This window comes from Pempheris klunzingeri, chromosome 13 (genome assembly GCF_042242105.1).
Source record: "Pempheris klunzingeri isolate RE-2024b chromosome 13, fPemKlu1.hap1, whole genome shotgun sequence".
In the NCBI taxonomy this organism is placed as follows: domain Eukaryota; kingdom Metazoa; phylum Chordata; class Actinopteri; order Acropomatiformes; family Pempheridae; genus Pempheris; species Pempheris klunzingeri.
This window is the reverse complement of record NC_092024.1, coordinates 20,702,772-20,814,557: the sequence shown is the minus strand read 5'-3', so window position 1 is coordinate 20,814,557 and position 111,786 is coordinate 20,702,772. Positions and strand designations below refer to the sequence as shown.

Genomic DNA, 111,786 nt, shown 5'->3' with positions numbered 1-111,786 from the left:
CTGGATTTAATGGGTGTTTTCAGACAGAAAGGGAGAACGTAGTTATTTTTGACCATGACACTGTGACTCCGAGCCCCTCTCATTTTTGTAGTATTACAACTAGTTACTTTCTTGATTATTTAATTGTTTGGTCAGTTAAAAGGTCATAAAACTGAAAAATCACAGAATAGTCACAACACCTTCAGATTGTGTGTTTTTTCTGACCGCCAGTCCAAAACCAAAGATGATCAGTGTAAGATGAGGGAAAGCAGTAAATTGATACTGAAAACTGTCTCACAAACACAAAGTTATTATAACATTTCTGTGTGTTTGTGGTGAACATACAGACCAGTTTTAGTTCTCGTTGTACACTTTCAGTTTGTATGGGTGCTGAAGTTTGGCCCCTAACTTTTCTTTTTCAATCAGTTTCTCAACCCATATGACAGTATAATTCAGTTTTTATCAGTTAAGACATGTCTGTTCAGGCCCAAGTACACCAAAAATACAGAAAATACACAAGATGAATCATAAATTAATTATTCATCATGAAACATGACCACAGTTTCCTCAGATCTCCCTCTTACCTTTGTGCAGCAGATGTATAGCAACAAATAATGAGTACAAATACAGAATATTAATCATTTATAATAAGCAATTCTTCAAATAGCCTCAATTTATCTTCAGAAAAACACTGTCATTGTCAAAAGAAAACAATTTGTTTAACTTTTTCAGACAAAGAATCTAATGCTTTTCTCCTCAGGCTAATAAAACCCTTTAAACACATAAAAATGTCAGAAATTCATTGTAATGAATGCAAATAATGAACTTTTGACAAAATATGACTTATATGAATTGTGTTATATATTGGCCCAGATGTGTTGTGATATGGGTTGATTGTGTTTTATTTCACCTTAAAAACACCTGCAGGGCTCTCAGCTGCAGGCGGTGGAAGAATCCAGTGAAACTGAATCTGGTCCTTCACACTCGTAGAAGAGGTGTCAATCGTGTACACAAATAGGTGTTTATAAGTATAAGTGTTTCTACTTGGTAGCATGTATTTAAAAAAGAAAGACAGACATGTAATGACATTCTCCTGGAGAACACATTTTTTGATTGACATTGATTGATTGATAGACTAAATTATCATTCCTTTGGGTTTCAGCGTTGCATTAGAGGACCTGCATGCTGTGAGCAGGTATTTATGTCATTTAAAGAACTCTTTCTTGGGAACTTGGGAACCAGGAAATTTGAAAGGCCCTGAGGGTTGAATCTGAACAACTTGAGTCAACAGAGAAAATTCACCAGCAGCAGAAAGAGTGGCGCAACAAACAAATGAAGGAGCATGATGAGCAATATAAAAAGACAAACCAGTCAGACCAGAAAAAAATAAAGCGGCTGTAATCTGACGTCAGTATTCTCAAGAAAGCGCTGAACTGCAAGCCCATACATAGTTCCCATGAGCCACCTCCCCTGGAAATTCTCCAACAGGATGTTTCTGACTGAGAAAAGGTGACAAATAGCTGATCAGAAAATGACTGATCAGATTGAGTTCCTTAAAAAGCAGAAACAACCAGAGGTTTTATTTTTATAGCAGAAATGCCTCCACATGTTCACACTTTCTTTTATTTAATCAAAATCACAAAGCATCGCTGAAGAAGCTCAGATGCCGAATGAATTTAGCTGAAAAGCTGAAAGCTCAACTGCCCTTTTGGGGTGTGTGTGACTGTAGTAGTGTCTGTTCATGAGGATGTTCTTCCTGGTGGTGATACTGTCGCTGTTGGTTGCTGTTGGGTCTCTCTCAGTAGTACTGCACTGTACTGTGCTGTAGTACTGAGTGGTAGCAGTAGTAGCTGCAGTATAAAGGACAGTTTACACCATTTTCCGGCTCAGTCTCTAATTATAACACAATCATGGGGCGATCAATCTAAACATCATTGTTATACCCATGCTTGCTTTTTGCTGCTCCCTCCTCTCCATCTTCTGCCTTCCCTGCAGGCCGCAAATTTTAAAGCATCCCACAGCAAGCAGCTGATCCCTCGTTGTTTCACCCCCAGCAGAGATGACATGAGCCGGTCAGTCCAGTCAGGAGGAGCAACATCCCCGAGATCACATCGGTTCATTCGGGAAGCGAGACTAATTACCTCGACATGAACAGGAAATAAATATCCTCAGCCAGGCTGGAGTGACACACAACTCTCACCAGGCGTCACATGACCATAACAACATAGCCTCCAGTCTGTCTATGTCCAGGCCTCCATCTAAAGTTTATTCATAATTCTTCTTCTCTCTTTTTTATTTGCCCCTCCCTCTGCTGCCCTCTCGTCCTCTCCTCTGTCCCTCTGCAGAGCTCTGGCACCGGGAAAGAAATGTATCGTGTTTGCAAACTGAAACCTGCCCTGTGTGATGACAAGACACGCAGCGGAACGTGCAGGTAACTTGAAGATGCGGCAGAGTGCGAGCACACACCGTCCTGGTGCTGATGCTGAGGAAGAGGGGCGGTTGCTTAGTGACAGGCTCCAACTCCTGCTGCTGCAGCAGTGATAGAGGGGGGGTGTAGCCATACTAGCCGCTGTGTACTGGGAGGATAGTAGTTAAAAAGAAGGCAGCAGAAGGTCCTAATTCAGCCTCATGCGTTAACCATCAGTCTGTCAGTAAACATATTTTCTGTCAGTGTCCTTGAGACACCTTCTCCTCTTCAGCTGTTGACTGCCTCACTATTGAGCTGCACTGAAGAAAGAGATTATTTAAAACTGTCAACAGTAATGAACCTGAGTGTAAAAACAGTTCATAGCACTGCCAGAAATGTGTAAGCTGAAGCCAGTGACTTATTGTGCCTACCCTTCTCACAATGCAGAACATATATGTTTGCAATTTATCTTCAAATTTCATCTTCTTTGTCACTCCTCCTTTTGTTGTTGTGGGGGCTTCCCCTTATATGAATTGAGCGTCTAAGGATAGAGGGAGTCATATACAGTACAGACTGTAAAGCCATTTGATTTGTGATTTTGGGCTGTACACATAACATAGACTTGACCTACACAATAAAACATTATGCTGTCACGCCAACACACAGATTCACATTCAAATTACAAGACTACACTCTCATCATGGTTTATTCAGCAAGCGGCAGGTCTGTAAACTACATATAAAGTCTTGTGGTAGATCTAAAAAGACACAGAATGTGAATGAAATGCATAAAAAGTAGATACAGCAAACAGAGCATGTCTGTCAGGATCGGATGAGCACCGAGCCGTGTAGTCACAGTCATTCTGAACCATTCAGCCACATGGAGCTGATGTGTGATAGTGTTCAGTAAGAGATTCACCAGCCACTTCAGAGCCACTAAATCAATTCAGAACGAGGGACATGTGAGCACTGCTGCTTCCCTCACATCCTGTCCATTCACTTGCATTATCCATCATTCTTTCATCTCTCCGCTCATCTTCTCATATTGCACTTATCACAGTTCCTCTCAATCCATTCATTTGTTAAAACAAAGCGTGTTCACCATCACTGTTTGTTTCACATTCAAGTCCATAGAATCAACTTAATTAATTCATTAATGTGAGGAGCTCGTTTCAAAACTTTTCACCGGATGAAACCAGAAAATATCCACGTTGTAGACCTGTGGGCTCTTGGATTTAAGATGAACAAGAATGGCAGTCGAGGAGCCTAAAATGTGAATCCAAACACTTCCCATCAAACTCCTCCTCAGCTCATTAAAGCCACTGCTGTGTGTGCTCACTCTCATAAAAGATGTGATGTGATTGTGATTTTTTTTTTCACATAGCTGCCCAGTCCAAAAAGATTTTTAAAAACAGCAAAAGTTATTTTAAGACTTTAAATCAATTATCAGAGAGTTGTAGTGATGACAGTGTGGTGATAAGCCAGAGAAATGTGTAGCTTAACTACACATGGTGGGAACTGCTTGGTGAAATGCTGTATGTTATCTGTTTAGAGTCATCTAGGAGCCCCACTTTCAACATCTTCTGGACAATAACACTGTCACAGGATATGTGGCAGAACATATTCAGTGTGGAATACAGGCACAATCACAGTCAATAAAATTTCAGCTCAAACAAGGAATACATAAATAATTTTTCTGGCAAAATCTGCTTTTTGGCATTAAAAGGGTACAAAGACTGGTGAAGGGAATAGCAGTTATTTAGATACACAAACACTTTTAACGGCTGAATGTGTTTGATGTTTGAGCCCACCAGATGGAGACAGAAAACTGGCTGTGCTGTATTTCTCCCCAGTAATACTGATGTTTGATTCTTAAATTTGTATGGCGTATGCTCTTGTGTCCGCTGACCAGTGTCCAATCTAAAGAAGAGCACATTTGGAGGATTTTTTCTCTGTGCCGCTTGTGATTTTCACCTCTCGACCTGTGGGCCCCTGTCAAAACAAGGAAATACAGACAAAGAGAGGGAATCACAGACGAATCCAGCACAACATGAAGTAACAGTCTTATAGTCAGGTTTGGTAGTACTTGGTATAATAACTCTGTTCTGACTCACTGGTTTCTTGCTGGATTTCTGTAGTATGTCGCGTGCAAAAGACAGAAAAGACTAAAGGGAACAGATAAAGAGAGAGAAAATGACAGTTAAGGCACTTCTAGCATTAAGGAAACCCCTTTACACAAAGGTTCAGTGAGGTATGAAGACAGCCTTTGTTAGTCACCTCCTCCACGTTAATGCTGGACTTTGCACTGGTCTCAAAGAGCCTGATGCCGTGATCCTTCGCCAGCTGTCAACAACAGACACACACCTGTTTACAGTTTCAGTCCATTCCTCAAACAATCCCTCCCTCTTCTATTTAAAAAGCAGGAAAAGTCAGCAAGTCTTAATTATTGATTATTACTGAATGATGGTACAGAAAAAAACATTGTTTTACTGCATAAATGACTTTTTCCAAATGAAAATAATACAAGACATTGAGTATAATTAAGTTTCTGTTAATCATCTCACCTTCTCTCCCGTCTCCCTGGAGACTTTCCGCTTTGCTTCAATGTCACACTTGTTACCTAGTAACATTTGACTGACCCCAGCTGATGCATTCTGGGAAGGATGGAATGCAGTAAATTGATTAGGGAAAGTTGAATCCTTATCTACAGGAATGTTTGCTTAGCGTGCAGCACATTTATGAGGAGATTAAAGTGAAGGAAAGCAGACGTCTTTACATCATCGTCACAATAAGCTGCTCTGCAGGGACTCGAGAGATATGGAGATATCCTCTCAGAAATGATTATTGATATTATGATTACTATAATGATTATTGGGTCTGTGTTCAGAGCAATTCTGGGTTGATAATTTGGATTTACGGCGCAGAGATGTGCTCTTCCTGCCAGACGGCTCCATCCTAAACTTTCCAGTGACAGGCCAGAGTTTTCTGGTTTGTCTGTGGAAGGTTATGAAAGGTTAGGTTTGCCTCCTGTAGTAGTCCATACTGTTCAGGGTGGAGAGCTCCATCCACTACAGCCTCTGACACAGAGAGAGGTGGTGGTCCGCTGGTCAGAGCTGCTGTGTGGAGAGGAGCACAAATCCACATCGTGTCCTCTGTCTCATGTGTTAATTAACACTTCACATTGTTTGTTACAAGCTTTCTAAAACCAACATTAATGTTTTTTAACTGTGTAGTTAAAACCCTCTCAGTTAATCCGTTAGTTTGTCCCAAAGTATCCAAGTTTTTTCCTCACTATTAAGTCTTATTAACAGTTGTGTACAATCAAAAGCTGTTCAATGAGAACAGAGCCAAAGACTCACACACACTTATGGTCACTTGTCCTCTTTCTATTCATGATGTTTCAGTTCTTAATCAAGAAACTTTCACTTCACTCAAACAGCATCAATAAACTGGCCTCCAGTGTGAGTATGTGCAGCTTTTCTTTGTTTCACATAATTCATTCATCCATTATCTATACTGCTGATCCTTAAGGGTGGCGAGGAGGCTGGAGCCAATCCCAGCTGACACTGGGTGAGAGAGGCAGGGTTCAGTCATTCACAGGGCTGTGAAAATAACAGCTGGATGCAGCCTTGGTTTGTTCAGTAAAATGAAGCTCCAGAGAAAACTGTTTGGGTGAACTAACCCTTTAAAAACCACCAGTTGTGCAATGGGCCTGCTCTCATGACTCATGATATACATCCAGTTGACTAAGCATTGTTTTTTTCCTTGTTGTTTTGGCTAAGTAGAAACACTCTCACTTCTTTGATGCTCTTCATCCAGTTCTGAATGTTTTCGAAGGACTTCTCGTCTGTGATGTCGTACACCAGGATGATGCCCTGACGCAGAGCGGGGGGGGAGACACACAAAGACAGAGGATTTAAGGAGTCAGTGAAAGGTACAGAGCGAGCACAAAGGGGCAGTGATGTCAGCCTGATTAGCCAGTCTGCTTGTTCTGCAGGCGTCCTGCGCTCACCATGGCTCCTCTGTAGTAGGCTGTCGTAATGGTCTTGAACCTCTCCTGCCCTGCTGTGTCCCTGCACAAAGCACACACACACAAACAAAGTGAGGAAACGGGGCACTGATGTGTGGAGATCAAGTTGGAGGAGAATGCAAGACGATGAATTTAATCTACATTTCACACTGCTGTAGCGAGCTGGATCTGCTGCAGCAGCGACACCCTATGTGACAGGACATGACTCCATGTCTGATGGATACTTGGACTACAAACCCTGTCATAAAGTTCCCGATTTGGAGAACAAGAGGGAGGTTCCTCTTTCCTCTCAGGAGAAAAAAAACCAGAGGCATGCAGAGGACAGAGGGACATAACTCTACGGATTACTCAGCGTTATCTGCTTCACCAAATCACAAAACACAGCATTTCCAGACAAGCGACCAGCCGTCATCTCTTACCACACTTGTAGTTTCACTTTCTTTCCATCCACTTCGATGGTTTTCACTTTAAAGTCGATGCCTGGGGGACAACAAGAGGGCAGGAGAGGAGAGAGAGAATGAGTTAAATGCCTCAGATATGAACTAAACACACACACACACACACATGGCAGAATATATAGGTCACCCTCTCATGGGTGGAGGCTGATTCACTGGGATTTTGACCCCCTCGGAGCACGGCCTTCCACACAGACATAATAGAAAGAGTCCTGTAGGACACACTGTTTGTTTTTTCCTGCAGGATGGACAGACAGACAGACAGACAGACAGACAGAGGGGGGCAGAGGAGGAGGAGGAGGAGGGGTTGTCCTGTGAAAAAAAAAAACTGCATGCCAGAAAGCCATCCATTCTTCTGGGAGCACAGAGATGGTAAAAGAGATAGGAATGAGGGTGGGTGGACCCTCTGAGAGCCAAGTGAGAGGAATGAGATGTGAGGGAGAGATGGGGGGGGAGAGACAGCACACACAGTCACCAGGAGAGAGAGAGACAGAGAGAGAGACAGAGAGAGAGAGAGAGAGAGAGAAAAGAAATGAGAGACGCACTGGACGAGTTCAGACACGCAAACAGTCTGAGAAACCCGTTTGGTTGTGTTCTGGGCATCAAATAGAGGAAGAAAGCAGAACATGATTCATGCCCCAAGTGTGAGACAGGCCAGTCACAGGCTGCTGCAGAAAAGTCTCTGGTTACAAGGTTAGAAAACATTTGCCCGAGACAACGTACCGATGGTGGAAATGTATGTGGAGTTGAAATTGTCCTCAGCAAAACGAATAATCAGACATGTTTTCCCCACTCCGCTGTCCCCGATGAGCAAAAGTTTGAAAAGGAAATCATACTTTTTCGCCATGGTTGGTGCTGTTCTCCAGAGTTACAGCACAACTATTAAAAAAAAAGGGGGGGAAAGTTTGGGTTGTCGCTCTCTGGAACTACTTTTCATCCACTCCAGTCTTCGTGATTGTGATTAAAGAGACTTTTTTTTAGCTCTGTGTAATGAGTGGATCCTCTTTCCCCTTTTTCCTTGACTTCTCTGCTCCCCCTCAATGCCTCCGTGCTCTGCAGAAAGAAAAACCCTCCATCCAAAAGTTGAGCCGCCTCACAGCCGATCAGTCTTCATCACAGAATCTATTCAGGATTCATTTTGATTTCCCTCCAGCAGACAATATCGCTCCATTTACTCACACACCGGTGTGGCGACGTGTTTTTCAGCCTCCCACACACACACACACACACACACAAACTTGCTATCGGCCCAGATCCCAGATCCGCCGACAGGCTACGTAGTGTGGGAGTGAGTTACAGCCCACAGACCTGCAGGCACCAACATGTCCACAGGATGGAGCCGCTGGATCAGAAAATAAGACTAATAAGAGAAAGTGGCGGAAATCAACCACGATAAAAAAAAAAATAATAATAATTTTAGTTTGCTCTGGGAATTAGAGGTTAAATGTTACATGAAAATAGAATGATTTAATTGTGAAAAAAAGGCTGCCATTTTTATAGTCCTAATCAATTTAACGTGTATTGAGAGTAACAGAAATATGTTTCATTTTTATTTATTATAATTTTTAGTTTTGCTAATGTATGTAAACATCAGCAAATATCTGAAATAAAAAAGGCAGTTATCTAAAAAATAAAAAAATAAAATAAAATAAAATAAAACTTACTTCCGCCAGGTCCGTCAGTCAAACACTTCCGGTGTGTCCTCAGTGTGTTTTTCCGGTGATCGTCCAGACATGCCTGTAAGTATCACCACGGTGTTTATGTTCATCTCCCGGTAAAAAGTGTTTTAATTGAGGAGGATCTACTACGATACCAACGGTGTTTTGTTTCTGTTACAGTTTCTGTTTTTTGCTCACTGTGAGGTAAAAATGTTCAGATGTGAAAACGGACGCTAATGGCGGAACACGTGCGACAAAGCAGCCCACGCGGCTCCTTTTGACTGTCAGTCACATGTCGATTTTTTGGGAGGGTAGAAACTGTATTTTTAAGACATGATAGGATGAAAATCTCCTTTTTGTAATATTTTCTCTCAGTTGAAAGTTGTGAGGCGTGTCGACCTTCGCTCCTCGTGATCGTGTTGTAAAGTTGTCAACTTTGATCGGAACTGGAATTCACCCTTTTATTGCAGGAAGTTCAAGACCTGAACGGGTCAATTTAGATTAGAAATCAGCTAAACTTTTACCTGTGTTTTCCTTTCAGCTCGCAAAGGATCTGCTGCACCCGACCCCCGAGGAGGAGAAGAAGAGTCACAAGAAAAAACGGCTTGTCCAGAGTCCTAATTCCTATTTTATGGATGTCAAATGTCCAGGCAAGTTTGTTCAGACAATCCAGAGAAAAACGGTGTAAAGTAGCAGAGTGCAGATAAATAAAGTACCTAATTAAGTTAATATGTAGTAGTGGTACTCTGTTACGACTAAACACACATTTGAGTACAAAATAATAGAGAAAATTTGAGCACAATTATAAAAATATTTACAACCTGTACTTCTAGTTTTATTATGTAAGTAACTTTTATAACAACATAAACTTTACAACTTTATATTTAAAATGAGACGCCTAATGCAGGACTTCACCATCATTGCTTAGAATTCCGTTTTGATTTTGGTATTTTTATTCATGCACCATGAGTACTTGTAGTACTTGGATCAGGAACATTTGCCTTCATGTGTTGCCCTTTCATTGTTTCCTGTAGTGATCGGGGTGTCAAATAAGGCATACAGTGACACTTGTGACTGTTTGTTAAGTGAGTTTCTAGTGACTCATTTTACTCAAACGGCTGCAAGGACACAACGGAGATGAAGATGTTTGTGTTGGAAGCTGTCTGCTGCTCTCAGTGTAACGCTCTCATGGCTGTTGGTTGTTATGTGTGCAGGTTGCTACAAGATCACCACAGTGTTCAGTCACGCTCAGACTGTCGTGCTGTGTGTCGGCTGTTCCACGGTCCTCTGCCAGCCTACAGGAGGGAAAGCTCGCCTTACAGAAGGTACGGGAACACCAGCATACACAGTGGAGACCCTGTTCATCCATGTAGAGACCTTTTAAAATGCATACAGATACACTGTAGATGTGTCAGTTGGAGCATGGACTTCTAGTGCTGGTGTGCCACATGTTATACAGTGCCCTTATCCAAAAGTCAATATTATTATATATATTATTATTAATATTCAATATTAATTCAAAGCGCAAAGCTTTTATGCATCAAAATGTGGCAGCAGAACTTTTCCGTGCCATACGCCTCCAGATGACAGTGAGATATTTGCCTTTGTGTTGCCCTTTCATTGTATTCGTCATGAAGAGGGTGTCTACTAAGGCAGACAGTGACTCTTGTGGCTGTGACAGAAATTCATCATCATTGAGACGTTTCTACACAGTCAACCACAAGCACAAAAGCTTCTTCATTCACGCGTGTGTTTAGATCTCTGAGCCATAGAACAGAAAATACTTTACAATCACTAATCTGATATTTTTGATAAACACTCTGATGAGAGCACATTGAAGAAAATGATCTTCTACTATTTACAGTGTGTTAGTGAAACGAAACAGCTTCAGGCCAAAGAACTGATTAATTGAGAACACACTCGACAGCTTAATCAGTAATGAAAGTGATTGTTGCCGGCCCAGTTGTGTTCTGAGATGTATTTCTAATGTTCATTCTTTCCAAAAATAGTAGTTAGTTAGAATCAACACAAACTAAACATAATATTCGGTTTGGTAAATTGTCGAACTCTTGTTAAGTTTCCTCTTAAGTTAAAGCACAGACTTTCTCCATCATTCCTCAGGATGCTCATTCAGGAGGAAACAGCACTAGTTTGACCAGATGTGGTTGGACGCTGATTGAACTGAGCTTGATGGATGTCGAGTAACACTGCCATGGAGCTGACGCAGCGATGGGGAAAAGGAGAGCGGGGATACGAATCATGTAACATAAGGAGTCTCTCTAAGGAGCGTGCACAGAGAAGTGCTTGGCGTTGTTGAGATCCCACCAACACCACAGATTCAGTCACTCTTCTGTCTTAATAAATGTAGGTTGTTTTTTGGTAAAATAATCTTGCATGTTTGTCATCCAGTTTGTTCTTTTCATCTCATGATGGCTCTTAGATGTCATTTGTCTGGTAAAAGACACTTGTCAGCTCAGGACCCTGCAGAGACTTGCTGGTAAACGTCCGGGCGTTTGAGGATTTGGTTTCCTTCGGTCCCACACTGGTGTGGCCTCAGCAGCTTTTTGGCAAGTGATTTGCTTTTGTTTCCATTGAACCCTCAGTGATTATGCATAAACATTTACAGGAAGGTGAGGGTGTAAGGTAAACCTTACAGATACTGTCCAACAGCTGCTCAGCACTACTTCTTCCTTTGAAAGCACTAGACCAGTTCTAGGACAGGAGACGCACTGTGACTGAACTTCAAACACACGTGGCGTCTCTGCTGCTGTGTTACTATGTAAAATCTACACTCATAATTGAATAGCGACTAAATTTTAGAGCTAGCAGTAAAACCAGACACTAAATACATGCATACACCTGCCAAATGAACGCCACAGAAGTCAGGGTTTTAGTTGACGCTGACAGTGATGTCGTCAGTTCCTGCTCCACAGCCTGAGGTGTTGGTGCAGGGTTTGATTCAGGGAAAATCATCGCCGGCTCTGCCTCTGCTTCCCTAATGCTTGTAAAACACAAACGCAGCACACAGCGATGTCACACATAATGACATCACAGTGAACATTGTTGGTTGATTTACACGTGCTTGCAAGCTTCCTGTGAAAATGATGCAAAAACAGTCACACTATGCAGTGAGCTGCAGATAAGTCTGCTAAAACTGAAGCTTTTGGTTTATTCACAGCTTTTGTTCAGGCTTGTGTGCTTGTTGGCCATTTGCAATATATGTGACCGCATTTTGTTTGTACACCACATAAAGAAATTAAATCAGGAGTGAATGAAAACTTTCTTGTTGCTATGGTGACTTTTTTCTTGTGTCTTGCTTGTATTTTGGACAGCTTAAAAATAAAATCATGGTAAATGGGAATACGACTGATGTGCCTCCTGGTTAGTGACTGACTGATACATGATAAATGTCCTGTAGGCTACATTAATTTATTTTTCTTACCACGTTCTACCACAGTGATATTAAACAACGTAACCCTGTAGTTATCTGCTGATGGAGTCATTGTGGCATGTATTTATTTAGAGTCCTTGTAGTAAGACGGCTCATCTCAGCACTTAAAACGGCAAAGTAAAGAAAAATCCAAACAGTTCTGTGTAAATCACAGTTGTCAAATTTATTCAAACAAAACAATCTCAAAAATTAACAAATTATCAAATCAAATTACTACTATACACTACTATTACTCCTATTAGTACAGTACTACTGAGTACTATATACTATTACTACCATTTACTACTATATACTATTAGTACTATATACTATTACTATTCGTACTACTGTTACTTACTATCTAATACTATAATAACTATATACATTCACATGGTTTACAAAAGTCAAATCATTCGCCCCCCAAAAGGAAAAATTGGCTTTAAAAATCCTCACAAGAATACAAATAAAGAAAGAAATAGAAAATCATGTTTGTGTCACTTTCTGTGGTCCCTCTATGCTGATGAGGTCGGAGAAGGAGCCTCCGGTCTCCCCTCCTCTATGGCCTGCAGCTCTTCCTCCTCCGAGGGGGGACAGGAGTTAGTAGAGGCGACCTGAATTATCAAAATATTCTTCTCTTACACTGGCAAGTCGGTCTCAATGTCAGAACTTAAATTCTCTAAAAGTTGTGTTTTTACAGTGGGGCTGAGGTTTAAAGGGTTGGATAATCCACCAAATACAATGTATTGTTTTTTATGGGAACTATTTTTCAGAGGATTCTTCAGACTAACAAGGACACTGTCACTGGAGAGACGTGCTCCTGTTTAGCTTTTTGATCACAGACAATTCTGATGTGCAACTTTTCACTTTTACTGTTAGTGAATATTGTCCTAGTGGTATAGTAAGAGACCAAGTTCTGACTGTTATCTGAATTTACTTTGAATTAGATGCTTTCTTGGTCTGTGCATTTGTAGTCAGTATACCTTGTTGCTGTCCTCCAGAGCCTGCATGATTGCTGCCACCACCAGGTTCACCAGCACAAACTGAGCCATTACCACAAAGGTGATTAAGGTGATGGGAGCGATCCAGTACAGGTGGCTTGAACAACCTTCATCACCTGGACGGCACTTCCTCAGTGTGTCCTTGAGAGAGAGACAGAGAGATTCAACAACGACTGGCACACAGAGTAGAGAGGCTGCATTACAAAATCTGATCTCAGTTGTTTTGTGTGAAAGATACAACATTATTATAATGCTCCATTTTTCTCAGTCTGTGATTTGCTAATGGTTTCCTGAGAAGATTTGTGTTCTTTTGTTGAAAGAACTACTCCGTTAAGATAATTCATTGTAATTAACCCATTATTAATTATACTATAAGAAACCTACACAGGTTGAAGTTGTCCCTCACATAACTGGTTTTATGTATACAGCTTGTATGAGTGTGTGCATACTTTCATGATCCCACTCCAGTTGTCTCCGGTGCATATTTGGTAGAGTGTGAGCAGGGCCATCCCAAAATGGTGGAAGTTGGCATGGCGATTCAAGCCCACACAAGGGTAGTCGGGGGTGCACTCTGATGAACACAGATACACACAACACAGACATACAGATGTTGTTTGAGTCAACAACTAAGAATCGAGCACACACAGTTTATTTATCCACAAAAATAAAATGTCAACTTCAGATTTAGCAGAATGGTTCTCCGTGTTGACGACAAATGTTTTTTAGCCCATCATCATTTTCTAAAGGCATTAGTTAAAATCACAATGGGCTAATGATGCTCTGGGTTGGCTGTGGTGTTCACTATGCTGCCTCCAGTGGCAGGCTACTCCTTGAGGTTTAATTAAAGGCTTTCTTGTTTCCTCGTTAACAATGTGGATACTGTTAAAATATGGCATCAGCTCTGAGACCATGATCGTATACACTAAGACTGTGTCTATATATCTGTCCTGCTACCAGTGTGACTGACCTAGCCTGCCAAAGAGCTCCACTCCCAGTGCAGCGTAGATAAAAAAGAAGAACATGAAGAGCAAACACATACTTCCAACCTGGAATAAAAATGCACTTTAGGTCACCTGTACAGCAAACACTACAATGTAGATACTGTAAAATCAGGAAATCAGGAAAACCAAAATAAGGCAAAAATCAATGCCTCATTGCTGCTACTTACATGTGCCAGCGTTTTAATAATGGTTTTCAGCAGAACTCTAATCTTTTTCGCCCTCAGCACTGAGGAGAGACATAAAAAACTTTTTATATGTGCAGGGACAACACACACACACGTTTAGTATAAATCGCTGTGTCTTTTGTGTGAATATACCATTTGCTAATCTGAGTACTCTCAAGACTCTCAGGATGCTGGGATTGGGGATGGCATTCGCCATTTTCAACTCTGCGAGAAGGATGCTGATGATGGAAGTCCCAACAATAAGGAGATCCAGCAGATTCCAACTAAACACACACACACAAACGTCATGTAGCACTTAATGCATCTACAATATAATATACAATATAGTAAAAGAAAATAAGGAAATTAACTTCTTTGTTATTCTAGTAGTTACCTGCTTTTTCTGAACCTCTTTACGCCGAATGCCACAATCTTCAGCACGATTTCCATGACCAGGATGACGGTGAACGCGTAGAAAGAATACTCCGTAATCTGCCCGATGTACTGATCACACACACACACACACACACACACACACACACACACACACACACACACACACACACACACACACACACAGGTTTATGTCTATTGCCTCAGAGTGGGAGTGGGAGTCTAAGTTTGCAACAGTGATTGCATCTGTGTGTGTGTGTGTGTGTGTGCATTACCTCAGGCTGATTATAATGCTCAATGGCCATTATCAGGACGTTGATGATAATGATGGCAGTCATGAAGAGGTCCAGCATTGAGCTGTTACACAGTCTGAAGACAGCTTGACGCATGGGTGAGTAGTGTCTCCAATACTCCAGCTCCTCAGGGTCTGTAACATCACATGCACACCAACACACAAAGATGTCGACATGATGTCTTCTCTTTTGTTTTTCAAACTCTGAAAGGCAACTTTCTGAAAAAATAGACCCCAACGAGCCCCTCCATCCTCCTTACCACCACCCTGGTCAAGCATTTCTGGTCCACGCTGTCGTAGTAGCTCTGCATCTTTTCTCTTTTGTTCCTGCTGGCAGTCATGGAAAGCCTCCACCATCACACCGATAAACGTGTCGAGCAGAAAGAAGCTCATAACCATGAAGGGAATGAAAAAAAGAAGCATCCATTTGTTGTGGTTCCTCACAGGCTGAGAGAAGAAGAGCGGAGAAGAAAAGAGACATTTACTTTCTTATCCGTTTTCAAATTTCCAGGCAGCCTATAGTTCCCTGTACCATAAGAAAATGACTTTAAAGACCCCTGACACTCTTGAATTGTGTAATCCAGCACGATAAACATCATGTCTACATTATCCTTTTGTTTCTTCACCATATATAACTGTGCAAAAGCATAAATTCAGCATATTGCATACAAACCTGTCGGTCTACTCCCACAGCATCCAGTCCATCTTGCATGATGTTTACCCAGCCATCTTTGGAGTACATCACAAAAATGGACATCAGAGCCTGAATGGGAAGCACAGAAAAAAAACAGTTAAGTCAACACACAATGATTTTCCAGATTTTGATATTATTAGTTCCTAACTTTTGTTACAGTGTACAAATTAATTAGTTAGCTGATTATGATTTATTTTTTGAAATAATATAGAAAGCACTGAGAGAGCGTAAACCTCATCCAGCACCTCTAAATTCTCTTTATTTGTCCCCGTAATAATAGGGCATGTTTTGGTTTAGTTTTTAATCTGCATCTGGATCCACATCTGCATCAAAATACACACGGTGATAGATCAGGTAATCGTGCTGATTGGCTGACTGTGATTTTAGGAGAATATCTCAAATCTGTCCAAGGACATTGAGCCTTTGAGCAGGACAAATTGTGCAAAATGTTAAGAAAGTACGACTTGTGGCCACTGAATTATGGAGAATGTTTTTATCAAGTTACACTGATGCCGTCTTTCTGGGAAATGCAATCCAACTTTTCAAGATCATTCAGAGATATTGTAATATGTACATGCAGCCTCTACATGGTTATGCCAAAATGTACACTGACAAAATATACAAAATCAAGATAAATCACTTGGCTCGATAGCATGAATATCCTCCTCGATTTCTGGTTCCTAAATTCTACCTTGTTAGCTTTGTGTTTGAGGATTGTGCCAACATGAATGCTACTGTGTCCGTACCTGAGGAAGGTTGTCAAAGTTGAACACCTTTCGTTCCCAGTGATAGTTGGCAGACAGACATTCGGCCTTGTTGGTGATGTTTCTTGTGTCCTTGCCCACACAGTAGAAGAACTTCCCTTTGAACAACTGCAGTGTTTGTGTGAGACAGAGTGTCAGTAGTGTTATTTTACCATCATCCTGACATCATGTCAACTGCATCGCAGCTAGTGGGATGTTACAGTTGAATAAGAGGAGTACATTCTCAACAGATGTGTTTCCCATGAGCACTTAGCTAACATCTGGCCACGGGTCACGTTGTTCATGTTCATAGCTTGATTGTCAGTAAGGGTAAAAACTACATGTGTCTGAATGCCAACCTGAACACCGAGGATGCTATAGAAAAGGAAGAAGGCTAAACAAATGAGGACGATCTTTCTGAGGGGTTTCATCGAGGTGATCAAAGCTTCCATGGCCAGCTTCAGTTTTGGAGCTCGCTTGATCACTCTGGATCACACAAACACAAACAAACAGATGTTTGTCAGAGGCAGCACATGTACCCACAGGCGTAAAATATGAAATATGGTTTAATGCTTGCACACAAACGGTACACAGACTCAAGCACAAAACAGAAAACAAACATCTATGTGTGCACACAAATAAAAGATTTACCTCAGCGGGCGAAGTGTTCGCAGCAGACGTAATACTTTGATCATGCCCAGCATGTTACCTTTACCACGAAAGAACACATCGAAAACCATGTGAACTATAGACAGAATCACCAGCAAACCATCCATGGCATTCCAGGTGTCCCGGCAGTAGGTCTCCTTCCCAAACAGGAAACCAGCAGCCACAACCTGGTGTTACAGCAAAAATACATGAAAACAAATGGACACTGTTGTGGATTCTTTGAAACACGTCTAAATATCAACAGACAATCTCATAATAAGAGAATATTTAAAGCGGTTGATCCAAAATTGTAATAATGTTTAAGCACTGTTAAAATGGTCATCCCCGTCCAAACTTAAATGAATGTTTGATAATAACATTTCAGTGAATATTATTCCAATCTCACATAACCATCCAACCCCCATGATTAAACTGATGTTTACCTTAACAAACATCTCAATCATGAAGACAACTGAAAACAGGTAACGGGATACAGTCAGGATCCATCGCTCCTAAAGGGCAGAGTGAGATTCATTATCAACTTATCTTATCACATATAGTCAAACTCACATTACATATTATTTGTTTGTGTGTGTATCTGTCTATATTTATTTGTCTGATAGGTCATTGTGTGTCTTGGGGCTCGTTGAGGGTTTACTGTACATCCCTCTCCAGTGCAATAACAATTGCAGGTTGGATGTATGTGTGCCTCACCACACTTGTAGGGTCTATTCCAGGCCTCTCCACAGCAATGGCGATACAGCTCAGGAGGATGAAGAGTAGAATCATGTTGTCAAACCACGTGCGACTGACAATACGTTGGCAAAGTAGACGGAACCTAAACAAACACACACACACACACTTTCACTATCAAACTGAATTAGCTTTTCTTGTCAATTGCTTTTTGACTGGGCAGTGCTGCAGTAGACACACTTCTTATATTTTAATGACACAACCTGATGTTTCATAACACTAGTTTGAAACTAGCTAGCAGTCACAAAAACCTAGGAAGGCCTTAACACACAAACTAAGTAATGGATTTACAACTTGCTGGTGCAACCCAACCCTGGTGAGGCCAGTTGGCTTCCACCCACTCCTCACGCACCTGCATTGTCAGATCATTACTTTATTATACATTTTGTGCTAGTTATTATTATCAGGATCAGTCGAAAATGATACAAATAACTAAAATCCATTGATGCATTTATTGCCTCCTCTTATTAGGAAGTAGAACAGCCACTCAAACAAACATTTTATGTATATTTTGAATATATTTCTATCTATCTATATGACAAGAGATTACAATTAATTAGCTGTGTGTGTGTGTGTGTGTGTGTGTTTGAGACTTACTTGTTTTGTGGCGAAAACATGAACAATGACCAATCTTCATGTTGTTTGAACCAGCGGATAGGTTTGTCGATGCAGTTCAAACATCTCTGTAGGGGGAAATAGTCACACATCATCACCTCTCTTTAATCAAAGCCTGAACAAATACTTACAGTAAAAGACCCACTAGCAACACTGTAGAGGTATAGTACACCAACAAAATAGGAATCAAGTCCCTCCATTATGCTATCAATAATTGAGGGACAATGACTAATCATCCCAAAGCAGCTTTGATCACATCACTTTCTGCCATATTACTGTGTGTAAAAAAAGACTCACACTGACGTTGTCCTGTTTGGTTGTTGGATTTGCAGGGTCTGTTCCAGTGGCTTGGTTATCTTGATTCATGGATTCCACTGGATGTATAGGTAGGTCTTGATTCGTGCCTGAGGAGCGCTGAAATGACAGGAAATAGACTTCGGCATAGGTGTGCATACAAGTGTTTAAGTGTGCCATGCTCAAGAGCCACATTGGGTGTGCTTTTCAATGAATTCTGAAACATATCAGTGGTCCTTACCCTAGCCTGGAAGCTCTGGACCACTATGCCCACAAGAATATTAAGAATAACGTGTTTTCCAAAAACGATGACAGTAGTAAAGTAGAGCGCAGCCCACGGGGAGGAAGAAGTCATGGTGTTGTATAGCACCAGATTCCAGTCCTCCTGTGTCAGAGTCTGGAAAGACAGTAACACAGACATTTACAGTGATTTAGGCACAAATTGAATGCCGCTGGAATACAATGACAATAGCACAAATTAAGAAGTCAAAAACTAACCTGGAACACAGTGACCATTGACCATAGTAACGAGTCAAAGGGGTTTTTGTGAGTGATCGTGTTGTTGCCACCAAACAGGTGCATACCCAGTAAACTGCAAAGAACCAAGGAAAAGCAGTCAGAATCACTGAAATGTATGCATCTCACAAGTGATAATCATTACAGTAATAGAATACCGCTCGGGTTTTCTTGGTAAGGGAGGATTTGTGTGCACGCATGCATGTACATGCCTAAAAACGAAAGTGACAAACAGCAGTAGCATGCAGAGTGAGGTTGCCTCTTTCATAGTCCTCTTCAGTATTGACAGCTGAGCCTTCAGGTAGGGAAAGTAGTAAATCAGCCTCACAAACCGCAGCAGACGAGATCCACGGAGAACTGACAAACTGCCATCACTACCGGCAGTTACCTCAACCATACTGAAAACCAAGAACAAACTAATTTTAATACGCTGTAGGTGTCTTCTGTCTGACAAATGCAACCATGTATTTAAAATGCTGCATGCTGAAGTTATAGGTTGTACTGTCCTAATATTACCAACGCTGAGCCTGTTACTAATACTAGTTAGCAGTGCTGGCTTGTGCCTTAATCAGAGCACTGTTGTAAAGGTCTAACACTGCTGAGTCTGTGTCAAAACGAGTCATAGCTTTTGCTGAACACCTGCACAGTTCTTGTGTGCCGTGGTCAAAAGATAAAATGGGTGGCTCCAATTAGAGCTGAAACCCAAACAATGGAATATGCATATAACGAGAATTTAAATGATGGCACATCTTGCAAGACAAAGCAATTAGTTGAGGTCAAAATTCAGACTGAATGAGATCATATCACCTGACGACCACAATGAAAAAGTCAAGGGTGTTGTTTCGGTCCTTAAAGTACAGCATTTGGAGAGAGAACAGCTTTACTGCAAACTCCAAAACAAATATAGCCGTGAAGAGCCAGTTACTGATCTTCATCACCGTTGTCAACTCCTTGGGCTGTAGGAAGAGAAGATGAAAAGAAATAAAGTTAGACAGCAAAAAGGACAGAGGAAAGAGGGATGGAGATGGAAAGAGAAAGGGCAAATGCAAAGAGGGGACAAGTAAGAACAATAAGAAAAGAAATCAATACAAAGTGAGCAAGAAAGAAAAGTCATCAAACTGCTATCTTTGCAACGGATCCATTTTAGCTCTGAGCGCTTCACCTGCTCAGGTCTATCAATCTCCTTACACGACTGAAATGTACAAACAGACATATTTTGCTCCTCACCTGTCCATGGTGCTCAACGGCCAAGGTGACAACACTGAGAAAAACCACAAGCATGATCCCTTGCTTGAAGTATTTACTGTTGACAGCTGTCTCAACCTTTGCCTGGAGTTGTTTCAAGGTGTGAACCTGGAGGATGGGGGAGTTGGTTCAGTGACCCCTTGCTCATGAGGCAACAATGCTGGTACTGTTAGTGCTGTCGAACAGTGTTGAGTAGACTCACCACGACAGGATTCCTTGTGTTACTGTCGTTAGGGTGCACCGTGGTACGACATCTTTGGTAAAAGGACAAGACATGAATGACAGTAAATAACTGGAAATTAAGCAAGAGAGTTAAGAAATAATGTTTTGTTCTGGGAGGTTTGTGTGTGTTTTTAGGCTTGTTTGCTTTTGAATGCACCACTTAGAAATCGATTCTCAACATTTTGGGGGTTTTATGCAGAGAGATACAAATGAACTGATGCAAACTCAATTATGTGAAACTGATCTAATAAATCTACATCATCTACTTTCAGCCTGACAATTATTTTTGCATGATTTGCTCAAAGGAATAATGTTACACACTGCAATTTTGACCTCAAACACAAAGAGTCTGAAGTGCTACATGTACGTTGCACATGCAGCCTATACTGACATGAGTCCGGGGAAGTTCGTCCAGCAGGAAGTTAACTGGTTATAGATCGCTGTGGTCCAATCAGGGTTGATACACAGCTCTTCTGCATCCATGTCAGTGTTCTCCAAGAACTGGGTGGCGATGATGACTGCACATACGTTCATTATGATGAAGGAGCCCATCTGGTCGGGGAAGTAAGCATTGGCTATTTAGAGCAAGTTTGAAATTGCACCAGGAACATGAGCCCTGAAATCAGGCTTCCACAGAAGTTAGGATATTTTTAAAGAAGCAGGTCATAGATTAACATTTTATTGATTCTGTATTCATTAAAAGCTGCAGGGGTCCGACTTGGGTTGGATTAAAACAAAAGCCCTGCTGCATGTAACATTGGGCCTGATATTTTGGCCCAAATCTTAACTAAAATTTCAGTGTAATTTGCTGCTGCTGTTGGATTTTCATAGTTATCTCTGAAGTTATCCAATCAACTTTAAAGATCAGTATGTCAAACAGAGCCAAAATTTACCAGTAAGGAAAAACACCAAAACCTAACTTTGAGACATGTGTACAGTGTGTGGTCAAATAGTAAGGTAGTTCAATAAAACAAAGACAAGTGGCTGCTTACAATGGTGACGACTATGAAAAATGCACAAGTCCAGAGGGATTGAGCATCAATAGTATAATTCATGATCTCCGTCCATCCTTCCAGTGTGACAACCTGGGAGTAGACAGAGACACAGTGATAAAAATGAAATATTACTATCAGGCAATATTTTAATATCATATAAATTGGATCTTAGTTCAAACATAGTGAACAACGAAACAAGAAAAGTAAATCAAAACTTCACAACAAAGACTAATGATGTGTTCTCCTGCCCAAAACCCATTCATAGGTCCAAACAAGTTTAGTTAAGTGTGAAAGTACAGGATCTGGGATCAGTCATCAGATCATTTCAGGGTCCAAATGAGCCCTCTTCCAGATATTGGTAACCCCCTGCTCCACATGTCCTCATCCAAATGTACTTCTGCCCTCTTACCTGGAATATGGCCAGCCAGGAGAAGCCGATGTTGTCAAAATTGACATTTCCCATGTGAGGGTTTCGATCCCCGGTCCGACATGTGTTGTAGAACACGTTCCAGTTCACGCAGCCGTTAGCACTGGTCCCCTCCACTGTAGGGACTAGCACACTTGCAGCTGAAGCACGGTGGGGAGCAGGTAATGAGCAGGTTTCCCCACCCACTCTGTAAGGTGGAACATCGTGGCAGTGCAGCGTCCCGGTGTCGTTGTCAGGAGCACAGATGAATGGGGATCTTTCATTGTACTTGGTCATGTAGAATGAACTCAAGGACACGTTGTACATTCTGGATAGAAAAATAACGATACCAGCTTACACACACTAGAACTGATTCACTATAGAGCTGTTAGATAGCTTTAAGATTTCACTTGACAAGTTTTTTGTGTGTGTTTAGAATATACAATTTATATACAGTGAACCATAGTAGTGACACACTGATACACAGCTGAGTCAAAAATTGAGAAATGTACTGTATTAAGACATACAAAAACCTGATGTCCAAAAAACAGTATGCAGGACTGTTTGTAAAATGCAGCATTAATAAGCTAATTAACATACTACAACTCTGTTACACATCACATGACATTTCATGCATTTATTTGATGTCATTATCGACACAATCACTTCAAAAAATCTGATTGTTTGTCTGGAATTTTTTACATAATGAAATTGGGAAAGCATTCTTACATTCTCTTATACAAGATCATGATATTATCTAAAGTGTTTTGCTAGATTAAGCAAATGCAATAAATTACAGTATAGCATAAACAATTAGTCAATTAATCAATTAGTCAATTAACACATTTTTAATTTATGAGGATTAAGATGATTGATTCACTCCTCATGTTATTTTTTAATACAAAAACACTATAGCAGATATTAAGCATTCCCTTGTGTGTTTCTTTTTTTTTTTTTTACATTTTGGACTGTAAATCACAGCAATCGAACAGAATTGGAAAAAATGCAAATACTGGAAGAGCAGCCTGAGGAATTTCCTTACGTGGGTATGTCCTCTCCCAGGAAGCAGCGGTTGAGCAGCTTCCCCGCCCACAGTTGGACTCCCACAACGGCGAAGACATGGATGACAAAGAAGTAGAGGAAGAGGACGTTTGCCAGCATGGACATAATGCCACCGAGTTGTTTCACAAGGTTTCGCATACCTGCACAGAAGAACATACATGATGGATAGCTGACCTTCTTTCAAACTCTATTGACCTTGTAAGCTTAGAATCTACAGTCTGTGTGCAGCGGTTGATAATAATTGACAGTCTGACATTATTTCATCCACAGCTTGTTGTTTTGGACCACGTTATACATCAGGGTGAACAACTACAGTCTCCGAAATGACCAAATATTTGAATCCTTGCTGTTCTGACACAGCCTAAACTAAAACTGACACTAACATGATCTCATCAAATACTATAATAGTTTACTTACTTGGTACTCTGCTGATCAGTCGCAGTGGCCTGAGAACTGGACTGAAAGGCAGGAGGATGCCGAGGGAAACTAGACAGAAATTCAACAAGCTGCGGGAGCAGATTCAGACAGAGACAGGAAGAGGAGTTTAATTCTGTGTTCTTACATTTACGAAAATCAAAAAAATGTACGCTCATTTTAATACTGAATATGAAATCATGAGAGACTGATCAGGTCTGCAACAGCCCTGCTCTCAAAAAACATGGTAACATGATACTAACTCTGCACAGATGACCAAGATGTCCAACTTATTCCAGTTGTTCCTGATGTAGCCGAAGAATCCTAGGGATACCATCTTGATCAGCATTTCGATTACAAAGTATCCAAAGATGAAATGCTCCACCACCTATGTGATTAAAAAAGCACAGTGAAACATACAGTGGAAACAACAGCAAACATGCGTGATCACATCAGAGGGATCTAGCCACGCTGCAATCATAGAAACAGGGATGAATAGTGTTAAACAGTGTTGCTCATGTGTTTTCATGGAGAGAAAGAACGTTGATGCAGGAACACACAGCTGTTAGTTGCATTTAAACTATCCATTCATGATGCAGGTAATGTAAGAGTGCATGGGTCACACTAACTTCGAGGTGGGGACTGGTCTCTCCGCAGGGCTCGTACATGCCCAGAGAGTAACAGTTGAGCAAGGCCGTTAATGCGGACAAAAGATTCAACCATGTGGAGGACGGGGTTAAGGTCTAAACACATAGGATGAGATCATATTCATTCACATTCAATCATTCATTCAAGTGAATCATATATCATATACCAGGGGGACCTACTATGACTGATAATGGCATGTAGAAAGTCATTGGGGAAGTTCTACATGTCCTTTTAACTAAAAAAAAACATTAAATATACACAGAAATATGCACAGTGGTATGATATTCATGGTATGTTAGGTATAATGTTTGTCTTGACTTCCAGCTGTAAGAAAGGATATGGACCACAGGCAATTTTCAGACACCAGTTACGGGGTCTTGTGGTTTGCTTTAATCCAAAGAGAACTGTGCGGGCCAGTCTTGGGTAGGGCAGCTGCTCCACCTCCATGGCGTCGGACTTTGGGTTGTGCACTCCAGTGAGCTCCAATTCAGTTATGGGTGACTCAGTCAGGCACAGATACTGTCAGAGGATAAAGAGGTTAAAAGGAGGAGAAGACAAGAAAAGGTGAAAAGAGGAAAAACAAGCGACGAAAGGGAAGGAAAGACGGACATACACTAAAAACAAAGACATTAAATGAGGTACAAATAAAACAATAAACAGATTGTGGATTACCCCGCAGTGGCTAAAATCCTCAGCACAAACAAAACCTAATTATCTCTCTAAGCACCAACAGGTTTAATATGTGAGAACATACATATACACACAAGTATTTGATTCCATTTCCACATATATTCATTGAAAAGTGGAAAAAGCAGTAAAATCATTTAATTGAGTAAATGCAGCAATACTGTAACATAAAAATACTTAAATACAAGGAAGGTCCTGCATTGAATATGTCACTTAAAAGTACACATGATGCAGAAAAATGCCTCTGTGACTGTTACACTATCATATATTAGACTACTATACACCAGACTTGTAGCCTCAGATTTAACCCAGGAAGTTCATTCTCCCAGATTATTAAACAGCATTTCTCTTTTTGTTTCAGGGCTGACTGGGAGTTCAGTTGTGTCCTCGTTTAATAACTTAAAGTCTGTTGCTCATCCATTTATTTAATGCCAGCAGATGGAGTTGCTATGGAAACACACATTGTGCTCTCTGATGAAGTGACCAGCCAAACTTCTCAATACAACTGATCAGGTGATCATTATCAATTGTATGGGGTTGCTGATTATTTTAGTTCTTACAGCAGCTGTTTAGAAGGCATCTCCTAACAATAGCAGTATAGATATACAGTGTTCAATCAAACTATTACATCAAGATACAAACATAGTCAGTGGACTGTTTAATGAGCTGAGTGTAACAGACTCTACTAACTTTATGCAAACACAGAAAGAAAATGCATCAATAGGACCGATAAAACAGGATGACATGCATTCCTCTATTGAAAGTGAGAAACAGTTGTTTGGTTAGAGCTGCATTGACTTTGTCGTAAGTGCATTTTCTATTTAAATGAATGTAAACTCCGTGTGTGACACAGAAGAGCAAAGCAGAAGATCTTGTGAGCAGGTAAATGTCCAGAAGATTAGCGACAGAGGCAAGTACATACAGTAAAGCCAATTTAAGGGCTCGCGTTACTTAGTTAACGTTTAGTTAACAAATTAGGTTAACTAACTGCGATTTTACCGCTAAATCGCTAGCTTGCTAGTTTAGCGATTTAGCGTTAGCTAGCTAGGTTGTAAATTGTTAGCTTAGCTAACTAGCTAGCTAACGGTACCGTTAGCATCTTCTAACTCACACACAAGAATAATTGACCTCAGACGAAAAGCAATTCAGAGACTTGGCTCAAATACTCCACTTATTAAAGTTTGTTTGGTTTAATTTCAGAGTTTGGCTAACCAGCGTTAATGTTGGAATAAGTTTAGCTGATTACCAGGTTAGCTTAGTGTTAGCAGATGAAAACAAAACAAACTCTGAGCACCCTTGGAAACATAGTTATTTGTCAGTTAACAGTTATCTGCACAACACAAAGGTGTTAAGACATTAATCAAAATGTGTACAGGCCACCACTGAGTTTAATCTATACCTATTTAATCATTGTAGACACAGTTAGCAAAATGGTTCAGTAATAAAAATGGTCTAGCCTAAACTGATATACTCAAGACAGGAGAGTGGACCAGGTGTTGACAGCTCAGGTGTTAAAGACAAAAGCCAACACTGAGTTACTTAGAAAAATAAAGGATCATTTCACAAGGTAATCACAACTGGGCAAACTTACCAATGTTGAATTATGCCTGTTGCCTTGAAGAATAAGAATAATAGAATAAAACAATAAAAAATAAGAATAAAAAATTGTAGTAGTAGCAGTAGTTGTTAGTATCACAGTTAAATTACGATAGCACACAAATGTGAAAATAAAATATACAAAACAGTGCTGGTTCAAGTGATTCAGAAAAATGAAGAAAACATTTTTGAAATACACAAAAGTTCACATTCTGGAACAGGTGTGGGAAAAATAAATAGTCACCACAGCAAGTGTTGTGATAACAGAAAGTTTCATTTTTAAACATGTTACCTTGTTTTGATGTTGGTGAAAATGTTGCTATAACTGTATTCAGTAGGCTGCTGCCTGTAGTATCAGCGCAGGGCCCATTAGAAGTTACTGTATTTTAGTGCGGACCCCAGGAGGACGAGGTTAGTTGTTACCGATGTAAAAACTACTTGGGCTCTTGCATTTTATAAATCCCCACATGGAGTATGAGACAGTCTGTCAAAAATCCACTTAAAAAAGCCACTATGAAATATTTTGCACAGTTGTCATTTAGGGAGTGTAATCCTTTTGTGATAGGGCCTGTAGGTATCTGTGTTCTCAGTCACTTCATCAGCTTTCCTCAGCACTTTCCTGAGGCCAAAAATGAAGACACACTTGAAAGTTCGGCAGAGCCTGTAGGATACAGCAGACAAATATTTACCGTGCCCCAATTCAGGGATTGAATGTTTTGATATATATATATATATATATATATATATATATGTGTGTGTGTGTGTGTGTGTGTGAGTGTGCACACTGTGCTGAAGTCCTGGGCAGGTGTGAAGTGCAAATAACACCACCTTGATATTGATGGTCTAAGTTGTCCATGTTTGTTTAAATTATTGAAGTGTGTCTCCTCCTGCTGGTGTGCTGTGAAATGGAAGAACTACTGTGGACGAGTGCAGCAGATCGAGGGAGTGTCATGTGATGTTGAAACATTGAGACGTTTTTCAGTTAGCTCCTCAATTCATGGAGAAAATCCCTCCAATGATGATGGACTATGTAACAGCATAGTGCTGAACAGTGAAGCCAAACAACTTAAAACAAAAGAAAAAGACGACAAAAACAGTAGTGAGAAGGCAAGAAGAGATAAAAGACATTAAAACGGACATGAAAAGACAACATCACATGAAGGCGAGTCTGTAAAAGTGGGTTTTAAGAGGTGATAATAAGTAGGAAAGTATGAAAGCAGGCACTGATTCAGTGAGCCACATCTCCTCAGGCAGATTTAAGTCTCCACTTTGGACCAGCCAGCAGGGCCCCAGTTTAGGATTTAAGGCCCTTATTTTTTATCTAGAACTGCAGTCATAAATTGCCATAAGAAGTAATATTAAGTTCCTATTTTACTGTAATGTCTGTCAAGGGTCTAGTACTTGAAGTCAAGGTCCATGGGTTTGTCCCCTGATTGTATAACAGTTCTTGTTGTCTGCTGTGTTGCAGGTTTGTCCAGCAGATGGCACCAGTCCAAGGTGAGCTTCAGGCACATCGCCGTGATCTGATCGCATGATAATCTTTACCTACGTCATACAAGTGTATGCCAACATGGTGAATGTGAGCATGTTAACATACAATAGAGTTTAACAATGTGCTGATGCCGTTGAGGGGCAGTTTAGACTGATGAAATGTGAACTCACAGTCTCACAGTGAAGAGCCGAGTGTTGTCACCCCTCCAGTGACGACAATGTAGGAAAATTGTCAAGATTCTGAGTTTTACATTAATTCAACAAGCTTGACTTCCGCTGTGTAAGTAGCATTAGACTTAGACATTCAAACAAAAAAGGTGCTGTCATTGACGTTATCCATGGCAGGTCCACCTGCACCACAACATGCCTGCACAAGAGCATCAGTACACTACTGTGTCCATTGGGGCTGGGGCATTGTGTAAGGTGTAGATGCTCCTTCAGTGCTCAGTTTGAAATGGATTTTCTTTGCTCGTGTACTCTTGATTTACTGTATATGAATCATACACATGACTTGATGTTGGGTTTGCACCACAACGGGTTGTTCAACATGACAAGTGAAATAGCCATTCAGCTGCTTTAAACTGAACATATGAGCCCGGTGTTTTCTTTGTATCCTAGTTTACTGAAGTGTATAAACTCATATAGACAGACGTAGAGGTGGTGACTCCAAAAGAGAGCCAGCACGTCTGCTCTTTAAAGTTTTTCATCTTTCTCTTAAAGCAGCATCAGGAGGTTCAGGAGTTTGCTAGTGTAGTGTGAGTAAAGCTCATGATGCCACAGATGTGGAGATTATATTTGTTACTATATCAGCTCTTAACCCTCGTGCCTCTATCTCTTTATCTATATAGCACCTGTCGGGAGCAGAGACGCCTGTGGTAAATAAAGCATATCAGCATGCATACTGACATAAAACACAACAAAACCAACATAACTACAAAACTAGTAAAATTAGCAGCAGACTAGTCTAAATGAAAAGGTCTTGACTGCTTTTTAAAAGTGTCCACGGACCTTAAATCCAAAGGAAGAGAGTTAAAAAAAGAAAACTATTAAAACTATCATAAGACTATAAGGCTTTGTATCTATTTCTTAAAAGAATACTTCTATTTCAGTATCGATGAATGTTGTTCATAGCATATTTGTCATAATGATGGTTTTAATGACACCAGAGGACCAAAGCTGAAAACGGCCTCCTCAGTGTTCATGACCTTCTCTCAGCACGACGCTCTCCACAGTTTGGGTGCTGCAGCAGGTCTGAGGTTTCATCCTGCACTCGTCTGGTTCGGCTCAGCCCAGTTTAGGTCCAATACAAAATGGCAATGGCAATTTTATTTATGTAGCACATTTCATTAAACTGAACATGCTTTACATTGAAAGACATCTGTGATTGAAATGCACAAACCAAATTAGTGAGGCATACTGCCAACATACGCTGACTATACCACACAGATATGAGCCCCATGTCAGAAGTATATTGTACCAGACTAATATTTTCAAGTTTTCATATGTGTAAGGACTGTGGCTGCTGCTGCAGTTTAAATGAGCTGGTTCTGTCCTACTGATTTGTTTGCAGATGCAGGAGCGTTAACAGAATGAGCCAGTTTCTGTGAATCAGTTTGACATATGAATGCTCTCAGGTTTGATATATTTAAAGTGATAAAACAAATATGGTCACATACTGGGTCTTATTATAAATAGTGACATGAAGATGAATTATACAGACGTTTACAGTCAAACACACCTCTGTTTTTATTGTTTATTATTCGTTACTGGTGAAGCTGTGACTGCAACAACAATTACATTTACATGTCAACATAAATGTCTGCACCAGATCACAGTAAACAGCTGCTGTGAAGGTTTCTGACACTGTATGTAATATAACACACACTTGTATTGACTGTGGAGCGTCAGTTGACACAGATATGGAGGTTTTCCCAGCTGTTTGCTCAGAGATGTGCAGTGCGGGGGGGTTGGTGCACAGATGCAGATGCACTCTGGGAGCCGGAGGTTGTGGTAAAGCGGAAGGTCGCACCTTCGTTATTTCTGAGAAGAGAGAACGATGTGCAGGCTGCTCTGTGACCACATCCTCTCCTCTGCTGTCGCTCTCTGCTCCTCTGCAGGGTTTCAAGCTCCGGTTTGTCTCTCTCACCAACAACAGCTTTGACCTTCTTCTTTACACAGATGAGAAGGTCGATTTCCTGTTGTTATATTCTAGACTCACACTCTTACAGTTACTTTCCTACTGACACTGTCTGAACTACAGGAATAACTTCTGTACTCATAAAGAGCATGGAAACTGTAATGAGCTTCTTTCAGTGGAGCAACAGTGGAAAAATTAGATATGACTTTTATAAACCCATTTTAATAAGTGAAGTTAAAATACAGATTAGTCATTGGAATTTAATCTATCAATCAGTTGTCACTGGAGAAAGTTTCCTAACACCTCAGTTTGCTCATCGGAAAAACTTGTTTAAGACCCGAATGAACCTGCTTGTGAATGTTTTCTGAGCTGAGACGTTTCAACATTATGTACAGAGGTGGAAAATAGTTGCTCAAAAAAGGCTGGAGGGTGAGCAGCTAAAAATAGCTCATGAGATGAGGGAAAGGCTGGTTATTGCTTATATGTAATCGCTGCTGGCAACTATTTAAAGCAACAGACAAAAGTGATTTATCTGCCTGATTCTTTCTTATTTGAATCAAGCACTGTGGCATTAGCATGGTATGATATAAAGATCAACCTCCTGAATGTAAATAAAGTTTTACTGTGATGAGAATCACTGAAAAACTCAGTGAGGAAAATAACAAAACAAAAAAAGCAGATTGACAAGATACTCTGAATAACTTTTATTGAGAAGAACATTAAGCAAACAAGCGATTCACATCCACAAACATGCAGAATGATTATTTTAAGTATTCACATTAATGTAATGCTAAAGCTTGATGACTATAACAAGAATATGCACAGAACTGTTCATCTGTTTTAGCAGACTTCGATTGTCTTATGCAACACATACATTTGTGGAAATTTCAAGGTTTTCAACCTTTAGTTACAGAAACCAGCAGTATTGATCTCCTGGAATCGATTGTTCAGGCCTCAGCCCAACTCTCAGTAGTTCTGCTTTCCACTGGAACCCTGCAACAGACAGAAAACACACGTTCATTCCCATATTAGAGCTTATTAGAGGCCTGTTTTTATGTCAAGTGCATAAAATCAGAGAAGATAAGCGTCAGAGACGGTTCACTGTGTAGCACAAACCTGAAGCTTCCACACCAGAAAGGCCACAAAGGCTCCATAGATGCTGCTCTTGACGATAAAAACACTGTAGGTGAGTTTGGCGCTCTGTGTGATCCTCAAATATTTCTCTGCAGAGAGATCATTCAGATTGAGTGACATGATTCAAAGAGGAAACGTCCACTGCACTTTGTAGACACAGTTTATATCTGCAGCTACTCTTGGTTCACACATGTATACTTATCAATACAACCATGAGTGTGTTTTCTTCAGATAAGTACAACACTGCGTTTTCTGGGCGATGATAACCACAGTAGAATTGATGCACTGAGGTGTACTGAACCACAAAACAATAAACGTACCTCTCGTCATGGCATTTGTGTCTTTAGCTGGTAGAAAAATAAGAAAATGATTAGACAAGGACAGGTGATCGTTTACGTGTATTTCCAATAGCAGAAAGATCAGGTTTTCCACTTGAACATACCTTTTTCACCATGAATGAAAGCTGAAGAATTTTTCTTAGTTGTCTCATTGATGAAGAAGCTGACAGTGCATATGAATTTATTGCTGGGTTCGTACCAAACTTCGGCAGAGACCCTCAGCCTGCTGGTGATACTGTAATATTTGCCATTCCGCAGGGCAGCGCTGTCAGTTGCCACTCCATCAGTGACTTCCTTCTCTCCGATCTGCCAGGACACGCTGACATGGTCTGGGTAGAATTCACTGGCCACACAAACTAGGGTCTTTCTCTTTTCATTGTCTTTTTGGTTTCGACACTCCTTTTGTGAAGGTGGAAGCACCTTCACTGTTGGTTCGGTAATGGGATGTTCTGGTTCTGCAAAGACAAAGGACATAAATAACTAAATTAAAGCGACAGCAAATCAATGTAAAATAACTCTAATGCACATGTGACATCTTGAACTTATCAGAGTTTAGACATGAACATTAACAAACTCAGAAACATTCAACACAAAATAAAACATGATCATTGCAGGTTGCAGAACTCGCACTGAGAGTCATTGAAATAGTTTTTCTTTACCGATGAATGTTTGGTGGTTTTATTGCAGCGTTCTTACCAAGAACTGTTAGCCTGGTTCCTTCTCCAAAATAAGCAGGATAGCTGCCTGAGCACACAGCTGACTCGCATGTAAAAAACTGACAAAGATCTACAACGGCTGAATTAACGCTAACTTATTTTTTTATTGCATTTGTGAGTTTTTTCAGAAACTAATACTAGTTTCTTTCTTTTTGATGCACAGACAGAAATACAATGTTTTAGCATCTGTTCATCAGCAACTGAGAAAACGTTAATAATGACACCCTCTGGGTGTCAGTTTTAGCAGCTTGAAAAGAAGTAATGTATTAACTACAGTAAGTCTAGTAATGTCTTGTACAAAGACCAAATGCTGCCTTTTTTTCCTCATAGAACCGAGAGATTCATCTCAATTCATAAATGATACATTTTCTTTTGCAGTTAACTTCAAACTTGCACAGCAACACAGAGCCGCTTCACTAAACAACATATCACAACCCCAAACATAACTCAACAATAATTCTCAGATTTGAGTTAAGAGAAGCTCAAAAGCCAAACTTCAATGTGCACGTTTTCTTTTTAGTTTTTCTTACCCAGCACTGTCAGTCTGGTGCCACTGCCAAAGTAAGCAGGGTCGTAGTTGTTCACACTGATATGAAGCTACAGAAAAACTGCCTCACCTTTCAGCACTGAAAGCTGAGGACTGTCTCTGAGCTTTTCTATAAGATAAACTACAAACTTCTAACAGGCAAGAAAGAGGAAACAATACATATTTCTGCTAAATTAAATTAGATGTAACACCTTCAGATTTAAGGTCAATTTAAGAGTGTGAGAATAAAAGCCCCCCACTCTCATCTGGTAGTTACCGAGTAGTTTGCCGTCATGTCCTGTGGAACATTACATTAGTTTATGTTGGTTTTTGTTATCGTCTTACCTAAAACAGTGAGTTTAGTTCCAGCTCCAAAGTAAGCCTCTGACTGGGAATTCACAGTGTGTCACAGAGCTGATAAGAACTCTCTGTGATAATCTGGGCGTTGTGTCAAATGTTTTATTGTGGAACATCTTTTCAGCACAAACTTCCACAACATCCTCTTCTGAGTTCTTTAAAACAGAATGCTTTGTTTCATAGCCTAAAGGAATAAAAAGTCTAAGGGTGTATTTTTAAAAAACTGACACCTCTTCCTACTCATACACTGTAAACATGCTGAGAATCTCGCTCTGTCAGATTTATTGTTGCAGGTTTTCTTACCTAAAACCGTGAGTTTCGTTCCAGCTCCAAAATAAGCCTCGTTGTAGGAGCACAGAGACCTGCGACTGTAACAAAAACTCTTTCTACTGCCTCTCGCCACTTTGACATTTTCCTAACTTTGTTACTCGTATGCAGAGACGCTATCTTAGAATTAACAAAACCGTCAAATCTTCCACTTTTATTGCTTAAGAGTTGTTTGAGCTTTAGAGTAACTTTAAACATCTTAACAGAATCATAACTGAACCATATTTACTGAACTCTTTCTTACCTAAAACAGTTAACTTTGTTCCTCCACCAAAGTAAGCCTCTGAACCACCACCAGAGTCACAGTGCACTGGATCAGTGCTCAAAACAGCCCAATGCGCCTTTAAAATCAACAACTACGGCCTGTTTTGTAGACTTTGTATACGATACCAATATGTTAATAACCACTATGTTAGGTTTTATGTTAACTTACCTAGAACAGTCAGTTTTGTGCCTTGGCCGAAATAAGCTTCTCTGCCCTGACACAGCGTTTAAGCTTAAGAACAAAAACCTGCGAGCTAAACCTAAGCTCGGCTGGAGTGTCTTAAATAAACACTTCAACTACAACGTGTTTGATTTCTTACCTAAAACAGTTAATTTTGTTCCTCCACCGAAGAAAGCTTCCAAACCACCAGTCACAGTGCACTGGATCAGTGCTCAAAACTGCTGAAGAGGCTGTTTTTACTTTGCGTCTTTAGTTTCTAGTTTTGTAATACATATAACTTTTCTTTAGATTAAAAATCAACAGCGGCCGCACTGTTAACCTGTGTTTTATACATGCTGCAAGCAGAACGAAACAGTACAAGGCTTTTGTGTTTTACAGGTAGATTCAGGTACAGTTAAGGTGAAGACATTTTGCAGTCTTACTTACCGAGAACAGTCAGTTTTGTGCCTTGGCCAAAGTAAGCTTCTGTGTTCTGACACAGCGTTTAAGCTTGAGAACAAAAAGCACTGAGCAGAGTTTGAATTTAAGCTTGAGTACAGTAGGGCTGTTAAAGAACTACTCCAATCGCAATGCATTTTACATTTGCTCTGATTTGTTACTGCAGACTTTATCACTGATTGTATCAATAATATAACTTTCTTACCCAAAACTGTTAACTTTGTTCCTCCACCGAAGTAAGCTTCATTACCACTAGAGTCACAGTGCTCTGGATCAGTGCTCAAAACAGCCTGAGATGCTGCTTTAACTTTGCTTCTTTACATTTAGTTGGTCTTTTTAGCAACTTTTAGCAAACAGTGTTTCATGTGTATTACTAACTATCACTACTCCAAATCCAAAGTCAACACATGCTGCACTACAGTCTGGTTTTATGCTAAACTTTTAAAAATGTTTTCCACAGACAGCAGATGTGCTTTAATTTTAGTTAATGAATGAATCAGAGTAACATTTGATGTCTTACTCACCGAGAACAGTCAGTTTAGTTCCCTGACCGAAATAGGCTTCGTAATTGGCACAGCGCTTTAGCTTAACGTCAAAAAGCACTGAGCTGAAACTAAACTATAAAGGCCCAAGTTCAATAAACGTCTTAATGCACCACTCCAGTTACAACGTTTATTACATTAGTTCAATGTAACTGATCCTATACTCACCCAAAACAGTCAGTTTTGTTCCTTTTCCAAAGTAAGCTTCGTTTGCATTGTCACAGTGCAGAAACACTGAGCATGAAACTCTTAGACTGATTTTTAGAACGTTTCTACTAATACTAATTGTTTGAACTAAGACTCTAAAGCAATATAATGTTTTCCAAATTACAGTAACAAAATGAAATATATTTACCTAAAACCGTCAGTTTGGTTCCTTGGCCAAAGTAAGCAGGATAATTGTTGTTCACAATGATTGACTTCAGTTCAATAACTGTTTTTTCCCTTTTGTACCAATATTTACGCAGTTTTATCACGATGAACTGAAAGAGCTTTGACTCACCCAAAACAGTCAGTTTTGTTCCTTTTCCAAAGTAAGCTTCGTTGCGATTGTCACAGTGCAGAAACACTGAGCATAAAACTTTTGTCTTTCTCTACCAGAATGATCTTTTCAAAGACTTTACCACTACTTCTGTTTATGCTAAGACTCAAAAGCAATGTTACATTTACTAAAATACAGAAATAAAATGAAATATTTACCTAAAACCGTCAGTTTGGTTCCTTGGCCAAAGTAAGCAGGATCACCGTAGTTCACAGTGTTTCACTTCAGCTCAATATTTCAACTTTTTTATAACAACACGTTTTCCTTCACTGTCATAACAGCAATGAGACTATTTTAAGTTTGTCACAGTGAAGTGAAGTAGTGAGATCTCTGACTTACCCAGAACAGTGAGTTTTGTTCCCTTCCCAAAGTAAGCTTCAGCATTGTCACAGTGCAGAAATACTGAGCATGAAGCTCTCGTGTCTTTTTCTACCACAATTATCTCTGCTTTAGGGTCTTAATATAAACAGAAGGATCAGTAAAGTCTTTCCAATGTCACATTCACCAAATTACAGTAATAAAGTGAAATATTTACCTAAAACCGTCAGTTTGGTTCCTTGGCCAAAGTAAGCAGGTTGAGTGTTGGTCACAGTGATTTTTGTTCAGCTCAATATTTCAGCTTTTTCATGACAATAGTCTTTTTCCTTCACTTTCATACCGGTGTTAATATTGACTATGAATTTGAAGTTTGTCACAGTGAACAGAAGTAGTGAGAGCTCTGACTTACCCAGGACAGTGAGTTTTGTGCCCTTTCCAAAGAAAGCTTCAGATCCAGTGTCACACTGAATGCCTCCTCTACCAAAAAGTCAAAAAACTTTCCATAACAACATTTTCAGACACAGTGTAATAATCCAGAGGATGATGGAGTTTAAATATGCAGGATGAGCCTGAGAATGTCCAGCTTTGTTATATTTGTTGTCAGGATGAGTAAAGAAGCATCCAAACGCTCCACATTTGTATTGAAAGTCATTTTAAAACCTGTTTTCCAGCAGATAAATTGACATTACAGCGGCAGAGTGTCCTGCCATCTTATACTCATTCATATTATTGTTTTTTCTGCCCTCCCAAGTGTCCCAGCTCGCCTGTGGCAGCCTACACAATGGCTGTTAATGGGAGGAGGTTTTTGTACGACGGCTCTATTGGATTGTATCACCGTGGCCCCCTGTCCCCACGGTGAAAAAGCATCACACAAAAACCTAGAGTCTGTTTCGTTCTCTCCCCTCTCCTTCCCCCACCGAGCTTCTCCATATCTCAGCCTCCATCTCTCAGTCTGTCAGAGCAGCTGCAGGTCGGGCTGACTGGCGGCTGAACGCTCTCCAGCCTGACTGCTGCTATTTCTGTGACGGCTAAGAAAAGAAGCAAGGAGGAAGGGAAGGAAACGGGTCTGTGTTTGTTTGTTTGTTTGTTTGTAGCTCCTTAGAGGGAGTGACATCTCTGCTGGTCACACCTCTTTATCCACCCACTTATCAGTGAACTGAGGAGAAACACACATTTACTGACAGGTTTCATTGATGCTGTAGACAATATTTAAAATTTTCTTCAAAGATGGAGCAACAGAAGTGTTTAAAAATCCGAATCATATATATTATAGTATTGCATCATAATTACTGATGCATCAATGGTAAAGATGGCTTTGCCACTTTATATACTCAATCTATAATAACTCATTAATTTATTTGCTGATTATATTTTTTATGTTCAATGAGAACTTTTTAAGTAACTACTGATTATGGCTGTCAAATATATACAATGCAGTAAATGTAAAGTGTAGTGGAGTAGCAGTATAAAGCAGAATAAAATGGAGCTTCCCAAATATAGTACAAGCACCTCAAAACTGCACCTAACAAGTAAATGTACTCACTTTATGTTACATTCCCCCACTGCAAATTAGCTTTGGCTAAATGTTATATGTGATATCTTATGCTTATATATCTGTTTCTATGAAATAAACACATGAAATTGAACATATTGTATTCATTAAAATAAATCATAACATACAACTAATATTATGTAACTAAACCAGTAAACCTTTATGTTCTTTTTGCTCTTTTTATATAATTTGGAGGCATTATGAGGATTTCTGTGATGTTATGTCTGCAAAGTCACAGCTGGGTCTCCTTCAAGGCTGACTACAAATAAAGTAAGAAAGATGACAAGTAAAAAAATTAAATCTGTGAAGAAAAAAAACTTTGGATTCTTCTTTTAACTGAATGTAAGAGTTCTTACTGGCTCCTAGTGGTGACTGAGCAGCAACTGCAGCTTCAGGCAGGTGACTGGTTCTTAGAGAGCTTATTGTGACTGTTGCAATGAAATGAAAGCCAAATATTGCATAGTAAGTCAGTCTTATCCTACAGTGATATACATTGTGAAGCTTTGGCTAATCTGAATCCATCTCTTCACTGTTTCACTTCCACCATCGCTACTGTAGTCTGATAGTTCAGTATGAAACCAAACGAGCCACAGCTTCTTCCTGCCTGTTTGCCATCTGTGACAGACACACACTTGTTATTTGTATGGCTGTCTGGTCTGTGTGCATCACTGTGACTAGCAGCACAGTAGTAGGTGCTGCTGTCGTTGAGAAACAGCTCAGTAATTTGAAGAGAAAAGCTGTTTATGGATGTGTTGATGGAGGACTGGAAGTGCCCCACAGTTTGGTCGTACTCTTTGGTGAGGAACTCTACTGGAGCTCCGTAGTGGTTTTGTCGGTACCAGAGCATGGTGTAGCTGCTCATGCTGAACCCTGGACCCAAGCTGCACTTAAGGTCCACTGCGACTCCTGGGTGACACATCTGATCTCCAGACTGAAGAACTACAACAGTGAGACCTGCAGCACGTGAAGGATAACGTTTTATTGCATTTCACCTCAATCAATACATAGAACAGTAATTTCACTCGGATACATGAATTTGATGGTAACACAACCTTTCAAGTACTATTTACCTGGTACATCCAATATGAGTTCATACACAAAAACCCACCTGAGTGTAAAAGAAGTGGAAGGTAAAGGACTGTGAGAAGCATATTATTGACGAGCCTCGTTCCAGCTGAATGATGCAGTCAAATATAACTTTGTTCAACACAAAGGAAACACAAGGCGATCACATGATTGGAGCGGAAGCACTGTCTCTAATTCTCACTCATTATAGGAGGCAGGGTCTGCAACCAAAAATATCCCACCCCTTCCCTTCAACACTATTGCTGGAGGACGAGACCACGACAGTAATGAGAAGACCGACTGCAGCCGCCACCACAGTTCTATTGATTACCACTGGGCTGTAAAAACAAGTTTGTTAAGTTTCATGCTTGTTTACGCTAACATTACAGTTGGCTGCTGCCTGCCATGTGTTTAATGACTTAATGCTAATAATGCTGCTTTGGGTTGGCTCATTTTTATTTAGTTTTAGTTTTTGTCGGCTTCCTCGCTGTGGTTTTGTTATTGGGATTAGTTGTGAGTCATTTCTTCGAGTGGCTGAGCTTTTATTGTTGTTTGGCACTTGTATGATGCTGTCCAGCTGCTGATTTGGACTATAAATACTCCTTTAGTGTGAGTATATGAAGTGTTTTGGGGCTGAGTCAGTTCAGCATCATATTTTGTCCTGCTTTGTTTCTTTACTTTACGGCTATATTCTTGTCTTGAGGTCCCTGTCTGTACCAAACTTAGTGTTTGCTTGTGGGCGGTAGTAACAGACATAGACATATCTATACATATCATGAGATCTGTTCACTATGGCAGACTAAATGTACTGTTTATAATTACTAAAGGAAATCAAATGCTTTTTATTGTTTGTTCTGCTGTTCTTTAAATGGCAGCACTTGCTCACTGCCGCTGACAGCTTCTATGTTGACCTTTACTACTGCTGTTTTTGTTTTATCTGCTGTAAAGTGTCCAACTGAGTTTTAATAGATTTGGGCTGGGCTGGGAAATAATGCCGTCCAAAGAATAGATTTTGTCTAGTAATAGCTTTATCGTTGCCTGTGTGTTGCAGTCATAAATTCCAACCCAACTTTTCTGGCTTTGTTGAATTCTCGAATCTGATTGGTCATTTATGTCATTCTACGGTCTGTTATTTCTGTATAGCAGACCGTTGCTGTGATAGCGGAAGCAATAAGATCATTTTTAAATATATAAGATCAGTATTTTGTGTCAAATTGTTGGTTTCCTTAATATGAAGCTGTGTAGTAGGCAGGATAATGTACAGCCAGTGGCGGTCATTATTGCAAAATGACCCCCAACAGAGTGGATCAGGAATCATCCTGAAGGTTTTGAAAACCTTTGAACTGTTTTTTTTTAAAAAAAGAAGCATATAAAACAAAATTAAAGAACTTTTTCAGGATGAATCAAGACCACTCTGCTGTGTTGTTGTTCATTTTACAATAATGACATGATTGACATGATGATGATAAAAGCTTTTTATTCTATTCTGTTCTATTGAACAGTCACATTATTTTTGCCTCTCAGGATCTTGAACCTGAAACCAGTAGAGAAGAAGAGAGCAGGTTTTTGGTGATGGGGAGACATCAAACCACATCACTGTGTGCTGGCAGCGCAGAAATACACAGCAGAGTCTGATAAAGTCACACTACTGATGATCAGACCTCCTGTTGTTGCGTCTTTTCTTGTTATCTGAAAGCGATTTTCAAACTGCTTCTCATAGTTGGGGTCACTACCAAAGTAGCTGTATCCAATTAAATTCATCAGGCTGCTCTCTGTTTGCTGGTACCAGAGCATTGCTTTAAGATTGGAGTCGTCATGACTGCATTTAAAATCCACCTTGGTATTGTTGTCAACTATTCTGGGAGGAGATGGCTGGAATGTCACACTCTTGGCTCGATCTGTGAAAAAACAGATTTTAAAAGTTGAAGCCACGGTGAAACAAAAAAACACAAATATAATTGCTCCATAAGGTTAACAAGAAAAGAAAATGTAAAATGCTGTTTTTTGCAGGTAATTTCATTACATGGGAGCAAGATGAGAAGAAATGCTGTCACAACTGGAGACATTCTCCAAGTTTGTGTTGTTGCAGCTTCCACGAATGTTGCATTAGGAGAAGCACCGCCTCTCATGTCTCATTTTATAGAAAAAAAGCTGAGGGTTTTTAGTGAGGGAGTGACGTTAAACCACATCACTGTGTGCTGGCAGCGCAGAAATAAACAGCAGAGTGTGCCAGGCTTGGATTTTGTATAATCAGAGCTCCTCTCACTGTGTCTCTTCTTGTCAGCTTAAATTGTTCTTCAAACGGAGGCTCATAGTTTGGGGAGCCTGTTCCATATGTGTACCCAATGAGGGTCATAGCCTGACGGTCCTGTCCTTGCTGATACCAGAGCATTAGCTGAAGGTTATTATCATTATGACTGCAGTTAATCTGGACCTCACTGCTCTCCTTCACTATCTGAGGAGGAGATTGCTGAAAAGTAACAGCGCTCACCTGACCTGTGGAGAAAGCGGATATACAAAATGTTGTTAATGCAGAACAATAATGAGGAGGAAATATAAACTTTTAGCACAAATTGTTCAGCATGTTACATAAATAGTGATAAATAACAACCACTTTTTATGTAATTCAGATCATACAATAAAAGAAGAGGAAGAGAAAACCAGAGGTGTCCGTAGATGAAGACATTGTTGTCAGTCTCTGATGTGAGAAAAGCACTGCTGTGAGAATAATAAGGCTGTGGGTGTTTGTGTCTGTGGGTCATGATAAAAGCTGCCAATCGCGTGCTGTTTCTCCACCTATTGGCTGAATCATCTCCTCAGGATCCTGCTGTACTTTATTTTACATTTTTGATTATGATCAACTGAATTTCCGCAGGATTTGTGTGCTCAGACCGGTTTCTGGACTGATTTTTCTGTCAACAGTTATTTTTTGCTAACTGTGTAATATCTGGGAATATCAATAAATCCACTGGTATAAAGGAGAGCTCAAGTGACATGTTGATTAACTGATTTAACATTGTCTGGCTTTTTAGTTTGGAGGATTTGATGTTTTCCTTTCATATGTGTTGTAGCCTTGTTGTGAACACCAATAGAGCAGAAATTGATTTATTTTTATCCTTGATCCAGACCAACTGATATTGATTACTTGAATATACTTGACTGAGACCACATTTTCATGTGACTGATTACATCATTACAAAATATACTCATCAGTCTGTAAAAACAGTCTCGATCTTTTTAATCCCTCTCTCAAACCTCTAATTTATTTTCTGAATGTGTGAATGATCTAGATCTCTATTATTGTCTTTTTAGTGCAGTGCTGTAAAATAAACTAAAACCTATATTGAATGAAGACTTTTTTCTGAACTCTGATACTGTGTCGGGTGGTTTCTGTGGTTTCCTGTAGGCGTGCTGTTTTCTGCTGGATCATTTATGGAGGTTTTTGTATGAGAGCGTCACTGTCTTCATTACTGTGCATACTTGCTGCTCCAAAATATTCTCCGCTGTCTTCAGGGTGTCTCGGGCTCAGGATGTGAAGAAAAGCTGCTTTCTCTCCATCTCCGCTCACATTAAAGTGGCTTTGAAATGGCGACTCAACCGTTACAGCTTTGTAAGAAACATAACCAATCAGTTTTAGGGAAGTGTTTCCTGGTGAGCGCTGATACCAGAGAATAGTGTCATAGCTCTGGATTTGATGTGTCAAGGTCAGCTTAGTTTCATCTTTCGGCTCAATCAACAGTTCAGCTGGACTCTGAAACACCTGCTTTTCTTTATTGAGGAAAACTCCTGTAAAGAGATTGGGACTGAATGTTAAGAGCTGCTTTAATATCTTCCCACGAGTGGATAAAACCTAATCATGCGTTTGGATTAAATTACTGGGGAACAAACTGCAGTTAAAAAATAAGCAATCGACTATTAGTGGCAGTAAAAATTACTCCACCCATGATCAAAAAAGGTGGTTTCGTGAATGTGCCATACCTTTAATCCAGAAGACTGAGATCCAGAAAACGATGAAAGGAGACGGCTTCATGCTGAATGTGAAGAAGCAGCAGAGTCTCTGCTGTGCTTTGTGGATCAGAAGGAGGGGCAGGAAGTGATGTGGAGAAATCAGAGCGTTTAAGTTCACTCTGAGAAACTTTCATTCAGTCTGTTTCTTTTCCTAAAAGACAGTCTGAAACTCTGCCTTTTTTGTGTTAAATCATATTGCACTAGGCAGTTATGCCATTTGACAAACAATATTATTGTTGGGGGCTGGTCAGCGAATGGTGAGAAAGAGGCAGTAGGCAGAAGTTAAGTGCAACAAAGGATAAGTTGGCTAAAAAAACACAATCCATCAGTTATGGAAAATGAACCACGTTTGTTGCTTTGTCTCTGCTCAAATGTCCTGCTAAATGAGACGTCTCCTCTATGCTGTTGTTTCTGAACTGTGCATGTGCATATTCGACAGGTGTTTTTTTTTTTTGTCCAATGCAGATTTGATTCTCTGTAGAAATGATAATGATGGTTGATCAGACAGCCACTCTTTCTGTATGATTTCACTGAATAGGAAAACATCCAGCAGAGACATGAGGAAGTGAGGTATAAGTCACATGACCTTGACTGCATCTGGTTAATGAACTCAAACCCACAGCTGATAAAGGAAGGAGTTTAGTTTTTGTGTAGTCAGAAGGAGATGTGCCTCAGTGTGGGTACCGAGCTGCACAGAAATACACTGCACTGTGCTCAGGCTCTTTCAGGCCCACTATAAACAGAGAACCATTCTTTGCTGTATTTCCGCTCAAATCTCCACTGATATTGAAATGATCTTCATATGATTCCTCAACGTTTATTCTGCTGTAATCTACATGTCCGATGAGTTTCAGAGCCTTGTCTCCAGGAGGCTGCTGGTACCACAGCATCACAGTGTAGTCAGTTTGTCCGTGGGTACAGACGAGCTGCACATCGTCTCCAGCCTTTCTGATGACTCCAGAGGGAGACTGATGGATCTGAACCGCCAGAGAAAAACCTGCTGTGAACAAAGTTATACAGATTATTGATTTTAGATTTGAAGGTAAACAGTGCAGTACAACTGACTTTAGAGCGAAGCAGTTGTTACCTGTGAGAAAATAGCAAAAAGGAAATCTGATCATTGTGTAGCGATATGAGATGGAGCTCTGAGTTACTGTAAAGTCACGGATGAAATGCAATATTACCGATGTGATGACAGATTCTGCAAGCAGGGTGTGGAAAAGAGGAGTGGCTGCATATTTAACTGATATGCATATGCACTCTTCCTTTTGCCTGATTTCCCCAAAAAATGTTCTGCTTTTGACAGATTTAACTGGGTTTTAGTTTAGTATCATCTAATAAGAATAAACCAATAATATAGAAATACAGTTGCATCAGCTAATGACATGACTGTCAAACCAAAATACAACCACAAAAGCAGGTGTTCCAGAGCAGTTTATTCCAATCACTGATGAGAAAAGATTGTGTAGGAGTTTTTGTAAAGTTCAGAGGGGATTTTTGTCAGCGTGCTTCTCTAGCTGCACAGTAGTAAACTGCACTGTGCTGCTGTCCTACAAGTTTGACTGTAAGAGAGCCGTTCTTTGCTGTCATCCCTCGCAAATCTCCAGAGATATTGAAATTCTTCGTGTATGTCTTTTCCATCGTGACATCTTGATTGTACAAATATCCAATGAGTTTCATAGCTGTGTCTCCAGGTGATCGTTGGTACCAGAGCATCATCCTGTAGTCAGTCTTATCATGGCTGCAGGAAATCTGCACTTTGCCAGGTTTTGTGATGAGATCAGAGGGAGACTGACGGACCTCAAGACCCAGACACATGCCTAGAAGAGAAAACTCCGTAATGAATGCAGAAATTATAGATGCAGTTATATTCCTGAAAAGTAAAATTGATTACCAATTAGCCAAGATAAGTAGAATAATGTTGACATGTTGCCCTCCTGTCTGAGTGAACACAGAGCTCTGAGTGGCTCCGTTTGCTGCAGACTCTTTATCAACGCCCTCCCATCAAATGTACATCAGCTACTTCACATTGTGTGTTGGAGCATTTCTTAATCCCTGATGCCACCTGCTGGAAAAAATACACAGAGATAAAAAGGTTTTTGTACTGAGATAGAGATTGTACTGAAATATGTGATGACACTTAAAGTCCTGATAGAGATTGTGCTGAAATGAGACCTGCTGAATGTCTGTCTGAGGCTGCCTATTATAATATCTGATCTGGATGAGAGGAAAGACCGACATCGGTTAGAATGGGTTAATGCAGGTGTCGGGCTGTGAGCTGTAACACAGAGATAAAAAGGTTTTTGTACTGAGGAGCAGTGATATGTAGCATTGTGCGACTAGCAGCACAGAAATACACAGCACTGCTGTCCAGGCTGAGTTGTTCAGTTGTTAATGTGCAGGTCTCTCCTTTACTTGCTCTCCCTTCTATCGTCACATTTACTCCTTCTTCAGGATATCCATCTTTTACATTCATGTATCCCAGGAACTGCATCTCTTTGTTCTTTAATTGCTTGTACCAGAAGATCTGGGTATAGCCCTCAATACTGTGTGAACATGTGATTTTGGCTGTTACTCCTGGTTTGCTGTACATCTCAGCTGGATCCTGCTTGACTTGGTTGCTGAGAGAGGAACCTGTTAAAAAGGTATCAGCAAAGAAATATCAGACAATATACAATCACATGAAGTAAGAAAAAACAAGGGAGCAGAGAAGAGGTGTGTAAGATGTTAACAAACATGTGATTACATTTATTATTATTATAGTACATACACACATGTTAAAGACTTATTACCTGAAACCAGTATAACATTGAAGGTGATACAGAAGAAAATGATCATGACGCTGTGTTTTCTAACTGTCTAGTTGAGGATACTGTTTACTCATCACAGTATGTGCTGGTACACTATAGATTTCTATCCTTTAAACCCTCCTATCAGGAAACCATCCCTTTTCTTGAGGTAGGTGGTGTCATGGTGCTTCCTCCTCCTCCTAAAGATTCAAGCCATCATGTCAGCTGCCACCACTCACCACTGGCTGAGTGAAGATATACTGCCACCGTATGAATGGAAGCAAAACAACACAGATCTGTTGTTATCCCCTCAAACTTTAGCTCGAAATCCATTCATAAAAAGTTTCATTGAACTAGCAAGTGTAAGGATAATGCAATGTAAGATGTTAGATTGTTGAGTGACTGAGGCTGCTGATTATAACAGGATGTGGCAGGTTAAAGCTGCATATAAGGAACCTCCCATTTTAATATCTGATCCTTGTGAAGGGGGGGGGCAGATTCCAGGTGCACAGGGCTGTGAGCTGTAATACAGACGTGAAAAAATGTGATGGGGAGGTTTTTGTACTGAGGAGCAGTGATATGTAGCATTGTGAGACTAGCAGCACAGAAATACACTGCACTGCTGTCCAGGCTGAGTTGTTCCGTTGTTAATGTGCAGGTCTCTCCTTTACTTGCTCCTCCTTCCATCTTCACATTCACTCCAGACTCTGGATTTGGTGTTTTAAAATTCACATATCCCAGGAACTGTAGTTGTCTGTCTGACTGCCTGTACCACAAGATTTGGTTATAGCCTTCTATGACGTGGGAACAGTTGATTTTGACAGTCTTTCCTGGTTCGCTGAAAATGTTAGATGGAGTCTGGTGGACTTGGTCACTTGGAGAGGAACCTGTTGAAACAACATCAACCAAAACCAAGACTCAGAGTATGAGAATGAAACAAGATAAATTCAGTCATTTAAAATAGCAGTGCTGTAGAACTCTGGCTGTACAGAAATACAATTTAGAAAAAGAATAAATAAACAGCTGATGACATTACCTGAAAGGAGAATACTGTTAAAATGAATGCTTAGGAATAAGATGATCATGTTGTTTGGTTATTATAGTAGTAATTTTATCGTTTACATGAAAGACGTTCTCAGTGTATCAGCGGTTGTACTGATTATATCCCACCTCCTCTTTGAGTTAACCCTCTAATCAGAAAACCAACATGGAGTCATGAAGTAGGCGGTGCTGCAGTGCATCCTCCTCCTCCTCCTCCTCCTCCTCCTCCTCCTCCTCCTCCTCCTCCTCCTCCTCCTCCTCCTCCTCACAACCATCATGTCAACTACTATCTGCCTGATTAAAAATACACTTCTCTGTTAAGAAAAGGAAGGAATACAGGTGCAAGAGGCTGTGAGCTGCAGTGGAGACGTTTTTGGACTGAAGAGCAGTGGTACCAATCAGTCCATCTTTATATATACATATATAGTGCCACTTCATAACAAGTGTGATTTCAAGATGTTTTTCCATAAAGAGCAGGTCCAGACCAAACTCTTATCAACACCCTCCCATCAAATGTACATCAGCTACTTCACATTGTGAAAGAATATAAAGGCCAAGTCATTTGTTTTTTAACACACTCACCATATTTGTTGTCAGACAGTTTTTGTTCAGCTGCGTCTCAATTCACTGTTTGCTGATGGCACAGAAATACACACCAAATTCAGTCTAGTCATAAGTACTGTGTCTTCACCACCAGTATCAGCTGGTATTCTGATTACTGTCACTTCGTGTTTTCTCAGTATAAAAAGAAAAAACATACTTTTAAAGTGCCTCAGCACAGATATACCGCCACCTAATGATAGGAAGCAAAACGACAGCAACATGGTTTCCCTACAAGCGAGTATACACAACACCTGTTGGTTCATTTTGCAGTGATCTACAGTTTACACTATGTGTGTTGAACTCAGATAATGGGACAATCCTGCCTTCAATCATCATTTACTGTAATATGAAGGTTAATATTCTTTTGAAATGATAAGCTGTTGGCAGTCAACAACCCTAAAACTCAGAAGGTGGACTGAAATATGTGATGGCACTTAAAGTCCTGATAGAGATTGTGCTGAAATGAGACCTGCTGAATGTCTGTCTGAGGCTGTCTATTATAATATCTGATCTGGATGAGAGGAAAGACCGACATCGGTTAGAATGGGTTAATGCAGGTGTCGGGCTGTGAGCTGTAACACAGAGATAAAAAGGTTTTTGTACTGAGGAGCAGTGATATGTAGCATTGTGCGACTAGCAGCACAGAAATACACAGCACTGCTGTCCAGGCTGAGTTGTTCAGTTGTTAATGTGCAGGTCTCTCCTTTACTTGCTCTCCCTTCTATCGTCACATTTACTCCTTCTTCAGGATATCCATGGTTTACATTCATGTATCCCAGGAGCTGCATCTCTTTGTTCTTTAATTGCTTGTACCAGAGGATCAGGTCATAGTCCTCAATACTGTGTGAACATGTGATTTTGGCTGTTACTCCTGGTTTGCTGTACATCTCAGCTGGATCCTGCTTGACTTGGTTGCTGAGAGAGGAACCTGTTAAAAAGGTATCAGCAAAGAAATATCAGACAATATACAATCACATGAAGTAAGAAAAAACAAGGGAGCAGAGAAGAGGTGTGTAAGATGTTAACAAACATGTGATTACATTTATTATTATTATTATAGTACATACACACATGTTAAAGACTTATTACCTGAAACCAGTATAACATTGAAGGTGATACAGAAGAAAATGATCATGACGCTGTGTTTTCTAACTGTCTAGTTGAGGATACTGTTTACTCATCACAGTATGTGCTGGTACACTATAGATTTCTATCCTTTAAACCCTCCTATCAGGAAACCATCGCTTTTCTTGAGGTAGGTGGTGTCATGGTGCTTCCTCCTCCTCCTAAAGATTCAAGCCATCATGTCAGCCGCCACCACTCACCACTGGCTGAGTGAAGATATACTGCCACCGTATGAATGGAAGCAAAACAACACAGATCTGTTGTTACCCCCTCAAACTTTAGCTCGAAATCCATTCATAAAAAGTTTCATTGAACTAGCAAGTGTAAGGATAATGCAATGTAAGATGTTAGATTGTTGAGTGACTGAGGCTGCTGATTATAACAGGATGTGGCAGGTTAAAGCTGCATATAAGTAACCTCCCATTTTAATATCTGATCCTTGTGAAGGGGGGGGGGGGGGGGGGGGGGGGGGATATTCCAGGTGCACAGGGCTTTGAGCTGTAATACAGACGTGAAAAAATGTGATGGGGAGGTTTTTGTACTGAGGAGCAGTGATATGTAGCATTGTGAGACTAGCAGCACAGAAATACACTGCACTGCTGTTCAGGCTGAGTTGTTCAGTTGTTAATGTGCAGGTCTCTCCTTTTCTTGCTCCTCCTTCCATCTTCACATTCACTCCAGACTCTGGATTTGGCGTTTCGTACCTCACATATCCCAGTAACTGTAGTTGTCTGTCTGACTGCCTGTACCACAAGATTTGGTCATAGCTTTGTATGACGTGGGAACAGTTGATTTTGACAGTCTTTCCTGGTTCGCTGAAAATGTTAGATGGAGTCTGGTGGACTTGATCACTTGGAGAGGAACCTGTTGAAACAACATCAACCAAAACCAAGACACAGAGTATAAGAATGAAACAAGATAAATTCAGTCATTTAAAATAGCAGTGCTGTAGAACTCTGGCTGTACAGAAATACAATTTAGAAAAAGAATAAATAAACAGCTGATGACATTACCTGAAAGGAGAATACTGTTAAAATGAATGCTTAGGAATAAGATGATCATGTTGTTTGGTTATTATAGTAGTAATTTTATCGTTTACATGAAAGACGTTCTCAGTGTATCAGCGGTTGTACTGATTATATCCCACCTCCTCTTTGAGTTAACCCTCTAATCAGAAAACCAACATGGAGTCATGAAGTAGGCGGTGCTGCAGTGCATCCTCCTCCTCCTCCTCCTCCTCCTCCTCACAACCATCATGTCAACTACTATCTGCCTGATTAAAAATACCCTTCTCTGTTAAGAAAAGGAAGGAATACAGGTGCAAGATGCTGTGAGCTGCAGTGGAGACGTTTTTGGACTGAAGAGCAGTGGAACCAATCAGTCCATCTTTATATATACATATATAGTGCCACTTCATAACAAGTGTGATTTCAGGATGTTTTTCCATAAAGAGCAGGTCCAGACCAAACTCTTATCAACACCCTCCCATCAAATGTACATCAGCTACTTCACATTGTGAAAGAATATAAAGGCCAAGTCATTTGTTTTTAATACACTCACCATATTTGTTGTCAGACAGTTTTTGTTCAGCTGCGTCTCAATTCACTGTTTGCTGATGGCACAGAAATACACACCAAATTCAGTCTAGTCATAAGTACTGTGTCTTCACCACCAGTATCAGCTGGTATTCTGATTACTTTCACTTCCTGTTTTCTCAGTATAAAGAGAAAAAACATACTTTTAAAGTGCCTCAGCACAGATATACCGCCACCTAATGATAGGAAGCAAAACGACAGCAACATGGTTTCCCTACAAGCGAGTATACACAACACCTGTTGGTTCATTTTGCAGTGATCTACAGTTTACACTATGTGTGTTGAACTCAGATAATGGGACAATCATGCCTTCAATCATCATTTACTATAATATGAAGGTTAATATTCTTTTGAAATGATAAGCTGTTGGCAGTCAACAACCCTAAAACTCAGAAGGTGGACTGAAATATGTGATGACACTTAAAGTCCTGATAGAGATTGTGCTGAAATGAGACCTGCTGAATGTCTGTCTGAGGCTGCCTATTATAATATCTGATCTGGATGAGAGGAAAGACCGACATCGGTTAGAATGGGTTAATGCAGGTGTCGGGCTGTGAGCTGTAACACAGAGATAAAAAGGTTTTTGTACTGAGGAGCAGTGATATGTAGCATTGTGCGACTAGCAGCACAGAAATACACAGCACTGCTGTTCAGGCTGAGTTGTTCAGTTGTTAATGTGCAGGTCTCTCCTTTACTTGCTCTCCCTTCTATCGTCACATTTATTCCTTCTTCAGGATATCCACTGTTTACATTCATGTATCCCAGGAGCTGCATCTCTTTGTTCTTTAATTGCTTGTACCAGAAGATCCGGTCATAGTCCTGAATACTGTGTGAACATGTGATTTTGGCTGTTACTCCTGGTTTGCTGTACATCTCAGCTGGATCCTGCTTGACTTGGTTGCTGAGAGAGGAACCTGTTAAAAAGGTATCAGCAAAGAAATATCAGACAATATACAATCACATGAAGTAAGAAAAAACAAGGGAGCAGAGAAGAGGTGTGTAAGATGTTAACAAACATGTGATTACATTTATTATTATTATAGTACATACACACATGTTAAAGACTTATTACCTGAAACCAGTATAACATTGAAGGTGATACAGAAGAAAATGATCATGACGCTGTGTTTTCTAACTGTCTAGTTGAGGATACTGTTTACTCATCACAGTATGTGCTGGTACACTATAGATTTCTATCCTTTAAACCCTCCTATCAGGAAACCATCGCTTTTCTTGAGGTAGGTGGTGTCATGGTGCTTCCTCCTCCTCCTAAAGATTCAAGCCATCATGTCAGCCGCCACCACTCACCACTGGCTGAGTGAAGATATACTGCCACTGTATGAATGGAAGCAAAACAACACAGATCTGTTGTTACCCCCTCAAACTTTAGCTCGAAATCCATTCATAAAAAGTTTCATTGAACTAGCAAGTGTAAGGATAATGCAATGTAAGATGTTAGATTGTTGAGTGACTGAGGCTGCTGATTATAACAGGATGTGGCAGGTTAAAGCTGCATATAAGTAACCTCCCATTTTAATATCTGATCCTTGTGAAGGGGGGGGGGGCATATTCCAGGTGCACAGGGCTGTGAGCTGTAATACAGACGTGAAAAAATGTGATGGGGAGGTTTTTGTACTGAGGAGCAGTGATATGTAGCATTGTGCGACTAGCAGCACAGAAATACACTGCACTGCTGTCCAGGCTGAGTTGTTCAGTTGTTAATGTGCAGGTCTCTCCTTTACTTGCTCCTCCTTCCATCTTCACATTCACTCCAGACTCTGGATTTGGTATTTGGTAATTCACATATCCCAGTAACTGTAGTTGTCTGTCTGACTGCCTGTACCACAAGATTCGGTAATAGTCTTCTATGACGTGGGAACAGTTGATTTTGACAGTCTTTCCTGGTTCGCTGAAAATGTTAGATGGAGTCTGGTGGACTTGGTCACTTAGAGAGGAACCTGTTGAAACAACATCAACCAAAAACAAGACAGAGTATAAGAATGAAACGAGATAAATTCAGTCATTTAAAATAGCAGTGCTGTAGAACTCTGGCTGTACAGAAATACAATTTAGAAAAAGAATAAATAAACAGCTGATGACATTACCTGAAAGGAGAATACTGTTAAAATGAATGCTTAGGAATAAGATGATCATGTTGTTTGGTTATTATAGTAGTAATTTTATCGTTTACATGAAAGACGTTCTCAGTGTATCAGCGGTTGTACTGATTATATCCCACCTCCTCTTTGAGTTAACCCTCTAATCAGAAAACCAACATGGAGTCATGAAGTAGGCGGTGCTGCAGTGCATCCTCCTCCTCCTCCTCCTCCTCCTCCTCCTCCTCACAACCATCATGCCAACTACTATCTGCCTGATTAAAAATACCCTTCTCTGTTAAGAAAAGGAAGGAATACAGGTGCAAGAGGCTGTGAGCTGCAGTGGAGACGTTTTTGGACTGAAGAGCAGTGGTACCAATCAGTCCATCTTTATATATACATATATAGTGCCACTTCATAACAAGTGTGATTTCAAGATGTTTTTCCATAAAGAGCAGGTCCAGACCAAACTCTTATCAACACCCTCCCATCAAATGTACATCAGCTACTTCACATTGTGAAAGAATATAAAGGCCAAGTCATTTGTTTTTAATACACTCACCATATTTGTTGTCAGACAGTTTTTGTTCAGCTGCGTCTCAATTCACTGTGTTTGCTGATGGCACAGAAATACACACCAAATTCAGTCTAGTCATAAGTACTGTGTCTTCACCACCAGTATCAGCTGGTATTCTGATTACTTTCACTTCCTGTTTTCTCAGTATAAAGAGAAAAAACATACTTTTAAAGTGCCTCAGCACAGATATACCGCCACCTAATGATAGGAAGCAAAACAACAGCAACATGGTTTCCCCACAAGCGAGTATACACAACACTTGTTGGTTCATTTTGCAGTGATCTATAGTTTACACTATGTGTGTTGAACTCAGATAATGGGACAATCCTGCCTTCAATCATCATTTACTGTAATATGAAGGTTAATATTCTTTTGAAATGATAAGCTGTTGGCAGTCAACAACCCTAAAACTCAGAAGGTGGACTGAAATATGTGATGGCACTTAAAGTCCTGATAGAGATTGTGCTGAAATGAGACCTGCTGAATGTCTGTCTGAGGCTGTCTATTATAATATCTGATCTGGATGAGAGGAAAGACCGACATCGGTTAGAATGGGTTAATGCAGGTGTCGGGCTGTGAGCTGTAACACAGAGATAAAAAGGTTTTTGTACTGAGGAGCAGTGATATGTAGCATTGTGCGACTAGCAGCACAGAAATACACAGCACTGCTGTTCAGGCTGAGTTGTTCAGTTGTTAATGTGCAGGTCTCTCCTTTACTTGCTCTCCCTTCTATCGTCACATTTACTCCTTCTTCAGGATATCCACTGTTTACATTCATGTATCCCAGGAGCTGCATCTCTTTGTTCTTTAATTGCTTGTACCAGAAGATCTGGGTATAGTCCTGAATACTGTGTGAACATGTGATTTTGGCTGTTACTCCTGGTTTGCTGTACATCTCAGCTGGATCCTGCTTGACTTGGTTGCTGAGAGAGGAACCTGTTAAAAAGGTATCAGCAAAGAGATATCAGACAATATACAATCACATGAAGTAAGAAAAAACAAGGGAGCAGAGAAGAGGTGTGTAAGATGTTAACAAACATGTGATTACATTTATTATTATTATAGTACATACACACATGTTAAAGACTTATTACCTGAAACCAGTATAACATTGAAGGTGATACAGAAGAAAATGATCATGACGCTGTGTTTTCTAACTGTCTAGTTGAGGATACTGTTTACTCATCACAGTATGTGCTGGTACACTATAGATTTCTATCCTTTAAACCCTCCTATCAGGAAACCATCGCTTTTCTTGAGGTAGGTGGTGTCATGGTGCTTCCTCCTCCTCCTAAAGATTCAAGCCATCATGTCAGCCGTCACCACTCACCACTGGCTGAGTGAAGATATACTGCCACTGTATGAATGGAAGCAAAACAACACAGATCTGTTGTTACCCCCTCAAACTTTAGCTCGAAATCCATTCATAAAAAGTTTCATTGAACTAGCAAGTGTAAGGATAATGCAATGTAAGATGTTAGATTGTTGAGTGACTGAGGCTGTTGATTATAACAGGATGTGGCAGGTTAAAGCTGCATATAAGGAACCTCCCATTTTAATATCTGATCCTTGTGAAGGGGGGGGGGGGCAGATTCCAGGTGCACAGGGCTGTGAGCTGTAATACAGACGTGAAAAAATGTGATGGGGAGGTTTTTGTACTGAGGAGCAGTGATATGTAGCATTGTGAGACTAGCAGCACAGAAATACACTGCACTGCTGTCCAGGCTGAGTTGTTCAGTTGTTAATGTGCAGGTCTCTCCTTTACTTGCTCCTCCTTCCATCTTCACATTCACTCCAGACTCTGGATTTGGTGTTTTAAAATTCACATATCCCAGGAACTGTAGTTGTCTGTCTGACTGCCTGTACCACAAGATTCGGTTATAGCTTTGTATGACGTGGGAACAGTTGATTTTGACAGTCTTTCCTGGTTCGCTGAAAATGTTAGATGGAGTCTGGTGGACTTGGTCACTTGGAGAGGAACCTGTTGAAACAACATCAACCAAAAACAAGACACAGAGTATAAGAATGAAACGAGATAAATTCAGTCATTTAAAATAGCAGTGCTGTAGAACTCTGGTTGTACAGAAATACAATTTAGAAAAAGAATAAATAAACAGCTGATGACATTACCTGAAAGGAGAATACTGTTAAAATGAATGCTTAGGAATAAGATGATCATGTTGTTTGGTTATTATAGTAGTAATTTTATCGTTTACATGGAAGACGTTCTCAGTGTATCAGCGGTTGTACTGATTATATCCCACCTCCTCTTTGAGTTAACCCTCTAATCAGAAAACCAACATGGAGTCATGAAGTAGGCGGTGCTGCAGTGCATCCTCCTCCTCCACACAACCATCATGTCAACTACTATCTGCCTGATTAAAAATACCCTTCTCTGTTAAGAAAAGGAAGGAATACAGGTGCAAGAGGCTGTGAGCTGCAGTGGAGACGTTTTTGGACTGAAGAGCAGTGGTACCAATCAGTCCATCTTTATATATACAGTGGGGCAAAAAAGTATTTAGTCAGCCACCAATTGTGCAAGTTCTCCCACTTAAAAAGATGAGAAAGGCCTGTAATTTTCATCATAGGTACACTTCAACTATGAGAGACAGAATGGGGGGAAAGAATCCAGGAAATCACTTTGTAGGATTTTTAATGAATTAATTGGTAAATTCCTCTGTAAAATAAGTATTTGGTCACCTACAAACAAGCAAGATTTCTGGCTCTCACAGACCTGTAACTTCTTCTTTAAGAGGATCCTCTGTCCTCCACTCGTTACCTGTATTAATGGCACTTGTTTGAACTCGTTATCAGTATAAAAGACACCTGTCCACAACCTCAAACAGTCACACTCCAAACTCCACTATGGCCAAGACCAAAGAGCTGTCAAAGGACACCAGAAACAAAATTGTAGACCTGCACCAGGCTGGGAAGACTGAATCTGCAATAGGTAAGCAGCTTGGTGTGAAGAAATCAACTGTGGGAGCAATTATTAGAAAATGGAACATACGAGACCACTGATAATCTCCCTCGATCTGGGGCTCCACGCAAGATCTCACCCCGTGGGGTCAAAATGATCACAAGAACAGTGAGCAAAAATCCCAGAACCACACGGGGGGACCTAGTGAATGACCTGCTGAGAGCTGGGACCAAAGTAACAAAGGCTACCATCAATAACACACTACGCTGCCAGGGACTCAAATCCTGCAGTGCCAGACGTGTCCCCCTGCTTAAGCCAGTACATGTCCAGGCCCGTCTGAAGTTTGCTAGAGAGCATTTGGATGATCCAGAAGAGGATTGGGAGAATGTAATATGGTCAGATGAAACCAAAATAGAACTTTTTGGTAAAAACTCAACTTGTCGTGTTTAGAGGAGAAAGAATGCTGAGTTGCATCCAAAGAACACCATACCTACTGTGAAGCATGGGGGTGGAAACATCATGCTTTGGGGCTGTTTTTCTGCAAAGGGACCAGGACGACTGATCCGTGTAAAGGAAAGAATGAATGGGGCCATGTATCGTGAGATTTTGAGTGAAAACCTCCTTCCATCAGCAAGGGCATTGAAGATGAAACGTGGCTGGGTCTTTCAGCATGACAATGATCCCAAACACACCGCCCGGGCAACGAAGGAGTGGCTTCGTAAGAAGCATTTCAAGGTCCTGGAGTGGCCTAGCCAGTCTCCAGATCTCAACCCCATAGAAAATCTTTGGAGGGAGTTGAAAGTCCGTGTTGCCCAGCGACAGCCCCAAAACATCACTGCTCTAGAGGAGATCTGCATGGAGGAATGGGCCAAAATACCAGCAACAGTGTGTGAAAACCTTGTGAAGACTTACAGAAAACGTTTGACCTCTGTCATTGCCAACAAAGGGTATATAACAAAGTATTGAGATGAACTTTTGTTATTGGCCAAATACTTATTTTCCACCATAATTTGCGAATAAATTCTTTAAAAATCAGACAATGTGATTTTCTGGATTTTTTTTTTCCTCATTTTGTCTCTCATAGTTGAGGTATACCTATGATGAAAATTACAGGCCTCTCTCATCTTTTTAAGTGGGAGAACTTGCACAATTGGTGGATGACTAAATACTTTTTTGCCCCGCTGTACATATATAGTGCCACTTCATAACAAGTGTGATTTCAGGATGTTTTTCCATAAAGAGCAGGTCCAGACCAAACTCTTATCAACACCCTCCCATCAAATGTACATCAGCTACTTCACATTGTGAAAGAATATAAAGGCCAAGTCCTTTGTTTTTAATACACTCACCATATTTGTTGTCAGACAGTTTTTGTTTAGCTGCGTCTCAATTCACTGTTTGCTGATGGCACAGAAATACACACCAAATTCAGTCTAGTCATAAGTACTGTGTCTTCACCACCAGTATCAGCTGGTATTCTGATTACTTTCACTTCCTGTTTTCTCAGTATAAAAAGAAAAAACATACTTTTAAAGTGCCTCAGCACAGATATACCGCCACCTAATGATAGGAAGCAAAACAACAGCAACATGGTTTCCCAACAAGCGAGTATACACAACACCTGTTGGTTCATTTTGCAGTGATCTACAGTTTACACTATGTGTGTTGAACTCAGATAATGGGACAATCCTGCCTTCAATCATCATTTACTGTAATATGAAGGTTAATATTCTTTTGAAATGATAAGCTGTTGGCAGTCAACAACCCTAAAACTCAGAAGGTGGACTGAAATATGTGATGACACTTAAAGTCCTGATAGAGATTGTGCTGAAATGAGACCTGCTGAATGTCTGTCTGAGGCTGCCTATTATAATATCTGATCTGGATGAGAGGAAAGACCGACATCGGTTAGAATGGGTTAATGCAGGTGTCGGGCTGTGAGCTGTAACACAGAGATAAAAAGGTTTTTGTACTGAGGAGCAGTGATATGTAGCATTGTGCGACTAGCAGCACAGAAATACACAGCACTGCTGTCCAGGCTGAGTTGTTCAGTTGTTAATGTGCAGGTCTCTCCTTTACTTGCTCTCCCTTCTATCGTCACATTTATTCCTTCTTCAGGATATCCACTGTTTAGATGCATGTATCCCAGGAGCTGCATCTCTTTGTTCTTTAATTGCTTGTACCAGAGGATCAGGTCATAGTCCTGAATACTGTGTGAACATGTGATTTTGGCTGTTACTCCTGGTTTGCTGTACATCTCAGCTGGATCCTGCTTGACTTGGTTGCTGAGAGAGGAACCTGTTAAAAAGGTATCAGCAAAGAAATATCAGACAATATACAATCACATGAAGTAAGAAAAAACAAGGGAGCAGAGAAGAGGTGTGTAAGATGTTAACAAACATGTGATTACATTTATTATTATTATTATAGTACATACACACATGTTAAAGACTTATTACCTGAAACCAGTATAACATTGAAGGTGATACAGAAGAAAATGATCATGACGCTGTGTTTTCTAACTGTCTAGTTGAGGATACTGTTTACTCATCACAGTATGTGCTGGTACACTATAGATTTCTATCCTTTAAACCCTCCTATCAGGAAACCATCGCTTTTCTTGAGGTAGGTGGTGTCATGGTGCTTCCTCCTCCTCCTAAAGCTTCAAGCCATCATGTCAGCCGCCACCACTCACCACTGGCTGAGTGAAGATATACTGCCACCGTATGAATGGAAGCAAAACAACACAGATCTGTTGTTATCCCCTCAAACTTTAGCTCGAAATCCATTCATAAAAAGTTTCATTGAACTAGCAAGTGTAAGGATAATGCAATGTAAGATGTTAGATTGCTGAGTGACTGAGGCTGCTGATTATAACAGGATGTGGCAGGTTAAAGCTGCATATAAGGAACCTCCCATTTTAATATCTGATCCTTGTGAAGGGGGGGGGGGGGCATATTCCAGGTGCACAGGGCTTTGAGCTGTAATACAGACGTGAAAAAATGTGATGGGGAGGTTTTTGTACTGAGGAGCAGTGATATGTAGCATTGTGAGACTAGCAGCACAGAAATACACAGCACTGCTGTCCAGGCTGAGTTGTTCAGTTGTTAATGTGCAGGTCTCTCCTTTTTCTGCTCCTCCTTCCATCTTCACACTCACTCCAGACTCTGGATTTGGCGTTTCGTACCTCACATATCCCAGTAACTGTAGTTGTCTGTCTGACTGCCTGTACCACAAGATTTGGTCATAGTTTTCTATGACGTGGGAACAGTTGATTTTGACAGTCTTTCCTGGTTCGCTGAAAATGTTAGATGGAGTCTGGTGGACTTGGTCACTTGGAGAGGAACCTGTTGAAACAACATCAACCAAAAACAAGACACAGAGTATAAGAATGAAACGAGATAAATTCAGTCATTTAAAATAGCAGTGCTGTAGAACTTTGGCTGTACAGAAATACAATTTAAAAAAAGAATAAATAAACAGCTGATGACATTACCTGAAAGGAGAATACTGTTAAAATGAATGCTTAGGAATAAGATGATCATGTTGTTTGGTTATTATAGTAGTAATTTTATCGTTTACATGGAAGACGTTCTCAGTGTATCAGCGGTTGTACTGATTATATCCCACCTCCTCTTTGAGTTAACCCTCTAATCAGAAAACCAACATGGAGTCATGAAGTAGGCGGTGCTGCAGTGCATCCTCCTCCTCCTCCTCCTCCTCCTCCTCCTCCTCACAACCATCATGTCAACTACTATCTGCCTGATTAAAAATAGCCTTCTCTGTTAAGAAAAGGAAGGAATACAGGTGCAAGAGGCTGTGAGCTGCAGTGGAGACGTTTTTGGACTGAAGAGCAGTGGAACCAATCAGTCCATCTTTATATATACATATATAGTGCCACTTCATAACAAGTGTGATTTCAAGATGTTTTTCCATAAAGAGCAGGTCCAGACCAAACTCTTTAGATAAGAGAGAAACCCAACGATTCAAGAATTGGAAATTAAGGATTCAAGAATCCCCACGTATGGTGTGTAGCACAGAAGTACACCGCTCTGCTGCCCATGCTGAGTCTTTCGGTGGTTTATGTGCACCTCTGGTCTTTGTTTGCACGTCCCTCTGTTTTCTCTGGAAGTCCTCTGTCTCCCATCATTGTTCCCAAGAGCTGCATTTGATTTCTTGTACCAGAGGATTTGATTGTAGCTTTGAATGCTCACATTTATCAACGCCCTCCCATTAAACGTACATCAGCTACTTCACATTGTGAAAGAATATAAAGGCCAAGTCATTTGTTTTTAACACACTCACCATATTTGTGGTGAGACAGTTTTTGTTCAGCTGCGTCTCAATTCACTGTGTTTGCTGATGGCACAGAAATACACACCAAATTCAGTCTAGTCATAAGTACTGTGTCTTCACCACCAGTATCAGCTGGTATTCTGATTACTGTCACTTCCTGTTTTCTCAGTATAAAGAAAAAAAACATACTTTTAAAGTGCCTCAGCACAGATATACCGCCACCTAATGATAGGAAGCAAAACAACAGCAACATGGTTTCCCTACAAGCGAGTATACACAACACCTGTTGGTTCATTTTGCAGTGATCTACAGTTTACACTATGTGTGTTGAACTCAGATAATGGGACAATCCTGCCTTCAATCATCATTTACTGTAATATGAAGGTTAATATTCTTTTGAAATGATAAGCTGTTGGCAGTCAACAACCCTAAAACTCAGAAGGTGGACTGAAATATGTGATGACACTTAAAGTCCTGATAGAGATTGTGCTGAAATGAGACCTGCTGAATGTCTGTCTGAGGCTGCCTATTATAATATCTGATCTGGATGAGAGGAAAGACCGACATCAGTTAGAATGGGTTAATGCAGGTGTCGGGCTGTGAGCTGTAACACAGAGATAAAAAGGTTTTTGTACTGAGGAGCAGTGATATGTAGCATTGTGCGACTAGCAGCACAGAAATACACTGCACTGCTGTTTAGGCTGAGTTGTTCAGTTGTTAATGTGCAGGTCTCTCCTTTACTTGCTCCTCCTTCCATCTTCACATTCACTCCAGACTCTGGATTTGGTATTTGGTAACTCACATATCCCAGGAACTGTAGTTGTCTGTCTGACTGCCTGTACCACAAGATTTGGTAATAGTTTTCTATGACGTGGGAACAGTTGATTTTGACAGTCTTTCCTGGTTCGCTGAAAATGTTAGATGGAGTCTGGTGGACTTGGTCACTTGGAGAGGAACCTGTTGAAACAACATCAACCAAAACCAAGACACAGAGTATAAGAATGAAACGAGATAAATTCAGTCATTTAAAATAGCAGTGCTGTAGAACTCTGGCTGTACAGAAATACAATTTAGAAAAAGAATAAATGAACAGCTGATGACATTACCTGAAAGGAGAATACTGTTAAAATGAATGCTTAGGAATAAGATGATCATGTTGTTTGGTTATTATAGTAGTAATTTTATCGTTTACATGAAAGACGTTCTCAGTGTATCAGCGGTTGTACTGATTATATCCCACCTCCTCTTTGAGTTAACCCTCTAATCAGAAAACCAACATGGAGTCATGAAGTAGGCGGTGCTGCAGTGCATCCTCCTCCTCCTCCTCCTCCTCCTCACAACCATCATGTCAACTACTATCTGCCTGATTAAAAATACCCTTCTCTGTTAAGAAAAGGAAGGAATACAGGTGCAAGAGGCTGTGAGCTGCAGTGGAGACGTTTTTGGACTGAAGAGCAGTGGTACCAATCAGTCCATCTTTATATATACATATATAGTGCCACTTCATAACAAGTGTGATTTCAAGATGTTTTTCCATAAAGAGCAGGTCCAGACCAAACTCTTTAGATAAGAGAGAAACCCAACGATTCAAGAATTGGAAATTAAGGATTCAAGAATCCCCACGTATGGTGTGTAGCACAGAAGTACACCGCTCTGCTGCCCATGCTGAGTCTGTCAGTGGTTTATGTGCACCTCTGGTCTTTGTTTGCACGTCCCTCTGTTTTCTCTGGAAGTCCTCTGTCTCCCATCATTGTTCCCAAGAGCTGCATTTGATTTCTTGTACCAGAGGATTTGATTGTAGCTTTGAATGCTCACATTTATCAATGCCCTCCCATCAAATGTACATCAGCTACTTCACATTGTGAAAGAATATAAAGGCCAAGTCATTTGTTTTTAATACACTCACCATATTTGTTGTCAGACAGTTTTTGTTCAGCTGCGTCTCAATTCACTGTTTGCTGATGGCACAGAAATACACACCAAATTCAGTCTAGTCATAAGTACTGTGTCTTCACCACCAGTATCAGCTGGTATTCTGATTACTGTCACTTCGTGTTTTCTCAGTATAAAGAGAAAAAACATACTTTTAAAGTGCCTCAGCACAGATATACCGCCACCTAATGATAGGAAGCAAAACAACAGCAACATGGTTTCCCTACAAGCGAGTATACACAACACCTGTTGGTTCATTTTGCAGTGATCTACAGTTTACACTATGTGTGTTGAACTCAGATAATGGGACAATCCTGCCTTCAATCATCATTTACTGTAATATGAAGGTTAATATTCTTTTGAAATGATAAGCTGTTGGCAGTCAACAACCCTAAAACTCAGAGGTGGACTGAAATATGTGATAACACTTAAAGTCCTGATAGAGATTGTGCTGAAATGAGACCTGCTGAATGTCTTTCTGAGGCTGTCTATTATAATATCTGATCTGGATGAGAGGAAAGACCGACATCGGTTAGAATGGGTTAATGCAGGTGTCGGGCTGTGAGCTGTAACACAGAGATAAAAAGGTTTTTGTACTGAGGAGCAGTGATATGTAGCATTGTGCGACTAGCAGCACAGAAATACACAGCACTGCTGTTCAGGCTGAGTTGTTCAGTTGTTAATGTGCAGGTCTCTCCTTTACTTGCTCTCCCTTCTATCGTCACATTTACTCCTTCTTCAGGATATCCATGGTTTACATTCATGTATCCCAGGAGCTGCATCTCTTTGTTCTTTAATTGCTTGTACCAGAAGATCCGGTCATAGTCCTGAATACTGTGTGAACATGTGATTTTGGCTGTTACTCCTGGTTTGCTGTACATCTCAGCTGGATCCTGCTTGACTTGGTTGCTGAGAGAGGAACCTGTTAAAAAGGTATCAGCAAAGAAATATCAGACAATATACAATCACATGAAGTAAGAAAAAACAAGGGAGCAGAGAAGAGGTGTGTAAGATGTTAACAAACATGTGATTACATTTATTATTATTATAGTACAGACACACATGTTAAAGACTTATTACCTGAAACCAGTATAACATTGAAGGTGATACAGAAGAAAATGATCATGACGCTGTGTTTTCTAACTGTCTAGTTGAGGATACTGTTTACTCATCACAGTATGTGCTGGTACACTATAGATTTCTATCTTTTAAACCCTCCTATCAGGAAACCATCCCTTTTCTTGAGGTAGGTGGTGTCATGGTGCTTCCTCCTCCTCCTAAAGATTCAAGCCATCATGTCAGCCGCCACCACTCACCACTGGCTGAGTGAAGATATACTGCCACCGTATGAATGGAAGCAAAACAACACAGATCTGTTGTTATCCCCTCAAACTTTAGCTCGAAATCCATTCATAAAAAGTTTCATTGAACTAGCAAGTGTAAGGATAATGCAATGTAAGATGTTAGATTGTTGAGTGACTGAGGCTGCTGATTATAACAGGATGTGGCAGGTTAAAGCTGCATATAAGTAACCTCCCATTTTAATATCTGATCCTTGTGAAGGGGGGGGGGGGGGGGGGGGGGCATATTCCAGGTGCACAGGGCTGTGAGCTGTAATACAGACGTGAAAAAATGTGATGGGGAGGTTTTTGTACTGAGGAGCAGTGATATGTAGCATTGTGAGACTAGCAGCACAGAAATACACTGCACTGCTGTCCAGGCTGAGTTGTTCAGTTGTTAATGTGCAGGTCTCTCCTTTTCCTGCTCCTCCTTCCATCTTCACACTCACTCCAGACTCTGGATTTGGTGTTTTAAAATACACATATCCCAGTAACTGTAGTTGTCTGTCTGACTGCCTGTACCACAAGATTTGGTTATAGCTTTGTATGACGTGGGAACAGTTGATTTTGACAGTCTTTCCTGGTTCGCTGAAAATGTTAGATGGAGTCTGGTGGACTTGGTCACTTGGAGAGGAACCTGTTGAAACAACATCAACCAAAAACAAGACACAGAGTATAAGAATGAAACGAGATAAATTCAGTCATTTAAAATAGCAGTGCTGTAGAACTCTGGCTGTACAGAAATACAATTTAGAAAAAGAATAAATAAACAGCTTCATTACCTGAAAGGAGAATACTGTTAAAATGAATGCTTAGGAATAAGATGATCATGTTGTTTGGTTATTATAGTAGTAATTTTATCGTTTACATGAAAGACGTTCTCAGTGTATCAGTGGTTGTACTGATTATATCCCACCTCCTCTTTGAGTTAACCCTCTAATCAGAAAACCAACATGGAGTCATGAAGTAGGCGGTGCTGCAGTGCATCCTCCTCCTCCTCCTCCTCCTCCTCCTCCTCCTCCTCACAACCATCATGTCAACTACTATCTGCCTGATTAAAAATACCCTTCTCTGTTAAGAAAAGGAAGGAATACAGGTGCAAGAGGCTGTGAGCTGCAGTGGAGACGTTTTTGGACTGAAGAGCAGTGGAACCAATCAGTCCATCTTTATATATACATATATAGTGCCACTTCATAACAAGTGTGATTTCAAGATGTTTTTCCATAAAGAGCAGGTCCAGACCAAACTCTTATCAACACCCTCCCATCAAATGTACATCAGCTACTTCACATTGTGAAAGAATATAAAGGCCAAGTCATTTGTTTTTAACACACTCACCATATTTGTTGTCAGACAGTTTTTGTTTAGCTGCGTCTCAATTCACTGTTTGCTGATGGCACAGAAATACACACCAAATTCAGTCTAGTCATAAGTACTGTGTCTTCACCACCAGTATCAGCTGGTATTCTGATTACTTTCACTTCCTGTTTTCTCAGTATAAAGAGAAAAAACATACTTTTAAAGTGCCTCAGCACAGATATACCGCCACCTAATGATAGGAAGCAAAACAACAGCAACATGGTTTCCCTACAAGCGAGTATACACAACACCTGTTGGTTCATTTTGCAGTGATCTACAGTTTACACTATGTGTGTTGAACTCAGATAATGGGACAATCCTGCCTTCAATCATCATTTACTGTAATATGAAGGTTAATATTCTTTTGAAATGATAAGCTGTTGGCAGTCAACAACCCTAAAACTCAGAAGGTGGACTGAAATATGTGATGACACTTAAAGTCCTGATAGAGATTGTGCTGAAATGAGACCTGCTGAATGTCTGTCTGAGGCTGCCTATTATAATATCTGATCTGGATGAGAGGAAAGACCGACATCGGTTAGAATGGGTTAATGCAGGTGTCGGGCTGTGAGCTGTAACACAGAGATAAAAAGGTTTTTGTACTGAGGAGCAGTGATATGTAGCATTGTGAGACTAGCAGCACAGAAATACACTGCACTGCTGTTCAGGCTGAGTTGTTCAGTTGTTAATGTGCAGGTCTCTCCTTTACTTGCTCCTCCTTCCATCTTCACATTCACTCCAGACTCTGGATTTGGCATTTGGTAATTCACATATCCCAGTAACTGTAGTTGTCTGTCTGACTGCCTGTACCACAAGATTTGGTCATAGTTTTCTATGACGTGGGAACAGTTGATTTTGACAGTCTTTCCTGGTTCGCTGAAAATGTTAGATGGAGTCTGGTGGACTTGGTCACTTGGAGAGGAACCTGTTGAAACAACATCAACCAAAAACAAGACACAGAGTATAAGAATGAAACGAGATAAATTCAGTCATTTAAAATAGCAGTGCTGTAGAACTTTGGCTGTACAGAAATACAATTTAGAAAAAGAATAAATAAACAGCTGATGACATTACCTGAAAGGAGAATACTGTTAAAATGAATGCTTAGGAATAAGATGATCATGTTGTTTGGTTATTATAGTAGTAATTTTATCGTTTACATGGAAGACGTTCTCAGTGTATCAGCGGTTGTACTGATTATATCCCACCTCCTCTTTGAGTTAACCCTCTAATCAGAAAACCAACATGGAGTCATGAAGTAGGCGGTGCTTCAGTGCATCCTCCTCCTCCTCCTCCTCCTCCTCACAACCATCATGTCAACTACTATCTGCCTGATTAAAAATAGCCTTCTCTGTTAAGAAAAGGAAGGAATACAGGTGCAAGATGCTGTGAGCTGCAGTGGAGACGTTTTTGGACTGAAGAGCAGTGGAACCAATCAGTCCATCTTTATATGTACATATATAGTGCCACTTCATAACAAGTGTGATTTCAAGATGTTTTTCCATAAAGAGCAGGTCCAGACCAAACTCTGAAATGAGACCTGCTGAATGTCTTTCTGAGGCTGTCTATTATAATATCTGATCTGGATGAGAGGAAAGACCGACATCGGTTAGAATGGGTTAATGCAGGTGTCGGGCTGTGAGCTGTAACACAGAGATAAAAAGGTTTTTGTACTGAGGAGCAGTGATATGTAGCATTGTGCGACTAGCAGCACAGAAATACACAGCACTGCTGTTCAGGCTGAGTTGTTCAGTTGTTAATGTGCAGGTCTCTCCTTTACTTGCTCTCCCTTCTATCGTCACATTTACTCCTTCTTCAGGATATCCACTGTTTACATTCATGTATCCCAGGAGCTGCATCTCTTTGTTCTTTAATTGCTTGTACCAGAGGATCAGGTCATAGTCCTGAATACTGTGTGAACATGTGATTTTGGCTGTTACTCCTGGTTTGCTGTACATCTCAGCTGGATCCTGCTTGACTTGGTTGCTGAGAGAGGAACCTGTTAAAAAGGTATCAGCAAAGAAATATCAGACAATATACAATCACATGAAGTAAGAAAAAACAAGGGAGCAGAGAAGAGGTGTGTAAGATGTTAACAAACATGTGATTACATTTATTATTATTATAGTACATACACACATGTTAAAGACTTATTACCTGAAACCAGTATAACATTGAAGGTGATACAGAAGAAAATGATCATGACGCTGTGTTTTCTAACTGTCTAGTTGAGGATACTGTTTACTCATCACAGTATGTGCTGGTACACTATAGATTTCTATCTTTTAAACCCTCCTATCAGGAAACCATCCCTTTTCTTGAGGTAGGTGGTGTCATGGTGCTTCCTCCTCCTCCTAAAGATTCAAGCCATCATGTCAGCTGCCACCACTCACCACTGGCTGAGTGAAGATATACTGCCACCGTATGAATGGAAGCAAAACAACACAGATCTGTTGTTATCCCCTCAAACTTTAGCTCGAAATCCATTCATAAAAAGTTGCATTGAACTAGCAAGTGTAAGGATAATGCAATGTAAGATGTTAGATTGTTGAGTGACTGAGGCTGCTGATTATAACAGGATGTGGCAGGTTAAAGCTGCATATAAGTAACCTCCCATTTTAATATCTGATCCTTGTGAAGGGGGGGGGGGGGCATAATCCAGGTGCACAGGGCTGTGAGCTGTAATACAGACGTGAAAAAATGTGATGGGGAGGTTTTTGTACTGAGGAGCAGTGATATGTAGCATTGTGAGACTAGCAGCACAGAAATACACTGCACTGCTGTCCAGGCTGAGTTGTTCAGTTGTTAATGTGCAGGTCTCTCCTTTTCCTGCTCCTCCTTCCATCTTCACATTCACTCCAGACTCTGGATTTGGCGTTTGGCGATACACATATCCCAGTAACTGTAGTTGTCTGTCTGACTGCCTGTACCACAAGATTTGGTTATAGCTTTCTATGACGTGGGAACAGTTGATTTTGACAGTCTTTCCTGGTTCGCTGAAAATGTTAGATGGAGTCTGGTGGACTTGGTCACTTGGAGAGGAACCTGTTGAAACAACATCAACCAAAAACAAGACACAGAGTATGAGAATGAAACGAGATAAATTCAGTCATTTAAAATAGCAGTGCTGTAGAACTCTGGCTGTACAGAAATACAATTTAGAAAAAGAATAAATAAACAGCTTCATTACCTGAAAGGAGAATACTGTTAAAATGAATGCTTAGGAATAAGATGATCATGTTGTTTGGTTATTATGGTAGTAATTTTATCGTTTACATGGAAGACGTTCTCAGTGTATCAGCGGTTGTACTGATTATATCCCACCTCCTCTTTGAGTTAACCCTCTAATCAGAAAACCAACATGGAGTCATGAAGTAGGCGGTGCTGCAGTGCATCCTCCTCCTCCTCCTCCTCCTCCTCCTCCTCCTCCTCACAACCATCATGTCAACTACTATCTGCCTGATTAAAAATACCCTTCTCTGTTAAGAAAAGGAAGGAATACAGGTGCAAGAGGCTGTGAGCTGCAGTGGAGACGTTTTTGGACTGAAGAGCAGTGGAACCAATCAGTCCATCTTTATATATACATATATAGTGCCACTTCATAACAAGTGTGATTTCAAGATGTTTTTCCATAAAGAGCAGGTCCAGACCAAACTCTTTAGATAAGAGAGAAACCCAACGATTCAAGAATTGGAAATTAAGGATTCAAGAATCCCCACGCATGGTGTGTAGCACAGAAGTACACCGCTCTGCTGCCCATGCTGAGTCTGTCAGTGGTTTATGTGCACCTCTGGTCTTTGTTTGCACGTCCCTCTGTTTTCTCTGGAAGTCCTCTGTCTCCCATCATTGTTCCCAAGAGCTGCATTTGATTTCTTGTACCAGAGGATTTGATTGTAGCTTTGAATGCTGTGTTAACATTTGAGTTTTGCTGTTCGTCCAAGTTTGATGTAAGCGTTGGCTGGACTTGGTCATTTAGACAGGAACCTGTGATCAACAAAAAGTCAGTCAGAGTAATACAGGACGCGTCCTCATTAGATTACTTTAAAAACCCAATGCTTTCTATGAATCTAGTTCGTTTGATTATTGTCACTTTGTCTTTGCCCTGTTGATGCTGAGTTTCATAAAAAATGCTCCAAAAATTAAACTGGCTAAAGTAAAGAACAAGTGTCTGACTTTTCATTACCTTACCTGAGACCATTATAATATAGAAGGTTATGCAGCAGACAATAATCACCATGTTGTGTTTGCTGAATTTAAAGTCAGCCTTGTTTCTGGTGCTGTTTTCGTCTTTCTACTGTGCATGCAGGTGTACAGGTGACGAGCTCTTCCTTTTCTAATGAAGTCCTCCTATCAGAAAACCAGGGTGGGTGGTGTCATTGCATATCCTCCTGTTCTAAACATTCAAACTGTCCTGTTAACTACAGCTACACACCACAGAGTCCGTATCAAAACTTCATCAAGTTCATTCATGTGTTAAATTGTTCTCCCAGGCGCAGTTTGTCAAAAAGAGGTGATTGCACATCAAAAGGTCTGTGGAGAACCACTGCCCCCTAATGGCTGAAACGAGACTCTAACTGTCTCATGGTGAGCCAGCTGTCTGTCAGTGGTGGTCCATTTGTCGAGGGCGTTGGGTTTGTGCAGCCCTGTGCTTCACAGAAATACACTGCGCTGCTCTCAGAGAGACTCAGCTTTGGAATATGAAGATTTGCCCGACTTCTCCCATCACCACTCACGTTATAAATGTCTCTGTCGACATCATGGGCGGTCACATGACTTGTGGAAAGACTGTTTTAAGGCTGATATCAGTGGTGGTTTCCTGCCACAGGTTCGATGCAGGTGTGCTCTTCATCTGTGTGAATGTATGTGGCTGATAATCAAACGCAGGGTTTTTGTTCTCGCAAGAGTGACATTGTGTCTACTAGCTGCACAGTAATACGTGTCACTGTCCTCTGGCCGTCTGAGTTTTAGTACATGGAGCTGAGAATTTACTGAGCCGTCTCCAGTGACAAGAGCTGCTCGAATGCTTCATCAAGGACGTGGTTAGTGTACAGAGCATATCCAAGAAAGAACAAAGAAATGTAATTATCAGCAAGCAGTTTGGATCCAAAGCTTACAGGAGATCCAGAGAAGCAGCAGAGCAGCAGTCCTGCTGAGGTTTCTCATCATGACGTCTTTGTTCCTCTCTGTTTCTGCAGTGACTGACAGACTGATCAGAAGTTATGGGCTCGGCTCACAGGGGCGGAGACAGAGATTTTGATTAAGGCACCTTCCTGCTGAAGCTGTATTTTACATGGTATTGATCAATAATTTGATCAACAGAAGTAGTCGGCTCCATTTCTGATGAACAAAATTATTTGCCTAGAATTTTTTTTTTTCACTATTTCTGAAACATGTAGACTCTGATTTTTTTTCTTTTCTTTGTTAAATATGTCACTTGAATATTTTGGGGCTTTGCAAAACAAGCCTCTGGGAATCGACGATTTGTTTTTTAACACTATTTTCTGAACTAAATAAGCAATCTAAGAATTAATTGATGAGGCAATATTGAAAATGGAAGTAAATAGTCCAAACCTGAATAGATTTTTTTTGTATATTTAACATCAAAGGGTATGAGGTGTTTCCCTAACCCTAACCCTGCCCTGAGGTTTTTTTCTTGTTCCTTATTTCAGCAGTTTCATGTCACACTAGATCCAACTCGACATACGTGTCCTAACGAGGCTCTTTTCCTGTGTTAGTTATTTCTCTCTTTCATGTAGTGTCTCATGATGTTCCACTTTATCAGTGTGTCTGTAAAGTGTGTTCGTCTATGGTTTTTGTGCCTTGTGACAACCATCTGTAGCACCGTGAGTGTGCTGACTGCACAGAAATACACTCCGTTGTCACCTGGTTCCACATTTTTCACAGTAAAAGATCCTGTCTCTGCTTCAGTCTTCGTGGCTGAGAATTTGTCCTGGCTGAAATCTCCAAAGTCTGGCTCACTGCTGTAAGGCACCGTGTAGACGATCAGTTTTATACTTCCCCCTGGCAGCTGTTGGTACCAGCACATCTGAAAGTAACTGCCGCCAAGGTCATGACTGCAGTCCATCTGAGCAGACTGACCTCTCTGTACCAGTAGCCTGGGGGTCTGGTGGACTCCATTACCCCTACTGCCACCTGGAAGCAAACCATGAGCCAGTAGAGTCAATTAGAGTCAACAGAGGACGCACTGAAAAGGTTTCAGCTACACAGTACTCATTGAAAGTATAATACCTGCAGCACAGAGCAGAGAAACGGTGAAGATGAGAGCTGAGCTCATTTTGGTCTGCTGAATGGAGAGAAATCAGCTGATACATCAGCCTCACATCTTCCGTCCTGCCACGTGATGGTGCTCTGTAAAAAGGTGTGTCATGACTGTGAGACAACACACACGAGTGATGATTCTCAACAGTTGATTGGTTTATATTTGTCTTAATTAGCATTTGTTGGTTGTTAAACAACATGAAACAAAGTGTGGTGACACTTGTTTAGTACGACGGTCCTGATGCCTCCAGGTACACGTCACTATCTGTGGCTGTCAGCACGGAGACAAACATTTGCGGTAAAAAGGTTTTTGTCATTGTATCCATCAAGCAGCGGTTTTAATTCTTTTTTTTTTTATTTAAACAAATGCAAATAAAGATTCCAATGTAAGACGGACACAATTTACGCAAAAAAAGTGTTCAGATCTAGAGCTCCCTCCCTAATCATTGTGACACCAACAGTTGGGTATTTGTGCAGCTGTCCCAGTCACCTGCATCACTGTGTTGACTCACAGCACAGAAATACACTCCTCTGTCCTCAGGCAGCAGGTTCTTCACCGTCAGAGATCCAGTCTGAGCATCGTTCTTTGTTGCTGGAAATTTGTCCTTACTGAAGCCACTTTCATATTTATGTTGTGGGTCTGTTGTTGTTGTGAAAACTATCTGCTTCATCCCCTCCCCTGGTAGCTGTCTGTACCAGTACATCTGGAAAAAACTCTGATCCTTCGTGTGACGACAGTCTATTGTAGCAGACTGACCCTTGTTGCTCCACACCAGAGGGGTCTGGATGACATCACTCCCATCAATTAGACCTGTGGAGGGTAAATACTCAATTATATGTCAGGTTATAGGACCACCAGTGGGTCCTCTGTATGCTGGCAGACACATCATCATAGAATCATTAAAATGAATTTAATGAAGCAGCTTGAACAGCTTCCCTTCTGTCGTCAGCGTCATCATGTACAGTACCTACAACGCAGAGCAGAGCTGCAGAGAGTTGGATCAGACCAGCTGGGATCATTATTGTGAACTCGGAGGCCAGAGTCACCGTCAGTCAGTCTGAGGGGAGGTGTGGCGTTAAAACAGAGACATGAAGAGTCACAGATGGGAGTGTTGCTGCCTTGCATGATGATCTGTGGTTGTACTTGAGGTCCCCCTACAGCAGAACAGATAAACAGACCTACTAATAGGTGTGCCAACAGTGCACTGAGGTTTTTGTTCAGCTTTCTCATGTGTCTGTATCACTGTGTTTGCTCACAGCACAGAAATACAAGCCTTTATCTTCTGGCACCACATTTTTCACCGTGAACGTCCCACTCTCAGCTTTAGACTTGGTGGCTGAGAATTTCTCTTTAGTAAAATCTCCAAAGTCGTGATTGTCTCTGACTGATGATGTGAACACGATTAGTTTCATTGTTTCTCCTGGTAGCTGTCTGTACCAGTACATCTGGAAGTAGTCACTACCCTTGGTGTGGCTGCAGTTCATTGTTGCATTGTCACCCTTTGTCTTCCACAGTGTGGGTGTCTGGTCGACATCACTCCCATCAGTCAGACCTGCGTGTAAAACAGTAAAAGTTACCATAAGTGGATTTTTAATGTTAGAAATAAATTAGCTGATGTTACAGAACCTAACCTTGTATCCAGAGCACAAATACCAACAAGCTGAGGAGACCAAGTTTGATAATGTCCATGTTGTGAAGCTGAGAGTCTCGTATAAATCTGTCAGTGTAGATCCAGACAGATGTGGAGTTACAGGTAGGTGTGTCTCTGCGGTGTGTGACGTTATTTTATCCTGTAAGCTGCTGTATAAAAACCTCCACTGTCAGTGGAAGTGTAGATGGGCGGATATGAAGTGGTGCTGGAGGCTGGTTTGATGATGGAAGATCAGGCTGTGCATGAAATATGAAGCAGTGATGAAACGTGTTTACATGTGATCAGTTCTAATACTGAAACATAATGTTGTAATGCGTACCAGTTAATCTGTAACTTCGTAAAAATGCATCTTTATTAGCTTGCTGGTCATTTGTAAATACAAAAGTGTGTGTTCACAAATGTTTTTGAGGTGGTTTGCTGCAGGTGCTCGTCACCTTCTGTCAGAGTGCAGAGTCGTGGTGGTTTACAGATGTGTTTCATTTTCAATATTCAGGCAGTTATCGGCCTCTCCTGCATTTTTGAAGAAATCGGAAAAAAAGTCAGAAACACGGATCAAGTGAACTTTCTTTAATTCATGTATTATTCATGTGTGGCATGTTTGATGAAAGTCAAGTGGCATTTCATTTTCCAGAGTCTCACTACTGAGTGGGATCAGTTTCTTTTTGGCTTTTGTTCCATTATTTCACATTTCATGATTTTATTTATTGTATTGATGCATGGGGAGATAGGTTTGTTTAACAGTCATAATGCATATTGCACAGGCCAAATAAAGAAAATAAAGCCAACAGAAATGAATGAAAAAGTGTAAACTGAAAGGTTAAAGTGTAAAATCTTGTATAGTTCCCTCTACAGTTAATTAAAGAGGCTACTGTGTTTTATTCATTTTGACACCATCTGTAGGGGGTGTAACTGCCAGCGTTTGTGGTACTTGAGGTCCCCCTACAGTATTACAGATAATTAGTTTTGGTAGCAGTTATGCCAACAGTGCACTGAGGTTTTTGTTCAGCTCTCTCATGTGTCTGTATCACTGTGTTGACTCACAGCACAGAAATACAAGCCTTTATCTTCTGGCACCACATTTTTCACCGTGAACGTCCCACTCTCAGCTTTAGACTTGGTGGCTGAGAATTTCTTTTTACTAAAATCTCCAAAGTCGTGACTTTCTGTGGCTGTCGTTGTGAAGACGATTAGTTTCATTGTTTCTCCTGGTAGCTGTCTGTACCAGTACATCTGGAAGTAGCCACTACCCTTGGTGTGGCTGCAGTTCATTGTTGCATTGTCACCCTTTGTCTTCCACAGTGTGGGTGTCTGGTCGACATCACTCCCATCAGTCAGACCTGCGTGTAAAACAGTAAATGTTACCATAGTTGCCTTAGTGAATCTTTGTTGTGTATTCGACAATGATATCTTCTGACGTGACATCAAAATGTGATATAATCAGAATTACAGTAAAAAAATGGATGTGATTTTGTACAATCTTATAAACCACAGTGGATTTTATTGTATCTTACCTGCAGTCCACAGCAAAAAGACAAACAATGTGAGGAGGCCTTGTTCAATGATGATAATATCCATGTTCTGTCAGACAGAAACTCCCAGTCTTTCATATAGATATGAGGAGCTGCAGGTGGGAGTGCCACTGCATCGAGTCCTTGTTAGCTGACGTACAGATGGTAGTGTAGGTGGTACAGGAGGTCCCCCTACAGTACATACAGTACACTGAGTTTAATTCTGCTCAGTAACACTGACTAAGCTTCGATGGACAAAATGATCAGATTTTTGCCTTTATTCTTAAAAACTAATAATCCTGTTTACATGTAGCTGTGCGCACTACGATTAAAGTAAAACCCCGTCAAGATGTGTGTCCTACGGCTTTTGGTCTTTACGGTCTTTTAAACTGTTCAAAACTAGGTGCAACTGTTTTGCAGTTTAATCTGTTTAAATCTTGAAATGTGGGCTTTTCTTTTGGGCATGGTCTCTATCCTAGCCTTACAAATTGTTGGCTAGTTAGTTTGTTTACAAGGCACAGTGCTGACTGTAAACAGGAAAGAGGCCATGTTTGCAGACTGAGGTAAAGGAAATGAGACAAATATTCTAAATGCGCTGCTTATCGCACATCTGAGGGATGCTCCTAAAACTCTTGACAGTATCAGCATATCCCGTCATTGAGGACGAGACCTAACGTGGACTGTCAAACAGAATATGCTGTCAATATCAGAATAATAGTGGAATAGTGCATGTAAACGTGGTCACTGACTAACTTTAAAATTGAGGGATCAAAGCCGCAGTGTTGAGGCCTGTGGCTTTTATCGGCTCCTTTCCCAGCTTTTGAGATCCTGTCATTCCTGGTCCTGACATGTTTAAGTTCAACAATAACAGATGGTTTTAAATAATTAAATGCTTAAACAGTCTAAACCTCACACACTGTCACTAAGACCGTGTGTTCTCAATAGTTTTATACTCTGATCAAAGCTGCAGGTGTTCCAGAGCCTGTTGCCGGTTTGCAGACAGATAAAGGAGAGTTTTTGTATTGACTTGAGGGGAATCTGCAGCACTGTGCTGACTGGCAGCACAGAAATACACACCGCTGTCACTTACTGACAGATCAGAAATGTTGAGGTTTGAATGTTTACTGCCATCTCCATCAAAGCTGATTTTAGCTTTCACGTTCTCTTCAGGGTATGGGTAGTTCCCATTCAGGTATCCCAGAATCTTCAGAGCTCTTTGTCCTTCTTGTTTGTACCAGAGAATGACATCATAAGATGGGATGCTGTGTGAGCAGTAAATGCCACTGACAACAGATTCTCCAGGTCTCTTAGTGATGAAAGGAGGAGTTTGGAGGACACTGTTGCTCTGAGAGGCACCTGTGTTTAAATAAAAAACCAAAAAACAAACCTTTAGATACTGGAGTCATTAGCTGTGCCACAGCTTGCTTTTCATGGAATCTTTTTTCTCACCTTTAATCCAAGCCAAATGGAAAAAGCAAAGTGTGAAGACCATCAACATCATGGTAAAGAGGATGCAACACTACCATCAGATTTCTGATCATGTCCCGTCAGTTCAGTGGATGAGAGCCCGTCACTGTTACCGTATAATGAACAGGGGTGGTGCCAACAGTGTATCATAACAGCAACCTTTTACTTGCTGTGAATAACACCACCTTGATATTGATGGTCTAAGTTGTCTGTGTTTGTTTAAATTATTGAAGTGTGTCTCCTCCTGCTGGTGTGGAGGGGGTGTGGTGGAAGAACTACTTTGGATGAGTGCAGCAGATCGTGGGAGCGTCATGTGATGTTGAAGGGATACTCAGGGAGCAATGTAACAGCACAGTGCTGAACAGTGAAGCCAAACAACAAAAGAAAAAGATGACAACAACAGTAGTGAGAAGGCAAGAAGAGATAAAAGACATTAAAACAGCCATGAAAAGACAACATCACATGAAGGCGAATGTAGGACAACAATGTAGGAAAGATTCTCAATTTTTATTCAACAAGCTTGACTTCCGCTGTGTAAGTAGCATTAGAGTTAGACATTCAAACAAAAAAGGTGCTGTCATTGACATTATCCATGGCAGGTCCACCTGCACCACAACATACCTGCACTAAAGCATCAGTACACTACTGTGTCCATTGGGGCTGGGGCATTGTGTAAGGTGTAGATGCTCCTTCAGTGCTCAGTTTGAAATGGATTTTCTTTGCTCGTGTACTCTGTGTTGGTGTTGCTTCAAAATGTGTGGCTGGATAGATAATGTATTATCTGTGTCTCTGAATATCTAAAATAAATAATATATATTATTATTATATAATAATAGGTAAAAAAAATAATTGGAGATTTAATTTCTCCTGAGAATGTGATGAAGCCAGAAGTCAGAGATCTTACTCATAATATTACTCATCGACTCTATACTATTTTTTTATTATTATTTTTTATCCAAAAATATCTCAATGATTGGTTACTGGTCTGTGGTTGTACTTGCCAGCTAATAGCCATTCAGCTGCTTTAAACTGAACATATGAGCCCGGTGTTTTCTTTGTATCCTAGTTTACTGAAGTGTATAAACTCATATAGACAGACGTAGAGGTGGTGGTGGTGGTGGTCTGCTCTTTAAAGTTTTTCATCTTTCTCTAAAACCAGCATCAGGAGGATCTATAACTATTTCTAAAAAAAATACTTCCTTGTGAAGCGAAATGTCCCAACATGTTTTGATCTATTTCAGTATTGATGAATGTTGTTCATAGCATATTTGTCATAATGATGGTTTTAATGACACCAGAGGACCAAAGCTGAAAACGGCCTCCTCAGTGTTCATGACCTTCTCTCAGCACGACTCGCACACACGACTGTGGCTGCTGCTGCAGTTTAAATGAGCTGGTTCTGTCCTACTGATTTGTTTGCAGATGCAGAAGCGTTAACAGAATGAGCCAGTTTCTGTGAATCAGTTTGACATATGAATGCTCTCAGGTTTGATATATTTAAAGTGATAAAACAAATATGGTCACATACTGGGTCTTATTATAAATAGTGACATGAAGATGAATTATACAGACGTTTACAGTCAAACACACCTCTGTTTTTATTGTTTATTATTCGTTACTGGTGAAGCTGTGACTGCAACAACAATTACATTTACATGTCAACATAAATGTCTGCACCAGATCACAGTAAACAGCTGCTGTGAAGGTTTCTGACACTGTATGTAATATAACATACACTTGTATTGACTGTGGAGCGTCAGTTGACACAGATATGGAGGTTTTCCCAGCTGTTTGCTCAGAGATGTGCAGTGCGGGGGGGTTGGTGCACAGATGCAGATGCACTCTGGGAGCCGGAGGTTGTGGTAAAGCGGAAGGTCGCACCTTCGTTATTTCTGAGAAGAGAGAACGATGTGCAGGCTGCTCTGTGACCACATCCTCTCCTCTGCTGTCGCTCTCTGCTCCTCTGCAGGGTTTCAAGCTCCGGTTTGTCTCTCTCACCAACAACAGCTTTGACCTTCTTCTTTACACAGATGAGAAGGTCGATTTCCTGTTGTTATATTCTAGACTCACACTCTTACAGTTACTTTCCTACTGACACTGTCTGAACTACAGGAATAACTTCTGTACTCATAAAGAGCATGGAAACTGTAATGAGCTTCTTTCAGTGGAGCAACAGTGGAAAAATTAGATATGACTTTTATAAACCCATTTTAATAAGTGAAGTTAAAATACAGATTAGTCATTGGAATTTAATCTATCAATCAGTTGTCACTGGAGAAAGTTTCCTAACACCTCAGTTTGCTCATCGGAAAAACTTGTTTAAGACCCGAATGAACCTGCTTGTGAATGTTTTCTGAGCTGAGACGTTTCAACATTATGTACAGAGGTGGAAAATAGTTGCTCAAAAAAGGCAGGAGGGTGATCAGCTAAAAATAGCTCATGAGATGAGGGAAAGGCTGGTTATTGCTTATATGTAATCGCTGCTGGCAACTATTTAAAGCAACAGACAAAAGTGATTTATCTGCCTGATTCTTTCTTATTTGAATCAAGCACTGTGGCATTAGCATGGTATGATATAAAGATCAACCTCCTGAATGTAAATAAAGTTTTACTGTGATGAGAATCACTGAAAAACTCAGTGAGGAAAATAACAAAACAAATAAAGCAGATTGACAAGATACTCTGAATAACTTTTATTGAGAAGAACATTAAGCAAACAAGCGATTCACATCCACAAACATGCAGAATGATTATTTTAAGTATTCACATTAATGTAATGCTAAAGCTTGATGACTATAACAAGAATATGCACAGAACTGTTCATCTGTTTTAGCAGACTTCGATTGTCTTATGCAACACATACATTTGTGGAAATTTCAAGGTTTTCAACCTTTAGTTACAGAAACCAGCAGTATTGATCTCCTGGAATCGATTGTTCAGGCCTCAGCCCAACTCTCAGTAGTTCTGCTTTCCACTGGAACCCTGCAACAGACAGAAAACACACGTTCATTCCCATATTAGAGTTTATTAGAGGCCTGTTTTTATGTCAAGTGCATAAAATCAGAGAAGATAAGCGTCAGAGACGGTTCACTGTGTAGCACAAACCTGAAGCTTCCACACCAGAAAGGCCACAAAGGCTCCATAGATGCTGCTCTTGACGATAAAAACACTGTAGGTGAGTTTGGCGCTCTGTGTGATCCTCAAATATTTCTCTGCAGAGAGATCATTCAGATTGAGTGACATGATTCAAAGAGGAAACGTCCACTGCACTTTGTAGACACAGTTTATATCTGCAGCTACTCTTGGTTCACACATGTATACTTATCAATACAACCATGAGTGTGTTTTCTTCAGATAAGTACAACACTGCGTTTTCTGGGCGATGATAACCACAGTAGAATTGATGCACTGAGGTGTACTGAACCACAAAACAATAAACGTACCTCTCGTCATGGCATTTGTGTCTTTAGCTGGTAGAAAAATAAGAAAATGATTAGACAAGGACAGGTGATCGTTTACGTGTATTTCCAATAGCAGAAAGATCAGGTTTTCCACTTGAACATACCTTTTTCACCATGAATGAAAGCTGAAAAATTTTTCTTAGTTGTCTCATTGATGAAGAAGCTGACAGTGCATTCGAATTTATTGCTGGGTTCGTACCAAACTTCGGCAGAGACCCTCAGCCTGCTGGTGATACTGTAATATTTGCCATTCCGCAGGGCAGCGCTGTCAGTTGCCACTCCATCAGTGACTTCCTTCTCTCCGATCTGCCAGGACACGCTGACATGGTCTGGGTAGAATTCACTGGCCACACAAACTAGGGTCTTCCTCTTTTCATTGTCTTTTTGGTTTCGACACTCCTTTTGTGAAGGTGGAAGCACCTTCACTGTTGGTTCGGTAATGAGATGTTCTGGTTCTGCAAAGACAAAGGACATAAATAACTAAATTAAAGTTGCTGCGTCTAAAATCCAGTCCAATGATAACATTTTTATGATTACATGAACAATCAACATGAACAATTTACCTCTAATATCAACAAAAACAACATGCTCAGACACTTTTGGCTTTTGTACTCTTATTCAAACTAATTAACAATTCTTTTTTTCCAGACAGATGTTGAGTTTTGAGATTCATAAGTGTTGCAGTGATCTTACCAAGAACTGTTAGCCTGGTTCCTTCTCCAAAATAAGCAGGATCATTGCCATAGCACACCGCTGACTCACATGTAAAAAACTCACTGAAGCGCATCTTGTTTTTTTGGGGGGGGTATTTTTTCTTTTTTTTTTTTTACTTTATTTGTGAGTTTGTTACAGTGCAGTGCAATCACAATCACCATTTATCTCACAAGCTGATTGTTTTACTTTGTGTTATTAGTTATTTCCTGACTAGTCCAAGTACAGAATTACTGTTACTATTACTGTTTTGCAAATAAGACAGTTTTGGCTGCTGTTGTCAATCCTTTTACGTGCAAATAACAAATTTCGCAACTTTATGACTATTTCACAACTAGAGCAGTAGTTGATAAAGTCTAACAAAGTCTGCTGCCTGGACCAAACGCAGCTATTGTGCTGTAGAGCTGATAGATTTATCTTATTATATAGATTTGCTTTGGCAGCTTTTACAACAAACGCTCTCAGCAATCACAGAATAAAACATTAAACATTAAAAAGATTAAAAATGTTAACCCAACAAGAATTTATCAGCTTACGGCGAAATGAAGCTCAGAAAACAAACATCACTGCATAAGATTTTTGTAATTTTCTTACCCAACACAGTCAGTTTGGTGCCACTGCCAAAATGAGCAGGCTCATAGTTCACACTGATACATGGCTACAGAGAAAACTCCTCGACCTTTCAGCACTGACAGTTGAAGACTGTCTCTGTGCTCTTTTTTTCAAATAAAGTAAAACACATCATTTTCCATCATATCCTTTCATATATGTTTGCTATATGTAGAATAATTATCGTCTTACCTAAAACAGTGAGTTTAGTTCCAGCTCCAAAGTAAGCCTCTGACTGGGAATTCACAGTGTGTCACAGAGCTGATAAGAACTCCCTGTGAGCCAAATGTTTTCTTGCTACAGAGTTTTTACTGGAGAACGTAGACGACGCTTGCTGTTTCTGGCAAAAACTAACTTTCCGGTCACTTTCACACTTTAAGACTGTTTTTGAATTACACTTTGTTCACTACCATCAAACAACATGTCTATTAAATACATGCCTAATCTTGCCTACAGTATAATCTAGTATACATAACCTGTTTTTTTGTTGTTGTTGCAGACTTTCTTACCTAAAACGGTGAGTTTAGTTCCAGCTCCAAAATAAGCCTCGCCGTTGGAGCACAGAGACTTTCAGCTGGAACAAAACTTCTTCCTACTGCCTCTTTTTCACTTTGTAATTCTTCCAACTTTTGCAGTCTCCATGTAAAGACTTTGACTTTAATCTACTTAAGTTTGCGAACGAGGCCTTCTCGAACCTTCACCTTCGGATCAACATCCACATGCTTTTGTGACCATTTTCTGATTGTTTAGCCTAGTAACAGCTATAGGCATAGTTTTTTCTTTGGTGGTTAGGAGTCAGTCGACCCTTGGGAATTAGTGTCAGAAACATCTGCACAAAACTGAACCGTATTTAATGAACTTTAAACCTAATGAACATAATGAAACAGAATCAAGTCTTACCTAAAACAGTTAACTTTGTTCCTCCACCAAAGTAAGCCTCTGAAGCACCACCAGAGTCACAGTGCACTGGATCAGTGCTCAAAACAGCCCAATGCGCCTTTAGAATCGACAACTACAGCCTGTTTTGTAGACTTTGTATACGATACCAATATGTTAATAACCACTATGTTAGGTTTTATGTTAACTTACCTAGAACAGTCAGTTTTGTGCCTTGGCCGAAATAAGCTTCTGTGCCCTGACACAGCGTTTAAGCTTAAGAACAAAAACCTCCGAGCTAAACCTAAGCTCGGCTGGAGTGTCTTAAATAAACACTTCAACTACAACGTGTTTGATTTCTTACCTAAAACAGTTAACTTTGTTCCTCCACCGAAGAAAGCTTCATAACCACCAGTCACAGTGCACTGGATCAGTGCTCAAAACTGCTGAAGAGGCTGTTTTTACTTTGCGTCTTTAGTTTCTAGTTTTGTAATACATATAACTTTTCTTTAGATTAAAAATCAACAGCGGCCGCACTGTTAACCTGTGTTTTATACATGCTGCAAGCAGAACGAAACAGTACAAGGCTTTTGTGTTTTACAGGTAGATTCAGGTACAGTTAAGGTGAAGACATTTTTCAGTCTTACTTACCGAGAACAGTCAGTTTTGTGCCTTGGCCAAAGTAAGCTTCTGTGTTCTGACACAGCGTTTAAGCTTGAGAACAAAAAGCACTGAGCAGAGTTTGAATTTAAGCTTGAGTACAGTAGGGCTGTTAAAGAACTACTCCAATCGCAATGCATTTTACATTTGCTCTGATTTGTTACTGCAGACTTTATCACTGATTGTATCAATAATATAACTTTCTTACCCAAAACTGTTAACTTTGTTCCTCCACCGAAGTAAGCTTCATTACCACTAGAGTCACAGTGCTCTGGATCAGTGCTCAAAACAGCCTGAGATGCTGCTTTAACTTTGCTTCTTTACATTGGTCAGTTGGTCTTTTTAGCAACTTTTAGCAAACAGTGTTTCATGTGTATTACTAACTATCACTACTCCAAATCCAAAGTCAACACATGCTGCACTACAGTCTGGTTTTATGCTAAACTTTTAAAAATGTTTTCCACAGACAGCAGATGTGCTTTAATTTTAGTTAATGAATGAATCAGAGTAACATTTGATGTCTTACTCACCGAGAACAGTCAGTTTAGTTCCCTGACCGAAATAGGCTTCGTATTGGCACAGCGCTTTAGCTTAACGTCAAAAAGCACTGAGCTGAAACTAAACTATAAAGGCCCAAGTTCAATAAACGTCTTAATGCACCACTCCAGTTACAACGTTTATTACATTAGTTCAATGTAACTGATCCTATACTCACCCAAAACAGTCAGTTTTGTTCCTTTTCCAAAGTAAGCTTCGTTTGCATTGTCACAGTGCAGAAACACTGAGCATGAAACTCTTGTGTCTTTTTCTACCACAATTATCTTCGGAAAGACTTTACTAAACCCTCTGTTTATATTAAGACTCTAAAGCAATGTTACATTTACCAAACTACAGTAATAAAGTGAAATATTTACCTAAAACCGTCAGTTTGGTTCCTTGGCCAAAGTAAGCAGGATTGTAGTTCACAGTGATTTACTTCAGTTCAAAATTTCACCTTTTTCATAACAGTCATACTAACCACAAAGCCATTTCAAGGTTGTCACAGTGAACACACAGTGAAGTAGTGAGAGCTCTGACTTATCCAGAACAGTCAGTCTTGTTCAGAATTATCTTTAAAAGACTTTATGAATATTTCTGTTTATACTAAGACCCTAAAGCAATTATGTTTAGTGAAATACAATTTAAAAAATGAAATATTTACCTAAAACCGTCAGTTTGGTTCCTTGGCCAAAGTAAGCAGGATCAGTGTAGGTCACAGTGTTTCACTTCAGCTCAATATTTCAACTTTTTTATAACAACATTGTTTTCCTTCACTGTCATAACAGCAATGAGACTATTTTAAGTTTGTCACAGTGAAGTGAAGTAGTGAGATCTCTGACTTACCCAGAACAGTGAGTTTTGTTCCCTTCCCAAAGTAAGCTTCAGCATTGTCACAGTGCAGAAATACTGAGCATGAAGCTCTCGTGTCTTTTTCTAACACAATTATCTCTGCTTTAGAGTCTTAATATAAACAGAAGGATCAGTAAAGTCTTTCCAATGTCACATTCACCAAATTACAGTAATAAAGTGAAATATTTACCTAAAACCGTCAGTTTGGTTCCTTGGCCAAAGTAAGCAGGTTCATTGTTGGTCACAGTGATTTTTGTTCAGCTCAATATTTCAGCTTTTTCATGACAATAGTCTTTTTCCTTCACTTTCATACCGGTGTTAATATTGACTATGAATTTGAAGTTTGTCACAGTGAACAGAAGTAGTGAGAGCTCTGACTTACCCAGGACAGTGAGTTTTGTGCCCTTTCCAAAGAAAGCTTCAGCTCCAGTGTCACACTGAATGCCTCCTCTACCAAAAAGTCAAAAAACTTTCCATAACAACATTTTCAGACACAGTGTAATAATCCAGAGGATGATGGAGTTTAAATATGCAGGATGAGCCTGAGAATGTCCAGCTTTGTTATATTTGTTGTCAGGATGAGTAAGGAAGCATCCAAACGCTCCACATTTGTATTGAAAGTCATTTTAAAACCTGTTTTCCAGCAGATAAATTGACATTACAGCGGCAGAGTGTCCTGCCATCTTATACTCATTCATATTATTGGTTTTTCTGCCCTCCCAAGTGTCCCAGCTCGCCTGTGGCAGCCTACACAATGGCTGTTAATGGGAGGAGGTTTTTGTACGACGGCTCTATTGGATTGTATCACCGTGGCCCCCTGTCCCCACGGTGAAAAAGCATCACACAAAAACCTAGAGTCTGTTTCGTTCTCTCCCCTCTCCTTCCCCCACCGAGCTTCTCCATATCTCAGCCTCCATCTCTCAGTCTGCCAGAGCAGCTGCAGGTCGGGCTGACTGGCGGCTGAACGCTCTCCAGCCTGACTGCTGCTATTTCTGTGATGGCTAAGAAAAGAAGCAAGGAGGAAGGGAAGGAAACGGGTCTGTGTTTGTTTGTTTGTTTGTAGCTCCTTAGAGGGAGTGACATCTCTGCTGGTCACACCTCTTTATCCACCCACTTATCAGTGAACTTACGAGAAACACACATTCACTGGTCGTGATGACAGTTGGTACCTGACCCTGCAGTCCCCTTCAGCTCTTTTATATTTTAGCCTCTTTAAGGTTCTTGTTTTGGTTTTACTGTACCGCTTTCTTCCAGTAGAAGAGGGCAGCTTTCAGCTGATAACTACACTGCACCCCACCTGCCGGCACTAAATAGCAGAAAGTTTGCAAGTCTGCGGTCAACATGAGGTGGAAAAAACAGATATTTCTCTCAGGAGCTGGTGGAGACCAAAACAGCTAAAAGTGTATATTGGACTTAATATCCGCCACGCCAAACAAATGCTAAAGTTAGTTTCTAAAGTATTTTTAATCAACTAATGATTGCTTAACTACTGAGAGGAAGAATGTCATATTAGGTTATTACACCATTACAGTGTTGTCATTATGCAACAGTAGTTAAAAATGTGTTGCACTCATTATGAAGCCATAATGGGTCTTGTTGCACTAACATTATGCAACTTAATAACTTCCCTCATCCCCAGATTTTAATACGGCTGTGATCCATTTTTGATAGATTAGTTGTATTTTGTAGAATTGTTTGTCATTAAGTACATTATGTGAACATAAAGACAGGATGACATCTTCTAACTTAAAGCAAAGATTCATTAAAGCGTTACAGTATTACTTTACCATCAGCTGATTTCTTCCAAGTTTCTATGAAAATATAAATGAATTAATTTTGATTAATAAAATTTTATTAATAAATTTTTGTTTATTGAATAATACCAGATCTAAAGATTAGCTTTACGCATTAACATGTAGCTTAAATGCTATGACATGCAGCATTAGTGTGTTCACTGTGTAATCTTAAGTGTCAGACCCTAAACTAAATCTTAACAGCGTATCAGTCCCCGTCCTTTTCATCATATCATTGAACAACATGAATGCCGATTGTAGTTTGTCATTCTTACCTCATGAAAGTATCTGCAATATGAGGCATTGCTAAGACCCCTGTCTTATGGAGCATTTACTCCACTTCACATTTGTACAGCTCAGTTCAATAACGGCTCAATGATTTCACTGACCAGCCCTTTGTCATACTGGATGTACCTGACTTTGAACTACCACATCAAAGTGTAGTCCCACATGAACCCTGTAGAGGTCAGTGTACGATAACCTCTTCAACTGGAAATATTGTCATCGTTGACAGGCTGCACACAGAATTAGATAATATAAGAAAGCACAGACTTGAGCCCAGACTGACAAAGAGGAGAAGACAGGAGACACTGCGCAGGGCGATCATATTGAATGGGATGTGTAAACCTTACAGTGTTAACACCTGCTTTCTTATCTGAACCGATCAGCTTTGTTGTGTTGCAGGAACATCAATTAACTGAAGAGCAGCAGTTTCTGTAGATTTTAAAATGATGGGTTATCATGCTGTTCTTTAGCAAATTTTTGTTCTTTAGATGATCTCCCAATTCTTACTCATGTCACTTTAATGGAAGTTGCCTGTCATGACTTTTAGTTTCAGACTTTAACCGTTATCATCCATCCCGCCTCTCTTTCTTCTCTTCTCTTTTGTTCTTGAGGTTGTTGTTTAGCTGCTCAGGCTTTCTGAACCATTGTGCTCTACTAGATGCACAGTAATACACAGCTGAGTCTCCAGCGTCAACAGAGAGTATCTGCAGAGAGGACTCGAGCAACGTTGGCCGGGACATGGTGTACTTGGATGTGGTGAAAGGAGCTTCGGTGTTCCCCGTGTCTTTACCAAGAGAATATGTTAGTAGCTCCATTTTCCCACTGCTGCTTTGTCTGTACCAATACATATAAAGCTGTTGACTATCATCTTGTTCACACTGCAGAGTCACAGCCGGGTCTCCCTCACTGCTGATTACAAGTGGAGGCTGCTGAACTTTAACACAGGAGGAGAACTCTGTAAACGAAAAAGACAAGTAAATAAACAACTTGAACACAAAAGTCTTTGATGAAAAAGAAAGCTAGTTTTCTTCCAGTTGAATTCAAACATCCTTACTAGAGAAGATTAGAACTGCAACCAAGAGGACAATCATTTTCACAGTTATTAAACACTTATAAAATATCAGTTCCGTTTATCCATCTTCATTGAAACTGTAACTCTCTTGTCTTCTGTCTGGCTGAACAGCTGTTCGTATTACCTACTGTGCTGCTATAATCAAAACTTATGAAACAAGCAGTGATCCTCCCTCTGCTCTCTGTTTTCCTTTTACTAGAAGCCCTTGACCCGCCTTCGTATTGCTTCACAGGTTCATGCAAGTTTCTCTGTACAGTGTCAGTCACCTAGTGGGCTCTGAGCAGCAACTGTAGGTTTTTCAGCTCCTTACTTAAAGGGATAGTTTGGATTATTTGAAGAGGGTAGTCCAGTATATTACCTACAGTAGAAGGAGGTCATGTCTCAGTTCAAACGAACGTGCTAGTTAATTGATCGAGGCAGTGGTAGCACAGAAAGCTCCCGTGTTCTGCAAGGTGAAATTACTGTTTTTGTCAATGGAGTCTGGTGGCCTTGAAGCAAGAGAAAAGAAAAACAGCTTCAGTTTCCTGCTGGAAATGCCAAGTGGTGAAAATAGTCTAAGTGTGTACACTCACATTGGGGTGGGGGGGCTTGCTATATGCTTTTCTACTGCTCCTGTCCACAGCAGTGCATTGCTTCCTGTCTGTGCTGGGACTCCTGCCTGCTCCTCCAAAGTGGGTCGTGCTGACTGCCATCTGCTGTTGATTGTTGGTTTTGCAGCAGACTGAGGTAACGTGCAAGACTTGGAGAGAGAACACTCAGACTGTTGCATTTTACCAACTAACTCAGATGGCTAAAGGGAAGCTTGTATCAGGACTCTGTCAGCTCTCTATTTAGTATGAAACCAAACGAGCCACAGCTCCTTCCTGCCTGTGTGCCATCTGTGACGCACACACTTGTTATTTGTATGGCTGTCTGGTCTGTGTGCATCACTGTGACTAGCAGCACAGTAGTAGGTGCTGCTGTCGTTGAGAAACAGCTCAGTAATTTGAAGAGTGAAGCTGTTTTTAGTTGCGTTGATGGAGGACTGGAAGCGGCCCACGGTTTTTTCGTACTCTCTGGTGAGATACTCCAGTGGAGCTCCGTACTGGTTTTGTCTGTACCAGTACATGGTCTGGCTGCCCATGCTGAACCCTGGACCCAAGCTGCACTTAAAGTCCACTGTGACTCCTGGGTGACACACTTGATCTCCAGACTGAAGAACGACAACAGTGAGACCTGCAGCACGTGAAGGATAACGTTTTACTGTCTTACCTCCATGTGCAGAGCTGTAAATTCTAAAATACTTAGTTAGTGTATCCATTATGATAATACATAAATAATATTCATTATGAATGAATACATAAATAATATCCATTATGAGTTGATACATAAAACCTACCAGAATGTAAAAGAAGCAGCAGACAAAAGACTATTAGAAACATGTCGGCGATGAGCCTTATTCAAGCAAAATGAGGCAGAGTTGCACTCCAGGCTGCTCACTAGACACCATGAGGTCACATGATCACACAGTGACGTTATTGGACTGTAAGACTGTAATAGTCATTCACTGGTTATGAAATGAGACGTGTGTGTGTGTATATATAAATTCATATACAGTAGATGCAACATATTTATGAATGATTTTCACACAACGAGCAATATTTATAACGAGCAATAGACCAAGAAAGGTATCATTCTGAACACCACTGGATAATAGACATTCTACTGCTTTATTAACCAGTGACTCAAAAGTGATGTAACTTATAACATTATGTGGTATTCTAGTTACAATATTAGCCAAAGAAACTATGTCATCATTAGCTAAAAATATGCTGCAGCTCTTGTGAGGCACTCATTTTCAGTTAATTTAATAATGCAGCTCTACACCACTGCATGTGGCAGCGGCACGTCTGGAGCTGGTTTGTTGGAGGGAATCATTGACCTGTGTGCAGTACTGGATGTGACAGAGCTTGTGAATTCATTTCTTGTGTGGCTGAACGAATTTTTCATTTGGCTTTGCTTGAAGTGATGTGGTGAAATAGTGTGAAAAGTGTTAGCCGGTTAGTTTTATGGCATATTTGCCCCCCGGGTTGTGGAAGCAGTTTTAGAGAGGTGTCGATTCACCGTCATGGCTTTAGAGGCTTTAGATTGTGTTGCAGTTCAATTGTATTTGTGAACGCAGTAGCATCGTCTTTCCACACACCATCTCACTCATAAACCGTTTAATTGGCCATTTTATTTCAGAACAGTTCCTGTGAATAACGCAGCAATACTAAATAATCTGATTGTTCTGTAAATTAATGTTATAGTTATAACACATACTGTCCAAGGTGTACATAATAGTACTAGCTCTTAATTTATGCACATAAAACCCACTCTGGATGTAGATTAATTTATAGCCATAGAGTATTTATTACATTCAACATTTTTGCAGTGCCTGTTCTCTTGCACTGTGTGTACCATAACAAAATCTGTCCAGCTGTCTGGCCTGCGTGTAACATTTATATCTTTAGATTTCCTTGTACTTTTTTAGATGACTAGTTTTGTTTAGTTTTATGTCTGTTTTGTATTCGTATGTAATTGTTCTAATTCTTACATATTCTGAGAGTTAATTGTCTCCTCTAGTATATGTTACTGTATGGTTACTGTACTGAGGCAGTTTCCACCAGCCTGCCTCTCAGGATCTTGAACCTGAAACCAGTAGAGAAGAAGAGAGCAGGTTTTTGGTGATGGGGAGACATCAAACCACATCACTGTGTGCTGGCAGCGCAGAAATACACAGCAGAGTCTGATAAAGTCACACTACTGATGATCAGACCTCCTGTTGTTGTGTCTTTTCTTGTTATCTGAAAGCGATTTTCAAACTGCTTCTCATAGTTGGGGTCACTACCAACGTAGCTGTATCCAATTAAATTCATCAGGCTGCTCTCTGTTTGCTGGTACCAGAGCATTACATAAAAAGTGGAGTCGTCGTGACTGCATTTAAAATCCACCCTGGTATTGTTGTCAACTATTCTGGGAGGAGATGGCTGGAATGTCACACTCTTGGCTCGATCTGTAGGGTAGAAATTTAAAAGAAGCCACGGTGAAAAAACATCATAATCATATAGTTGCTACAGAAAATTGACATCACAATTAAATTGTTATTTTTTGAGTGAATTTCATTACATGGAAGCAAGATGAAAAAGAATCCGATCACAGCTGAAATCATCCTCCAGGTTTGCTCTGCTGTAGGAGATACTTCCTTTACGGCCTCCTCGTGCAAATACACATTTACAGGGAAACGCTGAGGGTTTTTAGTGAGGGAGTGGCATTAACCCACATCACTGTGTGCTAGCAGCGCAGAAATACACAGCAGAGTGTGCCTGCTCTGCTCTCTGTATAATCAGAGCTCCTCTCACTGTGTCTTCTTTCGTCAGTGTGAATTGTTTTTCAAACGGAGGCTCATAGTTTGGGGAGCCTGTTCCATGTGTGTACCCAATGAGGGTCATAGCCTGGCTGCTCTCTCTTTGCAGATACCAGAGCATTATTATGAGGGACGTATCATCATGGCTGCAGTTAATCTGGATCTCACTGCCTTCCCTCACTATCTGGGGGTCAGATTGGTGAAAGGTGACGGCGCTCACCTGACCTGTGGAGAAAGCAGATTTAGATGAAGCTATATATATATATATAGAGAGAGAGAGCATTTAAATTGTAGTTAATGAGTAGTTCAATGTCAATCCAGATGAAATTAGAGATCTTACATGAAATCCAGATAAAGAGAAAATCAAATGCGTGCATTAGTGAAGACATTGTTGAACACTAATGGGACATAAAGTACTGTCTGATTAAAATAAGGCTCCGGATAACGAAGGAGGGCGGTGAGTCTGCGTCGGTTAATTCATCACCTCATCCTCTTGATAAAAGCTTCATGTCATGTGCTGTGCCTCCACCTGTTGGTGTGATCTAGTTTTCCTTATTCCCTGTCTCCTCTCCTTCCTCTCTTCTATAACTGAGTGAAAAGAGTCACTGATATCATCTTCACAGTGTGGTTTAGTTCCTTCCTTCATCTGATTATCATTTATGTGAGTCAGGTGTCTGAACAATAAACCCCTCGACTGTATGTTTTTGTCACAGACCTGAGGTCTGCCACAGCACTGTGCAGACTGGCAGCACACAGATAAACAGCCTCATCTGTCGCATTAGCGCTGGTTATTGCCAGAGACCACTTCTTCCCCTCCGATTTCATCTCAAAACCAGTTTTGAATCCGTCTTCAAAGTTTGGTCTACTAACTAATACATATCCTATTAACTGAAAGCTACCTCCTCTCGGTTGTTTGTACCAGTACAAATAGTTATAATCAGTGTCATTTTGGTAGCAGTGCATTTCTGCCAAGCCACTGGGAGGACTGGAGATGTAGGCAGGCCACTGGGTGATCAGCACAGACTGAGAAATGTCTGAAACACAGAAACAGAAGAGAACAGCTATTATCTGCACGATGAATAAATATCTAATAAATCACTTCAATGCATCTTTGCTTTTTTACACTTTTTAAAATTTGTCAAATCAAAAGACTAAATAGTGTCTGTTTTTTTTTTTTAGTCTTTACCTGCAGCCCAAAGCATAAAGCAAGTCAAGGAGGAGAAGCCAGGGATCATTTTGACTGAGGAAGAGGATATGAAATGAAAAATACAATAAGCCAACATTTGGTCTGTACGGAGGAAATGACGTCAGAATCTCTGACGTGCTAAATAGACCAAAGAGAAGATGTGCAGGAGGGAGTCGACAGCGGTAGGGGCTGTGGATGCAGCATAATGCAGGTGCATGTTTGCTACTCTGGGCTTTTTGTAAAGGAGCCTTGCTGCACAGAAGTACTCTGCACCATCTGCAGGGTTTGTGTTGGAGATGACGAGCTGAGCTTGGCCCTTTGAGTGGCCCGTTATGTTGAAACGTGCTCCAAAGTTCTTCTCGAGGTTTGGGTTTTCATAATGAAGCAGTCCGATCAGCTCCATGGCCCTTTGGCCTCCCACTGCTGACTTGTACCGATACCAGAGCATGTAGGGGTAGTTGTTGTCTCCATGGTAACAGCCAAGATGGGCTTCTTTTTCAGGTTCTATCAGAATATTTAGTGGTAATTGTTGGATCATAAGCGAGGAAAACACTATGTCTAGTGGACAAAAAGAACAACAGGAGGTAAACAGAAAGATCTGTCAGTGTCACGACAAATTACAAACCTCTTTTTTCTTACCAGAGAGCAAAGACAGAGAGAAAAATAAAACGACCAACATTTTAAATACTCTTGTAGCTATTTTGTTGTCTGTGGTGGCTCAAATCTTAACTGAGTCAAACAAAGATATGCAACGGCGTTAATGAAAATGCTCTGGTGTGAAGTCCCCCTTTTACTGTGCATTGTAATGAGGAAGGAGGAGCTTCTAGATCTCTTCACATCAGTGTGCTATCACTGCTCTCTGCTGTTCATTGTTTGGATTCTGATTCAGGAATCAGTGAAAACATGAACGTGAAATAGATAACTCCATGTATCCTTTACCTGTAAATAAAGTCACTTTATCTGAAGCTGAACAGCAAAATATAACAAATTAGGACTTTTAGGAGTTGTAATATTTTAATTATACATATATATTCATTTCATTTTCTTTTATTTTCTAAATATACACAATAAACCACACAAAACACGTTCTAATGAACTATAAGTACTAATGATAACTGTTTTTCTCCTGGTTTTGATACTGTGTCGGGTGGTTTCTGTGGTTTCCTGTAGGCGTGCTGTTTTCTGCTGGATCATTTATGGAGGTTTTTGTATGAGAGCGTCACTGTCTTCATTACTGTGCATACTTGCTGCTCCAAAATATTCTCCGCTGTCTTCAGGGTGTCTCGGGCTCAGGATGTGAAGAAAAGCTGCTTTCTCTCCATCTCCGCTCACATTAAAGTGGCTTTGAAATGGCGACTCAACCGTTACAGCTTTGTAAGAAACATAACCAATCAGTTTTAGGGAAGTGTTTCCTGGTGAGCGCTGATACCAGAGAATAGTGTCATATCTCTGGATTTGATGTGTGAAGGTCAGCTTAGCTTCATCTTTCGGCTCAATCAACAGTTCAGCTGGACTCTGAAACACCTGCTTTTCTTTATTGAGGAAAACTCCTGTAAAGAGAAAGAGAAGTCACAATGCTAAATAGTGCTTTCCTCTATTGTATCCATTGTAAAGCCATAGACACCTGTTGCGTGGGCATCAATGTATTTCGTCTTGTTTTCTCCACACTTAAGGTTTTTTGAGAGCTAATTCCAAAATGAACAGAAAACATGACTCGTGACTGAACAGTACCTTTAATCCAGAGCACAGTGATGACAGTAATGATCATAGGGGACGGCGTCATGTTGAATGTGAAGAAGCAGCAGAGTCTCTGCTGTGCTTTGTGGATCAGAAGGAGGGGCAGGAAGTGATGTGGAGAAATCAGAGAGTGTAACTTTCATTCAGTCTAGGAGGAAGGTTCTGCCTTTCTTTCTGTCATTTCCTCTACAGGAGGATGAATCTGTGTATATGCCAGATTGAGGCTTTTCTTTCATGGTGTACTATAAAGGTTTGGTGCCTGTACTGCCTGCTGCCTTTACGGTGCTTCAGTTGAAGCATATGTAGGGTGGTGTTTCACTCATTTTAATCATTTTGATAAAAGTTTTCAGCAAAGTAAATGAATCTGCATCTAATATGTGAAATTGAGCATCTCTAGAACATATTTTGCAGTTCTGATGCTTTTGTTTGAAGTTCAACTCTATTCAGTTTCCCCGGCCTGATCAGCTGGAAACCTTTGAACAACTTTACTTTTATTGATTTTATTGATACTCCTGTAGAGAATATTAAGTCTTGAATCCAGCAAAGTGGGATGATAATTGTATTTTAATCTGTGTTCATGTGACATATTGCTGCTGTGGAGTGAAAAGTTTTTTATTTTTTTTAGCATGAACTGCCTTTCAGAGGGGGAAGAGGTTTTTGTCATGAGCAGATGGGAAGGTGCCACACTGTGGCTTACTGGCTGCACAGAAGTATGTTGCCGTGTGTTCTGGTGTTTTTAGGTTGGTTATGAAAAGTGAACCATTTTTTTTGTCGCCACTCAGATCTCCAGCCAGTTTGAAATGTTTTCTAAACGGTTCTTCAGCACTGTCGTTATTGAATTGTGCATATCCATATCCGATGAGTTTCAGAGCCTTGTCTCCAGGAGGCTGCTGGTACCACAGCATCACTCTGTAGTCAGTTTGTCCGTGGGTACAGATGAGCTGCACATCGTCTCCAGCCTTTCTGATGACTCCAGAGGGAGACTGATGGATCTGAACCGCCAGAGAAAAACCTGCTGTGAACAAAGTTACACAGATTATTGATTTTAGATTTGAAGGTAAACAGTGCAGTACAACTGACTTTAGAGCGAAACAGTTGTTACCTGTGAGAAAATAGCAAAAAGAAAATCTGATCATCATGTAGAGATATGAGATGGAGCTCTGAGTTACTGTAAAGTCACGGATGAAATGCAGTGTTAGTGATGTGATGACAGACTCTCTGCGCAAAGTGATGTAGAAAGGAGGAGTGGTTTCTACATACACAAGCTAATGATGACTGGACTGCATCGAGCCAAAATACAACCACAAAAGCAGGTGTTCCAGAGCAGTTTATTAAGTTCAGAGGGGATTTTTGTCAGCGTGCTTCTCTAGCTGCACAGTAATAAACTGCACTGTGCTGCTGTCCTACATGTCTGAATATAAGAGAGCCGTTCTTTGCTGTGCCAAATCTCCAGAAATATCAGAATCCTGCCTAAAGCTTTGAGGCTCTGAAGACATAGCTTATAATTAAAGCCCTCCTCTCTGCTGCGTTTAACGTCACAGCGCTTCAAGTGTTGTATTTCTTGAACTGTAGCTCCATCTACTGGAAAATATAAAGCCCAGTTATTTGTCTTCTTACACTCTCATCAAATTTATTGTCACTTACTTTTTGTTCAGCTGCTCACCTTCTCACATCACTGTGTTTGCTGACGGCACAGAGACATTCACCGCTGTCCTCAAGCTGCAAGGCTTTAACAGCGAGAGCTCCACTCTCTGTGCGCTCTTCAATGGCCCCCGTAGTCTGGCTGTCCACTAACAACAGTGTAGACAATGAGGGTCATGGTCTCCCCTAAATCCTCCCATCAGCTAACCAACATGAAGTCATTAGGAGGGCAGTGCCGTAGTGCATCCTCCTCCTCTTAACATTATAACCATCATGTCAACCACCGCTACACGCCACTGGTTCTTTATAAATGTCTGAGTAAAGGCACATCGCCAGCTCATGAGAGGCAGGCACACAGGTGCAAGAGGCTGTGAGCTGCAGTGGGGAGGTTTTTGTACTGAGGAGCAGTGAAATGTCGCACTGTGAGAACTAGCAGCACAGTAGTACACCGTGCTGCTCTTCAGTCTATCAGTTGTTAATGTGCAGGTCTTGTCTTTGTTTGCATTTCCTTCTATCTTTGCATCCACTCCAGGCTCTGGAAGTCCACTGTCTCCCACCATGTATCCCAGGAGCTGCAGCTGTCTGTCTGATTTCTTGTACCAGAGGATTACGTTGTAGCTGTCGATACTGTGTGAGCAAGTTATTGTGGCTGTTTCATTGGTTTTGATGTACATGTCAGCTGGAACCTGGTGGACTTTGTCACTGATAGAGGAACCTGTTGAAAAACGATCACAGAGGCATCTGAAAAAATAAAACCTGAGGATAAATACTGGTAAATTTAAAATGCACAATAGAAAACGTTAAGAAAAAAACAGCAATACATGAGACAGATTTAGATTAACTATTGAATTCAAATCTCTTTTAAACAATTTCTGTGGCATTACCTGAAGCCAGGATGGAGTTCACAGTGATACAAATGAGCAAGCTGATCATGTTTGTGTTTCTGTGAGTGTTTTGATGAGATCATAAGTCTTTTGAGGTGGTTGTAACAGTCGCACTAAGTCTTCCCCACCTTCTTTTTGAATAAACCCTCCCAAGTCATTTGGTGGGTGGTGTCGTCACACACCACTCGCTCAGTATAAAGATCTGAGTTATGATATACTGTGGAAGGAAAGAATGTATCAGGAGATGATATGTAGCATATTTGTGATTTAGTTGCAGCTTAGTGTTAATAATAAAAATAATAATACATTTTATTTAAAGGCGCCTTTCTCGGCACTCAAGGACACCGTACAATGAATTTAGCAAAGGTACAATAAACACAAAATACACAAGATGTTAAAAACAGGGTAAAACAGTGATCAGATCATTGAGATCAGATGGAATCAGGGGACAGACAGGTGAATAGAGGAGGAAGATCTGAGGGAGCGAGAGGGAGTGGGAACATGGAGGAGGTCAGACAGATATGGAGGGGTGAGGTTGTGGATGGCCTTGAATGTTAACAGGAGGATTTTGAATTCAATACAGAACTTTACCAGGAGCCAGTGGAGCTGCTGGAGGACAGGAGTGATGTGGTGGATGGAGGGATTTAGTCTGTCTGTTAAATGAGAACTTCTTTTTTTTCTTTTGCTGTTATGTTTGTTATACATTAACATGCTTAATTGCACATTATGATGGTTGAAATCTTTTGAAATGTATTCAAAAGAAGGATTAAGGAATGTTAACATGAAGTTTGACAAAATAATCTTAAATCCAGATCCACTCACTACATGATTCTAGAAAAAGTACTTTTCAATTTCTGAAGGAATTTAAATGGAATGAAATTATAATTTAACGTGTCGTGAAACCAACAGGAAAATTATTAGAATACAACAAAAACAAATAGGAATTCTTCAAATCTCAACAGAGTACAGAGTACGTATGCTGTTGGATTGTTTGCCATCATTTCATACGTATTGTGACATTTTCTTTCCTGCAATCCTGGTTTTATTTCTCTGTCTTTTGCACAGCAGCTATTAGCACAAATAATACTGAACAATGACAAAGATGTAGTTTATCAGTGTCAGTGTTAGTCTAGAGCTCTCTCTGTAGTGAAGACACTGTTATCTTCTATTCACATGGGTTTTTGTGCAGCTGTCCCAGTCACCTGCATCACTGTGTTGACTCACAGCACAGAAATACACTCCTCTGTCCTCAGGCAGCAGGTTCTTCACCGTCAGAGATCCAGTCTGAGCATCGTTCTTTGTTGCTGGAAATTTGTCCTCACTGAAGCCACTTTCATATTTATGTTTGGAGTCTGTTGTTGTTGTTGTGAGAACTATCTCCTTCATCCCCTCCCCTGGTAGCTGTCTGTACCAGTACATCTGGAAAAAATTATTGTCCTTAGTGTGACGGCAGTCTATTGTAGCAGACTGACCCTTGTTGCTCCACACCAGAGGGGTCTGGATGACATCACTCCCATCAGTTAGACCTGCAGGGGTAAAAAATCCAGACCATTTAAAATTATTTTTATCTTTTACATGTTAACCTAACATAGGTTAAAGGCTATACTGTAGTGAGTAGATCTAACCTTTTGTCCAGAGCAGAAGTATTAAAAAGCTCAGGAGACCGTGCATGATGATGTCCATGCTCTGCAGTTCACAGACTTACACTATTGGAGGTATAGATGGGTCCAATGATGGCTGTCAGTGTTGGTGGAGATCTGAAAAGCTGCAGGTGGGAGTGTCATATGTGATGTTCAGTCCTCCTTTGCTTCTGTATGAAAATGCACACGGTGTACCGGAGAATTTGTGGTCCTTTAGGTCCCCCTACAGTACATGAGATAACTGTAACCATAATGCCAACAGTGCACTGAGGTTTTTGTTCAGCTCTCTCATGTGTCTGTATCACTGTGTTGACTCACAGCACAGAAATACAAGCCTTTATCTTCTGGCACCACATTTTTCACCGTGAACGTCCCACTCTCAGCTTTAGACTTGGTGGCTGAGAATTTCTCTTTAGTAAAATCTCCAAAGTCGTGATTGTCTCTGACTGATGATGTGAACACGATTAGTTTCATTGTTTCTCCTGGTAGCTGTCTGTACCAGTACATCTGGTTGTAGGCAATGCCCTTGGTGTGGCTGCAGTTCATTGTTGCATTGTCACCCTTTGTCTTCCACAGTGTGGGTGTCTGGTCGACATCACTCCCATCAGTCAGACCTGGGTGTAAAACAGTAAAAGTTACCATAAGTGGATTTTTAATGTTAGAAATGAATTAGCTGGTGTTACAGAACCTAACCTTGTATCCAGAGCACAAATACCAACAAGCTGAGGAGACCAAGTTTGATAATGTCCATGTTCTGAAGCTGAGAGTCTCGTATAAATCTGTCAGTGTAGATCCAGACAGATGTGGAGTTACAGGTAGGTGTGTCTCTGCGGTGTGTGACGTTATTTTATCCTGTAAGCTGCTGTATAAAAACCTCCACTGTCAGTGGAAGTGTAGATGGGTGGATATGAAGTGGTGCTGGAGGCGTCCTACAGTCAGATCAGTAACACTGACAGGACGAGGAGGCTGGTTTGATGATGTGTGATCAGGGCCGTTAACTTGTAATTGTGTCTTTATTAGCATTTGGGTGGTTTGTAGCAGGTTCTCCTCACTGTGTTTGGCAGAATGTACAGAGTTGATAATGGTTTATTAATATGTTATATTTTCATTATTCAGGCAGATTTTCTTGTTGGAGCCTTTCACAGAATACAGTCCTGTAATCATCAAGTAGGACCACACAGTTTGGAAAAGGAAGCACATTTTTTTTTTAATGATTCAGGGTTTATAAAGACAAATGGCTATAAAAGGTTGAAGATATAAAACACAAATCACAAAGGAATCAAGCTTCACACACGACGTAAAGAGAGAAAATGTCATTTAATCTGAGATTTTAAAAAAAGTAATGCAATTGAAACTTTAAACAAAAAGGTGAATGCAGTAGTACCATAATATGGTGAAAGTAATCTGAGTGGGTCCACAGTTTCTTTCTTGCTATTGTGTTATTTCACATTTCTATTTTCTAATTAATTGAATAACTTCTAAAAGTGTCTTATGCATGGAGAGACTGGGAATCTTACACAGGCCAAATAATGTGAAATAAATAAATAAACAGGTAGATAAGTAGAAACCTGAAGTTTGTTTAAAGCTACCCATTCCCGTATAGCTCACTCTGCAGATAATTAAAGACACTGATGTCTTTTAATCATTATGACAGCAACAGTTGGGTATTTGTGCAGCTGTCCCAGTCACCTGCATCACTGTGTTGACTCACAGCACAGAAATACACTCCTCTGTCCTCAGGCAGCAGGTTCTTCACCGTCAGAGATCCAGTCTGAGCATCGTTCTTTGTTGCTGGAAATTTGTCCTTACTGAAGCCACTTTCATATTCATGAGCGCTGAATGCTGTTGTGAGAACTATCTGCTTCATCCCCTCCCCTGGTAGCTGTCTGTACCAGTACATCTGTCGATATGTATTGTCCTTAGTGTGACGGCAGTCTATTGTAGCAGACTGACTCTCGTTGCTCCACACCAGAGGGGTCTAGATGACATCACTCCCATCAATTAGACCTGAAAAAATAAAATATTGGGCTTCAGCGATTCCTCTGTAACATCATCACCAGCAATTAGACCTGTGAGTGTAACAGTGAACATTTTAAAGTAATCCACTTCAAAGCCGTCGTCACCTTCTGCTGCCATCCCTAAAAATACCTTAATAATGTACAGCAGTGAGTTTTTAATGGAGCTCACCTTTGTCCCAGAGCAGAAATGCCAAAAAGCTGAGAAGACCATGTCTGATGAAGCCCATTTTCTAAAAGTGAGCCTCTCAGTGCAGTAACGGAGAGATGGAGAGATGCAGGTGGGAGTGTCTCTGCAGTGTGACGCTCCTTTTTGCTGTTGTAGCAAAATCCACACGGTGAATCAAAATGTCAGTATTTGTGGTACTTGAGGTCCCCCTACTGTGCACAGGATGGAGGGATGGAGGTGTGCCAGCAGTGCACTTTGGTTTTTGTTCAGCAGTTGAGCATGTCTGTATCACTGTGCTCACTGACAGCACAGAAGTACAAGCCTTCATCTTGTCCCACCAGATTATTTACTATCAGCGTCCCACTGTGAGCGTCAGGCTTGGTCGTCGGGAATTTCTCCTTGCTGAAGTCTGCTTCATATTCAGCCTCTTTGTTTTCCAAAACAAACAGTATTTGTTTCATGGCTTCTCCTGGTAGCTGCCTGTACCAGTACATCTGGTAGTAAGAAAAACCCTTGGTGTGTCTGCAGGGTATTGTTGCATTGTCACCCTTGACTTTCCACAGAGTAGAGGGCTGTGAGACGTCATTCCCATCAATAAGACCTGTGTGCATAGAACAGGAAGAAATGATCAATTCTACACTTTTATTTAACATTTTGGATTCCGTTGTTTTCCGAGATCACTTCCAACAAAATAACAATAGATATCATAAATTGCAAAACATTGAACAGTAATTTATGGTAAACTTGTCTTTTTTAACAGTTGATTGTTTTCTAAATTACCTGCAGTCCACAGCAGAAAGGTGGACAAAATGAGGAGGTCTTGATTGATGGTGATGATGATGAGATCCATGTTCTGTAGACAGAAACTACCTCATAGAGTAACAGAGACGTGAAGAGTTGCAGGTGGGAGTGTCACTGCATTAAAAGTATCAGTCCAAGTGTAAACCATGTGTTTAAATGTAGGTCCCCCTGCAGCTCATCACTGTCATGAACCTGTACTTTATTCTGGACTTATTTCTGCACCGGTGTGGCAGCACTAGAGCATGTGTTATAATTATAACTGATGATCAAGTCTTATTGTGAAAATCTTGGCATGGGAGGTTTTATTTATTTATTTTAGTAGATCTGAAAGAAACTGTAGGAAGCAAAATAGTTTGGATGTCTCCATCAATCCTGTAGCCGATGAGATAATATCACTATTATTTATACTGTGTACATCCAAAGGATGACAACCATTATATACTGCTGATTTCTGGGCCCACAACAACATGACCTCAGATTGGGTGAAAATTGAGTCACACTGGTTGCTCCAATCTTCAAAGGCTCAAAGGTTTAGATGGAGGCTGGCTGCAGGTGTTGAAGCCTGATGGTGCTGTTTCTCTCTTGCTGATATAAAAAGGGGAGTTTTTGTATTGACTTGAGGGGAATCTGCAGCACTGTGCTGACTGGCAGCACAGAAATACACACCGCTGTCACTTAATGAAAGATCAGAAATGTTGAGGTTTGAATGTTTACGGCCATCTCCGTCAAAGCTGATTTTATTTTTCACGTCTTCCTCAGGATTTAGGGTGGTCGTATATAGATATCCCAGAAACTTGAGAGCTCTGTGTTCATCTTGTTTGTACCAGAGAATCTGCTGAAAACTTGTTTCTTTGTGTGAACATTTGATCTCACTGGTTACAGATTCACCAGGGCTCTTAGTGATGAAAGGAGGTGTTTGGAGGACACTGCTGGTGAGAGAAGCGCCTGTGTGGAGAAAAGAACAATATCTATTTTAAAGAGGGAAATCATTCAGTCTGCAGGGTCCCACTCTGTTTGGATGACTCACCTTTATTTCCCGGCAGATGAAGCAAACAAAATATAGAGACCACAAACATCATAGTGAAGAAATTTAAATGTGATTCTCTACGATCGACTTTCCTCTCAGGTCCTTTCAGCTTCTGTGGACAGCAGAGCATCACTGTTGCAGTATAACAAACAGGAGGCGTCTCCTACCTACATCACAACTAACTTTAGCAGCACTGTGTTGAAACTGAACTCTGTAGCAGTGGAAGTCTTTATTGCCGTTTAATTTGTGGAGGTTTGTCTCCCCCTGCAGGTGTGAAAAATACTGAGCTGTCAGTCAATTAAGATTACTGAAGGTTAGACTAGAATTATTAGAATACAACAAAAACAAATAGGAATTCTTCAAATCTCAACAAACATGTTTGGTCAGAGTACAGAGTACGTATGCTGTTGGATTCATTGCCATGATTTCATACGTATTGTGACATTTTCTTTCCTGCAATCATGGTTTTATTTCTCTGTCTTTTGCACAGCAGCTATTACCACAAATAATACTGAACAATGACAAAGATGTAGTTTATCAGTGTCAGTGTTAGTCTAGAGCTCTCTCTGTAGTGAAGACACTGTTATCTTCTATTCACATGGGTTTTTGTGCAGCTGTCCCAGTCACCTGCATCACTGTGTTGACTCACAGCACAGAAATACACTCCTCTGTCCTCAGGCAGCAGGTTCTTCACCGTCAGAGATCCAGTCTGAGCATCGTTCTTTGTTGCTGGAAATTTGTCCTTACCGAAGCCACTTTCATACTCATGAGCGCTGAATGCTGTTGTGAGAACTATCTGCTTCATCCCCTCCCCTGGTAGCTGTCTGTACCAGTACATATATTGATATGTATTGTCCTTAGTGTGACGGCAGTCTATTGTAGCAGACTGACTCTCGTTGCTCCACACCAGAGGGGTCTGGATGACATCACTCCCATCAATTAGACCTGAAAAAATAAAATATTGGGCTTCAGCGATTCCTCTGTAACATCATCACCAGCAATTAGACCTGTGAGTGTAACAGTGAACATTTTACATTAATCCACTTCAAAACCGTCATCACCTTCTGCTGCCATCCCTAAAAACATCTTAATAATGTACAGCAGTGAGTTTTTAATGGAGCTCACCGATTATCATAAAGAGCAAAACATTGAACAGTCATTTATGGTAAACTTGTCTTTTTTAACAGTTGATTGTTTTCTAAATTACCTGCAGTCCACAGCAGAAAGGTGGACAAAATGAGGAGGTCTTGATTGATGATGATGATGATGAGATCCATGTTCTGTAGACAGAAACTACCTCATAGAGTAACAGAGACGTGAAGAGTTGCAGGTGGGAGTGTCACTGCATTAAAAGTATCAGTCCAAGTGTAAACCATGTGTTTAAATGTAGGTCCCCCTGCAGCTCATCACTGTCATGAACCTGTACTTTATTCTGGACTTATTTCTGCACCGGTGTGGCAGCACTAGAGCATGTGTTATAATTATAACTGATGATCAAGTCTTATTATGAAAATCTTGGCATGGGAGGTTTTATTTATTTATTTTAGTAGATCTGAAAGAAACTGTAGGAAGCAAAATAGTTTGGATGTCTCCATCAATCCTGTAGCCGATGAGATAATATCACTATTATTTATATTGTGTACATCCAAAGGATGACAACCATTATATACTGCTGATTTCTGGGCCCACAACAACATGACCTCAGATTGGGTGAAAATTGAGTCAAAGTGGTTGCTCCAATCTTCAAAGGCTCAAAGGTTTAGATGGAGGCTGGCTGCAGGTGTTGAAGCCTGATGGTGCTGTTTCTCTCTTGCTGATATAAAAAGGGGAGTTTTTGTATTGACTTGAGGGGAATCTGCAGCACTGTGCTGACTGGCAGCACAGAAATACACACCGCTGTCGCTTAATGAAAGATCAGAAATGTTGAGGTTTGAATGTTTACTGCCATCTCCGTCAAAGCTGATTTTATTTTTCACGTCTTCCTCAGGATTTGGGTTGGCCAGATTTAGATATCCCAGAAACTTTAGAGCTCTGTGTTCATCTTGTCTGTACCAGAGAATCTGCTGAAAACTTGTTTCTTTGTGTGAACATTTGATCTCACTGGTTACAGATTCACCAGGGCTCTTAGCGATGAAAGGAGGTGTTTGGAGGACACTGCTGGTGAGAGAAGCGCCTGTGTGGAGAAAAGAACAATATCTATTTTAAAGAGGGAAATCATTCAGTCTGCAGGGTCCCACTCTGTTTGGATGACTCACCTTTATTTCCCGGCAGATGAAGCAAACAAAATATAAAGACCACAAACATCATAGTGAAGAAATTTAAATGTGATTCTCTACGATCGACTTTCCTCTCAGGTCCTTTCAGCTTCTGTGGACAGCAGAGCATCACTGTTGCAGTATAACAAACAGGAGGCGTCTCCTACCTACATCACAACTAACTTTAGCAGCACTGTGTTGAAACTGAACTCTGTAGCAGTGGAAGTCTTTATTGCCGTTTAATTTGTGGAGGTTTGTCTCCCCCTGCAGGTGTGAAAAATACTGAGCTGTCAGTCAATTAAGATCACTGAAGGTTAGACTAGAATTATTAGAATACAACAAAAACAAATAGGAATTCTTCAAATCTCAACAAACATGTTTGGTCAGAGTACAGAGTACGTATGCTGTTGGATTCATTGCCATCATTTCATACATATTGTGACATTTTCTTTCCTGCAATCCTGGTTTTATTTCTCTGTCTTTTGCACAGCAACTATTACCACAAATAATACTGAACAATAACAAAGATGTAGTTTATCAGTGTCAGTGTTAGTCTAGAGCTCTCTCTGTAGTGAAGACACTGTTATCTTCTATTCACATGGGTTTTTGTGCAGCTGTCCCAGTCACCTGCATCACTGTGTTGACTCACAGCACAGAAATACACTCCTCTGTCCTCAGGCAGCAGGTTCTTCACCGTCAGAGATCCAGTCTGAGCATCGTTCTTTGTTGCTGGAAATTTGTCCTTACTGAAGCTACTTTCATACCCATGAGCGCTGTATGCTGTTGTGAAAACTATCTGCTTCATTCCCTCCCCTGGTAGCTGTCTGTACCAGTACATCTGGTCGTAGTCACTACCCTTGGTGTGGCTGCAGTTCATTGTTGCATTTTCACCCTTTCTCTTCCACAGTGTGGGTGTCTGGTCGACATCACTCCCATCAGTCAGACCTGCGTGTAAAACAGTAAACGTTACCATAAGTGGATTTTTAATGTTAGAAATAAAACAGCTGATGTTACAGAACCTAACCTTGTATCCAGAGCACAAATACCAACAAGCTGAGGAGACCAAGTTTGATAATGTCCATGTTCTGAAGCTGAGAGTCTCGTATAAATCTGTCAGTGTAGATCCAGACAGATGTGGAGTTACAGGTAGGTGTGTCTCTGCGGTGTGTGACGTTATTTTATCCTGTAAGCTGCTGTATAAAAACCTCCACTGTCAGTGGAAGTGTAGATGGGTGGATATGAAGTGGTGCTGGAGGCGTCCTACAGTCAGATCAGTAACACTGACAGGGCGAGGAGGCTGGTTTGATGATGTGTGATCAGGGCCGTTAGCTTGTAATTGTGTCTTTATTAGCATTTGACACATTTTTGAGGATGGTTTGTAGCAGGTTCTCCACACTGTGTTTGGCAGAATGTACAGAGTTGATAGTGGTTTATTAATATGTTATATTTTCATTATTCAGAATAATGTTTTTATTTATTTATTTTAGTAGATCTGAAACAAACTGTAGGAAGCAAAATAGTTTGGATGTCTCCATCAATCCTGTAGCCGATGAGATAATATCCCTATTATGTACAGTGGGGCAATTTAGTCAGCCAGCAATTGTGCAAGTTCTCCCACTTAAAAAGATGAGAGAGGCCTGTAATTTTCATCATAGGTACACTTCAACTATGAGAGACAAAATGAGAAAAAAAAATCCAGAAAATCACATTGTCTGATTCTTAAAGAATTTATTTGCAAATTATGGTGGAAAATAAGTATTTGGTCGATAACAAAAGTTCATCTCAATACTTTGTTATATACCCTTTGTTGGCAATGACAGAGGTCAAACATTTTCTGTAAGTCTTCACAAGGTTTTCACACACTGTTGCTGGTATTTTGGCCCATTCCTCCATGCAGATCTCCTCTAGAGCAGTGATGTTTTGGGGCTGTCGCTGGGCAACACGGACTTTCAACTCCCTCCAAAGATTTTCTATGGGGTTGAGATCTGGAGACTGGCTAGGCCACTCCAGGACCTTGAAATGCTTCTTACGAAGCCACTCCTTCGTTGCCCGGGCGGTGTGTTTGGGATCATTGTCATGCTGAAAGACCCAGCCACGTTTCATCTTCAATGCCCTTACTGATGGAAGGAGGTTTTCACTCAAAATCTCACGATGCATGGCCCAATTCATTCTTTCCTTTACACGGATCAGTCGTCCTGGTCCCTTTGCAGAAAAACAGCCCCAAAGCATGATGTTTCCACCCCCATGCTTCACAGTAGGTATGGTGTTCTTTGGATGCAGCTCAGCATTCTTTCTCCTCCAAACACACGACAAGTTGAGTTTTTACCAAAAAGTTCTATTTTGGTTTCATCTGACCATATGACATTCTCCCAATCCTCTTCTGGATCATCCAAATGCTCTCTGGCAAACTTCAGACGGGCCTGGACATGTACTGGCTTAAGCAGGGGGACGCGCTGGCACTGCAGGATTTGAGTCCCTGGCAGCGTAATGTGTTACTGATGGTAGCCTTTGTTACTTTGGTCCCAGCTCTCAGCAGGTCATTCACTAGGTCCCCCCATGTGGTTCTGGGATTTTTGCTCACTGTTCTTGTGATCATTTTGACCCCACGGGGTGAGATCTTGCGTGGAGCCCCAGATCGAGGGAGATTATCAGTGGTCTCGTATGTTCCATTTTCTAATAATTGCTCCCACAGTTGATTTCTTCACACCAAGCTGCTTACCTATTGCAGATTCAGTCTTCCCAGCCTGGTGCAGGTCTACAATTTTGTTTCTGGTGTCCTTTGACAGCTCTTTGGTCTTGGCCATAGTGGAGTTTGGAGTGTGACTGTTTGAGGTTGTGGACAGGTGTCTTTTATACTGATAACGAGTTCAAACAAGTGCCATTAATACAGGTAACGAGTGGAGGACAGAGGATCCTCTTAAAGAAGAAGTTACAGGTCTGTGAGAGCCAGAAATCTTGCTTGTTTGTAGGTGACCAAATACTTATTTTACCGAGGAATTTACCAATTAATTCATTAAAAATCCTACAAAGTGATTTCCTGGATTCTTTCCCCCCGTTCTGTCTCTCATAGTTGAAGTGTACCTATGATGAAAATGACAGGCCTCTCTCATCTTTTTAAGTGGGAGAACTTGCACAATTGGTGGCTGACTAAATACTTTTTTGCCCCACTGTATATTGTGTACATCCAAAGGATGACAACCATTATATACTGCTGATTTCTGGGCCCACAACAACATGACCTCAGATTGGGTGAAAATTGAGTCACACTGGTTGCTCCAATCTTCAAAGGCTCAAAGGTTTAGATGGAGGCTGGCTGCAGGTGTTGAAGCCTGATGGTGCTGTTTCTCTCTTGCTGATATAAAAAGGGGAGTTTTTGTATTGACTTGAGGGGAATCTGCAGCACTGTGCTGACTGGCAGCACAGAAATACACACCGCTGTCACTTAATGAAAGATCAGAAATGTTGAGGTTTGAATGTTTACTGCCATCTCCGTCAAAGCTGATTTTATTTTTCACGTCTTCCTCAGGATATGGGGTGGTAGTAAGTAGATATCCCAGAAACTTTAGAGCTCTGTGTTCATCTTGTTTGTACCAGAGAATCCGGTCAAAACTTGTTTCTTTGTGTGAACATTTGATCTCACTGGTTACAGATTCACCAGGTCTCTTAGTGATGAAAGGAGGTGTTTGGAGGACACTGCTGGTGAGAGAAGCGCCTGTGTGGAGAAAAGAACAATATCTATTTTAAAGAGGGAAATCATTCAGTCTGCAGGGTCCCACTCTGTTTGGATGACTCACCTTTATTTCCCGGCAGATGAAGCAAACAAAATATAGAGACCACAAACATCATAGTGAAGAAATTTAAATGTGATTCTCTACGATCGACTTTCCTCTCAGGTCCTTTCAGCTTCTGTGGACAGCAGAGCATCACTGTTGCAGTATAACAAACAGGAGGCGTCTCCTACCTACATCACAACTAACTTTAGCAGCACTGTGTTGAAACTGAACTCTGTAGCAGTGGAAGTCTTTATTGCTGTTTAATTTGTGGAGGTTTGTCTCCCCCTGCAGGTGTGAAAAATACTGAGCTGTCAGTCAATTAAGGTTACTGAAGGTTAGACTAGAATTATTAGAATACAACAAAAACAAATAGTAATTCTTCAGATCTCAACAAACATGTTTGGTCAGAGTACAGAGTACGTATGCTGTTGGATTGATTGCCATCATTTCATACGTATTGTGACATTTTCTTTCCTGCAATCCTGGTTTTATTTCTCTGTCTTTTGCACAGCAACTATTACCACAAATAATACTGAACAATGACAAAGATGTAGTTTTTCAGTGTCAGTGTTAGTCTAGAGCTCTCTCTGTAGTGAAGACACTGTTATCTTCTATTCACATGGGTTTTTGTGCAGCTGTCCCAGTCACCTGCATCACTGTGTTCACTCACAGCACAGAAATACACTCCTCTGTCCTCAGGCAGCAGGTTCTTCACCGTCAGAGATCCAGTCTGAGCATCGTTCTTTGTTGCTGGAAATTTGTCCTTACTGAAGCCACTTTCATACTCATGAGCGCTGAATGCTGTTGTGAGAACTATCTGCTTCATTCCCTCCCCTGGTAGCTGTCTGTACCAGTACATCTGGTTGTAGCCACTACCCTTGGTGTGGCTGCAGTTCATTGTTGCATTTTCACCCTTTCTCTTCCACAGTGTGGGTGTCTGGTCGACATCACTCCCATCAGTCAGACCTGCGTGTAAAACAGTAAACGTTACCATAAGTGGATTTTTAATGTTAGAAATAAAACAGCTGATGTTACAGAACCTAACCTTGTATCCAGAGCACAAATACCAACAAGCTGAGGAGACCAAGTTTGATAATGTCCATGTTCTGAAGCTGAGAGTCTCGTATAAATCTGTCAGTGTAGATCCAGACAGATGTGGAGTTACAGGTAGGTGTGTCTCTGTGGTGTGTGACGTTATTTTATCCTGTAAGCTGCTGTATAAAAACCTCCACTGTCAGTGGAAGTGTAGATGGGCGGATATGAAGTGGTGCTGGAGGCGTCCTACAGTCAGATCAGTAACACTGACAGGACGAGGAGGCTGGTGTGATGATGTGTGATCAGGGCCATTAGCTTGTAATTGTGTCTTTATTAGCATTTGACACATTTTTGAGGATGGTTTGTAGCAGGTTCTCCTCACTGTGTTTGGCAGAATGTACAGAGTTGATAGTGGTTTATTAATATGTTATATTTTCATTATTCAGAATAATGTTTTTATTATTTATTTTAGTAGATCTGAAACAAACTGTAGGAAGCAAAATAGTTTGGATGTCTCCATCAATCCTGTAGCCGATGAGATAATATCACTATTATTTATATTGTGTACATCCAAAGGATGACAACCATTATATACTGCTGATTTCTGGGCCCACAACAACATGACCTCAGATTGGGTGAAAATTGAGTCAAAGTGGTTGCTCCAATCTTCAAAGGCTCAAAGGTTTAGATGGAGGCTGGCTGCAGGTGTCAAGCCTGATGGTGCTGTTTCTCTCTTGCTGATATAAAAAGGGGAGTTTTTGTATTGACTTGAGGGGAATCTGCAGCACTGTGCTGACTGGCAGCACAGAAATACACACCGCTGTCACTTAATGAAAGATCAGAAATGTTGAGGTTTGAATGTTTACTGCCATCTCCGTCAAAGCTGATTTTATTTTTCACGTCTTCCTCAGGATATGGTTTGGCCAGATATAGATATCCCAGAAACTTTAGAGCTCTGTGTTCATCTTGTTTGTACCAGAGAATCTGCTGAAAACTTGTTTCTTTGTGTGAACATTTGATCTCACTGGTTACAGATTCACCAGGTCTCTTAGTGATGAAAGGAGGTGTTTGGAGGACACTGCTGGTGAGAGAAGCGCCTGTGTGGAGAAAAGAACAATATCTGTTTTAAAGAGGGAAATCATTCAGTCTGCAGGGTCCCACTCTGTTTGGATGACTCACCTTTATTTCCCGGCAGATGAAGCAAACAAAATATAGAGACCACAAACATCATAGTGAAGAAATTTAAATGTGATTCTCTACGATCGACTTTCCTCTCAGGTCTTTTCAGCTTCTGTGGACAGCAGAGCATCACTGTTGCAGTATAACAAACAGGAGGCGTCTCCTACCTACATCACAACTAACTTTAGCAGCACTGTGTTGAAACTGAACTCTGTAGCAGTGGAAGTCTTTATTGCCGTTTAATTTGTGGAGGTTTGTCTCCCCCTGCAGGTGTGAAAAATACTGAGCTGTCAGTCAATTAAGATTACTGAAGGTTAGACTAGAATTATTAGAATACAACAAAAACAAATAGGAATTCTTCAAATCTCAACAAACATGTTTGGTCAGAGTACAGAGTACGTATGCTGTTGGATTCATTGCCATCATTTCATACGTATTGTGACATTTTCTTTCCTGCAATCCTGGTTTCATTTCTCTGTCTTTTGCACAGCAACTATTAGCACAAATAATACTGAACAATAACAAAGATGTAGTTTTTCAGTGTCAGTGTTAGTCTAGAGCTCTCTCTGTAGTGAAGACACTGTTATCTTCTATTCACATGGGTTTTTGTGCAGCTGTCCCAGTCACCTGCATCACTGTGTTGACTCACAGCACAGAAATACACTCCTCTGTCCTCAGGCAGCAGGTTCTTCACCGTCAGAGATCCAGTCTGAGCATCGTTCTTTGTTGCTGGAAATTTGTCCTCACTGAAGCCACTTTCATACTCATGAGCGCTGAATGCTGTTGTGAGAACTATCTGCTTCATTCCCTCCCCTGGTAGCTGTCTGTACCAGTACATCTGGTTGTAGTCACTACCCTTGGTGTGGCTGCAGTTCATTGTTGCATTTTCACCCTTGACTTTCCACAGTGTGGGTGTCTGGTCGACATCACTCCCATCAGTCAGACCTGTGTGTAAAACAGTAAACGTTACCATAAGTGGATTTTTAATGTTAGAAATAAATTAGCTGATGTTACAGAACCTAACCTTGTATCCAGAGCACAAATACCAACAAGCTGAGGAGACCAAGTTTGATAATGTCCATGTTCTGAAGCTGAGAGTCTCGTATAAATCTGTCAGTGTAGATCCAGACAGATGTGGAGTTACAGGTAGGTGTGTCTCTGCGGTGTGTGACGTTATTTTATCCTGTAAGCTGCTGTATAAAAACCTCCACTGTCAGTGGAAGTGTAGATGGGCGGATATGAAGTGGTGCTGGAGGCGTCCTACAGTCAGATCAGTAACACTGACAGGACGAGGAGGCTGGTGTAATGATGTGTGATCAGGGCTGTTAGCTTGTAATTGTGTCTTTATTAGCATTTGGGTGGTTTGTAGCAGGTTCTCCTCACTGTGTTTGGCAGAATGTACAGAGTTGATAGTTGTTTATTAATATGTTATATTTTCATTATTCAGAATAATGTTTTTATTTATTTATTTTAGTAGATCTGAAAGAAACTGTAGGAAGCAAAATAGTTTGGATGTCTCCATCAATCCTGTAGCCGATGAGATAATATCACTATTATTTATATTGTGTACATCCAAAGGATGACAACCATTATATACTGCTGATTTCTGGGCCCACAACAACATGACCTCAGATTGGGTGAAAATTGAGTCAAAGTGGTTGCTCCAATCTTCAAAGGCTCAAAGGTTTAGATGGAGGCTGGCTGCAGGTGTTGAAGCCTTATGGTGCTGTTTCTCTCTTGCTGATATAAAACGGGGAGTTTTTGTATTGACTTGAGGGGAATCTGCAGCACTGTGCTGACTGGCAGCACAGAAATACACACCGCTGTCACTTAATGAAAGATCAGAAATGTTGAGGTTTGAATGTTTACTGCCATCTCCGTCAAAGCTGATTTTATTTTTCACGTCTTCCTCAGGATTTGGGTTGGTCGTATATAGATATCCCAGAAGCTTTAGAGCTCTGTGTTCATCTTGTTTGTACCAGAGAATCTGGTTAAAACTTGTTTCTTTGTGTGAACATTTGATCTCACTGGTTACAGATTCACCAGGTCTCTTAGCGATGAAAGGAGGTGTTTGGAGGACACTGCTGGTGAGAGAAGCGCCTGTGTGGAGAAAAGAACAATATCTATTTTAAAGAGGGAAATCATTCAGTCTGCAGGGTCCCACTCTGTTTGGATGACTCACCTTTATTTCCCGGCAGATGAAGCAAACAAAATATAGAGACCACAAACATCATAGTGAAGAAATTTAAATGTGATTCTCTTCGATCGACTTTCCTCTCAGGTCCTTTCAGCTTCTGTGGACAGCAGAGCATCACTGTTGCAGTATAACAAACAGGAGGCGTCTCCTACCTACATCACAACTAACTTTAGCAGCACTGTGTTGAAACTGAACTCTGTTGCAGTGGAAGTCTTTATTGCCGTTTAATTTGTGGAGGTTTGTCTCCCCCTGCAGGTGTGAAAAATACTGAGCTGTCAGTCAATTAAGATTACTGAAGGTTAGACTAGAATTATTAGAATACAACAAAAACAAATAGGAATTCCTCAAATCTCAACAAACATGTTTGGTCAGAGTACAGAGTACGTATGCTGTTGGATTCATTGCCATCATTTCATACGTATTGTGACATTTTCTTTCCTGCAATCCTGGTTTCATTTCTCTGTCTTTTGCACAGCAACTATTACCACAAATAATACTGAACAATAACAAAGATGTAGTTTATCAGTGTCAGTGTTAGTCTAGAGCTCTCTCTGTAGTGAAGACACTGTTATCTTCTATTCACATGGGTTTTTGTGCAGCTGTCCCAGTCACCTGCATCACTGTGTTGACTCACAGCACAGAAATACACTCCTCTGTCCTCAGGCAGCAGGTTCTTCACCGTCAGAGATCCAGTCTGAGCATCCTTCTTTGTTGCTGGAAATTTGTCCTTACTGAAGCCACTTTCATACCCATGAGCGCTGTATACTGTTGTGAAAACTATCTGCTTCATTCCCTCCCCTGGTAGCTGTCTGTACCAGTACATCTGGTTGTAGTCAATGCCCTTGGTGTGGCTGCAGTTCATTGTTGCATTTTCACCCTTGACTTTCCACAGTGTGGGTGTCTGGTCGACATCACTCCCATCAGTCAGACCTGCGTGTAAAACAGTAAAAGTTACCATAAGTGGATTTTTAATGTTAGAAATAAATCAGCTGATGTTACAGAACCTAACCTTGTATCCAGAGCACAAATACCAACAAGCTGAGGAGACCAAGTTTGATAATGTCCATGTTCTGAAGCTGAGAGTCTCGTATAAATCTGTCAGTGTAGATCCAGACAGATGTGGAGTTACAGGTAGGTGTGTCTCTGTG

The 111,786-nt window shown here is 40.6% G+C and overlaps 5 protein-coding genes and 1 non-coding gene across 8 annotated transcripts; 2 read left to right on the top strand and 4 right to left on the bottom strand.

Annotated features, from left to right (window-relative positions):
• Positions 1 to 3,065: 3,065 nt before the first annotated feature.
• LOC139211669 (ras-related protein Rab-13-like) lies at positions 3,066 to 8,091 on the bottom strand. Its single transcript, XM_070841992.1, has 8 exons — positions 7,594 to 8,091; positions 6,835 to 6,895; positions 6,398 to 6,458; positions 6,183 to 6,260; positions 4,950 to 5,039; positions 4,663 to 4,728; positions 4,500 to 4,550; positions 3,066 to 4,377 (listed from the first exon to the last, which is right to left on the bottom strand). Exons 1-8 carry the CDS (start codon positions 7,715 to 7,717, stop codon positions 4,306 to 4,308), a joined length of 603 nt encoding a protein of 200 aa, XP_070698093.1. The 5' UTR covers positions 7,718 to 8,091; the 3' UTR covers positions 3,066 to 4,305.
• A 485-nt stretch (positions 8,092 to 8,576) lies between these two features.
• Positions 8,577 to 11,809, top strand: LOC139211651 (small ribosomal subunit protein eS27-like). Its single transcript, XM_070841966.1, has 4 exons — positions 8,577 to 8,609; positions 9,070 to 9,178; positions 9,743 to 9,853; positions 10,650 to 11,809. Exons 1-4 carry the CDS (start codon positions 8,604 to 8,606, stop codon positions 10,676 to 10,678), a joined length of 255 nt encoding a protein of 84 aa, XP_070698067.1. The 5' UTR covers positions 8,577 to 8,603; the 3' UTR covers positions 10,679 to 11,809.
• On the top strand, positions 9,527 to 9,660 carry LOC139212529 (small nucleolar RNA SNORA13). The gene has a single exon (XR_011585346.1). It is a non-coding gene; the product is annotated as a small nucleolar RNA SNORA13 (small nucleolar RNA).
• Positions 11,810 to 12,470: 661 nt separating the features above from the next.
• Positions 12,471 to 24,508, bottom strand: LOC139212010 (voltage-dependent T-type calcium channel subunit alpha-1I-like). The gene is made up of 30 exons (XM_070842451.1): positions 24,467 to 24,508; positions 24,043 to 24,156; positions 23,677 to 23,801; positions 23,417 to 23,505; positions 22,980 to 23,139; positions 21,941 to 22,265; positions 21,529 to 21,621; positions 20,928 to 21,088; positions 20,517 to 20,568; positions 20,297 to 20,422; positions 19,877 to 20,025; positions 19,052 to 19,145; positions 18,795 to 18,950; positions 18,557 to 18,673; positions 18,242 to 18,327; positions 17,606 to 17,729; positions 17,335 to 17,403; positions 16,895 to 17,079; positions 16,603 to 16,729; positions 16,247 to 16,372; positions 15,480 to 15,569; positions 15,046 to 15,253; positions 14,790 to 14,941; positions 14,516 to 14,625; positions 14,275 to 14,405; positions 14,125 to 14,183; positions 13,924 to 14,002; positions 13,406 to 13,527; positions 12,939 to 13,097; positions 12,471 to 12,569 (listed from the first exon to the last, which is right to left on the bottom strand). Exons 1-30 carry the CDS (start codon positions 24,506 to 24,508, stop codon positions 12,471 to 12,473), a joined length of 3,729 nt encoding a protein of 1,242 aa, XP_070698552.1.
• A 6,153-nt stretch (positions 24,509 to 30,661) lies between these two features.
• On the bottom strand, positions 30,662 to 71,251 carry LOC139211607 (M1-specific T cell receptor beta chain-like). 3 transcript variants are annotated; one of them, XM_070841877.1, is made up of 8 exons: positions 71,209 to 71,251; positions 70,731 to 71,042; positions 64,345 to 64,348; positions 33,804 to 33,844; positions 31,549 to 31,899; positions 31,427 to 31,453; positions 31,089 to 31,195; positions 30,662 to 30,965 (listed from the first exon to the last, which is right to left on the bottom strand). In XM_070841877.1, the coding sequence occupies exons 1-8, from the start codon at positions 71,249 to 71,251 to the stop codon at positions 30,939 to 30,941; spliced, it is 912 nt and encodes a 303-aa protein (XP_070697978.1). In that variant the 3' UTR covers positions 30,662 to 30,938. The 3 variants fall into 3 exon arrangements, with proteins under 3 accessions (XP_070697978.1, XP_070697977.1, XP_070697976.1); XM_070841876.1 differs by lacking the exons at positions 33,804 to 33,844; positions 64,345 to 64,348; positions 70,731 to 71,042; positions 71,209 to 71,251 and adding exons at positions 34,459 to 34,521; positions 44,620 to 44,913; positions 45,072 to 45,285; XM_070841875.1 differs by lacking the exons at positions 33,804 to 33,844; positions 64,345 to 64,348; positions 70,731 to 71,042; positions 71,209 to 71,251 and adding exons at positions 32,141 to 32,188; positions 41,743 to 42,057; positions 42,250 to 42,316.
• Positions 71,252 to 77,536: 6,285 nt separating this feature from the next.
• On the bottom strand, positions 77,537 to 96,264 carry LOC139211608 (M1-specific T cell receptor beta chain). Its single transcript, XM_070841878.1, has 7 exons — positions 96,173 to 96,264; positions 95,750 to 96,073; positions 81,706 to 81,741; positions 78,424 to 78,774; positions 78,302 to 78,328; positions 77,964 to 78,070; positions 77,537 to 77,840 (listed from the first exon to the last, which is right to left on the bottom strand). Exons 1-7 carry the CDS (start codon positions 96,228 to 96,230, stop codon positions 77,814 to 77,816), a joined length of 930 nt encoding a protein of 309 aa, XP_070697979.1. The 5' UTR covers positions 96,231 to 96,264; the 3' UTR covers positions 77,537 to 77,813.
• Between the last annotated feature and the right edge of the window lie 15,522 nt (positions 96,265 to 111,786).

Bases quoted from the DNA above. Each gene is read 5' to 3' on its own strand.
- LOC139211669 (XM_070841992.1), bottom strand. From the start codon at position 7,717: ATGGCGAAAAAGTATGATTTCCTTTTCAAACTTTTGCTCATCGGGGAC. The intron at 6,896-7,593 runs GTACGTTGTCTC...GTTGTCCCCCAG, and splicing joins CACATACATTTCCACCATCG to GCATCGACTTTAAAGTGAAA. The intron at 6,261-6,397 runs GTGAGCGCAGGA...GCTCTGCGTCAG, and splicing joins CCTACTACAGAGGAGCCATG to GGCATCATCCTGGTGTACGA.
- LOC139211651 (XM_070841966.1), top strand. The intron at 9,179-9,742 runs GCAAGTTTGTTC...TTATGTGTGCAG, and splicing joins TATGGATGTCAAATGTCCAG to GTTGCTACAAGATCACCACA. The intron at 9,854-10,649 runs GTACGGGAACAC...ATCATTCCTCAG, and splicing joins GAAAGCTCGCCTTACAGAAG to GATGCTCATTCAGGAGGAAA.
- LOC139212010 (XM_070842451.1), bottom strand. From the start codon at position 24,508: ATGGAGGTGGAGCAGCTGCCCTACCCAAGACTGGCCCGCACA. The intron at 23,506-23,676 runs GTTAGTATCATG...CTGCTCCCGCAG, and splicing joins ATCTTGGTCATCTGTGCAGA to CTTGTTGAATTTCTGTCTAG. The intron at 13,098-13,405 runs GTATGCACACAC...CTCTCTCTCAAG, and splicing joins ACTGGAGTGGGATCATGAAA to GACACACTGAGGAAGTGCCG.
- LOC139211607 (XM_070841875.1), bottom strand. From the start codon at position 42,301: ATGAAGCCGTCTCCTTTCATCGTTTTCTGGATCTCAGTCTTCTGGATT. The intron at 32,189-41,742 runs GTAATGAAGACA...CTGTGTGCTCAG, and splicing joins TGGAGCAGCAAGTATGCACA to GCAGCTATCCTGCTTATTTT. The intron at 30,966-31,088 runs GTTTGTGCTACA...TGTCTGTTGCAG, and splicing joins TTCTGGTGTGGAAGCTTCAG to GGTTCCAGTGGAAAGCAGAA.
- LOC139211608 (XM_070841878.1), bottom strand. From the start codon at position 96,230: ATGGACATCATCATGCACGGTCTCCTGAGCTTTTTAATACTTCTGCTC. The intron at 96,074-96,172 runs GTTAGATCTACT...TTACCCCTGCAG, and splicing joins ACTTCTGCTCTGGACAAAAG to GTCTAACTGATGGGAGTGAT. The intron at 78,329-78,423 runs GTATGTTCAAGT...TTTTTCTACCAG, and splicing joins TTTCATTCATGGTGAAAAAG to CTAAAGACACAAATGCCATG.